The following is a 126,847-nucleotide window of genomic DNA, read 5'->3' as shown; positions in this document are numbered from 1 at the left end:
CACACACACACACACACACACACACACACACACACACACACACACACCCCTTTTCCAAAGTCCCATATAGGGGCTAAATAAAGACTCCCAAGGCCCCCATTTCTAGTCCTGTGCCCACTCTATGTCAGCTCCTAAGTGTGGATTCTGGCCCCTCCCCAGGTGACTGGAACATTTTTGTGATCTCTCTTACGTGATGGGGGTGGGAGTTAGTTAACAGCCCCTGAGTGTGTCCTGCTATTGACCTCCCCTGGGTTACTGGTGGGGTCAGCAAGTTAGCTAGCTGCTGCTGCAACTTGAGCCCCTGGCTACTCTGCCCCATGCAGACCACTAGAAGAGCCACATACAAACTTTTCTGCTGGACCTGGGAAATGTCCAGTGGCCACTGCAGTGACAGCCCATCGTCCTTGCCTGAGACAGGCGTGCAGAAGCCCCCTCCATAGGCCATTCTCTTCTAAAGCAATCACCTTGGGGGATGTGTTGGCATAGAAGGGCCTTGAAGCCCACTAATGTAAGCTTTCTTTCAGAATGAGCTGGCCAAGGTCCAGAAGGGCTCTGGATGTGCCCAGGGCGCCAGCTTGAGGCAGCGGCACAGGTCTAGTCGTTTGGTGTCATTATTGTGCTGCCACCTCTACTTTCACCACTACTTTCTTCCTACCACCTCCAGGGAGCAAGACCAGACTTAGGCTCAGGGCGCCCCCCCCCCTTCCCAGCAACTCCGAGTTTTAATGATGTCAAAGAAGGAGGTGCGTGGGCTAGACCATGGTCAGAGCCCAGCACTCTGAGGCCCTAATCCCCACTGGAAGCTACTGTAGTTTAGTCTGTCCTTGTGATTTTCAAGAATTTTGCTATATAGCCCAGGCTGGCCTGGAACTCACAATCCTTCCACTGCTGCCTTTGAAGTGCTAGAGTAATAGGTGTGCCTCACTTTGTCTAGCCCAGGAGCTCCCTTTGACAAGGCCTAGAAGTTTTTGTCTATGGAAGACTGGGAGTAGGAACAGGGTGAGGCTGTGATGAGGGAGCTCTGACCTCTCCCCATGAGGACCAGACTGGCCTGAGACAAAGCCAGGCTTCACTGTGCCCCTTAGGACATGGCTCTCTCCTCCTCTCCTCCTTTAGAAAACTCCACAGACACAGCTTCTATAGAATGCAGGCTGTTCTCCATTGCCTCCCCCTCCTCCCCAAACACAGGACTGGCTTCCTCAGACACACGTACACAGAGCTCAGGAACCTCCACCAGCCTTTGCAGGAGAGCCTGTGTGGAGCACAGAAGCTTCTACTCCTGGCTAGCTGTGTGAGCTGGGGGACCGTCATGTCCCTGTCAAGCTTTCAGCTCCTTCATGCCTGAAATAAAGGGGTTGACAACTGTTTTACACAGGTTATTTTAAGGGCATAAGGTCTCGTGGAGATACCGTGGAGCCTAGCCATGAGACATTAGGATGAGGCTTGAGACTTTTCCCCACAGACAGAAAGTCACATTATTTTTCATGCAATGGCCTCTACCCAATACGTTATTTGAATAAAAGATGCAGCTGCTGCAAGAACTTGGAAATGACTGCCTTGAGCGAGCATTCCAGTTCCTTTAGCTTAAAATGCCCTGATGCATGAAAGAGACCAGAAGGAGCCGTTAGATCATGCCTCACTGCTCACTGATGGCTCATTCATTCATTCATTCATTCATTCTTCATTCTTTCATTCACCAACAACTTTAAAGGGCATGGTGTGTGGACCTGGGGGAATGGCTCAGGGGGTTAAAGTACTTGTCATGAAGGCATGAAGCTCTGAATTCGAAGTCTCAGAATGCATGTAAAGCAGAACATGGCTGTGCACTGTAATCCCAGTGCTCCTATGGTGAGAAGGGAGTCAGAGACAGGAGAATCCCCTGAAGGACACAGGCCAGCTAGCCTGAAGTATGTATGCAACAGCAAAAGCAAGAGACTGTCTCAAGCAAGGGCCAACACTCAAAGTTGTCCTCAGACTCACACACAAGCACTGCACACAAGCACACATGCACACACGCACACACACCTAACACTCATACATCACATTAAGATTAAAAACGAAAACTAAACACTGAGTGTTCACTATTGCCAAGCAAATGGTATTTCCCACCTCTGGTTCCCTGCTAAGCCTGTCCTATCTGCAAATGCAGAGGTGGTGACAGTATGGCACTAGGACCTAGTGGGTGTTTTGGGGAGTCCCCTGTGGGGGAGCCTCCACCTGGGGCTTCCAGGGCCTCTTCTTGGAGGAAGAGCTGGTGTTCTGTGGTGTGTTCCCACCTGTCCAGCTGCCAGGCTACAGTCCACCCCCATTGTTGCCAGACCAGGAGGAAGCTGTGTTGTCAAAACAAAACACTTAAGCTAAGTGGCCATTGTTACATCAGCTAGCCTTCCCACCCAGCGCTGAGCCTGAAGCCCGACACGCACTCCCACATATTCGTACTAAGTCACAGGGGACAAGGCAGAATGAGGCTCAGTGGGGCGTGCCAGGTGCATGCTGATCAGCATGAAACAGATGTTCCAGGTGAAGGGTGTGGCCCTACAGGACAAAGGCGAGCTGTTGGAGGTGCCCCCAGTTTGTGGCTGGGGGATGACAAGGGGTCCTGAGTGTGCTGGTCTGCCATCTTGGGAGCCTGGGCAGCCTCCTGGTGAGGAAACATATATTGGTTTACCCTGTGCATCACGCATATTCACTCATAGCTAGCTGCAGGCAGGAACCCCCAGCATAAGGAAATCTATTCTCCCAAGGACCGTTGCTTGATCAATGAACTGACTTTGGTCCTCTTGTAAGACACTACAATTCCCCCCCCGCCCCAGCATTGAAAAGCGTGACCCACTTGGCAAAAGCACAAGATCTTCACATTTGGCAAAAACAGCACATATACCCAGCGAGACACAATCTGTATCATTCTAGTGACTGCTGTGGAAACAGAAAGGGATCTTTGGGGCCACTTGTCCAACCTTCTTCGTTGGCAGGTTGGGAGACGGTGTAGAGAGGAGAAGATGTCTGTCCCAATTCAAAGGAACCAGCACTAGACTCAAATAGAGAGGATGATGAGAAAGCCACAAATCAAGACTGTATGTGCATCTACGGCATATCAGATGACGTTCTAAAGGAGCCTTAACACACAAAAGACTTTGGAACTCCTTGGGCCAGGTGCTCCGTTCTATAGATGAAGGCACCAAGGGATAGGAAGCCAAAGTGCCCGGGCTCTGTCACTTCTCCCTACCATAGCAAGTAGCTCTTTCTTGTATTACTTTCCAATTGAGGTCTTGCCAGAACTAACCCTCCATCCTCCCGCCTTGGCTTCCAGCACAGCTGGAAGAGCAGGTAGGTACGCCTCATCCAGCTCTGCTTTCCTTTTGAATACGAAAAAGCTGGGTGCCTTCTCCACTCCTTTTTAAGATCCTTGTCCTGCAAGAGCAACAACAGCTCCAGCCCACTGGCCACCACTTCCCCTCTCTCTCTCTCTGTGGGAAGAACAAAACCCACAATGCATCTCCCACGGGGGAAGCTCAGCTTTTAACCTCCATCATCTGTTTTGTCTTGTCTTGTTTTACTTTCTTCTTTTTTGGGGGGACAGGGTCTCACTATATAACCCTGGCTGCCCTTGAACTCACTATGTAGACCAGGCTGGCCCCTAAATTACAAAAATCCACCTGTTTCTGCCTCCTTAGTGCTTCAGTGAAAGATGCACACCACCGCATCTGGCTTCTCCAGCCCACTCTTATTTAATATTAAGAAATCTGAGCCAGGCAGTAGTGGCGCACGCTTTTAATGCCAGCACTCGGGAGGCAGAAGCAGGCAGATCTCTGCGTTTGAGGCTAGCCTGGTCTACAGAGCAAATTTCAGGCCAGCCAGGGCTACATAGAGAGACCCTATGAAAGAAAGAAAGGAAGGAAGGAAGAAAGAAGGGAGGGAGGGAGGGAGGGAGGGAGGAAGGAAGGAAGGAAGGAAGGAAGGAAGGAAGGAAGGAAGGGAGGAAGGGAGGAAGGAAGGAAGGAAAAGCTGTTTGCTATAGACAAGATTAGGGACTACTATAGACCCCTTGCTCTGCCCTGACCCACTATCTATGGGTTTCATCTAGGACAAGAATCCCATTTAAGACCCTTAAATAGTGGGATGGTTCAGCTCTCTTATTCCAAGACATGCTTGGACCTTCCATAGTGATCACAGGACCTACCAGGCCTTTGACACTTAACTCATACATTTGTCCCTGTCATGTCCCCACAGCCACCTTCCACGTTGGTTCCTAACTCTGTGGGACATAAGTTCCCCCAGATGGATATCACCTCTGTAGCCCCATTCCAGGGAAACGCTCTGCCCATCTCCAACATGAACTCACCACCTTTGAGATAGCTCAGTTCCCTTCTTTGGATCTGGGGACTAGCAAATTCCCAAGGAAGACAACCATGGCTATGACCATGGTGCCCTGTGCTTCCTACAAAACACCATTCCTCCCTGTGCACCCTTTTCTGCCAAAAGGACCAGGCCAGAGAGCAGGGGAGAAGAGTATGGAGTAGTAGGGGAGATGATGGGGCCCTCAGCAGAAACGTGCCTGGGTTCAGAATGGATCACAAGCTAGCCACGGCCTAGAGCATAGGATGGGTTGAGTTTCTTCAAACTCGGGGCTTGCTAGATCTTCTAGCACCTCAACTATATCAACAGAGTGCAAAAAGTAAAAATGTGGAAAGGATCAGAAAACAGAACCCAAGGAGAAGTTAAGAAAAGAAGGGAGCATTGCACAAAGCTCTGTGTACACCTGATAGGTATACACGACCCTTTTCTACACAGGATGGGCCCCATTGTTCTCTATCACCCCACAGCAGCTAAAGAAAGAAGCCTGAGATGCAGCAGAGGATACTGTGGTTAGACATAAGGAAGCATTTCCTGTGTACCTTAATTCCCTGGTAAATGGCCTAGAGTAGATAAAAACCCCCTATGAAAATCTTATATGTACCTTTAAAAAGAAAATCACATTTTACTGGGAAGGTTTACAAGGAGGTAATCCTTGAAGATGAGTTAAAATATTCTTGGTTCTCAAACTGGCAAAGACTAATTTAGATTAAATCAGATTCTCAAACAGCAAAGCTGACCGTGTAACAGCAGAGATAGATGCCTTTGCCCAGATCACAGGCCACAGTCCTGTCCAGGCCTCAGCCACCCAGGCCAGGGGTGCATACTAACCAGACCCCATATTTTATTGGTTTCTTCTAGGAGCTCCTTCTAGGGACTAAGATAAAAAGAGGTTAAGATCTCTGGATCCCGGGTAGCTACCAGCTAGCAGAGGCATTCTGTTCTCTCTGAACCCAGGGCAGGCCTTGGCAGCGCCCTGCCTTGCCTCCAGCCTGTCCTGGCTCCTCAAGCCTGGGAGAGCCCCAGAACGGTGGCACACTCACCCGGTGGTGGCTGCCTCTGTCCATGGTGTGAGAAGATGCTGCCAGGCTCAGCTGATGTCAAGGGGAATATCCATGTTGGCCCCTGTGTCCCCCAGCATGTGGAGAAAAGGAGGCTGAGGAGAGGGCCGGCCCCCACCAGATGGGGCGGGGAAGCTGGTCGGATGTGTGAGGTAACTCCGTATAAACAACCTAGAACTTGCCAGACCTGTCCTTCAGCCCCATCCCAGGCCATCCCAGTTACTCAGCTAATACCTGGGCTCTCGAAACTGCCACCACAGGAGCTTATGTGGAGCCTCTGTGTGGGGGTCCCCTTCACCCCCCCCCCAGAGGGTCCTACATAGACTCTGGAATTATAGGAAGCCCGAGAATGTGCGCACCTTAGCCCTCCAGGGACGGCCCTGTCCCTACAGTGTGTCCGTTTCCAAGTGCCCTGTGTCCAAATCCCAAATCTGGGAACAGGAGATTTTTTTTTCTGAATTCTGTTTAATTTTGTGAAAACTCTTAACAAAAAAAAAAAAAGAAAGAAAAGAAATCAGATGGTTTTGAATTATGCACATAAAGCTACCTCCGTTGACAGCAATAAAATATTATGAACTAAATCAAAACCAATTAATATAAAACATGTACGTATTTGAATGGGAACCGGTCCAGGGAATATTAGGCTGACTCATGACCTCCTACCCTGCGCTATGTCCTGATCGTCAGAGGGAAAATGAAACAGAGGAAGAGACACGTGTCCTAAGCCTAGAGTAGCTACGCTAAGAATTGTGGAAGAATGTTCTAGATTCTGAGCATTTAGAAGGCTGGAGGACTTTCTGACAGTTCCTTCCATCTCGTTTTACAGATGAAAATGCTGAGGGTCAGGGTGCCCAGGGAATCGGCAGAATCCACAGGTAGCAAACAATAGCAGCAGCAGTAAGACGCCGCCGGCAACCGTGACAGGACTCACACATTCATCATTCTTTCACGGAGAAAGCACTTACACAGTGTCTGCGACATGCCTGGCCCTGCTCAAACAAGAAGTGGTCAAAACTAAGACGAAATCCTTTCTACGCTTTGGGGATTTTTGTGTCGGTAAATTGCCACAGAGACATTAGAGCGGGGACCGAATCTGAAAGAAGGAACCGATTTCTGAAATCTAGCAATATGTGGCAATCAGGGTCGAGAAACAGTGGACTGAGCAGTTTGCCTCAACGTGGCCCCTCTCTGATAAGGATGAGAGCTGTGACCACTCTGGTCTGCTCCCGTTTCCAACCACAGAGTTTGCCCCAGTCCTACTCATCTCCCCCAGGAGTGCTCCTTTTGTGATGAAGCCTCGGAGATGCTGGAACTCCACCGAGCACCGTGGGGTCTGTGTTTCCCTGAGCAATGATTCTGCACCTGAATAAAACTGTCTTTGCTTTCACTTTTGCCTCTTTTAGGACTTCTCAATTTATGTGCAGTTCTAGGAGCCCAACAGGCCTAGACCGCTGATGCTGTGGTGCCAGCACTGACTGGGGTTCGGGGCTGATCAAACTCAGAAAACCAGTGGAGAAGTCCTGGCATCAGGCAGTGGGAAAGCAAGGCAGGGAGGCTGAGGGTGCCCTGAGAGTTAGGGTGAGTGGCCAGAGATGGCCACTAGGGTGAAGTATGAGGCTGGCTTTCGCCCTCCTTTACATGAACAGATATGGAAACTGCTCTGGCTTAGAATGTTCAGAGGAATCTAAGACACAGAGGCTCACGGGAAAACTCTTGGAAGACCCAGGCACAGAGCCAGCGAGCCTTTGACTTGGATGTGGGACTTCACTGGCTGCTCTACAAAACAGCAGAACTCAGCCTTGGTCCACTCCCTCATACTGTCCACGCTCTCTCTCCGGTCATCCAGGTCTCGGCACAGGCTGGCATTGTGTCCTATATCCTTCTCCTACCCTCTCCTATGGAGGTCCCCTCTGGGAAGCAATGAGCTACAAGGCTGTGCTTGATCCTTGGCAACCAGAGGCCAGGCCTGGAGGTCTCCATCGGTCCCCCGGGCAGATTAGTTGCCTCTTTCAGTCAAGGTTCCTCGAGCCTCTGAAAAAATGCTCAGATGGGGTTCTGGGCAAGTCAGAGGGAACAACTGAAGGCAAAGGCGATCTGGACGTCTCCGAGCGTGCCGTCTGGAAATCAGTGATGACACATAGCTCTAGCAGAGTCAGCTCTGAAGCAGTGTCAGCTTTTCCTTGGTTTCCTGTCCTTGCTAACCAGGCTGTGTGCCCCATCACAGAGTTCCCATCAGAGTGGATTCAGTAAACACAGACAACTCACTCTCAGGCTCCTGGAGCTGGGTTGGACAGGTATGGGAGCAGAAGGCCACTGCAGGGGAGAGCATAGGGCTGCATTGGGGTTCAGAGCACACTAAGGCACGTAAGACTTCTGTGGTCGGTTTCCTCTTTTGGGAGGAAGGCTTTGGGCTGTGTGGACAAGACTCAGGCCCTTCCTCCAGCAGAGCAGGCCTTAAAGCTGCCCCTTCTTTGACTTCCCTACCTGACCCTGGCTGGGATCTGGTTTTCCCTAGCATCTTTCCTCCAGGCTCTATACCCTTCTACCTGGCTGCCCAAGCCTGTCTCCCTCTGACTGGCCCTCCCCTTTCCCTCTTCAAGATTCCTAGCTGCTTTCCGGAGGGACATCCGACATCCGGCAGGCCTGACTTCTCTCTACTGGGGCCTCTCAGCAGCGTCTTCACTTTCTGGATGGGGATCCTGGGGGATACCAGGCCCGTCTTAACTTGGACATTTCCTACCTCTAGATCAACTCCTTTTGGGTTGGAGGGGGCTTTTACATGAAAACCGTGTCGGCCAGGCAAAGAATTTGTGGTTTCTGGCATGAGGGATAGAGAAAATCTCAGTGCTGTTTGGAAAGTATGCTCCCAGCGCTAGGAGCTTCAAGGTTTCATCCGGTGCTACAGTCTATTTGCCACTTGATTCTTAACCTTGTCACCTTCTTGGGGTTCCATTTACAGTAAAGCTCTTCTTCTGGGGGAGCCTCACTCTGGAATCTCCTCCCCAGTTCCTTCCTTGGGACCCTTGAGTGGCCTCTCCTCTTCACACTCCATTTTCATTCTCCATCACTCAACATTATGGGCTTCCTTTCCTCCCAGGCTTGAGGCCAAGCAGGACAGAGAGGAGACATTAAGCCCACCCTAAGGGAGGGGACCACTGGGAGTTACCCCTGAGGGCCAGGACACCTCCCTCTCATTTTCTCCATGCACAGCCCTAATGGAAGGCAGGTGTCTCCTATCCTGCTCCTGCTGGCAGCTGTGAGGCCAGCCCTTTCTCCCTGGCCCCAGGTCTGTAGCAAGTGGATACAGCTGCTGCCTGAGTTTAGGAACTAAAGACTACTTCTTTCTTCCTGCTTTGCCCTCAGGGCTGGAAGAGCATGCACAGGGGAGGTAATCACCTAGGCTGTCCGGTGTAAAAGGATTTCCGATAACCAAGATTCATCATATTTTAAAATCCATCAACATTACCACCAGAAGTCTGAACAAAGTATCAAAAGTTTAAGTAAAAAACAGGATCAGATTTCAGTCTGTATTTCACCATCTATTTTTCTTCCTTCCAGGTTATCAGGGCCTCAGTTTCCTTGGCAACGGATCCCTCTATCTTTGTAAGCTGCCAGCCTGTAGGTTTTCAATGAAAGAGAAGCTTCTAAGGCAACCAAAAACACAGGGACCTGCATCCAAGGAAGGAAGATCCCTCTTGGCACAGAGCAGACACCCGCCCTTACAGAGCTGCCAGCTTTACCATCCCTGGCCATTGGATCTTCCTGGAAGTACTGTTTCACTGTAAACCTCCATGAGCCTGTCTGGTTCAGAATCAGTACCTGGTACCTGTCTGACCATTGTCCAGGTGCGGCTACTTCTCCTAACACATTCTAAGAAATGTTTTCTTTTTCTTTTCTTTTCTTTTTTTTTTAATACAAGGTCTCATGTAATCCAGACTGGCTTTGAACTAGATATGCAGCCAAGAACGACCTCGTCATTCCCCTGCCCCTGTCTCCTAGGTGCTAAAGTTACATGCCAGTTTTATGTGGTGGTGGGGATTGAATCCAGGGCTGCCTGCATGATAGGCAAGCACTGTATCAACTAAGCCCCAGCAACAAGGTTTGTTTTCTAATTAACAATGCATCAAGAAGCATGAGCCAGGAGCAGTGGCACATGAGCCTGTAAGAACAGGATGAGGAAAGTAGAGGCAGGAAGATTTGGAGTTGGAGAACAGCCAATTCAACATAGTGCGAACCTAGTGTGTCCCTGAGTAGCCTGGAATTCCGACCAAGAAAGACTGTCTCAATAAGAAAACAGCAACAACAGAACCAGAGGAAGTATATCATTGACTTCTGACAAAAAAAAAAAAAAAAAAACACATAGATACCACGCAACCACTACGACAACCAAGAGCTAGAATATTCCCATCAACTTCAAAAACTTCCTCCCCGCAGTTTCAGGCAAACACAACCTACCTCCTGTCTCTAGGTTAACTTTCCCTTTCCTAGAATCTCATAGAAATCCGCCCTAAGCTTCATGGTGGGCAGGAGCACAGCTGGGCAGGGCACAGTCTGGCCCTCAGGGGGCACTCACGCAGAGGCTTCTGTTCAAGGCCGTCAGGAGGTGGAGGCACTCCTCAAGCCAAGAGGCAAAGGTCCCCAAGGGTCAGCGTGGTCCGGTCCCCAGCTGCTCTCTTTGCTTTTCAAAGGAAAGCTAATAGGGGCTTTACAATGAACTGCTGCCACTGCGGTTTCCATTTTCAATAGAAACTGAGGCTGGAGCTGGAGAACAGGGCCGAGGAGGAAGTAAGGAGAGACACACCAAGAAGAAATTAGAAAACAAATATGACCAAAGGACCACCCAGTGACCCCTTTTCCCAGCACATCTGTGACCCAGAGAGCCTGGAGCCCTCGTGCCAAGTGCTTCTTTTGACCTTCCAGATCTTTGCCAAGATTAATGTGGGTAAAAACAAAATCTTTTCTCTCCCTGGCGTGTTCCCAAAGTGTTGTCAGATCTCCCGAGTCAGAAGGCATGAAATGTGGGGAAGCCTTTCAGGACCCTGGCACCAAGCACACACAGGCCCCCTTGGAAAGGAAGCAGCTAGTGGTGACAGGGACCCACACACCCCCCTTCAGGATGTCCAGGCCAGAACAGTGGAACCCTCTCTGGTGCCTTGGTGACACTAGCACAGAGGTTTCATGGACTGAGTCCAGTTGGCTCCGGGGAATGGAAAATACCATCATCACATCTGGGCAGAAGAAGTCTGACCATGTAGGTGCTACCTCTTTCCAAAGAAAAGCTTGACACAGCTGCCCATATGATTCACTAGAGTGTCCCTGGTTCCTAGGCACCTCTGTGGGGACAAACGCAGAAGTCAAATCCCGCTTCCCCACAGCAGCCCTTCTCAAGCTTGACCGCAGCAGTTTGGTGGCCACTGGAGTGGCTTACCTTTCCCAAATGAACACATCCAGTTTCTTCATCTGCTCCCAAAACATGGCGGTGTCAAGGCCCTTCAGCTCTGTGGGTTTCTCCCAGTCGTGGTCACCTGAAGTGGAGCCCCAGTGCCGAACTTACACAGGATCCCCTGACTGTAGATAAAACTCACCAGTTCTTCCCTCGGACGCCCCCAAGGGCTGCTACTCATTTCTCCACAGAAACAAAGCAGCTGTGGACACGGCAGAGGGGCTGACAGCCAGGTAGGGCTTTGGCCAGCTGTGGTCAACTGCCTGCAGTGGGGTGCGAGAGTCTACCAGTAATGAAGAGAGATGAGTAGTTTGTGCTGCCACTGCCAGAACCCCACATTCAGATGGGAGCACCTTTAACTTCTTACTGTTCCATCGGAGAGTTTTCTGGGGGAGGAAGTAAGAGTCCAGAAGCTGTGACAGACAGCAAAGTGGGCTGAAACCTCCCAGCTGCCAGAGGGGGCACGGTAATCCTGGGAGGAACATTCAGAACAGCAGACGAGGCCAGATGGCACCGAACCACAGAACCACAGCTGTGCCACACACTGCTGTTGAGTGTCCTGAGTGTCCCTCGGGAGAGCACCAGTGTTTTGGATTTGGGGTTTTGTATTTTGGAAGGTTTGCACACATGTAGTGAGCTTCCGGGAACAGACATACATGCTTTGTCCACGTAGCCTGAGGAGAATTTATACAAGGCTTTCAGTGTGCCTGTGTTTTGACTGTAACCCATTGGGTGGGGTCAGGTGCGGATTCCCGGTGAGGTGGTGTCTGCACTCAGAATATTCCAGAATTTGGAGTATTTTGGATTCAGGATGTTCCACTGTACCTCTGTGTTCTTGAACAAGGTATTACTTTAGTTTTTCAGAACCTCAGTTTCACCATGTATAACACGAGGATAATAATTCCTCACGAATAGGGTGTGGTTGTCCAGTCAACAAATTCACTTGCAATACACAATTCAGTGTAGGATCTGGCAGTCGGTGTTCAACAGTAAATAGAAACCATTATAATGTATATGCACACACACACACACACACCACTTCACCATATGCTGAGCACAAGCTGTGTTCTTTGAATCACAAGCCCAAACAACAATCTTTGCTGAAGATTTGATGGAGAAAGCCTTGGGCCAGGCTTTGGAAGTGGGATTTTGCTGTATCTCTAGTTACCTCTAAGCAATGTGGCTTATTCCCCAGTGGCCTCTGGATATCAGCTTTTGTCCAGCCCACCACCAGAGAAAACAGATGCCTCTAACCAGGGAGATTGTAAGCGAAGAGAATAAAAAAAGCAATCTGATGAGCAGCTGGGGAGATGTCTCAGGACTAAAGTGCTCACCACCTAGGCTTGAGGACCTGAGTGCAGACTCCCAGCACCCACGTGACGAGCAGGGCATGGCAGAATGCACCTTCCATCCGGAATGTGGAAATGGAGGCTCTCTGGGGCAAGCCTAGCTGTATCAGTAATCTCGGGGTTCAGTGAGAGACTGTACCTCAAGAAATAAGGGTGAGAGAAACTGAGAAAGACACTCAACAACGACCTCCAGCCCCCATGTGTGTATAAACACTTGCACGTGCACCCTCGGCGCGCGCACGCACACACACACACACACACACACACCAAAGTAATTGGGCTGTTCAGAGGTCCACACCAAAGAGCTGTGAGGCAGAGAATCTGAAAGGGAGAAATTGAGTCACAGTATGAAAAGGCAGCTAATGTACCCAAGGACTGGCCAGAAACAGGGACAGGACAGTTGTCAGGAATCAGAGAAAAATAAAATAGGAGCTTCTTTGTGCAATAGATAGAGAGTAGAGGAGAGATGATGAATGGCTATGCTCTTTCCACGGCTCACATTACCCAACCCATTTTGCAACAAGGAAGCGAGGATTCTAAGAAATAGTTTCCAGCGTCAACAGCTTGTAAAAGATGGGGCTGAATCCCCAACCTCTATCTGTGTCTCTTCACCTGTGCTCTCACCAAGACAGAGCAATACAATGAGCCATTATATTTTCAGATATTTTTCTTAATGTCCACTGCTTGGACAATACTCACTAAAAACTTTATCCCTGCTCTTCACAGTTTAGGGTGCTTGAGAGGAATACTTTATGTTGATGCTATTCTTTTCCTGGTTTTGTTTCTCAGCTGTTCCAGATGTGTTTCTCTCAGAGCAGGTGGTGAGTGTGAGGCCATCGAAGGTGACTTCTGGCAGGTCCCACCTCTAATCAGATCGTGATTTGTCCACTGTCACTCAAAACAGACATTTCCCTTGTTGGTTCAGTAAAAGGAAAATGATATGCATTTTCAATTTTGTTTATTTTGACTTTTGAGTATGAATTACTCAAAAATAAGACATAAAATTGACCAGAATTTCAACCCAGTTAACACAAGACACTTAGAAATCTCATAGACTATTCAGAGTTTAGAAAGACAGCCTGAGCCTTTTTGCTTTTCACTCCCAGAGGACTTCGAGACACACAGACACAGTTAATGAAGTTGGGAGATTGATTGCTAACCTGAGTTTACATTCTTACCCTGTCATTCTGCAGGAGCCTGTGGAATCAGCCTCTTCTGACTTGACTTAATGCAACTCCATCTGGGAAAAGGAATTGGAAGTATATTCTGAGTCAGGCCCACAGGCAGGCACAGGGATGTTATGATTCTGAATATCACATTTGCAAAATGTGGTCACCTTCTTAATCTCATCTGACCCTTAAGGGAACTGCCAGGTGGACAGGACAGGGGACATTCTCTTTCCTAACCAGACAATCTCAACACCTTGCCCCAATCCCAGGGCCACCGACTGGGCTTTACTCGGCTGTGGCCCATGCACCTATCAAGCTGTGCTCTTCATGCTAGTGGAACATTCCAATTGATCTCAGAAGACTATTAATAACTTTGATGTTTGCCTTGAACCCGTCTTTGTTTCCAGCCTACAGGACTTTGTAGGGACAGTACGCCATGACCTTGGTCCAGCCCCGGGGTGTCCACTTCCTAGAAGTGCAGTCTGGGCCAATCACTCAGCTTGAATCCTCTCAACGGTAATTCTACAGAGGAAAGTCTGCTCTCCTTAGAGGTCACACAGTGGCATGACCCGGCCCTGGGGGAACTCTGAAGCAGGTGTAGGACACAAGATGTTGTCACTGTCATTTCTTAACTCTGGCAAACCCTCTCCTTAGAAAGTCTTCGCCTAGTGCTTTTGAGTTCTAATGCTCCCTTTCGCAACACATCCAACCACGGGTCAGCTTTTTGAGGGTATGTAGATTCAGCCTTGGTCTACCCAAGACAAGTTGTGATATTTACAGTAGCTTCTGATAGCGTCCTGTTGTCATGGAGTGTCAGACAGGAAAGGCACTGCATAAGGCATCCCAACGTCCTTTCTCCAAACATCAAGAGTCCATTGGTCTTTGGGCTGTGGGGAAGCTAGCAGCAGTCACTAGTTGGCTGTACCCAAGCCGTTCATCCTAACTCTGACAGCCCTTGCTTGAGTCAAAGTAAGAGACTGGGAGCCATGACCCACGGGCAGAGCTTGGGTTGTATTCTTGAGATAGGCTTTTCGTTATTAAAATTTTTATTACATTTATTCATTTATGGGGGTATGGAGTGTGACCCAGCTTGCATGTCAGGAGACAACTTGTAAGAGCTGGTCCTCCTCTTCCATCATATGGGTTTCAGGGGTCAAACTCAGGTTACCAGGTTTGGAGGCAAACACCTTGACCTGCTGAGCCAGCTGATTGGTACCCTACAGTTTTTTACTAGCAAACCAGAGAGAACGAACTCAATTCCCGCATCTCACTTCATTTTTTATATAGTAGAGGCTTCTGTTAGCTGTGTGGCTTCCTCTTCCAGGAGCAGCTGGAGTACTCAAACAAGACAGGGGTAGCCTTCTCTGCCTGGCCTTACTCACTTTCTTGTGACTAAGAAGCCCCACCTTTCTTCTTGCCTTCATCATCTTGGAACTTCACTACCAAAAAAAAAAAAAAAAAAAAAAAAAAAAAATCAAATCAAAACAAAACAAACAAAAAAACAAAAAACAGTAGCTAATACTATTGGGCCCTCTGTGTTTTGTTTTTAGAGAAAGGGTTTTTCTGTGTAGCTTTAACTGTCCTGGAACTGGCTCTGTAGACCAGCTGGCCTCAAACTCAGAAATCCACCTGCCTCTGCCTCCCAAGTGCTGGGATTAAAGGCAGGCACCACCACTACCCAACCCTCTTAACTGAAAATAGAGGTAATGTTTTGTACCCATTTTACAGATGAAGAAGCGGCTGAGGTTCACAAAGAGTAAGGTATTAGAAGTCCAAGACAGTATAGTTGGTAGATACTAAAAAATGGAGTTTGAATAAAATCTGTTTGACTAGCACAGCTGCTGATCTTCATGAGCTGGGTTCTTGCTACGTAGTTCAGTTTGGCCTTGAATCCACACTGGTCTTAGTATCCCAGGTAGGCACCATTCTACCCAGCTACTTAGATTTCTGAAACGATTAATGCTGCTTTGTGCCTCTCTATATACATCAGCTTCAAACGTGGGAGTTACTGGTCAGTCTTTTTCCAGAGTTCAGGAAGTTTTGAATAGCCCCACACAGACAAATTAAAGAAAAACAACAACCAACACCAAACCAAAAAACAAACAAACAGAATACTCTATGTTAGAAATCGAGCTATATTATTTGCTATGTAAATCTCAGTCTCTCTACTTCCTTCCTCCCCTTCCTCCCTCCTTCCCTCCCCTTTCTTTTCTCTGTTCTTCCTTCTTTTCTTCCTTCTTTCCTTTCTTTCTTCCCTCCTCCCTCCCTCTTCCCTTCCCTCTTTTTTCTCTCTCCCATCCCCCTCCTTTTCCTTCCTCTTTTTTGCCTCCTTCCTTCCTCCCTTCCTCCTTCTTCTTTCCCCGTCTCCCCGCCCTCCCTCTCTCTTTTCTCCCCCTCCCTCTCTTCCTCCCAACCTCCCTCCCTCCTTTTTTCCTTCTCCTGTCTCCTTCCTTTCTATCTTGCTATATGAAGCATAGGATCTCCGTAAGTAGCCTAGGCAGGGCTTGAACTCGTGATCTTCCTGCCTCAGGCTTCCCACTGCTGAGATAATCAGTACATCATCATGCTGGGCATTAAATATTCTCCTTGCTCAGAATTTTTCTCAATAGTTTTGGACAAAAGCCTCTTTAAACATACTGAGAAAAATCTAAACAGATGTTGTACACTGCTACCAAGCTGGATTCATAGATATATTTCATTCAGAATACTATTACATGAACTCATTTAACATTTAAAATACATTAATAAGCCAAGGAAGCCTGGCTTTCCACCAACCATAATGTGCACTTAATCGATATCAGTTTATCATTTGATAGCAATTCTTTTATTTCCCCTTACAACATCTAGCAAAAATCTAAGCAACCAGTTAGTCAATCAACAAGTCTTCATTGAATCTCTACTATGCACCAAACAGAAGTTGCTTCATATCTAAATTGCTCCCAGCAGGCTCCCATCACAAAGAAAAATTGCTGGGTCCTCCCACAAAATAGCAGCCGGGATGAGTCATGGCTCTACCTTCTTCAGATGGTTCATGTATCACTTGGACATTCCCCAAGCCTGCCAGAGCTTGGTTCTTCAGGATCACAAAATTATGGCGTATGGCAGTGGTTGACTGAGACCTTGCTGTCTGAATCAGGCAGATCAGGATTTGAATACAGGCTCTTCTGCATGGAAGGTTTGTGACATGGAGCAAATAATTGGCTGACTCCTCTGAACTTCGGTATCCTTCGGAACTTGGCAAAGGAAGGTGGGCCCTGTTGGGTTCTGTTTGGAAGGAGAGGACTCAGGTCAAGTGGAACTGTCTCACAGAGTAAGTGCTCAGTAGTTGGTAACGAATACATGAACAGGAAATGGGAATGAGTCTCGGGTTATCTTTTCTGAACTGTCCATGGTTCCCTTGAGCTTCTGACCTTGATTCCCTATGTGGAGGGCTTGGAAAGCTGAGTTCCCCACTGCTTCCTGCTCTCGGTCTTTTTCCCCTTGTCTCAGCCCCTGCCCTGGGGCTGAGGGCTGCACAAGAATCCTGGGTCCAGGACCAAACCACAGGTCTTGGCATACAGTTCAAAGCCTCCAGGCTAGCAACAAGCTTAAACCAAACAGCTGTTCTTAGCCCTGCCCGGAACTACCTGTCCCTGCCAGGTGCAGCTTGGGAATAAGGGCCACCAAAGAAGAGCATAGAATTCTCCTGTGTTGCCAGTCCCCCTCACCCTTGGCTCTTGATGCTGTGTGTCCTGGCTTTCCCCTCACCCCAGGGCCTGGATGAGCCAGTTCTCCCAGTCTGCTCTAGGGCTGGCTCCATGCCACGTGGTCCTAGTCATCAGTCGCAAGTTCTGTTTAATTACCCCAAGTGCAGCTGACACACACACACACACACACAGAGGGGCTAGTGGTGTAATTAGGAGGAGTGGGGTGAGCCCAGCTGACAAGGGACTGCTTTGCTCTGGTGGAGTGTGGGGGCAAAGTTGCCAAGGGGCCCTCCTGCATGTGACCCTCCATGGGTCCCCTGAGATCCCTTGTTGTATTTACAAGCCAGATTCGGGAGAGGGAAGGTTGTGCACGCATGGCCTGCAGTCGCCGTGTGCCGTCAGCTGTACATTTCCAGGCCTATTGACCAGGCCCTGAAACTCATCCCACCCGACTCGTCCACCTGAGTTAGGAGGCAATCAAAAGAGACAGATTTAACCAGTGTAACCCAAGTGTGGTGGCTCCAAACAATAATCCCAGCACTAAGGAAACGGAAGCAGGAGGATCATCAGGAGTTCGAGACCAGCCTGGGTTACTGTGTGAAAACTTGTTACAAACAAGCAAACAAACAAGCAAACAGAGAACAACCTGCCAAAAATGGGGAGCAGAGAAAGAGATTAATTTATTCATTCCATAAAATGGTTTTAACAACTAACTTTGTTGAGACAGAACCCATGCACGATATGAGTCAGTCGAAGAGAGTGCACAATCAAATGGTTTTTATAGCCACATAGTTGTGCACCATTAAACCATTATCATAGTTAATTTCATTTTCATCACCCCCCCCAAAAGAGATGTTTCTCATTAGTGGTCAGTCCCCATTTCACCCCAATATACCTCCCATGACCGTAAGTAATGTCTAATCTACCTTCTGTATCTGTAGATATGCCTAACCTGCACATTTCTTGTAAATAAAACCATAGAATAGGTGGTCTCCCACGTCTGGATGTTTTGTTTGTCCTAATGTGTTCAGAGTCCACTCATGTGTAGGCGCTTTATTCTATGCATGTGTGTGTGTGTGGCGGTGCACACGGAGTGGAGGCCGAAGGCCAGTGTTAGGGATCTTTACTCAATTGCTCTCCACTTTGTTTATTTGGGGGGGGAGAGTGGTGGGGGTGGCGAGACAGTGCCTCTCACTGAACCTGAAACTCAATGATTTGGCTGAGACTGGCCACTGAGCTTCAGAGCTCTGCCTGCCTCCTCCCTGCCCAAGCTGAGATTACAGCCATGAACCACTTTGCCTGGCTTTTTATGTGGGTTCTGGGGGTCCCAGCTCAGGTTCTCATAAGATTCCTGGGCCCCAGGCATCATTGGAGTCATCTCTCCATTGTTACTGAGGAATAATATTCCACTTTGTGGATATGCTGCATTGAATCATTCATTGCTCATTTGGACTGCTTTCACTTTGGGGCAGTTATAAACAAAGGCGCCATGAACATTTGCGTATGAGTGCCTGTGGGTATATGCTTCCAAGTCTTTTAGGTATATATATCTAGGAGCAGACTTTCTGAGTTGTGTGGTAATTCTGTATACCTTTTTGACAAAATTCTTCCTCCTTCTCCTCCTCCTGTTCCTCCTCCTCTTCTTCTTGCTCTTCCTCCTCCACCTTCTCCTCTTCTTCTTAGGGTGTAGCCTTTATTAGATGCAACAGTAAATAAAAAAGAGGAAACACATCAACTTTGGCTCCAGGGGCAGCTTCCACAGGTTCTTTGAAAGCTAGTGATATTTTTTTTGTTTTTTATTTTGTTTTATTAATTACAGTTTATTCATTTTGTATCCCAGCTGTACCCCCCATCCCCTCCCAATCCCTCCTTCCCTCCCTCTTCTTATTTTTAAATATCTTAACCATATTCTTAAATACTCAGAGCTACACTTCCATGAGTGAGAGCAGGGGCTTCTCTTTTATCCCAGGGAAATTCTAGCTCAGGGATGAGGGAACCAGGATGGTCTGTTTTGTTTGTTTATTTCTTTATTTCTTCCTTAGTAGTCTCACACCTGTGTATAATGAGTTTTAACCCTTCATTTCCATTACTTTGTCTTATCCCCCTCTCCTCCCATCAAAATCTTCCTGGCAAGTCCCCTCCTACACTTTTTTTTTTCACAAATAATTTTGAAGTTCCATGTGCCAGACCTGAGCTAGGTGCTGGGATTCTGAGTAAATCTGGAACAAACAAACAAACAAACAAACAACCACAACAAAAAAACCCTTTTATGTTCTGAGAAACTTTGGCCATCCAAACACAAAGGCCCTTCCCCTCACAAATAAGGATGTAAAGGACTCTGATAGGAATCTATATTCTTAGGAGGAACTCACATCTTCACAAGGAAGAAAGCCAAGATGAGAGTTAAGAATGAAGCACCTTCACTTCACACAGATATAACTAAAAATACATATTATATACATACACACATACATGTATAATACATACATACATACACACTAACACACACACATACATCCATACACATGTATACATCCATACATTTGATGAACCAGAGCAGAGTAGGGAATCGCTTTTGTATGAGACATTCTAGAAAGGTCCTGGGAAGGGGGAAGGGGTCAGGCTGAAAATAACTGGAGGTGCTGGGTTCTTCAGTAGAAGGAAGAACTCAGGGAATTTGAGGAAGAAAAAGAAAATGAGATGAGCATCTCGAGAGGAGAGTGAGCAGACATAAAGAGACACGCCAGGCCCTCTGCACCACAGCACAGGCTTTGACTCTTATTCTAAGTGCAAGAAAAAGTGTGGAAGAGGCTATGGCATGACTCAGATTTGCTGATGTATAATTTACACACAAAAATTTACCTTTAAAAAGTAAATTTGTTGACATTCAACAAATACTTACAGTTGTATCCCATTACTGCACCCAAAGCGCACAGAATTTTCTTTTTCTTTTTTCTTTTCTGGGACAGGGTTTTTCTGTGTATCCCTGGCTGCTCTGGACTGGATCTGTAGACCAGGCTGGCCTGGAACTCACAGAGATCCACCTGCCTCTGCCTCCTGAGTGCTGGGATTACAGGCATGTTGCCACTGCGCCTGGCTGCACACAGCATTTTCATGACTCCAAAACTTTCCCAGTCAGTTTTGGTTCACCCTCTCAGCCCTCAACACGGAGTCTAAGTTCCAGTTGCTACATGTCATGGAAGACGCTTATTGCCACGAGCCTGTGCTCTCTTGCGTGTGGCTTCTTTTATTCATGACACTGTTGAGATGAATCCAGCTAGCATGGAGAGGTCCTTTGCTTCCTTTTTATGGGTACTGTGCCAACGTGTAAGTGTTACAATCAGTTTGTGCTTTACCAGGCAGTTGCTATTTGGTTGCTTTTGGGTCGTTTCCTATGTGGGGCTGCCCAGAATAAGGCTCTGGAAACTCAGACACTGTTGCATTGACAATGTCTTCATTTCTCTTACACCTAGAAGTAGAATTGTTCAGCCATACGGTACTTTACCGACTTTATAAGAAATGCTAAGCCATCACTTTTATTTGTATTAAATTTATTTATCTAGTATGTATGCAGGTGTGTGTATGTGGGTGCACACAGCCGAGGCACATGTGTGGGTGTCAGAGGACAACTTGGGGGGAACTGGTTCTCTTCTTCCACCCGTGAGGCTTCTGGGGACCCAACTCCAGTGGTCAGACTTGGTGGCTGGCGTCCTTACCCACTGAGTCATCTCACTGACCCGCTGAACTGTTTGTGTAAAGTGTCTGTGCTATTTACTTATCCACCAGCGATAGAGGAGGGACCTAGCGGCCGCTCATCCTCGCAAAAGCCCACTGCTGCCATTGGGCTTCTTGAGAATGCTGGCACTGGGCACACAGTGACAGCCGCCACAGGTATCATTCCAGGACCCACGTGCAAACAGGTCAACTGAAAAAGTCTCACTGAAGAGAATGAGGAAGAGCTCCCGAACACAACACAGAGCTCTGTCTTCAAAGACTTTCTTTAAAAAAGAAGGAGGGAAAAAGATTTATATCATATGTGTTCAGGTGCTCACAGAGGCAAAAAAAAAAAAAAAAAAAGTGTGTGCAATCCCCTGAAACTGGAGTTACAGGCATCTCACCATCTCACTGAGATGTTTTGTAAAGCGCTGGTGCTATTTGCCTATCTCCTAGCCCCCTGGCGTGGGTGCTGGGAATCAGCCCTCTGGAAGAGCAGCAGTACTCTTAACGCTGAGCCATCTCTCTAGCTTATCCTCCTTCCCAGACAACACCCCTGATGTTTCTCTTTCAGTTTCTCTTGTGATGTGGCAGGGGGGCTGTCAGGGAATGCCCTGGTCAGAGGTGGGCCAGAGGGAGAGACATCACTGACTGGACTGAGCTGGGAGAGTCAGAGTCCAGCATACTCACAAGCCTAAGTAGAAAGAACAAACAAGAAGCAAACAGAAAGGGGGACAAAGAAAGCTATGTTTGCATCACCCATCGGAACAATAACCCACACTAGGCCTGGAACCTAGCAGTAGGTGAACTAAGAGTCTGTCATGAAGGTGCCCCAAAGCACTGGATCACTTAGGGCAATGGTTTTTAGCCTGGGCTTCACAGAACATAACCTGGCACTATTTAATAACATGCCGTTGGGCAGGCATGGTGGTACCTGCCCACCACCTCAGCACTCAGGAGGCTGAGGCAGGAGCATCTCAAGTTTGGGACTAACCTACTACATAGTGAGTTTCAGACCAGCTTGAATTACAAAGACTTGTCTCAAAAAAAAAAAAAAAATCAAGAGCACTCACCCAAAGATAGGGCTTTCAATACTAAAACTGGGGAAGTCCTAGGAACTGTGGCAAGTTGCTCATCTTATTCGTAAACCATGCTCTGTGTCTTTTCCCTACTTAAGGTGATGGAGCAGGTGATCAGTGAGTCACGGACAGCCAGCTGGGTGTCTGGCTGGTAAATCCTCAGTGTGTACACCTTTTCTGTCTAACTGCTTCCTGGACTGGACATCTTTGAAGATCACCTACAAGGTGGTTGGTTAACTTGCTCCTTGGGATGGGGGCATATATCAGTGTGGTGGCAGGTGGGCTCTGTTGAGGCCTTGTATGGCTTGGCACAGACATCTGTGTCCACTCAGTTTCTGGTTTCTGTGGGATGAAAGGGGCCTCTTTCTGTCTACATCTTCTTACAACCTGCCTTCATTCTCTCCCACAGAGCACTTTACCAGAGCTGTAAATTTTGTACCTCACAGTATGTGATAATTTCTTTTCGAGACAGAGTCATATAGTTCAAGCCTGTCCCTAACTGTATAGCCAAGGGTGAACATGAACTTGTGATCTTCCCGCCTCCACCTCCTGAGTGCTGGGATTACAGCTCTGCACTACCATGTCTGGTATGTATGATCGCTGGTGGGAAGATTTCAAGCTCGGCAAGGACAGGGGCCAAGTCCACTTTAGCTCTTTCTTGATTGTAGCTCATTAGCAGCTAATAGTAAAGTAACGGACACATGGTAGATGCCTGACAAATGGATGGATGGATGGATATGTCCTCGCACGAAAGAGTGAGGGAATAGCACTACTGATTTTTATCCCTGTGCAGTCCCTGCATACCAAATTGCAGTCCAGTAGGAGGCGGGGATGAGTTCTTGTCCAGGAGAGCCCAAACTGCTCAGATAAAGCTTTCCGTATTTATGTAGAAGCACAGGCACAGGAATGAGGGTAGTAAAGGCCTTGCTGCGAGGCTTCCCTGCACCACTTCCTGTTTAAGACACTGCTGACTACCCCCATATCCAGCCCACGCACCTCCCTGCTTCGGTGATCTTTGTCATCATTATTAATATCTATGATGTGTAGGACTTGCTAAGCAGGTTAACCACCTCATTTTAGATGGCCTGTGACTTCATCGTCATCATCACCATCTTTACCAAGCATGCCAGCGGTCCAGGTACTCTGCTGAGTGCTGGGGAAGAACGCTGGTGAGATAAAAGTGATTAGTTAAGATATGGCCAGCCTGTTACATTCCACAGCTGGGGAGATAAGATACGCACTTTTTAAAAAGGCTCCTGAAACCGGAAGGCAGTGTGCAATAAACGCCAGGTACAGGGGGAAGTCGATAAGCAATGCCTGGTTTCAGAGGAGATAGAGAATGAGCTAGAAACATGGGCTGGGCAGGGCTGGGTCAGGGTGTTAGCACTGTGTCATCCATTTCCTTCCCGTTCCATCTACAGGCGTGAGTCTTCGGCGCTCCCGCTACACTGCGCAGATACAAAAGACCTGGACTGGACTTTGATGATGAGTGGGGAGCAGGTAATACAAAAATGAAACAAGAACACCACCTCATCTGCACCCAGCGCCCGCTGTAACTAGGTGATGCGGCGCTTCCTGGCTCGCAAGCGGAAAAACACCCACCTGCTGAAGTCATCCCTGCTGAGTCACTTCCGGGGATGTGACGTGTAGCCTCGGCTGCTCGTAGCCTTGCAGTACCTGTCTTAGGGCGCCACCTAGTGACAGCATTCAAAAAAAACCCTGCTCCTCCCACCTTCTGGCATTCCTCATTTGCCTCCTCATGCCAGTAACTCCAGCGTTCCAGCTCCCGCTGTAGTACAACCCTTTTTTCCAGTAACCTTTCTCTATTATATTCTCACGGTGACTTTTCCCCAAGGCATCTTCTTCAAGAAACATGGTCTCATCAGCTTCATGGACTTCTCCGAGTTCTCTAAGGCATCCTTTCTATACTTACCCTGTACTTTGCAGGTTAGGCTTTGGGAAATCCTGTGTCGCTCTCCAAGTCCCTGAGAATGCTGGGACAGGATGTTTGTTTCCTACTGTTGCCTCTAGATCTGCATCCTGTCCATGCTGCCGCCTTTTCTACGCCACTGCTTATGTCACACTATACCATATACTTGAGTCTTCACTCCCCAAAGGCCTTCATTTTCACTGCACTGATTACAAACAAAAATAATATGCACAGGGGAATTTTTACTTTTTCATTTGGTTTCTCTCTTGGTTTGGGTGGAGATAAAAGGAAGAACTGAGATTGCCACCCAGGGAGCAGAGCAGAGAGCAACTGCTTGAAAGCAGAAGTGCAGGAGTGAACTCACACAGACCTCCCCTGGAAATCCCTCCCAAGAAAACTCAGATGACACCAGCTCTGTGGCTGGGGCTAAGCTCATAGCATGGGAATTTCAAGGAGCCTGGAGTGCTACAGAAAATTGGGGTCAAAGTCTCTACTTGAAGAGGTCAAGTTCAGGCGCCTGCCCTCTAGAAGCCAATTTAAACAGCCAGATTAACAGTGAGGAGCAGACAGGGGAGATTTATTCATTGTGATCACATTGGGAAGAGGAAGAAGGTGATCCAGTGACCGCTTGATGTTTGTTTCAGAATCCTGAAGTGAAATTGAAATTTAAACAGAGGGCTAGGGATGTGCTGTCTAGGCAGTCCTGGTCAGAGCGTGGGAACACCCACCATTGTCTAGGCTTCATTCAGTCTCATCCTGCAGGGCGATATGACAAGCTGTGACTGTCTTTCTGGGAAGCAAGGACTCCCCCACCCCAAGCCAGTTTAACCGTCAGGCCAGGAGCTATCCATCACCCCAGGCCTGTTAGCAGACCATGGCTGGTTTCTTGGATTAGTCCTCAGTGCACTCACTGTGCCCTACAGGACTGGCTTTTGGGTATCTCGGGGTGTCCTGGATCTCAGGTACCTCTGTGATGCCCACCTGATAGTTGAGAGAGACCAAAAGGCACCTAGTAACTTGCTGAAGATCAGAGAGTTGTGAAGAGGGAGAAGTAGGTTTGACTCCACCCTGGCACCCTGTGTGAATGCTTGGATGAATTTTAAGATGGATGTTTCTCTAACCCCTGACTCTAGCATCTGGATGTGCATGGAAAGCACTTCCTTGTTTCTTCCAATTCCCATCATGGTAACTCTTTGAAAGTTGAAAGAGACTTGATACTATAAATGGATAGTTCTCCACCAAAGAGGCTTTGCTCAGTTTCTGGAGACATTTTTTTTCGTTGACATTGAAAGTTCTGAATGTGAGGCTCAAGGGGACACTAAGATAGACCGTTGGAGGTAAGAGCTTTATTACAAGAATTATTAACTCCATGGAGAGACAGAAAAGAGCATGATGGGAACTTTGAGAGGAGTTCAAGGCCCCAGGACCAGGGACAGACAACATGGCAGGGCTCTGAAAAGAGAAATCAGGGTCCACGTGACAGAAGTAGGATCTCTTCTGAGGGTGTAGTTTCAGAGCAGGACCTTGCAGCCAGATGCTTTGACTCCCAGGCAAGAGGCTGGAGAAGGAGTGGGGAGCAGGGTGTGGGCCACGAGTACCCACTTTAATGTACACTCACTTCCATAGGAGGGAAACCCTGGCACCTGAAAATATATTAGCCAAAGACCTTCTTCCTCCAGGGTCCCTTCAGTAGGGCACCTGTCAGATTCTGGGAGAGGGGAAGGGCTGTGACCTGAGCAGCAGTCTGTTCTGTGTTCTCACAGTCATATCTGTTGGTGGGAATGATGCTAGCAACAGGGAAGTCAGGCTAGGAGCAGCAGATCACCCGCATGCACGAGACAGCCACCCACAGCAGAGTCAGCCAGACCAAAATGTCACAAGTACTGAGGTTACAAAACCCTGACAGGGTAAAGCAAGGTGGGGACACCAAGAAAGCAGCAGCTGGCCACAGTGACATTATCTTGACAATTTAACCTCCCTCTGGGGCCTGGCTTTCAGCCTGTTAAAGTTTGAACCCTGGTTTTGTGACTTCTCAAGAGATAAACATTCTGAAGAAATGATTCACATCAAGTAAAAAGCCTGAGAAATGGGACTCCTAATGGTTTTAGAGCGGATACTTCCAGAAACAAGGCAAGGAACTCTCCTCTATGATACTCACAATGTCCTAGAAGTGCTAAAAGATTAAAAAAAAAAAAAAAAACAGCAAGCAAGCAAGAAAGAAAGAAAGAAAAAGAAAAGCAACAACAGAAACTTCTCTCAACATCTCTCCCCACCTCCAACCCTCTACCATCACCCCGCCACACCCCCACCAAGTCCATTCCAAGCTCCACGGTACCTGCCTTCAAATGGCAGGTGGAAAAGACTACCAAGCAAAGAGGCTGAAAGCTGGGACAGCCACCGGTAGCTTGTGACACTCTGGCACTATCTGTCCGGGAGTTCTTCAGTGACACCGGAGGAAAAGGTAGCAGAGGCAGCCCTTCTAGAAGGATTCAGACCTAATGATAATCCAAGACACAGAGACGACCAGTGCATTCTCTGATGACACATTCGTTCGTTTACCGTAGAAATCCTGAGGATAACACCATCTAGAATTTCCTTCCTAAATTTTGTATTTATTTCATGTGTTTGGATGTTTTGCTTGCATGTATGTCTGTGCACCAATCACATGTCTGGTGCCAGCAGAGGGCTTTGGACAGTGTTCTTAGTTCCTCTGGAAGAGCAGCCAGTGCTTTTAGGTACAAGAGCATCTCTCCGTCCCGCCATCTAGAATCTTCTTGTCAGCAGAAGTGTGCATTTTCGTTCAGCAGAGCAACACTGCAGGCCAACAGCTCACCCAATGCAGAATGAGTCTGCACAGTGGAGGCAGTGGTGTTCAGAAGCTCTCAGTCTTCCATGGCATCTCCCTCACTCCATGATTGACAAGGCCAGACCCTACTATCCAGACACTAGTATTGAGTGCCCGTGTCCTTCAAGCTCCTTCTGTTGTTCCCTCCCTACCTCCTCCTCCACCCTCTGGAATGTACTCGCCCTCCTGTCAGTATGTCCTGCAGACTGTGTTGGAGTCTGTCTGCAGCATCTTGACGAGGCCCGAAGAGTTGCCCATGTGTTTCCTTTGTTTACTAGCAGGAGCTCACCGGGCCTGAGGGCACCTCATCCTGGCCCTCACCCTTACCAATGTGGTAAGTCACATGTCACTTTTTATGTTGTATTACAGTGACCCGAGCAGAGTGTCCTCCCTACTCCATCTACGGTTGGCCAGGAAGGTTTCATGACACAAACTTCCAGCTCTGTCGGAATCCGGATTAAGTCCCAGCTACAGCACACACCACCCTTGCACCATCCCCTCCATTTCCCTAAGTCTCACTTCCCCAACCTGGGAATAAGAACCACTACTGCTGCTGTCTCGTGGGGTTAGTGCAAGGAGTCAGAACAGTGGCTAGCCAGAGTTCTTATCTCTGAAACAACGGGAGGAAAGTACCTTTAGGTTTACCATGATCCTCATCTCTGCAGATTCTCGGTCCAAGATCAGGCACAACCCCATGGTAGCACGAGCATGTGGCCTGACAAACAGGAAGCAGAGACCGTACTAGAGAGGGGACTGAAGCAAGAAATATCTCCCTCAAACACGCCTGCCCTCGCCAGCTAAACCTTCCTTCTTAAAGTTTCCAGAACTTCCCAGAATAGCGCCACCAGCTGAGGACCAGCCCTTCATCCACGAGCCTCGTGGAGGGAGCACTTCATATAAAAACAATAACACGTCATGCTGTCCCTTGCACCAAGCCCAGAAATGGCAGCCGGCCCCTTCTACCATCAGTGCCCAGTGCACGTCTTTGACTGGTTTGAGCTCCTGTTTACCACTGTGTCAGGCGCAGGCTATGCTTGTCTAGCCAATGCGGATTAGAGACTTGAGAAAGAGGTAGATGACACAGGATGGCCACGTGTGTCAGAGACCTGTGTGTCCACTCACTATGATCCACCTGACCCCAGCAGGTGACCTAACTACTCACTTGGAAAGTAAGGCCAGCACGGCCCAATAGGATGATAACTTGAGTTACAAATATGGGCCACCTATGTGATTATAAAAAAAAATGTAGAATTCACATTACAAGCTAAAGAAAAACTGTAAGTCAGTGAAATGAATCTCACTATCTTTTATTTAATCCAAAAATATACAGAATACTATTTTGATATGAAATTTACCTTGGAAAAAAAATGACAGACATTTTATATTTTCTGTCTCTGTGTCTGTCTGTCTGTCTCTGTGTGTGTGTGTATGTGCACACACACAGCATGTTTATGTAATAGGCCAGAGCTCTGCTTTGGATGCCTTTCTCAATTATCTTCACCTTGGTTTTTGAGGCAGATGTTCTCACAGAACCAGGAGCCCTTCTATTCAGCTAGCCTGGTGAACTAGCAGACCCCAGGGGTCCTCCTGTCTCCCCCACCCCCAGCACTGGGATGATGGGCCAGCACTGCCATGCTCAACGTTGGCACTCAGGTCCTCAGGCTTGCACCAGTGTGGGCACTCTACCGGCCGATCCACCTCCCCATCCCCTGTCTTCTTCCTTCTCCTTCTTCTTTTCCTTCTTCTCCTCCTTCTCCTTCTTCTCCTTTTTCTCCTTCTTCTTCTCCTTTTTCTCCTCCTTCTCCTTCTCCTCCTTCTCCTTCTTCTCCTCCTTCTCCTTCTCCTTCTTTTAAACACAAGCCTTTGAAATGTAGTATGTTTTGCATGAATTGTGTGTTTTGTTCCGACTAGCTGTCAAGTGCTCAACTGCCACATGCTGACAGCACCTATCATGTGGGAGAGCACAGCTCTAGCATGTAGAAATATAAGTGAGCTCACAGGTAAAGCAGGAGGTTCAAACACAGGCACGTGACAAATGCTAGCGTTATTACTTCACACCCTAAAACAGACAGCACAGACAACTCTCCAAATAGTTATGTGACGGCACTTTTTAAACGCCCACACTTCCACACAGAGAACATGGAATCTAACAGGATATAGGTGGTGAGCACAGCCTCTGCCTGGGTGGCTCCTACCTCTGGGCTTGTTAGCACATGGTCCATGTAAATGACACATCTCTGTGCCTCACTGACCAACCTGCAAAAGGAATGAGATAGAGCTCACATTACAGGGAGGTTTCAGGGCGAGATGAGCATGGAAATTGCTTAGGACCGTGCCCGAATACAGTAAACACACGACAGCTGCAGGAATTAGTGTGCGTGTGTGTTTCAACTGAAAACACAGAACATTTGAAGGAAATGTTGATTTATTAATTAATAGCTTTTTACACACACACACACACACACACACACACACACACACACCTCCAAACCCACATTTGACATCTTTCTTCAGTGGTTTCTTGATAACAGCTGGGGCCCCACCTATTTCCTCTTTCGATAAGCTATAAAGAATCTTTCATAGCTTCAGTTATAAAATTCCTTTAAAAGCCCCCCCCCTTTTCTGTCCTTACTATCTCTGATCCCAGAGCATGACCCAGAACATTTCTTGAATAAGAAAAATGAGCAAACCAAAGGACTTGACCTTTGGCCCAGCGGCATTTCTCCGGTTGCTGTCATCCAGTGGTTGTGTCATGGGCAATTAGCATATGACATCTTGTTTCTGACAAATGTCAACTGAGATGAGATTGTTGATCTAGTCATCTGGTAGAAGCTCTGCATGTCCAGGATGTGGCATCATTGTGTGTGAGAGGTCCAGTGGCCCTCCTCACTCACCCTGAACAGTCCCAGCATGCTTTGGTGACTCAAATATAAGCAAGGAATGCCTTTGTTTATGAGCTCTGAAGCTCTGAAGGGTCCTCTTTGTGAAGCAGCAGTTTGCGAACTTGGGATGTATTTAGAGACTCACTCGGAGAAATTGTTAAAATTCTTATTCTGAGTTCGGTTCCTAGAAAATGTTACTTAAAAGCCAGACATGGTGGCATATGCCTGCAACTGAAACACTTGGGAGGCTGAGGCAGGCAGATCAGGAGTCAACTCACTTGACTGCATAGTGAGTTTAAGGACAAGCTGGGCTACGTGAGACCCTGCCTAAAAACAAACACAGAACATAAAGAAAATGTTAAGTGATAGCTTTGCGGATGCTTGGTAATGTGCGTTTTTGTACAGGCTGCGGGGTGGGGGTGGGGGGGGCGGAGATCCTGACACAGATAGTCCAGCCCCTTCTCTCCAAAACCTTTTCATGCTGGGGCCATTATTCTCTTTGCACCTTCCTGACACCTGCAAGTGCAAAAACTGAGACAGAGATAGAGGCAGTAAATGTACCCACCTCCTGGGTGTTTGACACGTGGTCCTTGCCCATGAAATTCACTGTCTCCTTTCCAAACTAGTGAAGACACACCCATCACTGTTTTGGAGATGATGCGACTTACATACCACTATAATATTAAGTATCCCAGTGATGCCGGGGAGCAGGGAACGATGTGTCTGAAGTCTAATGTCACTTTTGTGTTTTAGGGTCACCTGAAACTTGCTTCAGGCAAGTTTCTTCCCTCCTTGGCTAGCAATGTATTTACCTTGAAAAATGGAGATAATGAAGCCTGAGTTTAGAGGGTTATTCAGTGACACTACAGATGTGAATAAAATACAATCAGTACCACGTACGGAGAAGACAGCAGGGATTCATTTATTCAACAACTGTACATTATTATAGATATTCTTTTTGGATTGTATGTTACACACACACAGATACACACACACACACACACACACACACACACACACACAAGCAGATGTGTACCAGGCTCCGTTCTAGTTTCAGGAGTATAACAGGAGAGAGGCTGCCTTTAGGTGCCCTCCACATGCTGGCAGGAGTGGGGAGGTGATGAGTCTCCACTACAAGGAGAAGGGCAACAAGCAGGCAGGGGTCCCCTAGGAGTATGAGTCTCCTTGTTTCCCCAGATGATACATTAACTCCCCAGACTGCTACCTATTCAAGAGTTGAGAAATGTTCCAATGCTGTCCCCTCCTTGGCTGTATCCAGTAACGGTAGCCTTCAGCAAAGCTCGAATTCACTGAGAGCTATGAAGTGAGGGCCCCGTCGGGCTACAAAACCCTTGCCTAATTAATGTCCATCCAAGTCTTTCAACACGCCTATGACCCTGTAATTCAGGTTCTGAATTTTTCCTCCAAGGAAATAATCTTATAAGGGGAAAACTTCACCTTCAAAATTAAATGTCAAAATCTATTTCAACACAATGCATGCCCCTGAGCCATTAAATCCCACTTGTGACAGGGCCACCCTTAGGGGGGGCCATTATAGAGCCACCCAAGGAGTGCGTGGTGCAAAGATGTCTATTTCAGCACTTGATGTGAGAATTTCTCGCCTAATGCTAGTGAAGAGAGGAGTTGACTACGTAGGTGTGGTACTTTCAGAAATAAAATTCAAACCACTGATCAACCAGTGCAAATAAGACTGTAGGGCACCCATTTTGTGCCAGGTGTTCACTTTATAGGTGATTGGGGGAAGGCTGAAGAGGGTGTTGGGGTGGGTGGGGGACAGATTGAGTGTTGCATCAACAGTCATAAGCTGTTCCTGAGCTGAAAAGTCAAATATTTGGAGGAGAATTATGCAGACATGAAAAAAAGTAAAGCAGAAACCAAAACTGAAAATGATTGTGGTATAAGTGTCTCTGTATTTGTCGAGATTCACCTAACCGAACCGAAGCTCTGTGGGGTTCTGTGTGTATCATGCTATCACAGCCTTCTAAAGCGTGGTGGTGTATAGAGTAGTGGTTACAGTTCTGTGCTCTGAATATAAATGGATCCGCCTAGTCCTCAACGCGGCAATGTTGGGAGAAAGGAGACCTTTAGGAGGAGAGCCGAGGAGGAGGCTTTTACTACTTTTCCCCAGGTCTCTGGCTTCCTGTTTGTGGTGCAATCCACCCCATACATGGTCTCTGACCATGATGCCCTTTGTCCCGAGGGGCTACAGCCCAGAGGCCTGCACTAGAGCTGGTGCCGTGCTGCTTGCGTTTCTTAAGGACAAAGGAAGAGTTCAGATAGATGACAGCATACTTCTCAGCAGGAACCATTCGAGAAAGAAGGCCGTGTGGTAACATCTTTAAAACACTGAAAGGAAAACGAAACACAGTCCAAGCAAAGCTACCTCCTAAAAATACAGTCTTCAGACACACCAAGGCTAAAGGAACTTCCCCCAGGGAAACTGTTTAAGCAGAAAGAAAATAAGACTGAGTGGAAATTTTGTGCTTTCATCATGAGACACGGAATGCTTTGGAGGGCAGTAACATTGTCAGCAAATGCACAGATTCTTAAACAATTAATTAAGGCTCTTTCAAATATGCAACACTTAAAATTTAAAAACCTATGATGTATTGATGTATTGTGGGGTTTAGAATATAAGCAAAATGCATAACAAACCAGGATAAAGGCTGGGAGGAGAGGAACACAGGCGAGTTGTGGGTTCCCGCCCGTACTGCATAAGAAAGGGTCACCTGACCTCTTGGAAGTAAAGACACGTATCCTAACCCCAAGAGCTGCCATGCACTCCCACACACCCCAACAACAGGGTCAGAATGAGGCTACAGCTCACCTGGGGGACTGCTGGCTAAGCGAGCATAAAGCCATGGGTTTGCGCCCCAGCGTCATTTAAACCGGGCACTCACAAGGTAGAGGCGGGAGGGTCAGAAGTTCAAAGACAGCCTGAAATGCACAAGACCTTGTAAAAAAAAAAAAAAAGCCAATAACATGAAAACTCTGCTCCGTGGAAAAAAAAAAAAAAAGTAAAATTGATAGCACTCAGCTAGACTGATCAGCATGAAGAGAGACAAGCCAGCAAATTGGCTTGATGGGTTAAGGTGCTTGTAGCCAAGTCTGAGGGTTGGAGTTCAATCCCTAGGGACCCAGGCGGTAAAAGAAGACTGAGTCCTACAAGTTGTCCTCTCACTGTGATCACACACACACACACACACACACACACACCCCAAATGTGAAAACAAAGTTTTTCTTTAAAAAAAAAAAAAGAAGAAAATACAAATTACTGGTGTCAAGATGGAGGTGACCTCTCGTATCAGGCTCTTCAGATAATTAAAAAGTGACAAAGCAACTTTATAAATAGTTTCATGTCAAGAAGCTGAAACTGTGAGTGAGATGGACTAATTCTTGAGATATAGAAAGTACCATGGCTTCCTTTAAGAAGATTCACTAACCTGAGCAGGCCTGTATCTACACAATGACTCACAGTTACCATAGGAAACCTTCCCACAAAGGGACCTTCAAAGGTGAAGTTTTCAAAATATTTATGGAAGAAATAATGCTCAGTTGATGCAAACTATTCCCCCACGCTGCAAAAAAAAAAAAAAAAGAGAGAGAGAGAGAGAGAAGGGACATTTCCCATTTTATGAGACCACTTGTCACCTGAGACCAAAATGATACAGAGACACTTACAGGAAAAGAAAACTAAACGCCAACGCCTCATATGAGCATGGACGCAAACCTTCCAGTGACAGTCTCGGCAAACAGAACCCAACAACATGGCAAAAGGAAAACAGGTTATGAGGAGGTAAACTTTATCCCAGGGCTTTGGTGCAAAAGCAACATTGAAAACTCCCTCCTTGTACCCCAGCAACGTGAACAAAGTAGAAAGGGAAAGCCACATGATTATCTCAGCAGATTCCGGAAACGCACTTGGCCAAATTTAGCACCCATTCCCGATAAAAATGTCTCAGAAAACGAGACATAGATGATAATTTATTCAGTTGATTTTAAAAATACACGCTCGAGTGCACAAACACACAGACAGACACACACACACACACACACACACACACACACAAAGCCCACCATCACTCTTGCTAGCAAAAGACTGAAAGTTTGAGGCCTGGGAGATGATGGCTCAGTGGGTGAGGCACTGCCACAGAGGTCTAATGGCCTGCATTTGGACCCCCAGAACCCACATAAAAGCTGAGCAGTGATGCTCTCATATGATGTCCTGTGGGTGAGGGTGTGGACCCCCAGCAGGGTGTCCCCTGATAGCCAAACATGTAAACACACACACATACATACGCACACATGCTCACTCACGTGCACAAGCACAGATACATATACACACATATACACACATGCACACACAGGTACACACAGACATGCAAACTTACACACACACACACAGTCTGTGTGTTTGTCCCTAAGACTAGTAACAGCTTGCAAGGTAACAGTTTGCAAGACTCACATACAAACAAGTTAATAATCTATGATACTGTTATACACTAGGGACAAATGGCCAGAAACCAGGATTTATGAAACAATGCCATTTACCATAACCACAGCTTCAAAAATGTCACCTTTCTTCAGTTATTGTTGTTTTGGTCTTTTAGGCAGAGTCTCACTATGTGGCCCTGGCTGGCCTGGAACTCAGTGTGTAACTCAAGTGGGCAGGTCATCACTTGTCTCTGCCTAGGATTGAAGGCATACACCACCACAGCACGTTACGGTCTCAGCCAGCTGCACGGTGGTCATCAAGCAGCAACGGCTTCCACGAATTTAAATCCTTCCGAGGCTGGGCTACAAATCCATGAAATGAGATCATCAGAAATGGCTCGCCGCCTAAGAAGTAAATAGCATTGCTTCCAAAGAGCCCAAAAAAACATAACGAATATCTAAAAGATTTCAACCGAGTGGGAGACATAACTTAACTTACGAGATATGAGTAACTGTGCTCAAAGGGGACTTCATAACCTTATATATACAAATTAGAATTGAGGAAAAGATGAATATCAGTGATCTAAGTGGTCATCTCAAGACGACATATGAATGAAGTCAAACCTAAGAAAGAGGGAAAGCTGTGATAAAGGCAAGAACAGAAATTTATGAATAGAAAACAGTACTAAGAATTCAAGACTGGGGCCTGGGAGATAGCCCGGTGAGTAAGGAGTACTTACTATTTAATCCTGAGCACCTGACTTGGGATCTCCAGCACATGGAAAGTCACATGTAGGCCTGTACCTCCAGAGCTGAGAGGCAGACTCGGCAGCATCTCAGAAACTTGGTGGTCATGAGCCCAAGGGGTGAGAGACAGGGACAACTGGTGAACTCAAGTCCAGAGAAGGACCCTGTCTCAAAGGGATAAAATAGAGAGGAAAAAAAAAAAAAGGACATTTCCTTCTCTTGCCTAAATGCATACGCCCGCATGTGTATACATGATATACAGAGAGAGAGAGAGAGCAACACAGAGAGTAATCCTGTTTTCTGCACTCAATTGTCCTGTTGCAAACATCTTACCTCACTGTGATATTGCTAAATGGATGGACCCATATTGCTAGATTTCAATTTCAATTCTATGTATGATTTATATTTTTTCATTTACTGTGTGATGCTCTTTTATGCTCCTAGGTAGAATATTGTGTAAGTTGGCGCATGTCTTTAGTCTCCTTGCCTCTGGCATTTCTTGACCTTTCCTTGCTTCTGACAGCCTTGGTAGTTTTGAGGTTTACTGGTCAGCTGTAAGATGCGCTTCTATTGAAATTAGGTTTATGTCTTCTTTATGGTTCCTTGGGGGTTGTATGCTGAGAAGGCAGTTCACAAGGTCAAGGGTCACTTTTAAATCATCACATTGTCTTAGGGGTGTGTCTTAATCAGTGTTCTATTGCTGTGAAGAAACACAATAACCAAAGCAACTCTTATAAAAGGAAAATTTTCATTGGGGGCTACAGTTTCGGAAGTTTGGTCCATTATCATCATGGCAGAGAGCCAAGCCAGCAGTCCCTGGAGCAGTGACTCACATCCTGATCCATAAGGAGAGAAAAAGAGAGCAAGACATACTTGGCCTAGCACATGCTTTTGAAACTTCAAAGCCTACCCCTAGGGACACACTTCTTCCAACAAGTTCACACCTCCTTATCCTTCTAATCCTTCTCAACTAGTACCCCTCCCTGATGCCTAAGCATTCAAATATATGAGCCTATGGAGGTGATTATATTCAAACCACCATAGGGTTTGACTGCTGACATCCGGCCTTCTCCATTATAAATTTATCCCCACCTGCATCTGTTGTTTTTGGAAGGACATCACTATGTACAACCTAGAGTTAAAGAGGGAAGTTCTACCCCTTCCCCTATACAATCATTGATTTCAGATTGTCTCCATAAATTATAAAGACTTTCAGACATGAGAGAATTATCTTACCTTCTAGTTGCAATGATCAATGCTTTTTAAGGATTTAGTTTCTTTTATTTAGATGTAAGCATGTGTGTGTGTGTGTGTGTGTGTGTGTGTGTGTGTGTGTGTGCCATATGTGTTTTTTTGGCCCATGGAGTCCAGGAAAACTCCTGGGGCTGGAGTTCCAGTACCTGACATGGGTGCTAGAAACCAAACTTAGGTCCTTTGGAAGAACAGCAAGCACTTTTAATAGTCAAGCCATCTCTCCAGGCTCTAGGGATGTTTTATTCTGAACTTGGTAGTGTCAGCAGACGAGGAGCTTGTGCGGGAATTGTCTGTACTGGAATCACAGAATATCTCCAGATTCTGAACTAATGTTTGTTGGGCACGTGGTGCCATGTGCCCTCCTGAACATCTTTCCTGTGTATGTTTTCCTCTTGACCTTGCAGCGATCAGTATTCTGCATAGAGAAACAGCCTCTCGGAGAATCCCTTTACTTGTAAGCCCTGGGTATTACCAAACATGCTCTGCAGATATACCCTAAAAGTGGGAGCAAATTTCCTGACCCTTTAAACACCCAGAAGGATAAGCCCTTCATGACTTCCTTTCTTCACACATTGCTCCCTTCATCCCTGTAGTTATCCATCCTCTCTTCCCTCTAGGCCTGGTTATACAGGAAATACATGTTCAGCTGCTGCAGAATCCATGGGGTTTCCCATGGCCACCTAAGAGTTCACACATGAGCACCTGGGGGCATGAAGGCCTGAGTCTGAATCCCCATCACCTACATAAAAAGCCAGGTATGGCTGTGCACTCCCTTGTAACCCCAGACAGCAAGAGCCTGGCAACCATAGCATCCCCACACCTCCACTGTCAAATAAAGTGCCCTTACCACCCAAGAACACAAACAAAATTCACACCTATGAGGACCTGAGAGATCTAGGAGCCTGATTCACACTCTGAGTAAAATCCCCCACCCAGATGTTAAAAGGTGAGAGGGCAAGGAACCAGTGGAAGATTTAAAAGCCGCTATGGTTGGAAAAGAAAACCCAATCTGACCACCTGTGGACGGTTAGCCCACCTGCCCCTTCAACAGCTGCAGGGAGAGTAAAGTTTGGTAGGGCTCAGCCAATGTTAGGACTAGATGCTCAAGGTTTGGCCCTCCTCGGGGACTATCCCTAGGCTTTGTGCTAGGTGCCATGGTGAAGAGAAAGGAGCTCTTGGGTACAGAATTTTACTGTATCCTCCCCCCGCAAAATCCTACAAGGGTGTGGGGAGGGTTTACATGCTCACTTCCCATTGAAACCCCCAGAAGCAGGCATTCTCCAGACACATCTGGTCAATGGTTGTACTGGTTGATTCCACCTTGGGGTTTTCGTGTGGATAGATTGATTTAAAGAAAGAGGAGGAGGAAGAGGAGTAGGAGGAGGAAAAGAAAGAGGAGGAGGCTGTAGTGGGGGGGGGGGCAACAGAGTCACTGTCATGAAAATAAAATCCAGAGACTAGGGAGATGGCACAGTAGGTAAAGAATGCCTACTGTGTGAACATGGGAGGGCTGAGTCTGATCTCCATTCACAAAAAATCAGGTATGGCTGTAACCCCAGCACTAGTGGGGGACAGAGACAGGAGGATCCCTGGGGCTTGCAGCAGATAATCTAGCTCCAGGTTTAGTGAGAAATCCTGCCTTAAAACAGGAAGGCAGAGTGGCCTGTGCATACCTCACACACACACACACACACACACACACACACACACACACACACATACACACACACACACACACACACACACACACATACACACACACACACACACACACGAAATAAAAGTCGAGGCATCCAATGTGAATTCCACTCCCCAGATTTGGAGCAACTGGAAGATCAGAATGCCTAGTGTTAACCAAGGAGGGTCCCAGAGATAACCCCGAATACTGTGAGGGCACACGTGTTCTGGAGAGCCATGCCTGACGTGGGGTCCTCACTGGGTAGCCACCTGGTGGCACGTGCCCAAGGAACCTGTCTAGGTCAAGCCTTGCAAGCTGTAGAGCTACAGTCTAGGGGAGTCCGCCTCATCATCCCCACTCACATGTGTCTGAAGGATGCTGCCGCGTGGCCTACAGTCTAGACAAAGAGGGGCTGTGTTAAATCTGTATGGCTGGAGCTAGGAGAGCCTGGAAAGGTATTAAGGGTTAGAGAGACGAAATCATTCTCTTGTGGTCACATAGACAGTGAGTCAGCAGATTGTATGGTCTAGAAACCTTTACTCCTACCCCCACTCTTTTCCCCATCCCCACCCCACCCTCACCCCAGGCACACAATCCCTGGACTCAAGAACTAAAATGATATCTTTATCTCATCTTCTTCCCTGTAACTCCCAACACCATGTCTGCTACATCCTAGTAGGATCTAAAGAAGATTAAGTTGACTGAACTTTAGTGGTCTGGCCTCAACACTGAATTTAGGGGGTTTCCTTGTTGAACCACCTGAGCCACATTGGGCAGGAAATAAAGATACAGCCCACGGTCAGGTGTAGGAAGGGAGAGGCCCTGGACGCAGAGCAGTGGTCAAGGGCAAAGACTGAGGTAAAGGTTGGGAGCAGGTACTTTTCATTGGTCCCATGGCCAGGACCTGTCAGGGCTGGTCCTGTTCCTTCTGTTGACAATGCTGTTCTGTCCTTCTTTATCGAGTAGCACCAGCTCAGTCTGTCCTCAGTTTTTAAACGCAGAGCACCTTCACCCATCACAGGCCACCACAGATTCAGACAACTTGGCATTCCAGTTGGGCTATCACTTGAGCAACATCCATAGCCTGCAGTCCATGTCCAACCCGTGGCCAGCAGGCCACACGCATGGCTCTTGAGCTTGAATTCTGTAGACATCAACACCGTGACATAATGTGAAAAGCCCCAGGAGAACCATGCATTACTCACAGCAGTTGTCCAGCAGCCCGAAATGGCTGGTATGGAGCAAATGTTCTGTAAGTGTGTTGCAAATTAAATGAATGTGAAGATGATGGCTGGAACTAGACTGGCCTTAGTGATAGGCTGACCCTGTACCCCCAAAGCCCTGTGATAGCCACATGAATCCTTGGAACTGTGAAATTTACCTTCTACACAAACAGGGTCTTTACAGGTGTGATTAAATTGAAAGTCATGAAAAGGAAAGATTGGCTCTATATTCAATCACATTTAAAGTCTTACATTTTTGTTATAAAAGGAATCAGAGGGAGATTTTTTCATATACACACACATGCCCTTGCACACACATGCACACGCTTGCACACGCATACACACTTGCACATGAATGCACACATGCACACACACAGAGATGTATGGGAAGCCAAGAAATCTGGCAACCAGCAGATTGAAGATACCTTCGTCAGCTAGCTACAGAAAAAGAGGTGGGGACAAGAAATGGCTTCATTCCCCCACAGAGCGCCATAAGGAGTGTGCCTGCCTTTACCTTTGCTAATGAACCTGCTCTCAGATTTCCAGCCTCCAGAATGGGAGAGGATAAGCCTCCACTGTGTTAAGACGGCCCTGTTAGAGCTTATTTGTCACAGCAGGCACAGGAAACTGAAACACACAGACCTTCCTCTTCACCCTAACTGACCCTCTTGCCAGCACTCTTCTCTGTGAACACTTCAGATTGAGAGAAGAGGGAAGAATCCAAAATAGAAACATGAAATGGGGAAGGGATGAAAGAGGAAGAGAGGAGAGGGTGAGGTTTAAAAAGTCTAGACATCAGGACATGGGGATAGAGTTACTCTGATGTGGGAGAATGGCCTACACTTCGGGAAGGAAAACCCAATGGCCATACACTTGCCCTGTCCCTCCTCCACAAATGGAAGTCCCACACTCCTGAATGGAAGTGAGAGAGATTGAGCTTCCCAAATCCCTTGTCTGATTTGCCAGCCACTAACCATTATCTAAGTGGAGAATCCAGTCTTTAGCCAGCTGAGCCTCTCTCACTGAGCTTCAGCTACACACTGGCTTTACAGGTCCCAAAGATGCTAGCTTTGCTCCCACCCCATGACCTTTGCGCTGGCTGTCTCCTCTGCCTGCAGCAGTCTCCATCCAGATATCCACATATGTAGGCACTAGTTTTCAAACTCTGCTTTATTTGGGGGTTCCTTAAGGCTTATACCTACCTTCCAAGTCCCCAGCCCCAGGTAGTGGGAAAAGAAGGTTGGAAGGGAAAGGCCACATAGCCTGCTTTACTTCTTCCTGCTGGGTAGAGTCCTAGGAGTCTTTTGGGGGTGATACCAATGTCCATTGTCAAAAAATTCAGAAGTCCAGGTAACCAGAAAACCAGCAAGCAGTCCTCCTCCACCTCTTTCAAGCTGCCATCCTTTCTTCCTCTGGGCTATTGTATTTATACCCCTCAAAGTCCTCAGAATTCAACTAATTTCAGCCGGCAAAGACCACGCCCCTGCACTAAAGCAATTATCAGCTGTGAACAAACAAAAATCTCGAATTTGGGATTATAACAAAATATGTTTACATATCATAAACTAAAACATCCACAACACGCATGACTCCTTCTTCACCTCTTTTGGGTCCTTGTTCAAAAGTCACACACTAGGGAGGTTTTCCCCACCCACCCCTCCCTCACTTTATTGTTCTCAGCAGCACATGCCACTGTCTGGCACATGACTCATTTATTCCTTCTCTAGTCAACACTCCATGGTGCAGCTGTTTGGCAGCCTCGATGAATGGCAGAGCATGATGGATACTCCAAAGCTGAGGAAGAGTCAATACTCTCAGAGGCCTCTTTTGGTGGGATAAGGGTTGCTGGGCAGAGTCTGACATGGGCATGGCCTGGATCAGGATGAAAGATAAAGTGTTTGCTTCAGAAGCTGCCTGCTCATCTTCCATGGCAACTCAGAGTCCAGCAAAAACTTTGCCAGGGCATTTCTGCAGCAGCTTTCTGGCTGCATTTGTGCCCATGGCCTCTCTCAGGGCTTGAGAAGACACTAAATTCCAGCACTCAGGCCCCATAGCTGGGAGACACCATGGGTACAAAAACAGGGGGAAGCTGCTACAAGTAGCCTATGATGGGAACTGTTCCATTGGTGACTTTTTGTCTGTGGCTAGTGTGACAGAGGCTGAGAGGGATGGAGCCATGTGGATCTAGGCTTAGAAAGCAGAGAAAGACTCAGTTTTCTCTGCTGTTAAATGGGCAGCTGATGTCCTTGTAGCAAGTTATCCAATGCAGTAATGTCAGGCTCTTTTCTCATCACTTTCAGCTAAGCAAGCATTGACTCTGTCCTATTTTTATACCCAGCTGTTTCGCACAGTACCTGACACATAGCCAGTACTCAAAGTTTGCATAGTTGAGCTGTTCCTCATGGCATAGGGAGAAATGCCATGAGGAAAGCATAGGCCCTGCCATCAAGCCAGGACCCCAGAAGAATTGTGTTGCTGGGCGTTGGCTTTAATATGCAGTGACCAGAGTTGGCCTGTGGAGGAAAACTAAGTGAAGAGGGCAGAGGAATAGACTCATGAGCTAGGACCACACTGTGATAGATATCAACCAGGAGGATTTTTGTCGTGTGTGTGTGTGGGAGGGGGGAGACAGAAATCATGCCCTAGGATAGCCAGTGGACAAGCACCCAGTAATGACATGGGTCATTTATAAAGTGGTAACTGCCTGTGAGAATTTAATGTACCTCAGAGCAGCAGCTGACTTCCAGCTTTCCAAAGTGCACCTTAGACTTCCCACAGGTCATAACATTAGGCAGGAGTCATCTCTCTGAAATGTCATACCTTGCATCAAAGTATTAGTAAATGTCTACCTATTTCTGAACACTTGGTGTGTGTGTGTGTGTGTGTGTGTGTGTGTGTATGTGTGTGTGTGCTTATGACTTATTGGTTGTAAGGATTTCTATGGGTTTTGAGCATTCATCAAAATTTTAAAATTTTAAGAAGTGCAGAAGTGGTCTCATCACATACAAGAACTCTAAAGACCTGCAAAAAAAAAAATGTCTTTTTTTTTTTTCTCATGGGACCTAATAATTTTCCACTTGTGTAATTTTTTTTTTCACTTGTGTTTCTTTGGCATCCTGAGAAGGTCTGGGGCAGGACAGTGCATACAAAAAGGCCATTGGCTACTGGTTACCAGCATGCCAGTGGGACACACCCACTCTTTCAAAGTAATGAAGATGTCTCCCTGTTTTAAACAGTTGGGGAAAGAAGGTGAGAAGATTATGGCTGACTGTTCTTCTGTCTCCAAAGGTCAGGATGCCACAGAATGAACCTGGGGGTGAGGTGTGAACCAGCCATTGTCTTAAGACAGCTCTTCCTCTCTAAGTTTCGTTTTCTGACAAATGATAAGTGCTTCAAGTCCACCCTGAGGCCTTAGCTTCCCTCTTCCATAGCCTTCTCCCACGCACTCAACTGCCAGCCATGTGCATGCTTCTCACCCGCCCTCCCTGGCCAGCCTCCAGTTACCATTTCTTGTATTTGTCATTGATTCTGTGAAAACATTAAAATGGTACTTTCAAAATGAACTAGGAAGAGTGATGAACCAGGATAGATGACGTGGCATACTACCAGGGACCCTGAGGATCGAGGCTCTGGAAAAGACATGTCCAAATATGAGAGTCTATGCTTAGTCCAGCACTGGACTGGAAGAAGACCCAGTATGTCTGGAAAACAGTCCCAGGAGCATCCGTACCCCAGCATAGCCCCTTCGTCTAAGCTTCTCCATCATGAATTGTATTAACATTATTTTCTGGAGGTATTAAGCCCCCAGAAGTACCAGTGTCTGACCCATTTTTGAATCCCACTGTGCCTAGGCAAGGGTATCTGACAAATATTTCACTCATTTGAATCCTGATAGTTTGGAAGAAATGGTATCATATATATTTTACAGCTAAGAATACTGATTTCTAAGAAATCCTGTGACCAAAGTCACAGATGACAACTGACAGGCCTGGAGTTGAACCCTGGTCTTGGGTCTTCCCATCCAGCAAACGAGAGCACAGGCCTTTAAATTCTTCAGGCCAAGAAGGTATAATTCAAGGGATTATGTGTACTCTCTGCATTATGTACTGGTATCCTTGTTTCTGTGTGGGAGTCTCTCTGTTTTCCTTGGTCATATCCAAATTAAAAGAGAAGACTGTTGTTTGAAAGAAGCCTTGGGCATCTGAGTGAACCCACACTGAAGTACTGCCTGTTTGCTTCAGCAATGACTATGCAGTGTCTCCTTGACCTGTGATTGGTACAAATATGAATGTCCGTGCTGTGACTGGGGAAACACCTTTGCCTAGAGAAGATTAGAAATGGTATCCTAAGGCTGAGTTTAGTCTATCCTATGTCTTGGGATCACTATGCTTATGTTATATATGAAACAAATGAACGGGATTCACCACTGTCTGGGACACTGGAGCATGAGCTAAACACTGCCAAGCATTGCTAGACAGTATTAAGCATTGTTAAATTCTGTTAGTACTATAAGTTCTGTGTTGAGCTTTTGTTAAGTCTTTAATTAAAACTCTTCTTTTAATGCTTTATGTGAATTATTAAGACCACCCAAAGTACTGCTGTTTGCCAAGCCCTTCCCTATACCTGCCTCCCTATCATCCAAGCATCCCTCTTCGGAAAGCTGACTGGCTGGTCCCATGGAAGCCTGGCTCCTTTGAACATTCCCCAGGTCCCTTGAGAAAGCAACATGACAACCAAAGCACACACACTCTCACTCACTCTCTCTCTCTCTCTCTCTTAACCAAAGTACCATTTGACTTCAGAAAGTACTTTCCCAGCTACGATTGGTTTCAGACAAATTGAATCCATCTTTTATGCTCTCACCAGTGTTGGTAAACTCTAGAGGCAAGTTTCATCCAAGTGGGAGGAGGACTATTTCTCCCTGTGGCCCAAAACTTTTCATTTATATGAACGGCTGTGCTGCTTTTTCAGTCCCCACTTCTAGCTCTAACTTTTTGAGTGGACTGGGAAATAACTCTCTCGGCTACCGCCTGATGCTACAACACTATGTCCAACAAATGACGTTTCTGGAATGACCTCTGCCAACTTTTGACTCTTGTCATAAAGCAGGCTGAGCTGGTAACATGAAGAAGAGACATCAGAGGGTCAGCGGAAGCAACCGGTGCCTTGGTGGGGGTGGCGCAGCAGCCATGGCAGAGGCGCCAGTGGTGCCATCGACGGCAGTAATAGAAACTGGGTATCTGAAGAGTTACTGAAGGGCTTCAAAGAACAGCCAGAAGCAGAGAGAGTAGGGGGGAGGGAGGAGGTTGGGGCAGAAGCAGTATAAGCAACAAAATACAGTGGAAGTATAGAGAAGGCTCTACGGACCTGAAGTCAAGGGACCATCGGTCATTGAATGAGTTCCACGGAGCTGCCAAGCCCTAAGGGTCAAAGGTCTTAACACCTGATATGGAAATATAGGGCCAAGGGTGTTAATACACAAGGCTGTGACATTAGCCATTGCTAGGAGTCACAGGTCCCGCAAACTCAAAGCTTCAGAGTTCTAACACAAGTTGGTGCTAACTACTGCTGCAGAAGACTGCTGAGAGCCAAGGCCTGCACTAGCTGCCAGGCACCAGGCAATCGATTCCCAGAGCAATAGGCCCACCTGAACACTTAGAGCCATGAGCCTCCAGTCACTAGATCCTAGAACTGTAGACTTCTAGCTCTGAAGGCTTGGAGCTATAAGCCTCTGCATGTCTAAGCTTAGCTCACATGATTCTGGTACTTACCAACCCAGGTCTGTCTATAATAAAATAGCTATTCCTTGCCTACTCCAGCCAGGTGATTGGAACCATGAGTACTGTTCAAAGCAGCCTAGAGATACCGGCCATGCAGGCTAGCCTAGTCTCTTCCTCTCCACAGAGGAAGAACTGAGGAAAAGGCTCAGTGGCACCATCTTGGCACGCAACTTCAGTCCCACTCAGTGATATTTTGAGTGAAGTTGGTGTGTGTTGTGTGAGGTCGGCTGGGGTGAGATCACACCATTGCACCGCAGCTGGCAATTCCTCTTGAAGGAGGTGGTCAGCCTGTGAAAGGGATAAATAAAAATGAGTGGGCTCAAGAGAAAAGGTCTCCTGTTTTGTGGAGAGGCCTGGAAAAGTCAAAGGTAGGGAGTGCCGGCCTGTCCCACTGCACAGGCGGCCCAGGACAGAGTGGGGCTGAACTGGTGATTCTCCCAATGGCCATGCCCTGAAGCAATTATAACTGACAATATCCTGAATACTTTTGATACCTGCAAAATATTTGCTCACAGCATTTTAAAATGCACGTTGCCTTTGTACGTGCCTGAAGCAGGCTGCTGCAGCTTGGAGGTCATTCTCATGTGACAGAGATGTGTGCAGTGAGCCCGCTAGGGAGGCTCTGGTCTGAAGACCCAGCAACAGATAAAACTTCCTGCATTTGGAAGACAGGGGTTGGAGACACTGTTATTTTAGAAGAAAGAGGAAATGGCACCCTCAAAAACAGGAGAAGTCAAGGCCATCTGGGCTGTAGCAGGAAGACATGACTCTTCGTCGAAATGACTGGAGCTATTTTTGTGTGTGGTCTGTGCTCCATCTCTTACATTTGAGTGGGTAAGGCAAGGACAGCGGCTAAGCCCATACCCCCCTCCCACTAAGAGAGTGTCTCTAAAAACCACTCAGATGAAGTGAGACAGAAGAGAGGTGGCCTGTCGTTCACAGCACGTGCTACAGCCAGAGAGAAGCCAAACAAATCCAGGCTGAGGGACAAGGAGCTGGCCCGATCTGTCCAGCAGGTGGCACATTCTGGATATTTCCACTAACCCACCTCTGCCACACTGGGGAAGGCTGCCTCTGCAGTCTCCATGTTGTTGTGTCCAGCCTTCCAATAGCACAACTGGGTTACCACGGTTTCAATCATGCAATGGCTGACAGAGGCCGAGGGCCTGGGCTGAGGGCACAGAGCTGGCAGTGGACAAGCTAGAATGAGGCTTCCCGTTTCCAAGGCCCTCGGGCTCCACTTTGATTATCGGTCAAGAGCAGGATTCCGGCGGGTGTTACATGATTCTGCAGGAGTGAAGAGGCTCTTAGCCTGAGTCTTCACTTCGAGGACAATCTTTCACCTTTAACTGAAGACCAGCATTTCTCCCCTTCTCTCCAAGCAGGCAGTCAGGACAAGCCACACAGCTGCTGGAGTTCCAGGGGCTGAGCTTCTGGGACGTGACAGGCAGGGAAGACCTTGAGTCTGAAAAGCGTGGTTTGAAATCTGCCCAGTGAGTGAGTCAACCACCACTCCCCTCCAGGCTCTGGGTTCCGATTCTATGTAAAATGCAAATCTGCTTCTGCCTATCTCCTGTCTGTTAGCAACCCAGTGGGGGTGCACAGGAAGCTGTACTCAAGCCTGAGCCAATCCTCAGAGGACATCTCTTCTGAGCCTTGTCACACTTAGCCAGGACAGTGCTGGGCAGAGACTGAAAGGTAGTGGACATGACTTAGGTTCTGCAGCTCCATTTAAAGGGTTCCTCCTGGGACTGGGACTGGACTGAGCACACCCAGAGCACTGACTAAGCCTTGGTAGGCCCAGTACCTTGCCATTGAAATCCTTCTCACCCCAAGAACTGCCAAGTTTCCCCAGGCAGCTTCCTCCTTTCTGTCTTCATCTTGGGGTCCATGCTCCTGGGTTTCTCTGTTATGGGCTCTCTGACAGAGTGACCACAAGGCTTGGAACTTCCCAAACACTAATCTGGAGACAAGCTGTGTGCTTGCAGAGCACAGATTCCTGCGGGGCTACCTGACCCCACCCCTGTGAAGTTTGTGTGGAAGCGTCACAGGGGCCCAGCTGGAGCAGAGTGAAAGTGAGACAGTGGTTCCGTCAAACTCCAGTTATGCCCTAAGAAAGAACTGCCTTGAGAGGAAGGTGTCTACCCAACTATGCCCATCTGTTTCCTGGGCTCACCACAGTGCCATCCTCTCCGCCCAGGGCTGCCCCTCCCCTGCTCCTACCCCATACTCTCATTCTCTCTCAACCTACTTGATCCCGTGCTTTGCAAGGATTCTTCCAAGATTCCAAGGTGCCGTTGCCCAAAGTCCTCAGCCGGGGCTGACAGGACAGCAGAAGCAGAGGCAGAGGCAGGGGTGAGGCAGGGTTAAGGCCTGGGTGAGCTACCCTTTACTGTCCAAGGGTTAAAACCCGGTCGTATTTTCCAGCCGCACACTGGAAAACAGTTGCCCCGTGGTTCCAGAAAAAGGAAAGGGATTTGTTTGTTCAGCCCCGGGCTGGTGACTGCTATGCCTGCTCTGCCTGCTCTGCCATGTAAAGTGTTTTGCGGAGCCCTTGGCACACCCTACAAGTTCAAGCCTGTGAAAATCCCGTCATTTGCTGTCTGTCAAGGCAGGTGTTCACTGCAGAACCTCAGAGTGGATTTGTCAGACCCGAAGAACAAGCGACTCAACCCAGAACAGCATGCATGCGGGTTCTTCTGGTTTTTGCTTTTCTAAGGTATGATAATTATACGCCTGGTCCAGCTTCTCCCCGGGGTGCTATGGAGGAAGCAGGGACATGGGGCTTGACTGCACTCAAAGCTGGCTCTGAGCAAGGAGTCAAACTATGTCAGCCACAGGTGTTTTTTTTCTTCAAGCAGGAATGCTCACCCACTTGACAGAGTTCTCCTCTCCTCTCGAATGTACAAATCCCTCCCTATCCATTCGTCACTCCCCTACTGCACTCACGTGTCCGCTAACAGGCCACCCTCTCCAGGAAGCCTTCCGTGCTCTCCACCCTGTGTCCCCTTGCTAGTCTGTACTTTCCTTACCAGAAACTTAAAATCTCTACTCACTTTCTGTCTCTAGAAAGGTGGTTTCTAGAGGAAGGGACCTGGATTGGCCAGCACTTTTTTTTTTCCCAGCATCGGCTTGTGACTGTGAATGTTGGTATATGAATGAGCAATCTCGGGCGCCCTTTGAAAGAGTCATGGAGCAGAGCCTTAAGACTCTTCTAACTCAACCGCAAATGAAAAGAAAGGCAACTGAGGAAGGAACATCACAGTCGCTCCCTTTTTAAAAAGGGTGGCCGGGGGCTAAGAAGTCAACGAACGCCTGGGTGCTGGAGTCATGCCCAGATTCTCCCAAGCAGTGTCTATTCTTTACCAGGGGAGAGACAGATAGTGCAAAGACAGTAATTAAAAAAAAAAAAAATTCTTCACACATTAAAAAGCCGGAGGCTTTCCAACTTAGCTGACATGAGGGTGCGGTAACAGGGCCATCCCCTGAGTGGTGCTCGCTGATGGTGTGTGTGTGTGTGTGTGTGTGTGTGTGTGTGTGTGTGTGTGTGTGTGATGGATGCTGTCGTTCACAGGTATTATTCCCAACCAGCCATGAAGCTAGGGCGGCCTGGCCCTCACTAACAAGCATTTTCCCAGTGAGCGCCCTCAGCACAGAACAGGATCCCAGTCCACTTGGCACACCCTCTGTCCAGGCCACTGTCGCACTATCCACCCCCAACTTGTTTAGACAAAGCTCGTATCTCCACAAGCCCCGGGGTGGTGTGTACCACTAGCTCCCAGATCGTGTGCCCAGTGCTCATGTCCCATACCCCCAGCTTGGATCCCCCTTCTCCAGGTACAGGGGTGTCCAAATTTTTAACATTGTGACAGGACCTTGTCATCTACAAACTTTACCCTGGGGAAGCAATCCAATTGCCAGGGAGAAGAAGGGGGATGAAGAAGAGAAGGAGGAGGAGATGGAAGAGGAAGACGAGGAGAAGGAAGAAACTTACTTTAAGTTTAAAGTAAGTTTCTAATTTTGTGTGGGGCAGGATTGAGAGTTAACGCGCTGAGCATCCTGCAACTTGCAGGCTGAAGGCTGCCCGCGTCTGCTCCAGGCTGCGATGTCTTCAGTGTGATCAGCAGGCACTGAGGGGAGCGGAACATTACGTCTTAAGAGCAAGACCATCCTAGTGACTCCAGCTCTTCCTTCTGTGTCCTGTCAACAAAACAGGGCTTCCAGGATAGTGTACGCTGTCGCCCGCACCGTAAACACACACACACATACACACACACGCAAAACCAGGTTGTCCAGGTGATGCTGAGAGCCGACCCGCGGAGCAGAAGACCTCAGCTGCACTTTCACCTTGGGACAAACGCCCTAGACTAGACCTAGCCAGCTGGGGTTCCCAGACTCGGCGGGCCGAGGGCGGGGCGTGTCGAGGCCCCGCCCCAGGCGGCGCCCGGCTAGCCCCGGGAACTCCTTGCCAGTCTTCACCTCTCCCCGCGGCGTAGAGGCCGGCTCCGGCGGACGATGCCGCGGTGCGCCCAGGATGCCGTCCCGTTTGCTCCCCCTCCTCCTCGTCACGTTCGCTATCCCGAGCCTGGGCTTCTGCGCACACGGTAGGCTCCCGCAGAGCTCGCTCTGTTGCTTTTAAAGTTCACATTTCGCGGAGAATCGCCTTGGATGGTCAGAGATCTTCGCCCCGGCTCCTTCGTACTGGATGGGTCTGGGCTTGCCGGTTGTATAGAGATGAGGCTAAGATTACCAGCGGCTGTTCGGGAGTGGCCAGCGAGGTAGGGGAGGGACCAGGTGTTTACTACTGAAATGAGACCAGAAGGTACTCTTGACACATAGTTTTGGTGCATACTTGCTTGAGTTGAGCAGTGTGCTGGGATCTCTTAGGTGAGCTGCTGGCGGCCCTGAGGACTTCCTAGTACTCTCAGGAAAAGAATTCACAGAAGTATTCACCCATCCATCTCCCAACAAACCGTAACTTTTTCTGTTGCTCTGGTTCTTCCATGGGTCTGGTTGTGCCGTTCTTAGGCTCCTCTCCCCGAACGCTGCCATCTCACACCCATCCCTCCCTTCTCCCCACCCTTCCTGACCACCCTGTCAGTCTTTAGCCCTCAATTCATTCCCATGCCAGCTGCCCCTCCCCCACTCTGCCCACCCCTCAGCTCAGACCAGGTTCCAGTACTCCATAAGAGAATGAAAAGATAGGGAGTTGGAGGGACCAAGTGGCACAGAGGCATGAAGACCAGAAACCCGAAAACACTTTTACAGGACTCCAAAATTCGAGGTAAAACCCACAGTCGGTCACGTGATATACAGCAACATTGTGGCCAAACACTTCAAACAGGGGCTGAGTTTTTCGCTCACACACTCAGAGTTTTGCAAATGAAACACAGCCTTGAGATTCAAAGACAGTACACGAAAGAAAGCAGGGGGGCGGGGGGGGGACCGGGGGCAGAGACAAGAGTATTTTCTGAGAACGACAAAGTCACTCAAAAAGAAACATGACTGGTGTGTGAGCTGACAGTTTTGAGAAGAAGGGAAGTGAATGCAGAGCTGCCTTCCAGAGGAGACATCTTAAAGGGTCAGGAAGGCTGGAGAGGAGCAAGGGCTCCATCAGTGGAAGTCAAATAGGAATGTTTATTGAATTGTTACAGAAAGGTCCGAGGGTCTCAGGGGGGTCACTAGTCTGTCCAGGGTCACACCGGCAAGCTACTAGTTCCAGGCTCTTTTGTTCTGTTCTTTTAGATAATTTTGTGTTGGGGCTGAGACAATGCTGGGGTGCAAATGGTTCGCTACTGAGTTTTCTACCTTAAAGAAGAGGAGGGCAGGAGCCTGGACAGGTGGCATGCAGTCTGTCTCCACGTCAAGCTCACCTAGGTATCTGATTATACAGATGCCAGCGTCTGAGCTCTTCTAGAAACTACTGAATGGAGAAAGCCCTAAGCCCCGGACCCCAAGATGTCTGTGTGGAAAAGCAGAGTGATGTTAATAACTGGGACCTTTTCAGCCAAGAGCTCCAGTGTTTCTGTCTGTCCTCGGGGCTTCCTGTGTCACCAGGCTTCCTGGCCAGGGAACTGGTTACCTCACCAGGGCTGTTTGAGATTTTAGAGGGAACTGACTAGACTAGACTATAATGTCTATAAGCAGGGTGTCTGTGCATCCGGAAAGGCCAGGGGCCATGGCTTTGGGGAAGGGCTGAGATGAGAAGTAAGTCTTGGGGATGGTGCTGGGGCAGAGCCAGGGACTGGCTCATCCACACAACACAGACATAGAAGGACAGGACACTAGCTTTGAGATCAGGCACTTTCTGGATAGAGATTCCCACTGCGTCCCTCACTGACCCCGCTGGCCTTGGGCAAGTCAACTGACTCTCTGGGCTTTTATTTCTTCTTTAGTAAGTTTGGCATGTGTCTACAGCCCGGAGCTGCTGTGGCCACTAAATGGAACATATGCAAAGCACCCAGCCCCTCTCTCACGAAGTACCCTGGCTGCTGTCACCACCCTCTTCCTAGTCCTGAGGATGACTGTGCTTTCTCCAGTGTTGGCGTTCTTTTCCCCTAGGGACAGAACTGCCCAGCCCTTCTTCTGTGTGGTTTGAAGCCAGATTTTTCCAGCACATCCTCCGCTGGACAGCTATCACAAATCAGTCTGAGGACACTTACTACGAAGTGGCGCTCAAGAAGTAAGCAAAGCAAGGGTGGGGGCCTGAGGGAGGTAGGGGAGGGACCCGGTGGCTACTTTACTGCCGAAGTGAGACCAGAAGGGACTCTGGCACATATCCTTGACACATACTTGCTTGAGTATCGTGAGCTGAGCAGTGTGCTGGGATTCCTAAGGTGAGCTGCCAGTGGTCCTGAGGACTTCCTAGTACTCTCTGGAAAAGTAGTCACAAATGTCACTACTAGATAGGAAGCGGGAGGCTCCAGAGTGGGCTAATACATTCTTGTGGAGGAATGAGCTACTTAAATCCCTGCCCGTGATGTCAATAGGGACCAAGCAAGAGGCACACCCTTGCCATGAGCTAGGGCATTGAGGACTGCTCCTATTCTGCCATTGTCTGGCCCTTTCATTCCTTCTTAAAGGAGAGAGGTTTGGGTGCAAGCTGCTTCCCCAGTGCCTGCTCTGCTATCTCCTCAGGTACGGAACCACGGTCTGGAAAGACATCCACAGCTGTAGAGAGGCCAGGGGATTGTCCTGCGATGTCACAGAATTCACCCTGGATCTATACCGCTACAGATACGGCTACCGGGCCAGAGTCCGGGCAGTGGAGAACAGCCTGTACTCCAACTGGACCATCACTGAGACCCGCTTCACAATGGATGAAGGTGCTTTGCCTCTCCTGGACCTAGAACATGGCCTTCTGTGACCCTTTCAGTCAGAGACTCCAGCCTATGGCTTTTCTGTCTGGTCTCATGGCTTCTAATGTCACCGGGCTTCCTGGCCAGGGGACTGGTTGCCTCAACAGATCTGAGACTTTAAAGGGAACTGATATTTTTGTCCTCCATAAGAGAAGTCTTGGGATGGGTGGAGTGTCTGAGTCACAGGAGTCATAGCTATGAACTTGTACAGTTTAGGGAAAGGCACTGAACCCTAAGTACTCAGGGAAGCAAGTAGAGGCACAATTCAGATGAGGCCTGGCCCTTGGTAGGGGAAATCTCTCAGATCTTAACTTTGAAGCTGGAAGATGTACTGAAGGGAAAAAAAAATCAAGACAGTTCCTGGGGAGTTTCAGGGTGGTCAGCCTGGCCACAGTGGCCTCTTTCTGTCCACACTGGGCTTGTACAGGGTCTGGGGACAAAGTGGCTTTGCTCTGTAGGATTCAGAGCTAGAGGTGACATCTGGGAGACCCACTGGTTCCCAAAGATCGGCCCATAAGCTAGGGCTCAGCTGCCTGCAGAAAGTGTACACTAGAGGCTAGCTTTAAAATGTGTATTGCAAGGACCCACGCTGGGAAATTCAGATTCCCTGGGTGCTAGAAAACCCAGTAAGACACATTCTCTAAACACATTCTCTAAGAAGTTCTCCTGTGGGGTAGAGTTGTAAACCCAAGGTCTAGGTTTTAGAGTGGGGAAGGTTTGACCCTAGAGTCAGGCTCTAGATGCCATCCTTCATCTCCAGCCTCATGCCTTCGACCCTCTCCCACCTAGTGATTCTGACAGTGGATGCCGTGACATTGGAGGTAACCAACGGCTGCATCTTTGGGACAATCCATCCCCCCAGGCCCCCGATAACGCCTGCAGGGGACGAGTATGAACAGATCTTCAGTAATCACCGCATTTATATACTTTCCATCCGAAAGGTCTCAGAACAAAAGGTACGACGTCCCCCAAGGTCACTGGGCCAGGCCTACCTAGATTGGACTCACTTTCATGTCCCTCTGGGGAGCTTAGCATACACATGAAAAAGAGATTATGGGGAGCCTGGAGGGAAGTGGCATATTTACAGCTCTCAAACTGTACTCCCAGAGGATAGTGATAAGAACAAGCCTATCAAGTATCAACAGTGCACAAGGCATGCGACAGCTACCCTTGAGTGTTTTCTCCTAGCTCGTAGGTCAGGAAGTGTACTGAAGGCCAACCCCTGCAACCTGGAATCCATCAAATGCTCTTGCCTCGGTTGTCTCTAGTTCTCTCCGTGAAGAGCTTACACTTCTATAAAAACAGACTCCTCCCTTTGCTCTATTAAAATAAAGGTACTGGGCTGGGGAGATGGCTGAGCAGGTAACAAGCTTGCTGTGTACAAAGCCTGAGGATCTAAGTACAAAGCCCACATAAAGCCAGAGGAAGCTTCGGGCCAGCTAGGCTGGAGTACACAGTGGCAAGCTACATAGAGACCTTGCCTCAAACGAAGTGGAAGATGGAAGGCTGACATGATCGTTCCCTGTTTACCGTGTTTACTGTTGTTCTTGTTTCTGTTTCAGAATACAACTGAGTTAGTGACACAGGAAAACTTCACCCTCCAAGTCCCCAGAGGGATGAGAGAGTTTTGTGTCAAGGTGAAGCCCCACGTGGAATCACGAGCTAACAAGGCAGAATGGTCAGAGGAGCAGTGTTTACGTCTCACGGAGCAGTGTGAGTGGCCCAAGCTTGAGGTCCAGGCAGAGGGTGTGCGAACTGTCCAGAAAAGTCCAGAAAGCTATGCTCAAGGTTGCTGGTGCTTGACTGGGCCCAGAGCTTCTGCATAGAGCCATCCACTTTCACACAAACTATGGGAGAAGTTGTCCCTCGTGCTTAGAACTATCCTAAATTTAAAAAAAAAAAAGTCACTACCCTAGGAAGCAATACGTAAAATAAGTAATAAGCAATAAGTAAAATATTTTTTCTTCCTTTATTTTTCTTCCTTTATTTCTTTTTTGTTTTGTTTTGCTTTCAAGACAGGGTTTCTCTGTGTAGTTCTGGCTGTCCTTGAATTCACTCTGCAGACTAGGCTGGCCTTGAACTCTGAGATCTGCCTGCCTCTGCCTCCCAGGTGCTGGGATTAAAGATGTGCACCACCATTGCCCAAATAGATAGTAAAATCTTAATACTTTATGGCTATGCCGATCACAGTGATGTCCCAGCATGCTTGTTTCTCTGTCTCATGTGTACATACACATTCAAAACAGAATTTCAGTGGCTCAACAGAGCTCAAGTTCGGACAACTTGAACATCCTTCCCTTTGGCTCTCTGACTATAGAAACCCAAATAGTTTAAGGCTTATCGTACAAATGGCATGAAGCCCCAAAATAGTTCAGCAGAACTGAAACAATTCAGAAGAACTCTAAAACACAGAGCCAGTCACTGCACGATGACCACCAACAATGATGCAAAAATCCAAAAGCTCCAAGGAAGTAGGAAGTTGGCTCAGTACATACAGTGCTTGAGGAACTGAGTTAGATCCCCAAAAGCCGGCATGGTGTGTGTTTCTATAACCCCAATCCTCCTTCCCAGTGAGGGGCCAGAAACAGGCTGACTGGCCAGCCTAGCCAAATCAGTAATCTCCTGGTTCAGTGAGAGACCCTGTCTTAAAAAGGAAGGTGGAGAACCAGGCATGCTGGTGTATGCCTTTAATCCTAGCACTCAGGGGGCAGAGTAGGCGGTGGATTTCTCTGTGTTCCAGGACAACCTGGTCTACAGAGTGAATTCCAGGCCAGCCAATGTTACACAAGGCCCTGCCCCTCCTCCCACAACTCACAAAAGAAAGACAATGGAGCACGTGCCTGTCTCCTTTGGCCTGCATATTGCAACCCATACATACACACACACATACACACACTCACATACAACACAAACAGGAACACCACAACACACCATGCTACACACAACACAACACAAACAGCTGAAAGGACCCTTTAATCAATATGAAATCAAAACCCAAAGTTCAACAACACAGGAGAAATTAACCAAAGGTCAATTCTTAAGAATCCAAACCAAGGTCCAAATTCCCATTCTCTTCATCACCAAATAGAGGTAAAAAGCAAGATGCTCATGACTGGAGTGGGATATTTTTTAAAAAAAAAAATCCCCAGAATAGCATAATTAGCAACTATAAGGGGTTACTCAGTCTTTTCTCTCTGTCCATGATAACTTGCTGGGAGTGGAAGGCATCCAAAACATGCCCTCTCTCTCAGCCATAACTGCTCAGAGCTGTTAGTCAGAGCCTGGCCCCTGATAGTACCTTAACAAGATCAGCTACCCATCCTCAATCAAAGACACAAGAGGGGGAAAAACAGAAATAGAAAATATGTTCAGTGTCACATTGGGAAGAGAAGCCTGAAAGCCCATTTTCCAGGGTATTAAGGGCATTGACATTACTGTGATGTTTGGGTTTAAATGGTGCTCCAGGCACACAGAACTAAGCCGGCCAGGTCAGGGTATTCGGGCCCACCCACCATCAGTATCTCAGCCTCGGTCTCTCCTGTTGCTCTGTCGTCAGAACTGTGTGAAATCTGCAGGAGACAAGTTCCACCCCGGCTGGCACCGGGCTTCAGCTTTCTACTACTCCCAGCATGAGCACAGCCTAGGTACAGCCCATTGTCCCTATAGTCAGATAGCCAAAGGGGAGGATGTTCAAGTGTCTGCTCAGAATGGCTTCATTCCTGCCAGGAGGTTACACAGGGGACCTTCCACCTGAGCACAGCTGGGCTTATCGGGGGACCTCTCCAGATCTCCCCTGGCAGATGCACTAGTTCCTATTTGGTCCTGTTCAGGCTGTTCCTCCTCAGGGCCAGTGTGGGAAGGGCTCTTCCCTGCCCTGAGTATCCCAGAAGAAGCAATGCTGAGCTGGGTTTTTTGACAGAGCTGCTGGAGTCAGCAAAGTCCTGTTCCAGATCCTCAGCCAGGGGCCCAGGAGCCCTTTGCCAGGATGGGGAATCAGGTGTAGCGACTTTCAATCTACTGACTGCCAGAGGGAGCCATAACTAGCAACATGTGGCAGCTAATACACACATTGTATCCAGTGTGTGCCCTGGGCGTGCCCTGTCCAACAAACATGAAAGGGGTCTTCCCAGATTTATAATAAACTTCAGTGCAGCTCATTGTCATAAAAGTCCCACAACAGAATAAATGTATGTCAGTCGCTCTAAGTGCTGCTTGCATTTTCATCATCCTTATACACACAAGGTTTGCTTGAATCTCAGCTTTACTGCTTACAGACACGTGACCTTGGGCAAGTGACTTCATCTCTCTAGGCCCCAGGATCTCCATGTGTAAAATGAGGTGATGCTGGCATTGACCTCCTAAGACTGTTGCTAGGGTCAGAGGATATAGGCGAGATGTCTGGGGACTGTTGTATACATGGACAGTGGGACTCAAGGGGATTCATTATTTTGTCCATAGTCCCACAGTTAGCAAGAGGTAAAGCTGGGACCTCAGTCTCCACTCTTACCTACTATATTCTCCTGTCTCAGTGTTTATCGGCCATTATGTGTGGTCGGCTAGAGGCTGAGCCAGTGTGTTACTGAGTGAACCAGTGAAGGCCAATGTTCCTGGGAACCTAGATCCCTCTAGGGCCGTGACTTGCCAGTTCCCTGTGGGAATGATCTGGGGCCATTCACTGAGACCATCCTGGGCATAGTCAAAGGATCTCTGGGGACTGTACCTTATGTGCCACAAACACATCTTTCTGGATCTGCAGATTTCACCGCGACCAACCTCAGCATTTTCTTCACTTTTGTCTTGCTACTGTGCGGAGCCCTGGTCTTCTTGGCTCTCCTGTGTTACATCCGGCGCCCGGGGAAGTTGCCTGCAGTCCTGGTGAGTGCTCTGTCCTTCCCTGGTCTCTGCATGGTCGAGGCACCCCTCATCCAGCATTGGGGGCAGCGTCACAAGCAAACACTAAACCTAGTCTGGAGAACAGTGCCTCCGAGTAGCCCAGAGACAGCGTGCACACCCCGCGCACACACACTGAGTCGCAGCTATGTCATCTTCACAGTGGCCTGTGGACCAGCTGCTAGGCATCATGAATTGGTCCTGGTCATTATCCTCATCTTACAAGCAAGGTCAGAAAGGTCGCTCCATTCACGGCCTCACACTGCATGGAAGGGCTGTAGGGGACGTTTTGCATCATCCCATTCTGGTGGTGCTGAGGGATGAGTCTCTGAAAGACAGGAAGGAGGGCTAGAGTGGTCACAGAGGGGAGGGAACGGAGCAGAGAGCTGACCTAGAGAGGAAAGGGCTTGAAGGGAGGCCAGGACCTCTGTCCCCTCTCAGATGGAGGCATGTGTGGCAAGCCCGCTTCCAAAAGCTATCCTACAAGAACACAGGTACTATTACTCAAACCTCTGCTTGCCCCTGACCTGGACTCAGGCTGTGTTAGAGGTAGATAGCCACAGGCCTAGACCCTGGGTAATATGCAATATTAATGTATGATATGTAGCTATAGGATATATATATATATATCATATATATATATGTATGATAGGTATCTATAGAATATATAGATATATAGATCTATATATATATATAGAATATATAGATATATAGATATGTGTTGGGGACTTTGCCTAGGTAAAAGTCTATTCTCAGGTCAGTGAACAACTGATAAGAATTATAAAGAAGACATGGGTCAGCCAACCCTTAAGGATCTCAAGAATTTAATAGTTCTTCCTTGTATCTAGCTGACGTTGGTCCTCATCTTTCTTTGCGCTACTGGGAGATTCACTTCCCCACACACACGCCCCTTGGTCTGTTTCATGGGCACTTTAGCTCACGCTCTGTGCAGGGTCTGGAGCTCAAGTGCTGGTGGCTTGGGGATGAATGAGCTACACTATTGAGCCTGGCCGTGTGGAGACTGGGATCCAGGAAGAGAAGGAGGGTAGCCCTGAGTCTCTCTGAGCGAATGAGTGAAGTGATATTTGAGCTAGCTATAGCACATTCTCCATGTTTGCAAGTGCTGCTGGGGAGGAAACTGACTAATGTGGCCTCGAGAGATCCTGGGGGCGTGATGCCAGCCAGTGCCAGCCAAGCATAAAAGGCTAACTTTAATGGAAAGACATGAAACACACAGAAATCAGAGATTACCAAATGCTGAGAAATGACAGGCAGCAGCTTGTTGATTCCTCTGAGCCGCTGAGTCACAGCATTGCTCTTCCTTTAGAGCTTTTCTCCTTGGATTTGAACAACCCAGTTCCATGTATCAATTGCTACTGTCTGTGGGGGTGGCTAGTGCGAGAGAACCCTGGCACGTTCCATGACAGACTCTCAGCCATCTGCTGATTTGAGCTGACCATCCAACAGATTATTGAAGTTTTATTAAGCAAGCTGGGGACCTCAAATCCAGATAGCTGTGTATAATTCCAGGTTTTTCCTTTATTGCTGGTGACTTGGAGCATGCCATTTAACCTCTCTGAACTTTGGGTTTCTCCTCTAGGGCATAGGAGTGATGATATTCCTGTAGAATTGTCAAGGAGTACAATTCAACTCAGCATGTATTTATTGAGTATCTTCTATGTAACCTGAATGATCCAAGCATGTACATGCCTCACCATGAGAAGGCACAAGCTGCTAAATGACACATCCTTCTTCCATAACCACTGTGGTAGGGTCACAACTCAGGAGGAATTACATCAGAGTCATTAAGTGTCAAGGAAATGAAGGCAGGGTGCAGGGTGCACCAGAGTCAGTCAGTCTGTCGGTCAGTCCGCCAGTCAACAAACCTGAATCCCTACTAGTTCCAGCTCGGCTTATGGTCTTACAGTGATGAATAAGACCAGACAATTACTGCCTTTAGAACTCAAATTATAGTGTCTTAGTTAGGTTTATGTTGCTGTGATGAAACCCCATGGCCAAAAAGCCAGTGGGGAAGGAAAGGGTGTATTTGCTTACACTTTATTTCATCATCAAAAGAAGTGAGGATAGGAACTCAAGCAGGGCAAGAACCTGAAAGCAGGAGCTGATGCAGAGGCCATGGAGGGGTGCTGCTTACTGACTTGCTCTCCAAAGCTTGCTCAGCCTGCTCTCTTGCAGAACCCAGGACCACCAGCCCAGGGATGGCCCCACCCACAATGGGCTGGATCCTCCCTCTTCTATTGCTAACTATGAAAATGCCACACAGGCTTGCCTACAGTCCACTTTCATGGAGGAATTTCCTCAGTTAAGGTTCCCTGCTTTCAGATAACTGTAGTTTGTGTATCAAGTTGACATAAGACCAGCCAGCACATACAAGAACTAAATTTGGAAAGAAGGAAGGAAGGAAACATGGAGAAAATGGCTGCAGCACTGGTTGCTTGCAATATCTCTCTAAGGAGGTGGTGTCTGAACTGAACAAGGAGAAGGGTACAGCCATCTGGAGTGCTAAGAGTGATCCAAGGAGAGGGGTCAGCATGTGCAAAAGTCCTGTGACAGGGATGCTGTTCTGTGTTCAGGACACCACTGTGGCTAAAGCAGAGGAATGAACTGAAAATGGTTAAGTGGCTTCTCCAAGACCCTTGGCAACTAAGGAGAGCAAGCCCTTGGCTGCAAGCTACAAAATGCAAAGGATGTCAGGATAGAAAGATGGGATGGGATAGGATGGGATGGGATGGGATGGAATGGGATGGGATGGGATGGGATGGGATGGGATGGGATGGGATGGGATGGGATGGGATGGGATGGGATGGGATGGGATGGGATGGGATGGGATGGGATGGGATGGGATAAAATGAGAGTGCACTGTGGTACAGAGACACTTATTCCTTTGTGACTCTATTCAATGACTCCCATGAACTACACACCTAGGTGCTCACTTAGTATCTATTTCTTACTCGAAGTCATTGTCAAAATAGTTTAAACACACTTCTGCATGGGCCTGGCTTTTCAGGGTCTCTTCCAGTTTGCAGAGCTTCGCAAGTGGAACATCTGAGAGCTTTCTCTACTCTCAGCAAGACCCTGTGAAACCTGGCCCTGGAGACACTATCTTCCTATGTATCTGCCTGGGCCAAACTATGATGTGCCCTTGGGAGGAAATTCTAAAATTCTAATGGCAGTGCAAATCAGAGGAGCTCAGTACAGGCCACCCAGGCTCTTCACCCACTCTGTACCTCCCCCACAGTTCCTTACCTGGCACCTGGGAGGGTCCTGACAGGTGGCCACACCTCTCTCGCTGGATCAGTTGTTTTTCTCATTACTGTGACAAAATTCCTAACAAAGGCAACTTGCAGAAGAGTTTATTTTGGCTAATGGCTTCAGGGGGCAGTCCACCATGGGAGGGGGAGGGGAGGGAAGGCTGCAGGTCGCATTTCACCCACAGTCAGGAAGCAAAGAGAGGTGAATGCTGGTGCCCAGCTCACATTCTCGTCTTTATTCATCCCAGGACTCCAGTCCGTGGGATGGTTTAAGTCTCGCCAGCTCAGTTTAACCTTCCTCAGAAGAGAGGGCACACTTTATGGAACCACATGCCGGTTCTCAACACAGTCAAACTGACCGTGACGACCGACCCTCACATTCTCCCTGCCTCTCCTCCCAGGTCTTTGAGGAGCCGCACAACTTCTTCCTGGCCGACCCTCTCTTCCCGGAAACTCTCGATGCCATTCACATCCTGGACCTGGAGGCCTTCCCGAAGGTGTCACTGGAGCTGAAAGACTCGGAGCTGCATGGCAGCACCGACAGTGGCTTTGGCAGTGGCAAGCCATCACTTCAGACTGAAGATTCCCAGTTCTTCCTCCCCGGCTCCCACCCCCAGGTGCAGGGAACTCTGGGAAAAGAAGAGCCTCCAGAGCTTCAGAACACCTGTGGGGACAACACAGATAGTGGGATCTGCTTGCAGGAACCCAGCTTACACTCCAGCATGGGGCCCACCTGGAAGCAGCAATTTGGATATACCCATCAGGGCCAGGATGACAGTGACATTAACCTAGTCCAGAACTCTCCAGGGCAGCCTACGTATGCACAGGATGGCTCTGCCTTGGACCATGTCTGTCTCCCAGAGCCTAGAGTCCTTGAGGAGAAAGACCAAGTCCTGGTAACATTCCAGGGCTATCAGAAACAGACCAGATGGATGGAAGAGACAGCCAACCCAGAAGAACACTTGAACAAAGAGAGTCCCTTGACAGATGCCTTTGACCCTAAACTTGCAGTGTGCCTGCAGGATGATTTAGCTCTGGTCAAGGGTTATGTGAAACAAGAGTCTCAGGGGATGACTGCTGCTCCATCAGTGACCACAAGTAGACAGTGGAACCAGCTAGCTGAAGAGTGGTCGCTCCTGGATACTGTTAGCTGTGAAGACCTAAGCATAGAGAGTTGGAGTTTTGGCCATAAACTTGCCTCTCTGGACTGTGGGGCAGCCACTGGTGGCCTCCTGGGTAGCCTTGACCCTACCCTGGCCACACTGCCATTGATCTCCAGCCTGCAGGTAGAAGAATGACAGGGGCTGAGGGTTCTTTGTATTCCAGCCATGCCTGCTCCCCTGCCTGTACCTGGAAGGCCCAGGAGTCTAAGAAATGCATGGGTCCTTTTCTGCAGACCCACTGTGGCTGGCTAGCCAGGCCCCTGGGAAAAGGCCAACTTGCTGGGCAGGTGTCCAGTACATGGGAGGTTGCAGCCAGTTCTGCTGAGTGGGGCTGTGTAGACACCAGCAGAGCAGAGCAGGGTAGACAGAGGCCTCCTCGCTCCTCAGGATTGGGTCCTGCATGGGAAGTGCCTGCATTTGGGCGGAACTCCGGGATGCTGGGCTGGATGTCTACAGAGGAATCAGAGTGGCTAGCCTGCTGCAGGCTACAGGGAGGGCTCAAGAGAGAAAGGATGGAGCAGGAGCCAGGTTTAATTTGGCATGTGGAGATGCTCCCCAGCTTGATGGAGTACTTGCCGCTGGGAGATCTTGGGGTACATACCACCCTGGATGATCAGCCAGCCAATTCAGAACCACGGGGCAAATGGGACTGAGACCTCTTATGGGGTATCTCTGCTACCTGTCTGCAGACATCTTTCCCTTTTTGACCCAGCGGTGTCCACCCAGGGTTACCTCAGTGGCCAAGCCATTGCTCCTTGCTGCTCACTATCGTGCTGTCCAACCAGACAAACTATGGATGTCTGTGTTAGCACACTACCTTTTAGGTGGCCTTTGGGCCAGGGCCTTGGCCCAGGCTTAGAACTTATGTCTGCATTTGCTGCTAATTTCTAACTACAGACCCAGAGAATAGGGTGCTAGGATGGCACCTCTGTGTTTATCTGTGTGACCCTAGACCAACAGCTTTGTCAGGGGACTAAAATAATGACCGGATCGTTAAGGAGTTCCTCATGCTGAATGTTAGCCAAGTTGGCCCTGGGGTGATATTTTAGGTTCTGTCAGCCTCTGGGCTGGAAGGAAGTAGATTACAGAAACCATCTGCCCACGGGCAGCTTCTGCCTCAGAGATCTTGTGGGAGCCTGGGGCCTTGTGCCAAAATAGCTGCTAGTCACTGGGGCCCAGGGCTGGTCCCTGTTTCCCTATACTGCAGTTGAGACATGTCTTCACACAAAGACGGTTTGCAGCCTCCAAGCAAGGACGCTGGGAGAAATGACAGGGCTGATGATCCCTGAGCCTAGAGTCTCTCTGAAGTTTTCCAAATATAGACTGTGTGACCTGGTGAAGCCATCCATGAGCTTTGCCGGCCTGCCGAGAAGGCCATGATGCCAGAGAGATCCTTCTGAAGTTGGGAGGGCTCCTTGGGATCCCTTGGACCCTTTATTTATTTATTTTGCTCACTTATTTATTGAAGAGGCAGTGTATCACAGGTGCAGAGCTCTGGGTCTCTCACGAGGCCTAGTTTTGACTGCACTGTGTCTAGCTGTGTGACCTTGGGCAAGTCATGTCTCCTCTTTGTGCCTCAGCTTCCCTGTCTGTCTGTAAAACTTAAAAGTTGAAACATGGGGCCTGACATGCCCCATCCCGGGGAGTGTTGAGTACCATCAAGAAAATGGACATGGATGGTCCTCAAACGGAGAATGAATGAGTGGTGTGTGTTTTCATCCCATTAAAAAGTCAGGTGTCTTGTGAAAGCAAATCAGATTTCTCATGATAACTGTGGGTAATTGATGATGAAGGAAACAGGCTGGGGGGCTCGGGCCCCAGTCAGACAAACTCAGCTTCAACATGAATTGTGACTTAGGGAAAGGCACATATTCGCTCACAGTTTCTGATTTCCCAAATCAGAAGACGTGGGAATGAGAGTTGTCATGGTGATGTCATGAGGTTGAAATGAGATCATGGATGACAAGAATTCAGTATGGTGCCCTGCATCTGGCACTGCATGTGTAAACAGCTGTCAAGGCTGTTAGAGCTAGGCACGGAAATAGGCTGTTTTTCTTAGAAACGGGTGAAAAATGAAAGAGAGGTTCCTGGGATGTTCTCTCAGAAGACTAGCATCCCAGGATTTGGGCTGTGAGTTCTGACAGTGTGGGACTCACAAGGCCCTCCCAGGAAATAAGTGAACCAGATGTGTGGACCCTGTGCCTGCTCACCTCACTTTGAAGACATATCTGGGCTCCTCCCACAGGCCGGAAGCCTCCCGAGTTCTGTTCTAGAGGCATTTCCCACAACAATCAGTGTGTGGGTTGGCACAACTCCCTGACCTTAGCCACATGAGTGCAGCAAGCCTAGGGCCTGCACCTGAGTCCCCGGTGTCTGTGTCTAAGGAGGTGGCCAAGACACCTGTCCTTCCACACACACATCTGCCCCATCTCCCACATGCCTTCCCATTCAGTCTGAGAAGGAAGGGTGTTCAGGAAAGGCACTGGTCCTCCCCTCTGCAGGGAAGTTGAATAGCACCACACACGGGCATTCAACACGGGCATGTACCCACTCTGGGCACCTCCTGGCTGGACTAGAGAAAAGAAGTGCAGTGACCATTCTTTCCCGGAAATGGAGCCTGGATGGCGTCTTCCCTGTGGAAAAGCCACTGAGACAGATGGGATGGAGCCTGAGCACTGGGTGGATAAAAGAGAAGAGAGATTATCATTGTAGAAAGAAGGGAGCTCAGTTTGTCTGGAAGAGAGAGAATGTGAGGAGCAGATGTGCAAGACAGAATGGAGGCGGAGATGGGCCGTGAGTGCCCGCTGGCCTAGAACTGTCAGTAGGACTGAAAGCCAGTTCGTTCTTCAGAGCAGCAGGGCTTTGGGGAAGCCTAGGGGACTCTTCCAGGCAGCAGCTGATAGAATGCTTCATGCAGGCTTCTCTGGAATTCAGATTAAAGTCCCCAACAGAAGGCCCCAGTTGGTCTTCAGCTGAACTACCTTCTTTGAGGGCTTTTCCAGACTGAGGAATGTGTGGTTCAGGGTTTCTGTGAGCCATCGGAACTTCCGCTTAGCACAGAGAGAGGGGAAATGGGCTCATACCGACAGAGGAGGAAATTCTGCCAAACGTGTTTTCCCAAATTTGTAAATAACTATAGTCAAGAGATTGCCTTGTCCTCCTCCCCCAAATACCTTTATCCCCACCCCACAGATACCATGACAAAACATGCAGCCCCCTAAAAGATCAGGTCACATACACAGAGCCGACTCTGTGCCCACAGAACACTCAACACCCCAGAGGCTGGGCACCACCCACAGAGCCCATACAACACCTGCACTCTGAGTGAAACTTCTCAGAGCCCCTCATGTGAAGGGCAGAGAAAGGGGAGCCTGGGCTGTTGCCTGCCTAGGACAAACAGAAACCCTGGGCAGCATACCCAGGCAGCCGGGTACCGATACTATCGCCCCAACCCACAGGACACCAGATACTGAGAACCCTGACTCACGTGTTTCCTGCAGTGCTCATGGGTTTGAGGGTTTCTTTTGAAACAAACCCACAATTTAAAATTAAGTGTATTGTTATCAATGAGGAGGCCTGTGGCACCTCCTCACTATCAGCGATCTGACCTTCACTGGATTTCCCATAAATCTCCAAACAGGGTTCTGGGGATCTGCAGACACTGATGAAGAAGGACTGGGTAGGATGAAATCAATGTTTCTAAAAGGTGATTCTAGCCAAAGCCTAAGTCATTCAACAAAAGAAACCGGGCAGGAAACAAGGAGACCTTTATTGAAGCCAGCATTTTGTTGTTGTTGTATTGTTTCAGTGTGTAGCGTGCGCACGTGTGTATGTATATGTGTGTGCATGTTATGTATGTGAAGGTCAGAGGACAACTTGATGGAGTTGGTTCTCTCCTTCCACTGTTTGGATTCCAGGGATAGAACACAAGTCATCAGGCTTGGCAGCAAGTGTCCGAACACATGTCCACTCACGGACCCATCTCACCAGCACAGCATTTCATTTCCTCAGTAGTCACCTACTGCATGCCAGATGTGATACCCAGCCTTGGCTTCCTGGAGCAGACCATCTGGTTATAAAGATAAATGCCAAGCAACTGAGTACTAACAAGTGCTGCCATCCGTGCTAAGTGTCATGAAGGAACCCAGCATCCTACACTAAAGATGAGACAGGAAGTAGATAAGCAGAATAGGAAGCTACCATAAATCTAGTTATAAGAGAGCACGCAGCCAGGGAGGGGTCAGGGCTTTAACCAGAAGCATTCCGGTGGCTGGGAAGGGAGGATCCAGGTTCTGGCTCACCCAGGTGCCACTGAGGGCCTGCTTCACTGTCTACAGGTACCTTGGAGCTGTGAGAACAGCTGTGGTCTCTCTCCTATGAAGACACTAATCCAAACATGCGACTCCATCCCCGTGACCTCATCTTATAACCTCCAACAGGCCCTACCATCACATTGGAGGTTAGGGCTTCACCACTGAGGGGTAGGGAACACCCACATTCGGTCCATACAGATGCTTACACATACAGATCGGGCAGGGGCAATGGGGATAGAGAAGAGGGAACAAACTCAAAGGACACTTCAAACAGAGCAAGGCGGGACCACGCTCTGGAGAGGCTGCCACTTGAAATTGATGGTGAGCAGTGCATGGCTTGGGCATGGAAGGGAGAACAGGGCGTGGAGGGGCTGGGGCATGGGAATCCTGGAGTTGCTGAACTTTTGTCTTGATGGTGGCATTTCCTCAGACAGAGGAAAGATATCTAGGTAGTTCTCAGGATGGCCCCAGCACTGAGTTAGGGCTCGGGGGGGCTGAGGAAATTGAGGTGAGTGCTCTGTGTTCTCTGTGAGCCTTGCGTCACTGGTGGATCTGTCATCATGGTGTAGGGATGAGAAGACAGGCCTGGAGAGGATTCCTAGCCATCTACACCCCATAAACTCAGGATATCACCGCCCCCCAGACTCACTAGCTCTAGGAAGAGCAGACAGCCATCATATTGGCCTACAGTGTCCAGAGCCATGCCTGAGATCAGCATGAGCTCTTCAGACCCCAGCCTGGAGCCTCAGGGTCTTCAGACAATCACAGCCCATAAGCAGGGTGGGGAGGTAACAGCCAAGCGGTCCCTGCAGTGAATTGTCCCACCTGCAGAGTTGGGACTGGAGTGAGCACGAGCAAAGAAAGGATAGATGTAGTGCCACCCTCTTCCTCCTTCATCATCAGCTCTTCAGAAGAGCAGCACCACCTGTGGCCTGCAGCTACTCTCTGCATAATCTGCATGTCTCGGGGCCATGCAGCCTTGCAGCCCTGCGGCCTCTCTGCCACAACTCAGCACTCCTCAGCACAACAGCTCCCATCCTTAGCCACTGTCCCAACTGCCCTGAAAATGCCCCCCTGGAGGGCTCCACCAGCTCCTGCCTCCACGACTGCCAAGGCGCATTTATTCCTCCAATGCCTTTACAGAGGCAACGTGGCTTGACCCTGCGTGTCGCCAAACTGGAGGCTTCATTTCTTCCTTCTTAATTTAGATTGTCTCTACAGGTTCCCAAGACGGTTAATGGTAACCCCACTCACACAGCCATGGGAATCATGCAGATCTGGCCTAATGAAAAAGGTGACCATTAGATGGCCCCTCAGCCCGGTGGCCTTATAGTTATCCATACTGCTTCTTTCGTGCCTCTCTGGGACTACTTGCCACAGCCCCCTGGTCAGGTGTTTTTTTTTTTTTTTTTTTTTCCTCCAGCATGCCTTATCACTAAATAAACTTCCCCACTGTTGACTAAGATGAGGAGTTGAAAATGCAAATTTGAGCTTTGAGTTCCACTGGACAACTTGTAAGGTAACACCCAAAGCTTCTACTTAAACCAGAAGGTTCTTCAAGACCTGCCTTCTGTTCCTTCTCATTTCTTCTCTTTCACATCCTCACTGCTCCTCCCCTCTGGCCCTCATATCCACCTGCCTTTCCCCAACAAACTATGCTGTGCAGGGCCCCGGCCCTTTGAGCATGCCAGTTCCTCATCCCCAAATGCTCTTCTTCCATGTTGCTGTTTCAATGCTACCCAAGTGGCCTCTGCAGAGCCCCTCTGAGCCACTTAGACCCTGAGTGCGCTTCCAACATGAAACTTGCTACTATGTCGGCATCCAGTGAAAACAGAATGGCTAGTGTGAAGTATCACTCTCGGTGCCCTGTGCACCTGCAATGGTGTGAAATACTTCACAGGTCCTAGGCACACACCTGCTGGACTCACTGGAAGAAGTGAAGTTTATGATATATTGACTATACTAAGTGGAGGTGGGAAGGCTCAGACATGGAGTCCATAACAGGCAACAGAAGATGTGGTCCCAGTATCCAAGCCAGCAAAGAGTCAGCAAAGGTAATAGAGCCGGTACTGTGCAGCCTGGCATGAATGGAGGGTGTGGAGGCAGAGCAAGCTCGTGGTATCTGTTCACTCGGGCTAACCAACTACCACAGCCGTGCTATTGGGCTGGCGAGGCATCCCCAGGGAATGGAGAGACTGCCTCTCTGGGTTCTAGGTATCATTTGTTCTTTGCAAATGAGTCTATCTGTACCTCGGTCTTTCTTCTCCGTCAAAGTCTTGAAGTTTGACTATTTCCATTCGTTCTCTGTGAAGTTTCATTAAAGGTCCTTTATCCAGAATTCACTGCAGCTCATTGAAAGCAGGAGCTCCTCTTGATTTATCTCTGTACCCTAACACCCAACCAATGCCAGTACATCGTAATAAGCACTCGATAAACTTTTGGTGAATAAATGAATGCATGAATGAGTAGAACTTTTCCATTCATGTCAAAGAAGAATTTGAATGCAGGTGAAAGCAGTTCAGGAAGCATTGAGACATTATTATAATGGTCATGGAAGAGTGGCCAAAGCAGGTGCTTCGGAGACATCAGCCCGAACCTAGAAGAGAGAGAGAGCCTCAGGTAACTCTGATTGGAAGCTTGATTTCAGGCTCATCACCCTCTTCACTTAGTCACATGGTTCTGTGATGATCCCCTTCCCTGCTTTCTTTACCCTACAGCTCCTATGTGTTGAAGGACTTAGGGCTGCAGACCAAATGGGAGACATGAGGCAGTAGAATACAACCAGGAGACAAGGTGAGGAAGCCTGAAAACACTCCACATGTATTTGCCCACCCTTTGGGCAAACTTTCATTGGGTACCCACCATGCTAAACCTCCTGAGACTATGACAGGTAAGTAGACATGATCCACCTCCCGACTGGCTCAATTCTGCATGCATGTACACACACACACCCACACATCCACTCAGCTCTCCACCACCCTCACCCCAACATGGTGGAGCTGATGTTAGCCACTGGGGAAATAACCTCACAGCTGGAAGCCTCAAAGTTCTCAAGGCCAATGTCAACCTTACACAAACAAGGTCCCTGGGACCCAGAGCACCTCAGCCCACTATCTATAAGACGGACCAGGCTTAGAATAGAAGATGATGGACTTCCTCCATTTTCCACACACCTTTTTTTGAGCAGCCCTCTGCTTATGAATGAGAAATCCTATTGAAGCGTTGGAGAAGGGAGCCAAGCCCATGGCACTGCGAGAGATGGAAGAATAGGGATGTGTGGGCATGGAAAAGGCAGGGTCCCTGTGGCCTTGGCCTCCAACACTGCCCTGCTTATATTTTTGTTGGTTTACTGCTCCTCTGGGCAGACCAAATATTTTCACTTCTGGTCCCCAAGTGTGAGAATTCACCAGGCCACTGGCTTCCTGTTTTGCATTGGCTTTTGCTCAAACATCACCACTTGTAGCTGAGTTTTGCTCAGTAAGCAGTTTTTAAAAATTAAATAATGCAACTTCCATCTGCTCCTGTTTTGGCCTTCTTAAACCCCTGGAGCATAGGAAGGGGCACCACAGACATGGTCTCCTAGGTTCTGTCACCTGGCCCCATCTACTGGCACAAGATTATTCAAACTCAAATGGGACAAGACCATTCAAACTCAGAGGAGATGCTATGGCTTTGAAAATGGGTTAAGCTGTTCATTGGTAGCAAAAGCTCTCCATCTGTGTGTGCCCTTCTCTAGAAAAGCATCTCATCACAAGCACAGGTCAGATGTAGCTGAGGATAGGGAAAGAGAAGAGATAGCAAGTGTTTGTTTTAAGAGCACCATGCATGGACCAGGCTTGGAGCAATATGCAAGATGCCCTCAAGAGATTGGGGACTCCTTTCACTTAGTTTCCTGAGAAGTTCCTGGTCAGAAACACACAAGGCACAAGAGGGGACTTAGAAGAGACATGAAGCCTACCTACAGGAAATGCATGTTAAACAAGAGAGATCAGGTTAGTCTCCAGAAAGACTGGATTCCGAATGGGGCCTAAAGGAGTACCTGGAGGAATAGGGAAAAAATTGACTGAATGAATAAATGAATGTTGATATGAGAGCCAGAGAGTGTTTTTAAGTAAAATCAGAAGAGAAGAAGGTGCATGAGTTTTGAAGAAGGCTCCTTGGAGATGTGAAAAATAGAGAGAGGAGGAAGAGTGGCAGAATGTGGTGACTTGGAAATAAAAGAGAGAATAAACAGCAAAAGAAAGGCAGGAAGTGGATGAGTAAAAAGCTCAGGGCTGAGATGGGGGGTGGGGGAGAGGCCTGAGCTCTGAAGGCCCCACCCATCACTGTCAGAGGTTAGAATCTCACTGAAGGGAGGAGCCAGTTTCTTGGAAGCTGGGGATCAGAGGGCAGCTGCCCTTTTGCCTGATGCTCCAAGGCAGCCACCAATGATTTATGGAAAATAAATTCATCTCATGCCTCTGCAGTGTCTATTTCCCCAGATTCTGTTTCCCTACCAGTGTGGCTGAAGTGAGACTGGGTACCTGGAGGGTGGCCACAAGGCTCAGCATGCAAAAGCATGCATGAAAATACACTGTGTGAGCAATCTGAGCCTCCTCTGGCTGCTGGGCATCCCAAAACTGCACTGTTTCCTCTCGACCCACATCCATTTAGTAAGCTTATTTGCTGTGCTTCATTTGAAGGGTTGCTAGAGACCTCTGGCCACAAAGGGCTCATCCAGATTGTGGACCAGGACATGTAGAGGAAACCTGCCACTTACACGGGGATCAAAATGGATGGTGTCTGGTCTTGAGTCCCAGGGTGAGTCTCAAGAAAGAGGAGAGTTGAAGTTCACAGAGTCTGGGTGGGGATAGAAGGGTTGGGGTGCAGGAGAGGAGAATATGCTAGGCTGAGCACATTGAAGAGGAAACTGCAGCTTGTAGCTGTCAACACAGCAGGCTGAGGAGCCCTAGGGAGGCCCTGGCACAGACAAGATCTGAGTGCCCAGTCAGTGCCCAGCCTGGTCTATAGTCTTTTCAGAGAAAGTTATGACCTGCCCCTTCACAGCCTTAGGGTGGAGCCAATGCCCAGGGTGAAGAAAACTGCTGTACCACGGGCCTGCGGAAGTAGGGAAAACAAGGGGTAAGCAAAGGGAACACAGAGCGCGTCAGCGGGCTCAGAAAGAGGAAGCAGTGCAGTCTCGCTTCTGCTTCTGGGGATGGGAAATACCCAACATTCTCCCAGTCCTCGGCAGATGTCCTTGTCCTTACCTGAAGCCATCCGACCTGGGCCCAGGACCCTGGAGCTCAAATCTCATTCTCCTTTTGGGTTTCCATAAGGCCTACTGAACCCTGAGCACTTCCAAGGGACCCAATGAGCCCTGACAACCAGGGCAGAGTTGAAAGTGTTATTGGGGCTGCATATCCTGTGAGTTCCAAAGCGGGGACCAGCCTGCAGAGCTAGCACCCAAGGAAGAAGGAAGCCAAAGGCAACAGTCTCCCTTCTCCATCTCTCCCAAGAGTTCTTTGAGAAAGGGAGAGAGATCCATGAAGAGTCTCTCTCCACACTCAACAACTCAGGAAAGAAAGCCCAGTGAAAGGCTTCCAAATCCTGAGGCTTGGTTTGTTGTGTCCAAGCCCAGCTGAGCTGGGAACAAAAGGGCTCCCACCCCTGGCAGGAAAGAGGAAGAAATTGCTAGGCCTGGCTCATTCCTTCCTCCACAGTCTGCTATAGACTACGGAGAGAGAGAGAAGAAAACAAGACAAAACAAAACAAAAAACACAGGAGCCTCAGGGGGAAAAAAATGAGGATAAGACAGCAAATCATGGCCAGCTCCCCACCCTCTTCTACCTCTGTTCTGGCCTTGGTATCCTTCAGCCATGGACTGGGGCTCGTAGATCCACTGGCAGGCTCGAACAGCACAGGGTGCTTATGCTGTCCTCCATCCACAGCTGTCCAGGGGTGCAGCCTCTCCAGATGGATGGAACCACTTTATCCCAAATGCCCACTGAGCTAAATCTCCTAGTACCAGCTCTGCCTCCAGTCCCAAAGGTCACAGGTGGAGAAGGAAGGGGTGACAGGGGAGGTAAGAGGCCCCCCCAGACCTTGTCCTTAGCTGCTCTGCTCAGACTTAGCCAGGTGCTTCTGCCTGCTTTACATCTCTGGTTGTTATCTGCTACATGGTGCAGGCTTTGTGCAGAACAGCAGAGATGGGGCATAGAACTCACCCTGTGCCCCATGCCCACCCCAGTTCAGGAACCTAAACAACAGGGATGTGATTTCTAGATTGTCCTGCTCACATGCGCTGGTCACAGAGGCCTGTTCACTATAGGCAGAGCTTAGTCAGAGGGAGATAGCAATAGTGAGAAAGGGTGGAAAATGCCCAAATGAAACACAGAAGTGGAAAGGACAGAGTAAGACCCAAGCTCAGCCTTCAGGAAAGTTGGCCACTGATGAAAAGGATAAAAACCGTTTTTGAAGTCACCCCATCTAACGACATAACTCCCGAATGAAAATGACTGGCTCTCCAGCCTGTAGTATCAGCTTTACAAAATGAAACGATAGGAGATTCCACATGAAAAATAAATAAATAAATAAATAAATAAATAAATAAATAAATAAATAAATAAATAAATAAATAAAAACAAAAGAAACTACCCTGTGGAGTCTGGGGCCCTTTCCTCCCTGGGCTACATTAGACAGGAGGATGGACAACCTGGCTGTGATTCTTCATAATGTCTGCAGGACATTCACAGCTCCTCAACAACTACAGGCTGGAGGAGTCCTGGAATCCAGCTTTTAACCCTGGAGAACAGTTGCTTTTCTGTGCCCCAAGAGAAAATTGCTAAGCCTAGTCAGACCCATTCACAGACCCTGGGAGAGGAGCCAGAGAAGGCTCTTCAGCCTCCATATTCAGAGCCAGGCCAGGCTTTCAGGGCCAAGGTGTGTGTTGGGGGGGGACAGGGGGGGCTGGAGGAACTCGTGATGACCCAGGAGTCTTTTCTGGTGGAAAGAGAAGAGACACTAAAAAGAGAGGAGGCTTGGAAAGGGCTTTGCCATGTCAGGTCCAGCTGGTCTGACTCTCCCAAGACAAAGTAGAGGGATGGGTTATTTATTTGTGTTGGCTCTTGGCTTGACAGCCTGAACCCTCTTAGGACCTTACTCAGACATCAGAGCCACTCAGGAGGCCTCCTGCTCTTCTACTCACCTGTCCTGATCTCCAGAAGCTAGGTGCATCTCCATCAGACTCTTTCATTGGAGAACTTCATGTAGCCGCCATCTGAACTGCTCATGTGGCCACTAATGGTGAAGGGTGGTCCTACCTCCAAGTCCTTTGGGTTCCTGGGACAGATTTCCAATGGAGATGTTGAAACTGGGAAGCCAGCATCTTTCTGGAGCCTGTCTCCCTAGACTAGAACCTACAAAGTGGTTCCTAGAAGTACAGGCAATCTCTAGGCCACTGACTTATCTTCCAGAGTAAGATTCATCTCATTTCCTAGGGCCACAGGAGAAGCAGGCCTGTCCTGTGGCGGGGAATAGAGAAATGACTTACCCTGAGAGATCTGAGTCCTGATCCTCAAATCCATCTTTCTTCTTTTCTGAATCCTATATTGTGCCTGAGATTGCTTTATTTGCCATCAGGCTTGTCTCTAGCAGAGACAGTGGGATTCTGAGGGTTAGAGAATAGGCCAACCCATCTTCGTATTCTTGGAAACAAATACCACAAAACTGACTATAATAAAACTACACAGAAAAAAATGATATACAGGTGGATGGTGAGTAACTGAGCGGATGGATGGATAGATGAATGTGTGGGTGAATAGATGGATAGATACATGCATGCACGGATGAAGGCATGGATGCATACGTGTCTCCATGAACGGATGGATTCATAGATGAATGCGGGAGGTAGAGGAGTAGAATAGGTTATTGACACATGGACAAATTGGTTAGTAGTGGGGTGTAGATGAATGAATAAGTAGGTGGGTGGGTGGGCTAATGGGTGGACAGATGAATGGGTGGGTGTATGGGTGGGTGGATGAATGAATGAGTAGGCAAGTTTGAAAAGGAGTGAGTGAGTGGGTAGACAGATGAGCGCATGGGTGGCGTGTTCTTTCCTGAGTGTGAGGGCTGAGCTGATCGCTATCATCAGGGCCTCATGTGGCACTCTGTATAGGCATGTTTTTACTCTGAGAACTTTTCTAAATGGGGTATTTCTTGTTGGCTTAGGAGGCTTGGAGAGAGCCAGGGAAGGTAGGCAGTAAGTTCCATTTCTGTCTCTAGTTCTTTGTTTATTACATTTTGCCCCCAGTGCCAGCCCACCCAGTGTGCCCTGGACCTACTCACCGAATTTGGTATAAGTTGAAGACAAAATTAGGCCCTGGAAAGACAACCCAAAAAGAGAGTTAGGATCTCCGGGGTGTGTGTGTGTGTGTGTGGCTATCTTGTCTCTGGGAACATCTGGCCCTTCCCTGACCTGCCCATGGTATAAACAGGCTGGCCTCTGGGTGCTCTGCAGGGTTCCCAAGATCCTTCCATGTCCTTCCAGTTAGAGCAGTTCTAGCCAAGAGCCCCCAAAGAATAAGTCTTAGGCTCACTACAGACTCCACCATGTTCCAACCCCGTGATCTCACTACATACCCCTGTCTGCTTTAATAATGCAAGCTGAGGGATAATAATAATGCAAAATGTTGCTCAGTTGGTAGAGTGCATATCTAGCATGTGCAAAGCCCTGGGTTCCATCCCCAACACAGCATAAACTAGGTGTGGGCGTGTGCAGCTGTGATCCCAGCACTTGGAGGTGGAAGCAAGAGTATCAGAAGCTCAAGATTATCCTTAGCTGCATAGGAAATTCAAGGCCAGCCTGGGCTAGTAACTATCTCAAAAAAAAAAAATGGAGGCTGTAGTTGGACATAACTTCTTTATTGCATAAAATTTTCAAAATGCATACCAATGAAAAGTACATTGGTACATGGTAGGTGAATAGATAATTGTGAATGCAAGCCTGGAAGGATTTTTCGGTCATGCATCCCAACGTGCTGTCCTTGCTTCACCCTTTGAATAGACCACATCAAATTCCAGAAGACACATCTGCAAGTTTGGGAGTCCAGTGGCAGGGTGGGAGGTGAGGAGAGACAGAGACTAACACACAAGGAACTAGCTGGCACCAGGACCTTCCAGAAGGGCAGTGTTTAAAAAAATAGTTCTTAGAATGGGAGGAGCCTCCGTTCCCTCGATAAAGACCCTAATCTCTCCATCCAAGCCTCAGTTCAGCTGCTCAGCCACCTACTCAAATCTTCAACCACTGCAACCGCCAGAGGAAATATTTTTGCATGCTGCTGTGAAGAAAGTGTTGCCTCCCTACCCAGCCTTTCCCAGATCTACAGATCAGGAAGGGCAGGCAGATCTGGGGCTGATTGGCATAGGACTCACTCACCGTCCCAGCAGTACCCGCGCTGGTACCACTTGGCCAAGCTGTAGCCAAAGATGGACACGAGCAGCAGTGAGAGTCCCACTCCAAGGATCATGCCCAATGTGCTGATGGAGTCTTCACCTGCACAGAAGCCAAACATCCTCACATCTCCTCCACCAAAGCCCTGCACCACCTTCCAATTTCCCTCCTCTCCCTCCCACTGCCCATCAAAGCAACCATCCTTGAGAAGCCTGCCAGGCTAAGCTGGTTGGCTCAGGCTGGCTCAGGCCACCCAGGCTGTGGTGGGAATATCTGAGACTTGAATTTTAGAACTGCATTTACGTGGTACCTTCAGCTTGCTAATTCAAAGAAACAACAGTCCTCTAGCAATGGACATTTCATAATTGGGAGGTTCATGAAACCATGGGTATTCTACTTAATAAAAAAATGCTCTGCCTTCTTGGTGAAGAACCTGGGAGGTCTAGCCTCAGCATAATTATAGTGACCAGGAAGGACAGCCTGGAGACCCTTAAGAGCACAAACGATAGCAAATATCCAAGGCCTCTTCCCCTTTTGCAAAGCCCATGTACCCAGTGGGTAGGGTTTGTACTTTGCTTGCTGCTTGCTTTTGCTCCTTCTACTCTTTTGCAGTCTGAGCCTTTTGCTAAATGTGCACATTATTTTTAAAGCTAAACCAAGAGCGGCAGACAAAGAACCAAAGAACGTTTGGAAGTACACAGGGAAATGAGAGGACACAACAGAAGCAGAGAGAGTGACCAGGCTCTGAGGCCCACGGTGGGTACACCATGGGGCATCTCACCTGTGCCAGGGTGGAGAAGGAAGGGGAAGCTGTTAAAGTATCATGGAGAAGTAGAAGGCATCCCTGTGCCCATAGCCTGAGGAGCAGAGGCTCTAGCGCTGCTGCCACAAGGCTGGGAGGTGTGCTGGTTAAGCGTAGACATTGGGAGCAGGCTAGTGTATGAAGTCCAGCCCCGTTTGTTTTGCTTATGGAGGGAGCTGTTAGTCTCTTTACCCTTCTAACTTTCAGCTGCTTCGATGGATTATTGAGACTAATTCAAAATGCACAGTTATTGGGATGATGGATGGGATGTCAGGAAAAGAGGGCACTGTGGATCGGACGCAGCATACAGAGTGCTCAACAGATGTTAATGATACCATTATTGCTGCCATCATTACCATCATGAAATTCATCAAGCAGTGCAAGCGTGTTGTTAAGAACCTCACTGTTTGTTCCACCCAAGTCACTCTTCCAAGCTCCCCGATCTTTCTTCCCAGTAAAATAACCAGGTTAAAAACAGCCATGAAGGGGCGTGGGAGGCAGAGACTCTGAGTTTAATGCAAGATTGGTCTCTATATAGCAAGTTCTAGACCAGCCAGGGCTACATAGTAAGACCCTGTCGAAACCAGAAAAAGATAAGCTATTATTCTCCACTCCTAAGAACAAAGTGACTGTCAAATGTAGTAAGGAGGGTTCTTTCTTTATAGTGATAAATTTCAAAAACCCAGGCCCATAGGAAAAAGGAAACCATTCATGGCATGAACCGGAAGTGAGAACAAGGTTGGCCCCCCTGCCTGTATTAGAAAAGAGTCCCCAGCCTATGGAAGAAAATAAATGAAGAAAATAAATGAAGCCATTTACAGTGATGTCTGTGAGTCATAGAGAAGGGATCCATGCCCTTTACCCCCCCAAAAAAAAAAAAAATTAGAGCCGCAAAGAGACAGAAGAATTCCCAGACAGAATTGTGGGAACCCAGAGCTAAGCAGAGTCCCAGGAAGAGAGTCAGAACCCCGAACAGTGCCAGTGTAAATGGAGTCTCAAAAAACCCCATAGGGACTGCTGCCACAGCTGGAACAACCAACGGCATATTCTCACCAAGAGAGGCAGAGGAGTCACAGAGCTCCTGCAGACCTAAAGAAGTCACACAGAGGGGTCCCAGGACACTTTGCAGCACCTCGCCTCTCTGATGCTCAAACCCATCACTGCGGACGGCACCATGGGTGTTGGGATGAGCTGGTGACGCCAGAGATGCTTCATTACCTCTCCAGACTCCCTAACTCCTCTAAAACAAGGGAAGACAGGAAGCTCCAACACTGCTGAAAAATCTGTCCTCTGGGTAAATTAAGACTAAACTAGATATTAGATTCTAGGAACAAAAAAGTCAATTTCTTGCACATAAGAGTTTTCAGCTGAGATTTATGTCTCCTACTAACAGCAGGATCGTACAGATTACAAATGTCTCAGAAGGGATTAGCAACCTTACAAAAGGCCTTGGTGGAATGCGTTTGCTATCTTCTGTGAGTGTGCAAGGGCTTACTTAGAATTCAGTGCCTACCTTCTTGACACAGAAAACAGCCCTTGTCAGACACAAAACCTTTTGGCCCCTTATCTTGACTATCCCAGCCTTCAAAACCATAAGCAACAAATTCCCACTCCTTCCAGAATTAGCCAGTGTCCAATACCAAAAGATTATAGCAGACAGAGAAACACTGAGAAGCAGTAAACTAGATATTGCCTCCATGGAGACAAGAACCAGTTAGGAGAACTGTGAATAACTTTGTGCCAGCACAAGAAGTTTCCAGCCATTCCACATGTATTTGTTGACATCTTTTCTGCAGAGGTACATGTGTTATAGAAATAAATAGAGGAGACAGAAATACTTGCCCTCACAGAGCATACATTCCAGTGGAAGGAGATGGCCAAGGAGCTAAAGAAGAAATAAATGTAAATAATATTTATGAACATTGGTGTATGCCAGGGAAGATACACAGAGCAGAAGAGCTTTGAAAAAGTCCTGTTGGAATAGAGAAGAGAGTTTAAGTAAAGTGCTCAGGGAGCCTCATGAAGGAGTTGATGAGTAGACACCCAAAGGAGATAAGAAAAAAAAAATGCCAGGTAGACATCAAGAGTAAAAATGTCCTCAACAGAAGAGGCAATGAGTTCCAAGAGGACTTTGGCACCCTATGTAGTAAAGAGTGCAGGGATGGATTAGATGGCAGGGGCCATAGTGCTTCAAAGTCAAAGTGAGCCTGGCCTTTCCTCTGAGCTAGATATATAGTCAGCACAGGACTCTGGGCAGAGAACATATGAAGACAAAAAGACCAAAAATAAAAGCAAAATTCTTACGTTTTAGCAACCAGGACAGGACTATTTGGAACCTGGTCCCAGTGACATGTGGTGTCTTAAACAAATATTCGGAGCCTGATCCTAGGGACCCACAGTGCCCTACAGAGAGCACCAGTCTTAGGAAAGATAGCTTTCACTCTAAGCTGTGCTGCTTAACAAGCTAGTGAGATACCCACCTAGCTAAGCCGCTACTGATGATTCCCAAATGGCCTATGAGATAAGGCCAGATAACCTCACCACACCCTAGCTGCTATACAGGAAATCCTTCTCCCTGTCCACAGTATGGCCCCTTCCCTGGGGACTCACACAGTGCCTTCTACCAGTATATTCCAGTACGTTCTCACTAACTCTTCATGTACCACTCACATCACTGGCCTTTCTAGACACTGTGTTGTCTGATAGAAGGACATGATTGATGGAAGGCTAACCCCAACTGTTAAGAAAGCTAAGAAGGGGTGATGCTGAAGATGAAAGAACAGTTTGGAAGCTTCTGCAAATGCTTGGGCAAGAAGTGAACTTCAGAGGAAACACAAACAGGGAAGCAAGGTCATTATCCCAGTTTCCTTTCTGTTGCTGTCATAAAATATTCTGACCAAAAGCAATTTAGGTGAACAAAAGTTGTTTGACTTATACTTCCAGGTCACAGTTTAACACTGAGGGAAGCAAGGGCAGGAACTCAAGCAGAAACAGTGGAGGAACGCTGTTTGTTGGCTCACTCACCAGATTCTTCTTAGTTTTTTTATACATCTGAGGCCTAGGAATGTTTCTGCCCACAGTGGGCTTGGCCCAACCACATCAATCACCAGTCAAGACAATCTCTCGTTGAGAGGGCCCACAAGCCAATCTGATCTGGGGAATCCCCAGGTGAGTCTCCCACTGATGACTCTGGGCTGTATCCGGTTCACAGCTGAAGTTGTCTAGCAGAGTCATCCATGAGAGAGAGGATAGAGATCCCAGAAGCTCTTCAGTAACTAAGGGGTGGTGACCAGGCGTGAAGGGACAGGGCTTGCTTTCACAGGTTTGGAGCACTAGTAGTGACTGTGGAAACTGGGAATTTGAAGGGATTTATCAAAGAAAAGTGGCCAGAAAATAAAGAACAACAGAAGGAACGCACTAACGGAGAAGTCACCAGCCTAAGATCCAAAGGGGAGGAAAGGAGACTCCATCTCTGTTTATTCAATCTTTGTCCCATTCCCACTGGTGCCAGCTGAGTTTGCTTGCAGAAACAGTAGTCACTCTAATTTACCCCTCAGTTTTTCCAGAATGTCCCTTTGCTAGGTATTCCCTGCTTGGTCCCCTTTTATACTCCTAAGTTCTTACCATAAAATATTCACTCCAAAGCCATGCAGAAGAGCAGGGTAAGCAGCAATGTGCTTGCTTCTAACCCCCGAAGATTCTAAAATTGTGCCACTCTTGCTTACGAAAGATCTCAAACAGAGACCATAACTAGGCAGTGTGCCAAGAACAAGTGACTGGGAGTGCTCACCCCCTCTTCCCCGGTCCCCATCATGGGACATCTTTATTAAGCCCCTCAGTCAGGGAACATTGGCTGAAGATGAAGTTGGAGGCATGTAAGAGCACAAGAACGGGGACAGGAGCTGTGAGGTGCTGTCTTCTGGATATGGTGTGGCTGTTGAGCTCATAAAGTCCCAGCAGCTGTGGTTACCTGCACAAGGTCAAGACAGCGGGGAGTGGGGGAGGGAGCTCGCCAGCTCCCACTCCTAACTGAGGAGCTATTGGCAGTTTCAGGAAGGAAATCTTGTTCTTCTTTGGGGGTGTGGACACTGGGAGGCGGCCCATGCTCCAGGCCATGGTCCACACATATGGGCAGCACTAAATGGACTTAGTGGGTTTTTAAAAGGAAAGGGGGAGCATGAAGTCGAGAGACAGGTGTGGTGGGTAGTACCAGGGAGAGCTGGAGAGAGCAACAAAGGATCAATACATCATTTTCATCCTATACATGCCTGACATTCTCAGGGATTTATTTTTAGATCTCACATTTAGAATAGTCATTCCTTCTTTTTCCCTCGAAGTAATCCTTCTCCCAAATTCCATATTTATCTTTTCTATGCATATTTTTTAAAGCTATCCCATCGTAGCTCTTACATAAATTATGTAAAAACAATATTAAGGCCATTTCCACTCTAGCCATTATGGAATGGTGAGGACCAGATTTCCTTTCCATCTAAAATGAATAGAACTCCAAATAAAATATGTAATGGGAGAGACGGTCTGTGTACTTCCTGGGAAGTAAGGAGAATCATTCCACGTCCAGCTTCGGACACAACATAACCGGCCCCACCCTGCTGGCACCATGTCTCCACAGACACGAGAGGCTCAAACTGTGAGCCCAGAGAAACCCTGCCTCCCTCGTCTGCTCTTGCTGGGTATTTTGACACAGCCATGAGATAGTGGCCAACCTAAGACTCTGAAGGAAAGCAATGCAGTGGCCACAGAAAGGGCTGGTGGTAGGGAGGCGGGGGAGGGCCCAGATACCTCTTTATCTTCCCACTCGCTCTACACTTCATTAGCAGATGCACACGAATTGCTTTAACGACAGAAAAATGAAGAGTTTTCCAGAAAGTAGAATTAAACACTATTTTTATTTTTCTGCATTAAAAAAAAAAAAAAAAAAAAAACTTACCAAGGATCAGCTCTCATCAAGTCAGATTTTGAACAAATTTAAAGGCAGGAGGCCCCTGCCTAGTGTTTCATTTCGTTTGGGCTTTCTTTAACATTCTATTACACCTCAGTGTGTGTGCTCACATGGGCCACAGCATACGTATAGAGATCAGAAGACAACTTTCGGGAGCTGGTTCTCTTCCTTCCACAGTGTGGGTCTGGGTCATCAGGCTTGGCAGCACGTAGGTGCCTTTACCTGCCAAGCCATTACAGCACCCTAATTTAGGGTTTTATGTTTACAAATTTATAGTCTTTGAGGCAGCTGTGTCAGGAACATGGACCTGAGAAAGTCCTTGGTTTATTAACTCAGATGTGTGCTTCTTTGTTTTCATCCAAAGCGCAGCCTGTGGCTTGTGGCCTATGGGAGATCTGTCTGTCTCTCTGTGTCTCAGTCTCTCAGTCTCTGTCTCTTTATTTCTCTCTGTCTCTGTCTCTGTCTCTGTCTCTGTCTCTCTCTCTCTCTCTCTCTCTCTGTGTGTGTGTGTGTGTGTGTGTGTGTGTGTGTGTGTAAAAGTCTAATCATGGAGACCAGAAACCAACCTTGGGTGTTGTTTCTGAGATGCCGTCCACCCCACACTGTTGTTCATTACTGTTTGACAACAGGTGCTCTCACTGGCCTGAAGCACATTAAGAAATTCAGCCTGGCTGTTCATCTGTCTTCACCTCCCTCCCCAGCATTGGGATTACAATGGCCACCGTGCCCAGCTCTTTTGACATAGGTCTTAGAGGTGCAGCTCAGGTCCTCATACTTGTAGGACAAACATTTTGCAAAATGAGCCATTTTGCCAGCCCCTGCAGTGAATTTTAATTGTCACCATCTCAATCTTTATTTCCTGTCTTACAATTTCCATGTAGGTTAAAACCAGGTCAAGGGTAACAATGTCAAGGAACTGTAAGTGGGAAACGGAGACTTTCTATAATTACCAGGTTACTTACCACAAGTGTGACAAATGGGAGGGAGTCAGCCACTTTCTGACAGCATAGCCCCAAGGAACAATGTTCCTTGTAATATGTGTCCATTGGGCTGTCAGCTAATTAAGCCAGGTTGTGACTATGAGTAGAAATGAGGTACTTTCCTCTGAAATTCAGTTGACATTGCTCTGGATCCGTCTGAGCTCTCAGCAAAGCCCGTGGATAACTTCACACCAAGCCTGACATTCTGCACCCACGGGGCATTGTCCACATGCTCAAAAAGTCTGTATGGAGTTCTTATGTGCCAAGCCCTGTGCCCAGTCTACACTGGTCAGGGCAGAGGAATCCTGACCTCTGAAGCATGCTCCATGGGAAGTCAGTCAGTTAATCACTCTAGGAATCATATTTGCTCACTGAAGAAGCACCGGGGATCAGAGTCAGAACAGGGGAACTGAAGGAGTCTAGGATGCTAGAAAAGGCCACCTTGAGTGTGATACATAGGCCAGGCCAAGAGGATAATGTGAATTTAAAAAAGAAAAGTGTAGAGTAGTACTTTAGATCCAGAAAACAACACGGACAAATTGCTTGCAATAGAGAATAGAAACAATGGGCTATTAAAAAATATTGAAAGGCTCGTGTTTGAGGCTAGAGCATACACCAATGTGGCCTTGGCTGGAGTTGGGCTGGGTGTGGAGTGGGGCGGGGTGTGGAATGGGGCACAGAAAGAAAGGAATGAGAACAAAATGAAAGGATCATTTCATCCACCCCTGCAGTCTGCATGAAGAAGTTTTACTTTGTGGCAAGCCCCTCAAGCAGGTAGTGGTGCAGTCGTGACCAACCGTGACCCTTCTAAAAGCTACTCTAGCTGCTGTGTGTAGAATAAATTCTAGCAGAACAGAGTGAGGGGTCCAAGCAGAAGGAAAGAGGAAACGGTAGATTGGCCTTGGGTGGCCACCTTTGCCGCAGGGTACCTGGCTCAAATGTCAAATGGCCAGACATCTGGCAAGTGGCTTTAGTGGGAAGGTGTGACTTTCAGCCTTGTAACTGGGTAGCTAGGAAGCAGGGTCATCCCAAAGAACCTTGCAGCTTAAGAAGGAGAGAGGAGCTCCACAAGGAGAGCAACAGAACCAAAAAATCTTGAGCACAGGGGTCTTTCCTGAGACTGATTCTCCAACCAAGTAGTATGCATAGAGATAACCTAGAACCCCTGCACAGATGTAGCCCATGACAGTTCAGTATCCAAGTGGGTTCCCTAGTAATGAGAACAGGGACTGTCTCTGACATAAACTAATTGGTCTGCTCTTTGATCACCTCCCTCTGAGGGGGCAGCAGCCTTACCAGACCACAGAGGAAGACAATGCAGCCACTCCTGATGAGACCTGACAGTCTAGGATCGGAAGAAAGGAAAAGAAGCCCTCCCCTACCAGTGGACTTGGGGAGGGGCATGCATGGAGAAGTGGAAGAAAGGGAGAGATTGGGAGGGGAGGAGGGAGGGAACCACAGGGGGAATACAAAGTGAATAAAGTGTAATTAATAAAAATTAAAAATAAATAAATAAATATTTTTTTAAAAAAGAAAGAAGGAGAAAAAGAGGAGGAAGAAAAGGGGAAAGTTTAAAAAAAAGCTAAACTAAACTAAAACAATTCAAAATTTAAGAAATAGAAGAAGGAGAAGAAAAAGAGGAAGAGGAGGAAGAGAAGAGGGTGAAGAGGAGGAAGAGAATGAGAAGGAGGAAGAGGAGGAGAAGGAGGAGAAGAAAGATGGGGAAAGGGGAAGGGAGGGAGGAGAGATAAGATTCTGGAACAAAAACATGAAGTTTTTTTGTTTGTTTGTTTGCTCAAAGTAAAACAGATAAGACTTAAATTTTTAACAACCATTTAAAACCTACAGGCAAGCAGCAGACCAAAAAACCATCTATTCTAGATGATTTGTGAGAATTTTTTTTATGATATTTGTATTGATTATTTGGAAAAAAATCACATCAGGAACCCTGAGCACACTCACTTCCCAACATTCCCTCACCCTTGGGGCCTCTTTCAAAAAGAAGAAGAGGAGGAGGAGGAGGAGGAGCAATAAAAACCAAGTCCAGTTTGTGATGCCTGTATCCTCCCTGGAGCATAGTCAAACTCCTGGTAGCCAGTTCCTTAAAGAAAACTGAGTCCTTTCCCACCCGTACCCTGCCAGAAGCCATCACTAGTGGAAAGCTACACTTCAGACTTCTTATCACACTTTTTAAGACTTCTCTTCCGTGGCTTTCCATCTAGGTTGTTACTTTTGGAGGGTGGGGTGAGCGTAGGGCTTGTCACAGAAGCTTTCTGTCCATTTCCTCTTTCTCAGCTGGGATTCTGCAATAATCAATATCATGGCAAAAGTAGCTTCCTTGCCTTTTATAGTCATCGGGAGCACTGACTGGATTTGTGAGAATCTGGTAAGAAAGGCACGGATCTCCCGCCCTCATCTCAGCTCAGCAAAGTGGAGACTTCACCCAGACTGCTCAGCCAAAAACACAGAAACTCACTTTGTACGATGACAGCTGAAAGCCATGGAAGGGAAGAAGCCGGGACCCGGATCCCCTGCAACACAGTGCCGACAACGTTCTGTCTGGGGCCCAGCCAGTGCACTCATAAGATGGGCAATCAGACTGAGAGAATTATCTAATGTTGGATTTCGTAGAAAAAAAGATTTTAAAAATAGTTCACCTAATTGTTTCCAGAAGTAAAAGTGAAACGTGATTAAAGAAGAAAAGGAAGCTGGGTGTGGTAGACACCTTGGCACTACAGGAGAACTGTGGAGGCGGAGGCAGGAGGATCCTTTGTGTTTGGGAGTTTGAGGTTAACCTCAGCAATGCAGACCCTGTCTAAAGAAATAATATTCTGCCTTGAAAAGTAAGCACAAGGAAATCATTCAGTGGAAGGACTCAACAGTAGATCCGAGTGAGTAGAATAAAGAATAAGGAAGCTTGAAGCAAGCAGAAGGGCAGGATGGAACACATGAGGAGAAGAGGCGGAGAAACCGAGGCTATCAAGTGTGACAGTGATGTCAGGATGGGAGGGAGGACCAATGGGTATATTAAAAAATGCATAAACCTTCTGGAGCTCATTAAAAAAACAAACAAACAAAAAAAAAAACAAACCTTACATACCGGGAAACTCCAAGGAAAAGATTTACAAATAGACAAATAGTTGCAAAACAATGCTAAAAATCAACCGTGAGGAACAAACGCAGACAATAACAGCAGACAACTGGGGACTCACAGCCAAGTGGGGACCACGTGACTAGCAGCTGCTTCTGAGTGGAAACAGCTGAGATCAGAGATACAGTGCTCAGAGGGAAACTGATCAGACAAGAACCCTGCATTTGCCGAAAGCTGGCTTTCAAAAATAAAGACAAAACTTTCCAAGGTTAAAAAAAAAAGTACTGCATTTGTTGCCAGCTAGCCTACCGTATACAAAGTAGTGAAAGAGCTTTCTTCAGGCTGAGAGCAAACGATCCTGCATGATCATTCGAACGCACAAAGCAGCTCCACAGTGCAGGAATTATTACCTCTGTTTTACGTGCAGAAGGCCCTGGGTTCAAACCTCAGTAGAACAAGGTGCTGGAACAAGAGTCTTGGAGAGCTCAGTGGTTGAGCACCTGTGTAATCCATGAACAAACACACATACGCTCTATAACACCAGTAAAGATAATTTTGTAACTTTTGTGTGGATGTACATTTTTCTGATCTTCACGGGTATAGAGAGCAGTTGCATATGATAAATTATATATAATACAATGTTGGGGCCGTAACAGATGGAAATACACTTGTCAATAAAGAGCACAAAGGAATCGGATGGTTGCAAAGTGGTGTAGTGTCAGCCAGGATCACATCTGATAAGCAATCACAGCAATGTCTTGCTAGACTTGTGACTTTACCAACACACAAACTTGGGGGTAAAATAAAGAGAGAGGAGCAGCATCACTATAATCAAGATGATTAAAATCTGAAACTAATTCTGATGATAAGGTGTGTGTGTGTGTGTGTGTGTGTGTGTGTGTGTGTGTATGCATTTCTAGTGTGAGCCCTGGGTGGGAGGGAAACATTTTCTGGAAAGGATCTGAGAGATGGCTCAGTGGGTAAAATACATGAGGACCGTGGGCTTGCTAGGCAGCTAGGCTGTCCAGTCAGTGACCTCCAGGTTCAGTGAGAGACCAGCTCAAAAAGAAAGAAAGAGAGGAAGAAAGGTCTTAAATTACCATTTCTAGACAGTCACACACAGAACAAGAACAGAATCTAGAACAGCGGTTCTCAACCTTCCTCATGCTTCAACCCTTTAATACAGTTCCTCATGCTGTGATGGCCCCCAGGCACAGAGTTATTTTGTTTCTACTTCATGGACACCAACAAGGTAGCACAGACCACGGAAGGAGTTTTCATCCAGAAAATGAACCACTCTTCATCTCGAACATCCTGAGGCAGCGGCTGCTGCTGCTGCCGCCGCTCAGAGCTGGTGATCGGTGATCGAGGGTGGCGTGTCTCGGGGTAGGACTCATGTGAGCTCCAGGCTGCTTCACACCACCCTGCCCTCAGGACAAGCCACCTTGCCGGCACCTGTGCCACAACCGTTAGTGGCCTCAAGTGCTTTGGCAACTACGCATGTCCCCAAGCTAAGCATGCTGCCCTAGTAAACGCCCCATGCAGCTAAAGCACGAGATCTGGTGACAACTGGAGTTGCCAACCGCAGCCCCTGATACCAGCCGCCCAGTGGGCAAGGCTTTGCAGAGTGCTCAAGCCTTGGCCTCAACACCTTGAGGCAATGTCACAGAACCCCCTAGCCAAAGGTGGCCCAAAGGTGGTCTTAAGAATGAGCCTGATAACACTGCTGGGAACTAGCATAAATGGAAGCTCTGATCGTCGCCATCTTGGTTTACATCTTGCTTGTGTGCTTTATAATGGTTTCCTGTATCAGTGTGTAAGGGCAAAAGTAACTTGTACATGCATAAATATTACAATATACACTCAGCGTTATTTGCTGATGAGAGACATGACCTAAAAGGCTTAGTGACAATAAGACTACAATCCGTGTTACCTGTACCTGCTTGCATGGCCGTCAGCCCTTCCCTGTGTCCACCAACCCTCCCACAGAGAATGCTGAGAAAGGATGTTGGGAGCTATTAGAGATCCAGTGACCCTAAGTCCAATCCACCCCATGTGGGGGGGAAGGGGGGTTTGGGAGTCCCCGGCTTCTTGGGAGCAGATAGAGAGATGCTCTGTGAGGAAGGAGCCTTGAGAGGACCTTTCTCTAGTGCCCCAGCTGCATCTCACACCAGTCACACAAGTCTGAGTGAGCCCCTCCGAACTTCACGTTTCTTTTCCCCGAGTGAGTGAGATGCACCTCACAGCACTGTGGCGAAGATCACGTGAGATAAAGGAAGCCGGGGTTCTGAGGGATTGTGAAACCTCTTCCTTCATGGGCAGGCAAGGAGGTAAGGGAAGCCCCGTAAACATCGTAAACATCGTCAGCATCTAAGCCTAAAGGAGGTGTGACAGTCTGGGAAGCCCAGGCTGAGAGGCTGAGTCAGGCTTCCACTTAGCTGGACCAAAGGTTGCGCACGTGAAAGTGACCAAGGTCCCTTCTCTATTCCCTGTGCCTGCAGCTGGAGTAGGCAGATACTTTCGACCTCTCAAATCTCATCTTGGCTCTGGCCGTAGACAATGATGAGCCTCATTCCGCCTGCTTCCTGCATTTCCACCCTGCACTGGCACCCAGCCACTCACAGCAGCCATCAGCCATCCCTACCATCCTCAGACTCCTGCATCTGCGGGGGCGCTTCAATGGCCAGGGTGCTCTCACACTTCAATTCCTCCTGTGAGTTCCCACCAGAGCTTAGGGAAGATGATATGCACATAGAGGTAGGCATCCAGTCAGGATCTTCTCACCTCGAAGGCAACTGCTGACTCCGCCCCTTGCTTCCTCATCTCGGACCCAGGCTGCTTCATGCTCCTTGCCAGAAATAGGACAGGCCAGGGCTGCTTCGCCTGGGAGTCAGGGGCCTTGGGGTTTCTGGATCTAGCCGTGAAACATCTGGAAATACTTGAATAGTTAGAACTTACACACTCTTACACTCCCTGCCACCCCAAGCACCTTGATGCATATTCAACCCCAGGCCACCGCTCCCAGCTGGTCTCTCTAGGCTGCCCTCTCCTGGCGTTTCCTTGTACTTCTAGAGAACCCTGACTCTAGAAGCACCTTGTTGGTTAATCTCAGAGGAACCAGTTGAGCTCTTGCCCCCTGCAAAGCAAAGGGGAATTTGCTCCAGGGATTTTTGAAGATGAGTGAGGGGAGGGGAGGCAAGCTTGCCTTTGTCTAAATCTAGGGACACCTGTGAGTCCAAGGTGCCTGTCCCCTGCGGCTACTGCCCAAGCTGCAGAGAAAGCCTAGCTGCTTCTACAGGGCTAGGCTGTGCTTCCTACTCTTCCTCACAGATTCACAGTGAACACTTCTTCCCAAGTTGACGGCTTCTCATGCTTGGCCACAGGATTATCTACCCCGCTCTGGGTCTCCGACAGCCCAGCCCGGTCCCTACCACACAGACCTTGGGGCAAGCCAGGCCCAACTCAGCAGTGTCGAACACACCTGGATACTCAGTGTGCCCCAGTGGACTAAGCGACACCCCGTTTCTGACTGTCCCCAGGACGACAGCTGCAAAAAGAGCGTCGAGGGCACCCTAGAAGTCAGTGCTGAGCTTCAGGGCCCACTTGAAATCAAGTGAGAGTTCACCCTGGATCCCAGGAAGGGCTAAATGAAATGAGAGGCAGACAGTACTGCAGGGGCCAGCTCCACCTCACAAGGCAAGGCCATCTGTGGTTTCACCCCTAGGGTGACACATTTTCCTATGTGGGCACCCAAGCCGGGCAATCTGGGCCTGAATACTGCTGGGCTGTGGATAGGAGGTGCAGGATATCAGGGGAGAAGCGACAGTGGTGGAGTACCTACCTGTCATAAGTAAGGCCTGGATTCAATCCCCGGCCCTAGGAAATATGAGGAGGCTGTGGCACCATTTAATGGTGGGGCACATGATCAGCTTGCACCCGCTGGGCTCTCATTCCAAAGCCAATCCTAAACCTCCGGAAAGAACATGACTAGTCTAGCTCATACTGGGATGTGAGGTGTGAGAAATGGTTGGCAGACAGGAAAATTCTCATCGCCTATGTTATGTTGCTGTAGAGGCTAACAGGGAGTTTGGGTCAGACTCGAGCTCCCTCTGCCTGGACTCCACATAAAAAGTCATTGCCACCCATCTCCCATCATCCCTCTGTCCCTCCTCATCTGGAGGGAAATCCCAGACACTGGTTTCATGAGTTCTGACTGCTACAGCTGCTCCAGGTTTCAGAAAACTCAGGAAGGGAGACAAATGGGAGCCACAAAGGAGTCAAACTTGTGACAGGCAAAGAAGATGCTTAAAGGCAGGCCAGAGCCCTTACAGGCAGTAGGGAAAGTGTGGGAGTTGTGGCTTCCACGGTGTTGAGCAGGGGTCAACATGAGCCAAGCTAGGTTGCAGGCCCCTCACTCACACAGACATTTTAAGCTCCTCTGCCTAATTATGTATTTATTCTTGCTCTAACAAAGCCCCTAAAGATTGGGTGAACATGGTGACGATCGTCTGTCATCCTAACATTCCAGAGGCAGAAAACAGGAAGATCTTGAGTTTGAGAACACTCTGGCCTACGTACTGAGTTCCCAGGCCAGCCTGGACTACAGAGCAAATCCCTCGCTCAAAAATGTGAAAGCCAGGGCCGGAGAGATGGTTCAGCAGTTAAGAGCACTTGTTGCTCTTGAAGAAAACCTAGGTTTGGCTCCCAGCACTCACATGGTGGCTTTACCTTACCCCTAATTCCAGGGGATCTGATACCTTCTTTGGCCTCCTTGGGTACCACACACATGTGGTGCACATACATGAAGGTAACACACACACATTCATAAAATAAAAACAATCTTTAAAAAATATTTTAAATTAAAAATCCTCCAAATCACAGACGCCCCATGCTTCTGGATCAGCCTCACCTCCCTAAGAGGCCTTTCCTCTCCTCTGAGCAAAAACAATCATCTCTCCCCGTGGCGGTTAACATCAATTGCCAATCTGACACGATCTAGTATCATCCATGGAGCAAACACCTGCACATTGGGTTAACTGATATAGGTAGACCCTGAATGTGGCCCACACATTCCATGGAATGGGCTCCTAGACTGAATAAAGAGGAGAGGACAGGGCTGGGAGATGGCTCAGTGGGTAAAACGTTTGCTGTGTAAGCCTGAGGGCTTGAGCTCATATTCCCAGCGCCCAGGGAAAACAAGAAAGAGAGCAATAGAGGGAGGTACCAGAGGTTGACCTATGACACCAGCCTTTGTGTGCTTGTACACACACACACATAATACACACACACATACACACACACACACACACACACACACACTTGCCTTAAGCTGAGTGCCAACATTCACCACCCTTCCCTTGACGGTAAATGTAATGTGATCAGCCCCCTCACTTCCCTGCCACCGTGACTTCTCCACTAGGATGGGATATATTCTCTACCGATGAGCCAGATTAAAGGCTTCTTCCTCCCTTAAGTTCTTTGCTCAGCCATCACAGCAGCCCGGAAACCAGTGTACCCCCTAACCCCATAACCAGCACCCTCCTCTGCCTTGCAGTCTCATCCCACAAATCCTGCCTGGCATTCTCCTGTCATACCCAAAGTGGATGGGCCAAACATGATCCTGCTTCAAGACCTTGGTTCAGGGTGTCCTGTATGTTCGTCTCTTAACCTTTCATCCAGCTTCCCACTTGCCTTTCAAAGCCACAGCATATCCTGCATTCATCAGGAAGCCAGCACTCAGGCTCCAGAAAGGGTCAACAGTGCCACGTTCAGCAGGCCCCTGTCACTGCACAGATGCTGTACCTGAAAGGGCAGGTGTGGGAGCCATCTTGCCTTCTCTGGAGATGGATTTACCCATGTCTGTGTGCCCAAAGCCTGTCTCCCCAGCTCAGGACAGAGCCCTCCCAGGTGCAGGCAAACGTTTCTTGAAGGCATAAATTCATGAGCAGGGCTAATTCCAGAGACAGTCACTGAAAGGGAGAGAGTGCAGTCCTGGGATCACACCTGAGTGGCTTGCACCCTGTAGTTAGGCTCCCTATAAAATCTGCAATTTCTAGTGGGACCCTAAGGAACCATTCCTGTGCTCTGTGCGACCCCTAGGGGCTTAAATAATTTCTTCCCCCAAGAAATTAAAGGCAACAAACCAACAAAGCCCCTTCTCTGGGATTCCTCCTAGTTAGCTTTAACTGTCAGCCTGACACCATCTGGAGTCAGGCTGAGGAGAGGGTCTGCAGAGTGAGTTCCAGAACAGCCAAGGCTACACAGAGAAACCCGGTCTCATAAAACCGAGAGAGGGAGAGAGAGACTCAATTGAAAGACTGCCCAGATCAGACTGGCTTTGGAGCACATCTGTAGGGCACTGTCTTGATGGTTGATAGTTGTAAGGTCCAGGCTACTGTGGGCAGCATGATTCCCTGGGCCGGTGGTCCTAGGCTATCTAACTAAGCATTAGCCAGAGGGTGAACCAGCAAGCAGCAATCTCCTGTGGTCTCTGCTCCAAGTACCTGATTCTTGAGCTCCTGCCCTGACTTCCCTCTGTGACAGACTGTAACCTTTAAGATGGAGTAAATCATTCCTTCTCCTAAGACGCTTTCGTTGTTTAATCACAGCAACAGAAACTGGGGAACTAGAACAGAGTCTGACACACTCAGAAGCCTGAATTGCATAGCTTCTAAAATCCCATGGTCTGGATGCAGCAATGAAAATGTATCCATCTTACCCGGGGCCCCTGATGACCCCCTATTCTGGGTCTTGTTCCCCAGGCAGAGAATGGTTTCCATACTTGCCCATTGGCTCTTGGAGAAGAAAGGGGAAAGCCATCCATGATTCCTAAGTTTGACATTCCTGCCTGTGGCTTCTAAGGTCAGTGTGGCAGCCTCCAGCCCCAGCGCCTCCAACGCCCTGGGCGTGTTCTAGGGCTAGGCTGAACTTAGGGATCCAGTCCTGTAGGGGGCCACCACAGCTGTTTCCCTGGGGGCTTGGTGCTTGCTCCCTGCTCCTGTGTTACCAAAAAGCCACCAGAGACTCTACCAGCAGCCTCACTCTGTGCCATACACTTCAACCATCGCTCCAGCCATGCTGTCTCTGGTCAGAACAAGACATTGGGCTAGATTTGATCCGGACGGCTCACTTTCCTACTTGAAGGCAATGTTTCCCATCCCCCCTCAGAGCTGACCTCCTATGGGTGCTTCCTGACTCCCATAACACACACCTAGTCATTTTCCTCTGTTCCCCCTGGCTCTTGAAGGAACCTGAGTCAGACCATCACTGTAAAAAAAAAAAAACAAAAAAAAACCAAAAAAAAAAAAAACAAAACGCCATCTACATCCTTTCCCACCATGTCACAAGAGAAAACATTTCTGTGATCTGTGCACCCTCTAGTGGCAGATCTGGTTCTTTTCCCAAGGAGAAGCGTTCTCAGACGCCTAAGGTGGTACACAGCTCCTGTAATTGCTCTTCGGGTGAGTCCTCCTCGGTTGTGTTTATTCAGCTGTTATACACTGTTGTTTTTCCAAATCGACCGCGAAAGGAAGGACCAAGAGTCACTACATATGGGTCTCTCCGGTGGAGGAAACAAAGGGAGGGTCTCTTCCAGAGAAGCTGACACACCACTCTAAGGCATAAGTTGAGGAGAGAATGCTACAAGGAACCCAGATTTGGGGATACCATGGAGAGGGCTCCCTGGGGGCATAGATAATGCCATTGCTCACGTACATGTGGTGACAGTTCGGCACCCAGATGCAGGGCTGCTGTGATGGGAGGCAATTGCTCCAGGGTCAGAGCTCTGTAGCTCAGCTGCGACAGACACTTTGCAAGGAAATGATGGGGTTTCTTCAGGGGCTTGAAGGCAAAGCCAGGATGAGATTGAAGTTAAGAGACCAGAGAAGTTAGGAGACTCAGTTCCTTCAGAGGAGGAAAAGTGGTTCTAAGGAGGGAGCGGGCAGAAAAGCAGAAGAACCAGATAGCGGACCACTGAGCGCTGAGTTTTGTGACGCCGTAAGGCTATTTTGTGAGATTAAATGCAAAACATCTTAAAAATCAAGAATTACGCCCACCTTCAGCTCACCTACACTCATAATTTGATAACTGACTCCAGGATCAGGCTAAGCACAGGCACCACAGCAAACTCTGTCGACGCTGTGACTGGCTGACAAAAGGCCAACTAATCAGGACATCGTGCTAGATGGCCACTACTCAGGCAGCTGCTCCACCTAAGTAGAACATGTTTTACAACTGTTTAAAGGAATTTCCACGCCTGTAATCGAAGCTACTTAGGAAGCTGAGGCAGGAGAATTATAATTGCAAAGTCTACCTTGGGTGTCTTAATAAGGCCCTGTCTAGAAATAAGATAATAAATGATAAATAAAAGGCTGAGGCTGTAGCTCAAGTGGTAGAGAGATTGTCTAAGGGACCCTGAGTTCACTATCCAAGCGGCGCATAAATAGGCTCAAGCACATGGGGGCAGTTACCCTGTTATGGGGCTTTTGGTTGAAGCAGGGAAGTTAGCCTTCTTGGCACATTTTTGGCTGCTGCCGAGCTCTGCGGACTTCTTGCAGCCCCTCGGTGATCCGCTGTCCCGTGCCTTCTTATGCTGGGTCTGCCCCACCTTCCATTGAGGTTTCTCCTCTATGGCAATATTGGGTTTGGTAGCACCCCAGGGCCAGGTGTATGGGAGAGTCCTGTGTTGGGATGGGCGCTGGGTGGAGTGAGGGTGTATAGATCTGGAGAGTCAGGCAGCCAGTTCCAGATAGGAGGGCCCAGCTAGGGGAGAGGCTGTGCCAGGGGCTGGACTTGGACTAGCTATCTAGTCAGAAGCACACTTTATGAACATTTGAGAAGGCAAGAGTATGAGAAAACACAGGGTGGGTGCCTCTCTCCTGGAGTAAGGGCAAGTGGATCAAGATCCAAGAGCCTGTGTGCTTGGCAGGGTACCTGTGTCCACCTGTAGCTCTGGGGAGGAGCGCTAAATACATCCTCCTGTCAGGGTAGCCTGTAGGGACCAGGAAGGAAATGGGAGAGAGTTCAGAGGGTATGCATGCTTGGCACTAAGCCTGAGAACCTGAGTGTGGTCCTGAGAACCAATATAGCAGAAGGAGAGAACCAACCGCTACCAGTTGTCTTTTGACCTCCACACACGCTATGGCATCTGAACCCACACACATATAATATATTGTGCGTGTGTGCGTATGTGCGTGCATGCGTGCCTGTGTGCATCCACTTGCAGAGGCCGGCACTCTCAGAGCCCCTCCCCCTTTCTGGCCCTCAACCGGAGCAAAGAGCTTAAGAGGGAAACAGAAGTGAGGGCCACAAAAGGGCAAGGAAGGCGAGTCACAAACAAGATGGGAAAGAGGGCAGGACTAGGGCAGAGCAGAATGAGACCCTCCCCCGGCCGAGTCTTGTCTGGGCTTGGCCTAAGCTGATGTGTGTCTCACACAGTCTCACAGAGTCCATTGGCACTGGTAGACACCTGCTTGGTCCAGGGTGAGGAGCCAGGGCAGGTAACTGAAAAGACCTTCAAAATCCCACCACCCTACTAAGACCATCTAGCCCAAGACAGGTGTGAGACTCCTTATGCCCAATAAATAGAATTCTGCACCAGGCTGTTGTGAAGTGAAGGCCACATAAGCAAAGAGCACTATCCCCTGTGACCCTCGATGCTTCTGAAGTAGGTATCACCTAGGAAGGGTAAAATGATGTCTGACTGTGCTGACAGAAAAGGAACAGCACACAGTGGGTGGCTCCAGGCTTCCAGGGCTAGCCCTGATGGCTTCCTGAAGGATGATTTCTCTCCTCTGGGACTATGGCACTCTTTCAAACCCACTTCGGAGTACCTAAAGCATTCAGTTAGAAATTACATGAAAGGATGTCTCCATAGTAACACACGACACAGCTAACGGGCCACTATCTTCTGTTAAAAACATACAGATTACAGGCACTGGGTGCAGCGGGCCCCTGGGACCCTTCTGTCTTAGTAAGACCTGTAGTGTGGCTCCTCTCAACTCCTTTGCTACCTCACCTAGAAAAGCAGACTGGATTCCCGGAGTCCTGCCTCACTTCCGGGGCAGATGGAATGCTGGGGTGCTGGTAGGAACCCAGACAACTCCCGGGTACCAACTTCCATGATGAGCTGGAACTGTGAAGAAAGCTGAGACCTTTCTCCACAGTGAGATTCCGGGTCTTGTGTCTTGTGTGATATCCTCTCTCACCTCCCTATCTCCCCATCAACTCCTGGTGCTAATTAAAACCATGTTCTAGTAAAAATGCCAAATAGGAGAGACCTGATAAGCTAGGGTCAGATAGAAGGGGAGGCCCTCCCCTATCAGTGGACTTAGAGAGGGGAGGAAGGAGATGAGGGAGGGAGGGTGGGATTGGGAAGGAATGAGGGAGGGAGCTACAGCTGGGATACAAAGTTAACAAAGTGTAACTAATATAAAATATAATAAAAAAGAGAAAAATTAAAAAAATAAAGTGCTCATTAGAAAAAGAAGAAGAAGAAGAAGAAGAAGAAGAAGAAGAAGAAGAAGAAGAAGAAGAAGAAGAAGAAGAAGAAGAAGAAGAAAATGTCAAATAGCTATGAATTTGGGCTTTGTTTCATCCTCTTTTGCTTCAGCCCATGTTGCAATTATTAGGTCATAGGCTTGCCCCTTGAAGAACTAGTCACCCCAAGCTGCCAGATCTCAGCCCATACTCACATCTCCCAGAGTCTCAGCCATGACGGTGGGTGGTTCACTCGAGCTGTGTAGCGTGTTAGATTTGCAAATGGGAAACAGTGTGATGGACAAAGGAAGGACAGGGTCTTCATCCATCCAAGCTACACCCCCTACCCTCCTACCCCACCCCCAGCCTCCACATCATCCCTATCCCTCAGCTTTTCTCTGAATGGCTGAGTTTTTACTTCCAAATTGATAACACCTAGTTTGTTTGTTTGTTTTGTCTTTCCACATTCTATCTTCTGTACACCTTCATTCCACTCTTCTTTTTGTTTATTTCAGTAGGCTCCTGCTCCTCAGTCTCACCATCTAGCCCTGGCTTGCCTAGAATCTGCCATGTAGACAAGACCGGCCTCAGACACCAAAGAGTTAGTGCTGGGCTTAAAGGTGTGGGCCTTCATGCTTGGCCTCCTACTACCTGTCTTTATTTCTAAATTTTTTACCCTCTTCATTTTTAACCTTTTTGCGTACCTATATTGCTCTTCATTTCCTTCCCAAATAAGAATTTTCAAGGAGGAATAAGATAAACCACCAGCTTTCACTGAATTCACAGACCTTCCACCCGACACACATCTGGCCAGAAGTTCAATAGAGGTCCTTGGAATCATGACTAACATATTTTTAAATTATTATTATTGTATTTGTTTATTTCGCATTTGTGTGGTGAGTATGTGCCATGGTGTGTGTACAGAGGTCAGAGGAGAACTTTCCAGCAGAGCTGGTTTGTTTCCTTGCACCATGGAACTGAGTACCAGAGACTGACCTCAGGTCATCGGGCTTGAAGGCACGTGCCTTTTGCCACTGGGCCATCCCACTGGTCCTTCAGCACTGATTCTAACTGTTGATCTTCTCCAAGCAAAGCTCCGAGTAAACTCTGAACCCAGAGCTCCACTCAGAAAACCAAAATGAAATTGCCAGACCCATATTTTTTTGCTCCAAAACAGGACCCAAGTGGAGTGCTCCCTAGTCAGCTGCCTTCCACTGCCCCTTTGGCAATGGGCAGACCACAGCCTTCCCACCCACCCCCTCCTCTGCCTTTCACTTTGCATATCTGAGTTGTGACAATGACAGCCAAGGACACTCCCAGACCAATTAGTGTTTCCCAATGGCACTGGCTTGGAGCCCCAAAGATAAGTAGCTTGGTTTGCTGATTCCAAAGAGAACAGCTTGAGGTACCTACACTTGGTGGGATATGGGGAGTGGCCAGGGACCAGTCCTGGCGGTCTGGAGGTCTAGACAGACAGCACCACTGTCCCCTAGTTCCTGTCATTTCTTCAAGAGCTTCTGTCACCAGGCCCCTACCCCAAGCCAGCTACAAGATACCCAGAAGCCTGGTGGAGTGAACGACTCCACCCAAGGTTCTCTAAGCCTGACTCAACCTGTTTACCTTCCTCCCAAACCCATCCTTCTCCTCTGTTCACCGTCTTAGGAAACGGTGCCCCAAGTTTTGCAGTGGCATAAAGAACAGAAACTCTTCGCTGGCAGCCTGTAGCCCCTGACACCCCACTTGTTTTCCAAATCGAGTTAGTCACCAAGGCAAGTCTGTTTTCTCCTTGCCACTTGTGGGTTCCGGGGATTAAATTCAGCTCATCAGGCTTGAAGGCATGTACCTTCAGCAACTGAGCCATCTTTCTCTCTGCTACCCTGGTTCTCCTAACCTGAGCTGGGGAGCTGCCAGTGGGTTTGGGGAACCTCTCTGGGATTCTGCCCTGGATGCCGCCACCCTCCTCCTCAAACACTCCACACAGAGTCAGGTGCTCTTTCCAAACAAAACAAAAACAACCAAGTCACTCTTGCGCTTACACAGTGCCTGCCAGCTGCTCATCGCCTACAGTTGTGGTCTCCAGACTTCTTTGATCTCTGCAATCACACACACACAGACACCCATGCACGCACGCACAACCACACGCGCACACACCCACACGGTGGCGCATACGTCACCAGTACGTGTGCGTTTATTTATGTCTAAGTTTTGTGTATACCTACCGTCATCGTTAGCCAACTTTCCCGAATGGTAAATCTCTATGTGAGTGTTCCCAATATCAGGATCTTTGACTCGATTTCCAACTAGCTTGATAACGTGAAGCATTTTGGGATAGCTTCTATCGGTTGTGGTTAGATTGTTACAAGTCTGGACTCCAGAGAGAAGTCGATGAAGAGCAGGTTGGGAGGGGGTGGCAGCAACCTTACCCCGGCACACTGTCTGCTCACACCCACGCTGCTGCTCTGCTTGTAACCCTGGGAATGTTCCAGAAACTTCTCCAAGTGTTTTTGTCCACTCCGGGAGGATTAAACAAACTAAAACCAGATGCAATGACAGAAAGTCAACTTCGAGGAGCACAGGGAGATGGGAAACATGCTGACGGTGAGCAAGCTTGGAAGAAGCTCTCTGTGCCTGGTGGTGGCTGCTTCGACACTCCGCTTCCTCAGGACAAGGGGGCAAAGAAATAAGCCCCTGACAAGAGGGCAGATGTAGGCGCCAGGGACACGTCCTACAATAAGCATTAGGAATGCGTAAATGCTTTATTTGGTTTCAGTGAATAACTGTATACAAACAGGCACAGGCAAGATGGCTCAGCAGGTAAAGACTGAAAAGAACTGACTCCTCAAGGTTCTTCACCTGTCTCTGTAGCATGTGTACCCATACACAAGCATCACACACTAATAATAATAATAATAAATATTTTATAAGGGATTCCATTTTTTTAAGAAAAGAGATGTACATAAACATTTCAGTGTTTATGTACATAAACACATCTCCCAATGCACAATCTCAATGATCAAGAATCCTAACTTGGAGGCTCCTAGCATATATAAAAAGTTTACATACATGTTCTAGAGTTCTACTCAAGGCCTTCAAACAAATCCGCCTGTTGTGAGTTTCCCATCACAGGGCCATGCATTCATTATTCATCTAGTTATGTGTGCATGCGTGCTCATGTGTGTGTGTGCGTGCGTGTGTGTGTGTGTGTGTGTGTGTGTGTGTGTGTGTGTTGTCTGTGTATATGTCTGTGCACCACTTGGCTTGTGTGCTTGGTGCCCTCAGAGGCCAGAAGAGGGTATCAGATTCCTCTGGAGCTGAAGTTACAGATGCTTGTGAATTACCTTGCAGGGGCTGGGATTCAAACCCAGGACCTCAGAAAGAGCAGCCAATACTCTTCACTGCTGAGCTGTCTCCCAGGCCTATTTAATCTTAGCACAGACTACCCCAGAGAGGTTTCTCAATTGCCACTTTTGGAATTTATTGCAAATTCTCCAAACACACACAGCCTCCTGTCTGGGCTGAGGGCGTAGCTCTCCAGTATCCAGTTTCTCACCGACAAAGTCCGATTTATCCTCCTAAGCTCTGTTCAAATGTTACCTCCTCGGGGCAGCTCCCTGGGCTCCTGTCTGTCTGTTCTCACCCTAGCGTTTGCCAGTGGATCGCCCTGTGATGTCTGTGTTAAGTCCCTCTTCTCCCTGCTGAGGAGCTTCAGAGGTGAGGAAAGAGCCTTCCTCACCTCAGCATTGGGTCTTGAGCAGCCAGAGCGCTTTTTGCTGAGTGAAAGTCTCTCCCAGAGCCAGGGAGAGGAGCCAAGGACATCTGGGCCTTGGGATGTCAGGCTCAAGGTCTTTCATCCTGGCCCAAGGTCTATTTTTCTGCACACAGCTAGGTAAGGCAGAAGGGTAAGGGGGGGGGGAGGTGATGTGAGCAAGGTATATCAGGATGGCTCTACTCATCACCCTCACAGAGTGGTATTCACTGATGGCCTTTCAGGCTGGAGATGAAGTCTACTCAGAGAACCTAGGCAGAGAAATGAGTCCCCTTTTGCCTGGCATCACTGTGTCTGTGTTTCTGGAAGCCCTATGGAGGCCAAGGGGTATCCAGAAGCCAGCAGCCACCACCCTCCCAACCCAACCCTCACTATGTGGCCAAAAGCACTCAGTCAAGCCAGAGGCACCAGCATTATCAATAAATGATCATCTGCAGGACGTGCCAAGGCCTGGACACAGACGGTCTAAAAGCTTCTCTTCTCCAATGGGGTCAACCACTGAACTCATCCGTTAATGGTCCACCCCAGACTCCATCACCCAGATGGAAGCCTGAGTCATCCCCGTGGCTGCCAAGTCCCCTCAGCCTGTGTCAGCAAACTCTCAACAGCCAGCAGTGCAGCAAACTGCTGCAAGCCAAAGATCTGGGTTATCCTGCCACTGGCTGGAGTCCCCATATCTATGAAGTGGGAACATATAGACATCATTTTGTCTTTAAGACAAAATTGAGCAGACAGAACACTTGAAATGGGGCTAGGCTGTGCAGTGAAGGTGAGTGCCATTGTTCTGCCTTCATCTTCATCTCTTCTCCATCTTTCACCTGGATCATTGCAACTGCCTCGTACCTGGTCTTATTGTCTCTCTCCTACATAACTAAATTGTGTTTCTCTATGGCAGGAGATGCACTTGAAGTTGAATTTATATAGTCACTAGTAAATCACCATCTAGGGAGGACCAGGTACTAGTCCTTCTTTTGAGAAGGCCAGCAGATGGTCCCAGAAATACCTGACAGGTTTAGCCACATACTGCTGTGGTTCTCAGGTGTCTCCCAAAAAGCACATGCTAGGAATATAGTCCTTAATCAACATTGAGAGGCTAGGCTTAATGACAAGCGACTAGCCTGTGGTGGCAGAGAAAATGGATTAATGTCATGATGATGGAATGGATTTTTTGAGGAGGGAATGGGTTCCCTAAACAAGGCTCTTCCCATACAAACAGCTTTTCTCCCTCTTCTTCCCTCCGCTCCCCATCTCTTCCACGTTGCTATAGTCTGAATAAGAAATGTGCCCTCCAGAAGCTCATAGGTTGAGTGCCTGGCCCCCAGCTGGTGGTGAAACCTTTAGGAGGTGTGTGCCCACCTGGGGATGTTGTATCACTGGGGGCATGCCTCTGAAGGTTATGCCTGGTCCCTCGTCCGTCCTGTCTCTGTGAGATGAAGAGCCTCATCCTCCTTAGACTCTGACCAACATGATCCCAGAAACCAGAGCCAAGCCACCATGGACCGGACTCTCATGAACAGAGGTTCTTGTAATGTAAATATTTGATCTGCGACCCCTGTGTGGGTCATGACCCACAGATTGAAAACCACTGCTCTAGAATGCTGAGAGAAAAAGAAATAAACCCTGCCTCCTTCCTTCAGATTGTTCTCTCAGGGGTTTTCGTGCCGATGTTGAGAAACGTAACTAATGCACACACCCTTTCCACCGTGGAATGGAGGCAAAAGGCTTTCACCAAACACCACCCGCTGGAGACTGGCATTCTAAGCCTTCAGATGTTCCTTCTAACATGATTCAGTCTTGGATGTTCAGTTGCAGTAACACACAGTGAACGAAGATGATCACTAAGCTGCTGCTCGACCTGAGTATGTGTCCTTTCCACCTCACAGTCTCTTCTCCACCGACCCTTTACCTGTGCTACATTGTGCACACCTCCGCCCACCCTCAGCACACGGACAAGGAACAAAGAATCCCGATACAGACTGCCGAGGACCAATGGCATACACTGTAAACAGGTGTGCTGGTCAGAGAGATGCTTAGATTGTTAATTAAAAACCCACTTTAGGTGAGCCTGTGAGATCTGTGGAAAGACTGGCACAGCAGCTGAGGGAGAAGAGACTCGGTCTGCACGTGGCTGACACTGCTTAATAGGTTGGGGCGTGGCTATAAAAAGTGTGGAATGGAGAAGGGAGCCAGACAGCATACGGAAGCCTCACTCTTCCCCAACACACGTGTCTGTAGAAACTGCCCTCGCCTGCGGACATCAGCCTACTGCAACCTTTTTTTAGTGCACACTTGCCTTGAGAAGCTCTCAGGAGAGCTTTCAGAGCTTGGGCTTGGGAGTGGTGCCTCATCGTGGGTCCTTCATTGAGGGTCCTCTAGTTCTGATGCTTCCAGAGCAACTACCAGCAGTTCTGAGCAACTGCCAGCTTCTGAGGCTCTCCAGCATGCATATAACTGTTGCTGGATGATTCAGCCTTTTATAATACACTTGACATACGGAAACCGTTGGCTCTACGGTAATGATAGAGTCTGCACTTAGAAGAGTGGTGAGTTGCTTATTTCCTCTTTCCTTCCCTATGGGTAGCAGGTGGGGCAAGATAAGATGGTGTGAGGGTGTCCTCACACAAAAGCAAAAAAAAAAAAAAAAATCACCTTTGCCCCATGACTTCAAGACTCCAATCTGCCTTTGAAGGCCAAGAGTGAGACCCAGAGCAACCCGCCACCCCCAGCCTGAGACCACCAACGCCCAGGAGATAGACTCAGGAGATTCTCCATGGAGCCTGAAAGCCAAAAGCCTGTGCCTAGGCTCAGTCCTGCACACACATGGACACAAAACAAGGCCCTCTCTTAAAGCATCCGAGGTAGGAGAAGCTACATTGAACAAAAGCCAGAATTAGCAGGATTAGAAGGTAAGTTTGAAATGATAAATACAGTTAGAGCAAAGATGAAAACCCTGATTTGCACAAAGCATGGGCCGTCCAGGATTCGGGTGGTCTGTGTATACAGTCCTGGCGGAAACAGAAGGACATGGTAACCCCAAAGGAGACAAGGAGTCCCACTAAGTAGTTCTGCTTTCACTTCCTAGAACTACAGGCTCAGAGCGCCACAGCTGGATGACATAAACCAACAAGAATGTGCTGTCTCACAATCCTGGAGGTCAGATGTGTGGCACCCCGCATCCAGGGCTACACTTTACACCCTGTCTAGGAGAGGCTCTATCTTCGTCCATTTTGTGCTGTGAAACCAACAAGCCAGCCCACTTCTCATCACTGTAACCAAACACCCGCCATGCCCAAACTATGAAACAGAAAGGTTTCAGGAGCTTCCGTGAGTGCTTGCTGGGCCTGTGACAAGGGAGCAGGATGGTTTGAGTGTCCCACACCATGGTCACTGCAGGGTGACCAGGAAGTAATGAAGGAGAAAAGAGAAGGGACTAGGAGCCCAATACCGCCTTCAAGGGTGTGCCCCATTAGATAAGAAGACTTTCAACTGAGTGCCACCTCTTACAGGAGCTACTTCCTCCTGGCAGTGCCACTGGTTGGGATAGCACTGGGCAGTCCTTCTGCAGACACTTGCTTCACATCTGTCTGTGCCAGGAAGCCCTCAAGCATATCTGGACAGTATCGGGGAAGGGCCTCCAGATGTACAGAATACAGTGGGAAGGCAAGCAAGCATACAGGAGAGACAGAGAGGTGGAGCCAAACTATTGACTCATTCCCACATTACCACATTATTTATTCATCAGCTCTCACGGGCTGATCGTCTCCTAAAAGCCCAGCCTCCACCACTGTTCTGACACGTGAACTCTACCTCAAGCAGAGGAGGATCTTGCCCTGACTCTGCTAGCTTCCGGTAGCACAGATGCTCCCTGGCAGGAGGCAGTCTCACTCTTACGTCTGCCCCTATCTTCACACGGTCATCTTCCCCGGGTGTCCTCATATACTCCCCCAACCTCATGTCCATCCCTGTGTCCCTTCTTTTCTGATAGGAAACCAGTCGTGCTGGTCACCAGGTTCATGCCACGTCAGCCTGCTTTATCTCAACTCATCGTATCTGCACTGACTATTTCAAAACAAGGTCACATTCTGAGAATCCGAATAGGTGTGAATCTTTAGGAGACACTACTCAGCCAACCTACGGGCATCTACAACTGCAGAGAAGGATGCCCCAAACTGCCAATAAAAAACAGAGTGAGTGTCATGTGAAAGGGGCATGTCCAGTGCCAGCTATGGAGGCCTGGACAAGTGATTGAATTTCTCTGAGCCTTTATTCTCTTGTAGACTATCTGGGGTTTCTTAGCAAGATAAAGTTGAGAAAGTGTTTTGTGACTGTAAAACAGTAACGTGTCTCTTCATCCACGTGTCACGTCTCCCCTCCACGCTGTCAGATAAAACACCAATACCCTTACCGTCTTTTCCCAAGCCCACAGCTTCAGCAGGGCCGTGCCCCGCAGCAGCATGTTGGCTTCCTGGATGATTTAGGGAGCTGAATCCTCAAAAAAACATTTCCGAAGTCCCTCTGCAGAAGGCAAGAGTATGGCCATCTTATGAATCAGGCTTTGCTGACATACTAAGGGGTTGTGCCAGAAAGAACATGCTGGCGTGCTGTCCAGTTAGTCCTTCCATGCCTGGCCCACCCTCTCACCCTCTACAAGCTCAGGCCCCTGCTTGTACCCCAGCTTCCCTTAGGCAGAATTGGAACAGAAAACCAATCCCCATTCACCGAAAAAGCCAGGGTGAAACCTCTCTGCAAAGTGAAAGGAGCACATGACTGGGCCAAACACACCTCAGAGTTGTTAAAGGGCATGGTTCATGGGAATTCACGTGATGTGCTGACTCTGTGGCAAGGCCACAGCAGCAGTGGGAAGCAACTCCACAGAGGCTATGAGTCTCACCAGGGTCTTCTCAGTTCTTCCTAGTCACAAATGAGAAAGAAGCCAGCTCCTTCCTGTCAGAAGGCAGAACCCCACACAGCACTCTCTCCTCCCATCTTCGTTCCTGTGGGATGTTACATCATTGTGTAATCCCACAGCAGGTTGAGCTGTGCAGCTGCTGAACCACCCAGGTAATTAAAGCCAAAAAAAGACGCACCCTGCCCCTACCTACATAACTGGCAGAAGGAGCGGGAACTTGGGCAAAATGCACAACTACTGAAGCAACAAAGAATCGGGGATACCTAAAGAAAAGATGGCAATAATATGTATAATAGAAAGTCCATTTTGATGGGAAAGAGCCATCCAACGCTCATTTTCATCCCGCTGCCTGTATTTAATATGTTCTAGGTACCTCTGTAAGCATTTTATCACAACAGTCCCCAAAGGCAGGTCCTATTACCGTCCTGTTACAGAAGTGGAAGGAGATGCACAGAGATCAAGTAGCCTGATGTAGTGATGGCACAGATTTAAGCTGTGCATAAAGATTGTTCCATGTATATGCTGTACGTACCTGGGTCGTGAGAAAACGAGCAGAATCGAATAAGATGAAATCATTTATTTCTCACACCAGATTTTTGTTAAAAGCCCAATCACAAAGTCCTCCCTGTCTGCAGTCTAAAATACACAACACAGTAAAAGAAAAAGTAGGCTCTGGGGCTGCAGAGATGGCTCAGTCAGGAAAGCGCACAAACAAGTGTGAAGACCTGAGTTCAATCCCCGACACCCACATAAAGCAAAGCATGGCAGAGCTCACCTGTAATCCCAGCAGCGGAGCAGCAGAGACAGGAAGGTCCCTACAGCTCTCTATCCAGCCAGTCTCGGTTCAGGGAGAGCCCCTCCCTTGTGTAATTGCCTATAATTACAGCACTCAGAAGGCTGAGGCAGGAGGATTACAAGTTTGGGGTTAGCCTGGGTAATATAGTGTCTTAGTCAGTTTACTCCACAGACAACAGTGTCTTTCTGCCCCTGTGCCTGAGACTGGTCCAGCAGCAGCATTGAGCTGTCAGAGGTAGGTAATTCTTCACCCAGAGAGCTTAAGAGGAGGATTCGGCTTGAGCTGGTGGAGGGATGAGGGAGCTGAACGTCCACATATCTATCAAACTCTCAGGGGCACATGCCATGAGCAGACAGCCTAGCAGGCTTGTCTTAACAGGATGTTTGAAGGCCTTGCCTTAACAGGAAGAAGTGCAGGGTGCAGGCTGACTAAGCGCTTTGAGAGAGATCTTTTCTATTTTTTCCAACCATCGTGTCTAACCACACCGATAATGCCATAGAAAACATCCCTTCGGTGGCTAGGCGGGCGGATGAGTATGAATGGATTGATAGTTGAGTATGGATGGATGGCAAGATGATTGCTGATATTAAGATCAAATGCACAGTCAGAAACAATTACCCAGTGAGATGTAGTGCTATAAACTGGGGGAAGGGGGAGAGAGAACAAAGGTGTGGGAAAAGACAGCTGTTGGTGAGGATAGAGCAAGGTGCAGAGAGGGATAGTGGAAGCTGAGAAAGAGCCTCTTAAGTCCCAAGGCATTCTTATTGTGTCTGGAATCTTTTTGCCATCAGAACAGCTTAGGACAGAGTGTGTCCTGTCTCCTCCAACAGACCAAGGCGGGTGCGCTCAGTGCCTGACTTTTCTCCCTTAACCCTGCACTTAGCAAAAGGGCTGTATCCACAGGACCAGCGAAAACAGCCCCGTTCACCAAGTCTCTTTCAGGTAGCAGTCACCTGAATCATCTCACTTAACTTCCATAAAAACCTAATGGGGCCGGCCCTTCATGACCCCTGTGTAGACGAGGAAGATGGAACTTGGGGAGATTAAACCAATTATCACAGTCACAAATAGTTTTTGAGATTGGGGTATACAGACTCCGGGCTACCAAAGCCATGCTATTGACCGAAAATGATGCAGGTTATGTGAAGCCTGAAGCATAGATCATACATGCATGCATGCATACATATATACATACATACATGCATACACACATACATACACATAATTTACTTTTTCTGTTATTTTGTTTTCTTTCTTTGGGATAGTCTCTCACTGTGTAGCTCAGGCTGTCCTGGAACTTGCTGTGTAGACCAGGCTGGCCTCAAAGTGAGAGAAATCGGCCTGCCTCTGCCTCCCAAGTGCTGGGATTGAAAATGTGAGCCACTGTATGTGGTTTATGTTCACCGTGGCAGGGGGCTGGATGCATGCAGAGCCATGGAGGCCAGAAGCACAGGTGATTGTGGGCTGCCCAAAATGGGTGCTAAGAACTGAACTCAGGTCCTCCGGGGGTTGTGGGGGTGGAATGGTATGTAATCTCAACCGAGTCATCTCATCCCCTTCATATTTTGAAGGTGTGTGTGTGTGTGTGTGTGTGTGTGTGTGTGTGTGTGTAAAGGAGGAGAAAGGAGAAGGAAGAGGAAACTGTTGAAAGAGAAAGAAAGAAAGAAAGAAAGAAAGAAAGAAAGAAAGAAAGAAAGAAAGGAAGGAAGGAAGGAAGGAAGGAAGGAAGGAAGGAAGGAAGGAAGGAAGGAAGGAAGGAAGAAAGACAGACAAAGATACATAAGAAGTCAGAGGTAAGAGAGGAAGAGGGAAAAGCAGAAAGAAAATCTAAAATGGGGAGCAGGGGTTGGGGTGTAGCTCCGTTAGGGAAATTACCTATCATTTTCAAAGCCCTAGGTTCAATCCCCAGCACTGCATAAGCCTAAAGTTATGATGCACTCCTTATTCTCAGTATTCAGGAGGTAGAGGCACAGAGAGCTGAAGTCTTATATCCTGGGCTAAAACAGTGAGTTAGAGGCCAGCCTGAGCTACAGGAGACCCTGTACCCTACCCATACTCATACCTACACCTCCCAAAAAAGGCTGAGACCTCCCACTGAAGATGGAGTTGTAGATTAGTTGTGCCTCCATCTCTAAGCTGTGCATTTTCCTCCCTTTCGTGCCACAGCAGCCTGCCCAGCCCTGCCCCAGCGTCTCCTTCCCAGGCCTCTGCATGGGTTTCCAGAATCATCTGGGAGCCGGGGCCAACGCCAGAGTGGGGTGTGCTGAGCAATCACCCTGCCATCAGCCCTGCCCTACAGCAGTCCTGCTCAGGCAGCTGCCTCCTTCCTGGTTCACCTGAGCACTGGTGAGGAAACAGAAACATATAAGTCAGATGTTTATCCTGGCACCAGCAGGAACCAAACAAGGAAGGCCTGGCTTGCGAGTGGCCGCCCCACCCCCACATTGCCCCACTGCTGAAATTCTCCTTTGAAAAGGAGGAGCCTCTCTACTCAAGTCATCCCCTTACCTCAAACTTCCTGCTCTAAAGGTCTCTGCTCTGGGTTGGGGAAGAGTGAGAGCCTTGTGGATTCGGAAAGCCCTGAAGACCCTGTGGGTTGGTCTTAGATGAGACCACTGGTACTCAGCAGTGAGAGCCATCCAGCCCAACCATGTATGCAGAGTGTCCCGGTACCTCTATGATATCAGAATAGCAGCCCATTTGCCTGTCTGGAAGTAGCAGAGGACCCAGGCTCTAACCATCACTGTTTTTCTATCAGAAACTTTTTAATCACCCTTGACAGACTATGAGAATTAAAGAGACGGAGCATAGAAACACACTGCTAAGTGGGGGAGCCAAGAAATACATCCTACTGTTCTCCCAGGAGAATCAGATGTGAAGCAGAATGCTATCTACATTTTTAAGTTGTATGTGATGGTAGATTTTGCCCCAGGAATTCCATGTGTCCAGGTCCCTTTCAGCTGTATGGGCTGATCCCAAGGTTCCATTTAATACAGCCTTGGCCTGGGATGGTTCCAGCCATCCTATGTGACAGAGCATGAATCAGAAATGAGCCTTGGAGGAGAGGACCTGGCCCTAGCTGTAGCACACTGATGAATTTCAAACAGCGAACTATTTGAAAGGGATAGCTCAGGTAGGCTGTTCTTTAGCCCCACACCGAACTCTCTGCAACCCCAATCAAAAGCGTCCCAACGGTGAGAAGTCAAACAACCAGAAGGGAGAGAAAGAGAAAGAGTGTTCTGTCATTACCTAGCCCAACCCAATGCCTGCCCTCCAGCCCTCCTGTTCTCCTGGTTGGATGAAAGGCCTTCAATCCAGTAGGCTTTTGCAACACTTTAGGTGTGTCACCAGTTCTGAGGCCTATGAATGACTCCAGGTGTTGTCCCAGCCCCTACAACTGGGTGTCAGGTTACAAGATTCATAATCATTCCAGTTTGGCAACTTCACTGGTTGGGTTGTAGTAACTGAACAGCCCCACAGTCCCCAAGTCACTCCTAGATACAGTGGCAGGAGGGAGCTGTCTTGGGAAGAAAGAGGAAAAGAATGCTGGCCGTCAAACAGCGAGACCAGCCTTGCCCTTGGGCCCCCTCTGGCCAGTGCTGACCAGGGCTCTCTGAGCTGCTGGCTCATGAGGCTTATTTGAGGACTCCCTCCTGCCACCTTGGGTCACACAGATCAAGCTCCAGGCTGTGAGAAAATTGGAAGGATTACCGAAACAGCATGGTAAGTAAGTATAGGGGCCCTCAGGCTCGGGAGGGCAACTGCCCATAAAGGGCCGGTCAAGTAACCTGTGGGGCCATTACCTGAGGATGTTATGACACCTTCTAGGTTAAAAATGAGGTCACAATCAAATCGCCTCTACTCCCAGCCTCTTGCTCCCGTCAGCTCTCCTCTCGCTCACCATTAGCCATCTTTGAAGGTGGGCACAGAAGTCAGGGCTGTCTTTGTCCACCAGTTGCTTCTAAATCATGTTTATTTCTTTGCATACTGTATTGGGTGTGTTTGCTGGAGGATGTCATGGTAAGGCAAGGCCTACTTTGGGTGCCACAGCAGCCCTTGGACAGTCCCTAAGAGAAATGATTCCTGTCCTTTTAAGAGAAAACAGTAAAGAGATGTCCCAAAACCATCAGGAGTGTTTGTGGGGCTCTTCCTTTTGGTCTTTTTAATACTTTCCTCCATGAGTATCTACAACATTTTTTGCTGCTGTCTTGTCCTTTCAAGGGGGATAACTGAGGACCAGGAAGGGGAAAAGATAATCACCAGGCCTAAGGTGGGAGACTGTTATTGTTGATTTGCTAATACTAAGCAATTGCTCAAGCACTAAAACAAAAAGGTTGGAGTAAGGAGCTTCCCCCCCCCCGAAAAAAGGGTATGTGCTACCCCCAACACTTCCAATGACCCTCCAGTAAAAAGACTGGCAAAATGCTAAGGCCCAGCTGAGGGCACAGTGCCAGGAGCTGCCTTGCCTATACTTGACCAGGGCTGGAAATGAAGTACCTGCTACCCCATCAAAGGAGGTCCTGTGCAGAGGTGCCCCCCAACTGGGGCCAGTGGTGGCCACTGGGGCCAGGCAAGGAGCAGTGCCAGCCTTCTGACTGTGAACAACTGCTGAGTGGTACTGAGAAGCCCTGGGTGGCTTCTTGAAGGAGCTGCTAAAAAAGGAGCTCTTTCTGAGGCAGCCAACAGGAACAAAGCCGGATGGACAACCCAAGACCAAGGGCCTAGCTCTCAGTGAGGTCTTGAGACTTTCATTTCACTGGGTCTCAACTCATTCCCTCCCCCTGTTGAAGGGAAACAGTGTGGTTCATGAAACCTCTGGCACACAGGGTGCGTGGAGAGGCTGAACGAACCAGCGTATGAGAATAGAATGTCTGCAAACCAGGAAGCCTGAGCAAATGAGAGACTGTGAGTAACAAGGAACCCACTCCAGGAAGTGATAGCCAGGACCACATCTCACCCTACCCCTTTGCTACCAAGGAATAAAAGCTGGGTATTGTTGAGGAAGGGCAAGGCAGGTGGGCAGCATGGGTGAAGGGTCAGGCCCAGGGTCACGAAGCAAAGGAGGCAACATGACAGCTAGACTGTAGAAGAGAATTGCCAGACTCTTGCCCTGAGCAAACCACTAAGCTACCTGTGTGTAACAGTCCTTTCTCACTGATGAGGCCGGGATGAGCCCAGCTCTCAGCCTGCAAGAGAGGCTGGGGTAACCCAAAGCCAGGCTCAGTCCTCCCTGCTCCTCCCCTCCATCCTCCAGCCTCTCCCTGTCGGAGATTGTCAAAGTCCCGCATAGGGCTGCCTCTTAACAATGGTTTCCCTTTAATTTATTCTGTTGGTTTGTATGCAGGGAGAGCTACAGCAGACCACCAGCCCTGGGCAGACTCAGAGTGCTTGGCCTGGATAGGAATGTGCCATAGGTACCCTTGACTAGCCAACCTGGCCAGGATTCAGTGCTACTCAAGAAATCCCTAAGCATACCATGATCCAAAGAAGAGGGCATTACTATCCAACCATGACAAGGGCGTTAATACCGGAGGTCAGTCTCAGCCCTTCGAGATGGTCCCTGCTGCCTCCTCTTCTCGCCTATACAGCCCCAAAGTATTTTGTGGGCTTGGCTGAAGAACTGTGGCAGCCCACTGGCAACAGGGGCCTGGTAGCATGTGGAGGTCCCCCTCAGACTGAAGTACAGAGTCCAGGAGCCCTCCACTCTGGTGATGTCATCCTTGGCTTTGGGGTGGCAAACTGGGAGTTGGGCAATAGACAGCCTGGTGAGAGAACCAAGAAAGCTCTTTCTTCATGCCTGCTTCCCTAGTTGCCTCTCTACCAGGGGAAGGGAACCCGATGTCACTGTGGCTCCAGGTAGCCAGCTGCTTTGAAATAATCCACCCTGGCCTATAAACAGCTGTTTGCCAAGGGGTGGGGGTGTTGAGACAATGTCTAGGTGCTGCCTCAGAGGCACACACACACACACACAAAGAGATTACAAGGTACCCCTGAGCCAACAAGGCAAATCCCCCCAGGGTGGCTGGAAGCTATCCCAGAAGAAAGAGTGCTTGCTTTAGACTTGTTAAAGGATGAGCCAGCTCTCTTCAGGCAGAGAAGCCAGGAAGGGCGTCTACATTGAGGAAATTGCATGGGACCAGCAAGACAGAATGGTGGTTCAGGGACAAAGAACAGCACACTATGGCTGGAGCAAAATGTGTGGGAGCAGAAAGGTCCCAGGGTGCAACTCAGCCTCTGGGAGCCCCCCTGGCTCATAGCTCAGAGAAGCAAGGCTAAAGAAGGGCCCCAGTGGCCACCAACTGAGTGGCCCCCTTCCAAAGGACCATGTTTCCCACCAGGCAAGACCACAGGTATCTGGCTCTGTCCGTTCCTTGTGCAATATCACAGCCTGCCTCATCAGCACTATCCCTGGAAATGCTCTAGGATGTGGGAACAAGCATATCTAGGGAGTCACCGGGCAACCACACGTGGGGCATAATTCACTCTGACCCTGTTGTGAGGCAGGGTAGGGAGCCAAGCGTACCAGGGCTCAGCCTTAAGGGGTCAGAGAGGGCTGGATAGGGACAGGAGCTTCAGAATTGGGAGGAGATGGTAAAAGGAGAGATGATAAAGAACAGACCCCACAAGAGGCTCAGGCACTCCAGACAAGCTTCCCAAAGCCTGAGGACAGCTGGAGGCATGCATCCTTGGGCTTGAGAGTCTTCGTAGGCCTCGTGTTTCCCAAGCACCTCTTCTGTTCAGCCTCCCATCTTGCTCAGAAGCAAATACCAACCTCAATAAAACACTTCAACTTCTCAGTGACTCCCTAAAACAGTGAATTCCCCAGGCCTGAGAAGTATTTAAACTGACCATCATCAGTGCACTTTCTGTCTCCCATCTTCTTAACTTTAGACAGCACAGGCCCAAGATGGAATAGACCCCAGGTAAATGTCCGTGAGTGAGTGAGTGAGTGAGTGAATGAGTGAGTGAGTGAGTGAGTGAGTGAGCGAGCGAGCGGGTCAGTTAGTCAGTCAGTCAGTCTGTGTAAGAGTGAATGAGGAGTGAACGGCAGATAAATGAGCCACGTGATGTAGAAAGCAAAACTTACCAAATCTAACTTTTAAAAGTGCCTAATCCTTCCAGAAATAAAAGTATATTGACCCTAAAAACAGAAGCTGAGGGTAAAGGAAGGACAGGCTGAGCCTACTAGGAAACCCCAGCAACAGGAGCCTGGAGAGTTGAACAGAGACAATATGGCAATGCCCTGCGGTGTACTTAACCGCACCGCCCAGCCTGCCTCTCCGATTGCAGCAGGGAAACAGAGCTCAAATCTCCAACACCCTCTCCTCCTGCCAGCGTCCAGGGTGCCTTCCACTTCCTAGGCTAATCCACCCACGTGCAAATGGAAATTCTTAGGTGGCAGGTGAACGAACGTTTTCTGGAGGAAGCAGGTGAAGCATGAGGTGGCCTGTTTAGGGTGCAGAGGGGTTTTTGGTAGTGGGGTATGCTGGACATCTGCCTGGGCTTTGCCCTCTGGTGGGGCAGAGATGCCCACGCCTGGTGCACTGGCTGGGGTCTCACTCTCTCCCACTGTTGTCTGCCTGTACTATTTTCTCCACTACTCATGTGGGGTTAGCATCTAGCATAGATGAGGTTCTAAAAAGACACCCAGGAGGTTGGAAGAAGTTTCAAGATCTAGACCCTCTGTTCCAAGGTTGCCCAGAAGGAGCAGGGGCAGGCTGAACTGCTCTCCTCACCCAGGCCCTCCTTCATGCACAGATGCCACCAAGAAGGGGACAAACACAGCACTTTCATCAAGGGAATGACTGGGTCACCTTTATCCCGCTGCCACCCTGACACCAGAGGCATTCCCACTGACCTGTCCCGAGGAGAGAGTCACAGCAGCAGGCTTCTCATACCTAACCTGATGTCAGAAGCTCAGCACTTGAGTTTAATGGTCACATGACAATATGTGGCTCAAGTGTCATCCTGGTGTGCATGCAGCGTCTGCCTCTGGGTAAGATACCGACTCCCTGAGACCAGGAAGTTAGGAGATGGAGACAGAGAGAAGTCAAATGACCTGAAAAGGGCCCCTCAGCCTCTATGAGGCAGAGCTGGGACTCCAGAGGCAACTTTGTCTCCCTGAGGTTGCAGACCCATGGAACCAGCACATGGCATTCCCCAGCCACTGTATGACTCTGGTACCCCATTTCACTACCTCTGTGCTGCCAGACTTTATAGCAAAGTGTGCGTGAAGACGCCAACACAAGAGGTTGAGGGAGAGGGCATGGGTTTTTGCAGACTCCAACCCTCCCCAAGATGCCAAAGAGCACAGAGGTGAATAGTGGGAGAGCAACACACACACACACACACACACACACACACACACACACACTCACACACACACATGCACCAGCCCTTTGGCATGATCAACTAAAACCTTCAGGAAGGCTGACACAAAGTTTCACACCCAGTCTGCTCAAGAAAAATTACCCACATTGCCATGTGACCATTAAGGAGGGAAAACTGATGTAAAGTCAGGCCAGGTATAATGGTTCACACCTATAATCTGAGCACCCTGGAAGTTGAGGAAAATGGACTGCCATGAATTTGAGACAAGCCTGGGCTACCAGCAATTTCAAGAGAGAGAGAGAGAGAGAGAGAGAGAGAGAACTGAGTGACTCAGGCCTCAGACCAGTCTTACCTAACAATAGAAGTTGCAAGCCAGCAGCCAACAGCCAGCAGTTCTGGGTCACAGACTCCTGGGGAAGGACCTATGAGAGCCTGTATGTTCTGGCCTCAGAGCCCCTACTGAAACCCAATGCAGAATTTCATAAGCAAGATGGAAAAACTAGAACAGCAGCGTTTAGAACTGTGGCCCCACGCACTCCTGCCTCGCCTGCCCACCTCAGCACTGCTGGGGCTCTGCCTAGTAACCAATGATGCTAGAAGTCCTCGAAGCCACATCGTGACCTGCCTCTGTCTTCTTGAGAAACTCATGCATGGCCCAGCTCCTACACACACACACTTCTAGGAAGTGCTTCTAGCTGCAACAATCTAGAGCTCCTGCGCTACCCCCATTGTCCTCAGAATCCTCTTTGGCCTCTTCCTTCAGATAAGTTGGATGGCCATGTTTGCTTGTCCTTCTGTCTTTGCTTCTCTGACCTGCATCTGCTACCTCGTCTTCAGAGAGATCCCCTCACTGCCCTGGTTACTCTCTGCAGACGCTCTTGGTCCACAGTCTGCCCTCCTGATGCCAGACTCCTTGGCTTATGGCTTATGTAGCCATCAGAATAGCTGTCCAGTTCCTGTCACATCCAAGCCAGCTGCCCTACAAAGCTTACCGGCTAATAATGAATAGTCTCCAAGTATCTCCTACGTCAGGTACTTGCCAGGTTCTATTTAAATATTGTTAGTAATTACTAAGAACAGCAACTGGCTGTCTGCTCACGGGCACAAGAACTCTGCCTCTTGTGTGTAGCTGGGCCTCCAGCCCCTGAACAGTGCCTTTCTTTTATTGAATAAAATGGTATCATTACAGTTAAGAGTTATTGCACTCTGCTCCAGGTCATGTGCTATAGGCCATGCATATTTGGGGCCCATTAGGAGGAAGACTTATTAGAAACCAATCTCTCTCTCTCTCTCATATACACATAAAATTGAATCTCTCGGTGCAGGTGGGGTTCAGACCCAGGTGGCAGGATGCCAGGGCCAGTGCCAGTGCCCCATCTACTGTCAAGATGCCTCTTCTAACAGTCACTTCACAGCAAGGAGAAACTTCCAGAGCACTTTCAGAGTTATGTGAGTGGGCAGGAAAGTCAGAGAAGAGTGCCAGGTTATGCAACCGCGAAGTAATAATGCAGTGAAGTCCCGGAAAGCGCCACCAGAACACTATTTATAGGCCCTTGAGTTCAGAGTTCCCGGGAAAGCCATCAAGGAGTCACTGAGTCTTCTGCAGGCAAATCAGCAGCAGTAGCCAAAGAATTCACCAGAGGCTGGTTATCCCTGAGACAGTCAGAACAAAGCAGGCTGCTCCCCTCTGCCCTTGCAGGGGGCCTTGAACTTGAACACCATGTGACATGACTGAGGTTAGGCCAGCACATCCTCTCAGGAAGAACAGTCACAGCAGAGCCCATCCCTACCAGAGCAGCTGAGACCGTTCAGACCTCAAGGATCAACCAAGGAGACAGTAAGCAACAGTGAGATCATGAGAGGACCACCTGAGGCCCTGGTGGGCTTAGAAAGGCACGCGTCACCCAGCAGATGGAGTGTTTCTCAACCATGTCAGAAAGTCAGATCTGTCCTCATGTTGCCAAGGAGGGAGCTGGGTCCAGGAGACACTGGGAATTGCCCAGGATTGCTTGGCAGCTCGGTGGAGGAGCCAGACCTGATATACCAAATTCTCTCTTCCCTTCCCACCACTTCCCACCCACCCCTTAATGTTTAAGGGACAATTCAGGATAAGCAAGGGAAGTGTTTTGTTTTGTTTTGTTTTGTTTTGTTTTGTTTTGTTTTAAAGATAGAATCAACTCTGTGGAATTCTTTTATAAACATCTGACTGTGGGTGGCAGCTACCTGACTCAGGTAAATACTGTTCAGAAGACTCGTCTAAGCTCTACTACCCATCAGCCCTTCCAACAGCAAATGCCCAAGAGCTGAGTCCATGTCCGGCTGGTTGTCTGACCTATGTGGACACATACACATGGGGGGGGGGAGGTATCAGGGAGCCACTTTCTCTTCACCTGACCCTTCTGGGAGAGAAACTGGGCACAGGTGGACCTGGACCAGACGAGAAGTTGAGCAAAATAGAACAGCCAAGAATTCAGAAATGAAGGGGCTGCTTTCCCTGGGTGTGGTAAACGTGCAAGGGTGAGCTCACAGCAGAGGCACCTGGAGCAAAGAGCCTCCGAAGGAAGCCAGGGCGTCCACAGTCAGCTCCTCCCAAGAGGCCTGTACTAAGGCCTCTCACTCTTGGCCTTTTTATTGTCCTGCCGAAATAGGAGGGTTGATTCTTAGATGACAGAACTGAATGGCAGGCTGCTTGCACGATAAAGGTGGGTCACCTGACACCTCCTGCCCGCCCCAGGCCTTTGCTCTGGGGCTGTTATACCATGGAAGGGGTAAGGTTCTCGACTCAAATTGCCAACAGGTCAGCACCTATGCGGTTTATTACAGGGCACAGTGGTTTCTCGTAGCAGCTGGACTGAGGTCAGGTTAAAAGAAAGCCTGCGTCTTTTAAAAGAGACTGCCTCTGCATGTGAGAGCTGGTGCCTAGCCTATTTTGCCAGGCAGACATCCTGAAAACAGAGTCGCCGGGCAGGGGCTACTCAAAAGCCAACGTGGCTATTGCCACTGAAACCTTGCATGCACCTTAAACTGCTGTATCACAGCAGCCCCTCCCTGGCCTGATGAAGAAGCATCCTTCAGTAACCCCTTCTCTTTACCTTACCTGGCATTGTGGAGGCACCCAAGAGACGGAGTCTTGTTTCCAGCCCTATAAAGGCACCAAACTGAGTGCCTCGCTGTAGGAGGGAGTAGGTGCCTGCTGGCAGTAGGACTGAGCGTTGGGTCAGGAATTAGAGTGATTTAAGGCCACCCTGCAAGCTCCCCGGAACCCCCCTCCCAAGACAGCTGTGGCAAGCCTCACTCTTCCTGCTAACTTCTAGTGGCCTTGCATCTCTTGGCTTGATCAGAGAGCAGTCCACACCCTTCCCTGGGGTGCCCCTGTCACCCTGTCACTGGTCTCAGCAACCCAACTATATAAGCTAAGAGCCTCAGAGGATCTGTTTATCCATCACCTGGCAACAGCAGTATCTTTAGCTCCAAGGTTTTCCCTCTGAGATCAAGGAAAGCCAGAGTCCTCCCCATGGGATCCTGAAGCTGCCACAGAGAAGAACAAAGCCATAGAAACAGGCTTTTGGTACTCTGGCTTGTCTCTCTCATCCTCACTCTACTCTTCCAGCTCTGTCCCTACTAGTCTCTTCCCTGAGCCAGGCAATGTCTGTGCTGCAGAGGAGGAACATGGCAAAGGAGCTGGCCGGCTCTGTTCCTTGGGTCCCTTCATTACTGGACCCCTGGCTTTTTCAGTGTGTAATAATCAAGTGCCTCACTACCTCTGAAAGACAGTTCCCAGGGGCTTGATGGGGACCCAGTATTCACAGAACCTGAGAGGAATATCCCAGATGTACAGCAAGTCACAAGCCGCAGCCCCTTAGCTGTTTCCCCATGGCTTCTCTGTAGAATTTTAAAAACAAAAGCTGCCTGGGGTCTGGGGTCATCGTCTCTGAACTAGAGGCAACAAGGAACCATTTGACATTTTGGAACTCAGCTGAGCCCAGGAACTACTCATGGAAGGAAGGGAGGAGCCGCAACTAAGAAAGGGCAAATGTGGTAGAAAATGGAAGAAGTGATGGTAACATTAACGTGCTCCCGGCACCAAGGCCCTGGTGCCTGTAGCACCTCCCATTACCATTCACGGATGCTTCGGCACTTCCAGGTCCCTGTGCCTGCCAACCATGGAAGGAAGGGCTGTGGAGCTCTTGAGGGTGATCTCTGCATGTCGACTGCAGGCTAAGCGCAAGCGACAACCACGTTGCAGAAGGGTAGAGACTCAAAAGAGTGCAGTACCCCATAAGGACACTTAACCACCCAGGTCCTTGAAACTGCCTGGAAATGGCAGTCCCAGGAGTCCAGAAGCCCAGCCTGGAGAGCTGGGTCTGCCCTTGACTTGCTTCAAAACCACAGAAGCCACATTGTGGATGTGAACTTTGGCTTTCAGTTCTGTGAAGTGGAATGCCTGGAGGCTTCCCAGAGATTAAACATAATAGCACCTTTGAAAGGGAGATGTTGCAAGTGATAAAACAATATTTAGCCTCCACAGGTGGATTCTGGGTTAATCTGTTCTCTTGCTAGTGACCAACTGGAAAACAAGGCAGAAAGATGCTCTGAGCTAACCGAGTAATGACAAGTGTTTTCAACCCTCAATCATCCACCCACTCTACCACCATCCTGTCTCACCTGGGCACCAAGCGTCTGGGGATTCTCATCCTTCAGTTGTATTCCAGACAGCAAACGCTGTGTTCCTGGTGAGCCCTAAGTTGGCTGAATCAGACCCAGGAGTCAGGGCTCTGCACAGTCTGAGTCAACAGAGCAGGTGGCCTGGCTCAGCCAGCAGCTCTGAAAGAAGCAGAAAGACCGGAGCCATCACTCGGGTTATACAGGGACTGGACCAGGGTAACTGTGATGAGTTCAAGAGGTTAAATTCAAAGCTATCCCCAGCGGTGAAGAAGAAACCATGATTGGTCTCTCGTTGCTATTCAATGTTCCCTCCCGCTTCTGCTGACTCTAGCGTAGTATCTCTCCTCTGTCTGGCTTCAAGGAGAGTGGCCCAGAATGGTCTCTAGAGACCTTTCAGCTCTGTATCCTTGACCACTACTAGACCTGCCAATGGTGGAGTATAGTGGGATCTCGGAGTTCCACATGGTACCCACATATCTCAGCCCCATATATTTCTTTCCCCCGTTCAGGACTTATTCTGGGCTGAGAAGGGTGGCCCTGTCCTTCAGGTCCTCCTTTTGTTCTTCTCAGAACCTCTCAGACACTGATGGTCCCCAGCGACTGCTCACAGCCCTCAAGCACTGACCACTGGCTCTGGTCCCCATCATCTGCAACATCTCCACTTCCTGGAAGTTTGACAGCCTCCCATTTCCAGTGTCTCCCTGTCACAGATGTTTTTCCAGATGCTTCAAGAAAGGGCAGAGAATGAACCACTAGATGAGAGATTTCAAGGCTACAGCAGAGCACCATGAGGACAAAAGTCAAACTCCCCAAACTCCCCAGCACAGGCAGGTGACAGCCTGTTGGTTTCTCTTTGAGTGCACAATGTTGGCTAGACCATGCCTTTGATTCATGATAACATTTCACTACTGATCCACATAGGAGTCATTAGAAACTCATTAGCTGGTTAAAGAACACAGTAAGCGTCCATAAGAAACTAAGGCTTAGAGTAACCTCTATAATCATGAGATTCCTCCTCACCTCTCGCATGCACACCCGTGCCCTTGATGAAATAGGCGGGTAAGTCTCTTTTGCTTATTAATTTAACAAAACTTGACTTTACCTACTTAATATCCGAGGAACCATGTTAAACGCGCTCTGCTGAGATAAGCACCATCCCCCCCTGGGTGACATGTCTGTCCTTCCTTTGTTTCTTCGTGAAAAAGATTCTGAGCTACATGGAACCTGTTAGGACTTTACCATTGTTATTTAATTGCCAATGTTCCATTTTATTTGATATAACCTGTAGTTCATTTATTTTTACTTCAGAGTAATTTCTTTATTGGGTGGCTGGGTTTACAGGCAGATCCTTAAAGGCTGACCCAAGGCCAAGTCTTAAAACTGAGATGGGCTCATTAATTTACTCGTTCAACACTGTTTAGTCGATACTCTCTCATGCATTGTAGGAGAGAGTTTAGATGTGGCGACTAACAGGACAGTCACAGTTCCGTGAAATTATAACTTGCAGTTTTGACTTGACTCGCTTTTCCTGCCTTTTGTTTGCAAATGAGTACAATGTTTTGTACATCCATGACGAAGCAGCCAGCAGCTGGAAACGTTGTCCTCCAGGAGCCAGTTTGGCTCAAAATGAGCAGCCAAAGCCCAGAAAGGGGCAGACTGCACATTATTATTTTGTGGTTTTCGTTGTTCCCCCTGTGTCTGGGTTTCTAGCATAATTCCTCATCCATCATTGGTACAGTCAATGCCTGTTGAATTAGTAAAAAAACAGAAGAAATCTGTCCTATCTGCCTCAACTACCGCAGGCGTATACACACAGGTAGAGTCAATAAGAACGAATGATCTGATGGGATCATTGAATGGATGCTCTTATATCCTACAACCTCTTCTATCCTCCCACATCTCAGCCGACACCCTAACCTGCTTACCCAAAGTTCAAGGGCATCAGCCCACTGGCAAAGCCCACCATCTTAATGTTCAAAACGCACACAAAATTGTCTCCTCTGATGTCTGCCCCCCCCCAAACTTGCCTGCTCCTATGCAGCTCCTCCATCACCCAGCACTTGCTCCTGATTTCTGGCTCCTTTCTGTCCCTTAAGTGACCTCCCCAAAGAGGCCCTCCCTAACTGTTCTGACCCTTTCCCTTAACCCCTTACTCTGTCTTCATCCAGACACCCTCTCTTCTTAACCCACTTTCCTCTACAGACTTTCCCCAACCCTGTGGGGTTTTTTCTTCTGGTTTATTTTCTATTTGAAGCCCATCCTCCCCAGGCCCTCCAGTGGATGGATGCAGCCCTCAGTTGTCTGGTTTGGGCATTTGTCCCAGTCTGCCGGGATGATGCTTATTGGTCTCTGACATCATCCTCTTATTGGATCGGGGCTTGGAACAGTATGGACATTCCTTGTGCATCTGTTTGCTTTAGCTGTTATTTAACGCTGACCACCGTGCTGACCACACACTTGGTTTCCGTCCTTTTCAATCTGGATCTAAGTTAAATGGAAGGACTTTGCCCATTGTGTGTGAATTGCTGCTGGCATTGTTAACTCCCGACTGGGTGTGCACAGGGACAGGTGCTCTGACCTGTTCTCACCCTCATCATGAAAGTTATCCCCTCCAACCAGCCTGGAGATGACCAAGAAGAGCCTGGGAGCAAGCAGAGGCCAAAGATCAGTTCAGTCTTTTGTAGGCACAAGCCAGATGCTTAACATTAAGGGTACAAAAGCAAGAAAATAGACCAATATAATTATTGTTTACTAATTTTAAATTAAATCTTAAATGAAAAGAAAGAAACAGAAAGAGACAGAGAAATTAAGACTACCAAATAGAGAAGGGCTACCCAAATAGAGAAGCAGAGAGGATGGGCAGGCAGGAAAAGGTGGCCAAGTATGAGCCTGGCACTGCCCACCGGAAGGCTCATTTCTTGCCCAAAGGTACATGATCAGTAGGAAGCAGATGCTGTTTTCAATACTGCCCTGTAGACTATTGCGCCAGCCAGCCAAGACCTAAGGACATCCAAGGGCAAAGCCAGGCACCCCTCCAGCAGATTGCAGACTTGAATGTGGAGGAAAGGAACAGCAGGAAGGAGCTCCCGGTCTCATCACTGGTACCCCCACATTTAACCATGAAAGCAGGCAGGGCCCAGCTATGTCATTGTAACCAACTTAGGATTCTCGCACTTAGAAGAATCCTTTTTCACTACTCAATAGGAAATGTATAGAATTCTGCAGCTCTCTCCCATCGCCACCGGTATCATCCGTGACCTCAGTGTAATACTGGCAAGCCAGTCCCTGGGTAGAGGCTTAAAGCTCAGACAGAGCTCATGGTCTCCCCATCCTCTACCAGGCCTGAAAGAGACGGAGCAAGAAGGTTCTGAGCTGCTCAAGAGATTAAAGGGGGTTCAGAGAATGGGAACCTCATACTCCCTTTGACCCTTGCCTACAGAAAAAGGAGGCATACTCACATACTTGGCATGTGAGCTTTTATATAAGCAGCCCCCATGTTTGATTCTCTGCGGCGTGTGCACACTGAGTGCACGTGGGAAGGGGGTGAGCAGATGCAGGAAATGCCTGTGCACGTGTTTGCGCATGCGTGCCACCGCAGAACCAGGACCACACTCTCGGACATGCCCAGGATCTCAGACTAGACTGTTGTTTGTGCTTGCCTGCTTTACCGGGTATAATCCACGGGCAGCAAACAGCTTCTATCTACAATACCCAGCATTCCCCAACAACCCATTGTGCTTCTTCCCGTAACCACCCCACTTCCCCAGCAGTAACACTCTTCTGACCGCTCGCACCCTCAACTTTACCTTCCGATTCCGCGTCGAGGTCATCGCACAATACACGCTTTTTTGTTTAGTCCTTTCATCATTACGTCATGAAGTTCATCCACGTCATTGCACTGAGCGCTGGCTTTGCATTGGTTACTATCATGATGTTCTTGTGAGGAAGTATTTGACAGAAGCAATTTAAGGGACTGATTTGACTCAGGGATTCCGAGGGCTCAGCTGGTAGTTTCTTGGCCACGTGTGCTTAGGCAAGAGGGGGTGGGTTTTGGAGACTGTCTCACTTATTATACTAGAATAGGAAAAAGAACACAGGGGAAGTTCAGGGTAAGATGCCCTTTCCAGGGACTTGCCTCCATGATCTGACTCCTTCAATGAGGCCCGAACTCCCTAACTTTCACTGTTTCCTGATAATGCCATTGTGCTATGAACCCATCAATTGACTAGTCCATTATGTGAAGTGCCAGTCATCTAATCAATTCTGGAGATATCAACACAGACATATCCAGAGGTGTGATTCACCATATCCTAGGCATTTCTGTGTGTGTGGACAGGTGTGTACATGCGTGCATTGTGTGAATGTGGAAGCCAGAGGTCGAGGGTAGATGTCTTCTTTGATTACTCTCTGTTGGTATACTTTTTTAAAACTTTTTAATTTACTTTTTTATATCTCTTTCTCTCTAATCCACCCCAATCTCTTCCATCCACCAACACCAGGTAGGAGAGAGAGGATTAGTGGGAGAGGAGGCACAGTTCTCTTAGCTGCTTCCTGCTGGTTAGGTTCGTCAGGTGCCTTGGAGCCAGTCCAATCCTCATTTCAGGAGATCTCTGACTTCTCATCTCACTGCATCAACAGCAACAAGAGCTGAAGGGGGGAAGCAGAAGCAGCCTTGTTCTTTCTCGGAGCTCTTCCACACTCTCTGGGCTCTGGCATTTATTTGTTCTCTCTCCAGAGTCCTCAGATTTAAACTATCTGCAGCTGGCAAAGAGCTCCTCTCAGAGCCCTCGTGAGGCAAATAGTTTGCTGCTGTGGACCATCTGAATCAGTCCCACATCCCACACCTGGAGTTAAAACCAAAAAACATGTTTATATCCACAACAACTCTCCACCTTATTTTTGAGACAGGAGCAGTCTTTCACTGAAACTAGAGCTCACTGATTTCCTAGACTAGGTGGCAGCAAGTCTCAGAGGATTCCTCTCTCCCCACCTCCTCAGAGCTGGGGTTAGAGGTGTGTACCGCTACACAGCCTCAGATGTGGATGCTGGGGAGCTAAACTCAGGTCTTCGTGCCTATTCAAGCAGTCTAAGCACTGAACCATCTCCCCAGCTCCTCATAGGCATTCCTGAGTCCAATCAAGCTGACAGCCTAGAGTAGCAAGAGGCAGGAAAGGTGGTTCCCTGGTTAAGGGCACTGGTGGTCTGGGGCCCTCTTCTGGCCTCCACGGGTGCCAGGCCTGTGTACACAGATGGCACACAGACACACATGGGGGCAAAACGCCCATAAAATATTTTAGATAAATAAAAATATTTTAGATAAGGTGATCATGAGATGTTTATTCCTATCTGTTGCTGGAACTCTACTATGTAGATAATCCACAATTTATTTAGCTAGTCCACCATTGGGGTTTTCCTGAGTTTAGCTATTACAAACAACGTTACTGTGAAACCTCTAAGTTTTTGTGAGGTATAAGCACTTCTTTTTTGTGACTGTATCCCACAGCAGAAATGTTGAGCCAATCATATTATAAATCAGCCCTATGTTTAGTATCAGTAGACTTTTGTTTGTTTGTTTTGTATCATTTTTGTATCATTTGTTTGTTTTTTAAGATGGGGTTTTTCTGCATAGCCTGGGCTCTCCTGGACTCAATTTGTAGGCCAGGCTAGCCTCAAACTCACAAGAGATCTGCCTGCCACTGCCTCCCTGGGTGCTGGGATTATATGTATCATTGCGCCCAACTTAGTATCAGCAGGCTTAGTCAAAGCACTGCTACAGTTTATATCCACCAGCAAGTACAGACGCCCCAGTTGCTCTGTGTCCTGCGTCCTCATCAACACCTAATATGGTCAGTGTTTTTAAATTTGGCCATTCTGATGTCTGTACAGAGAGTTCATCGAAGCTTGAATTTACATTCATCTATTGAGTAATGACAGTGAGCAACTTTTGATATTATTGGACATTTAGGTAACCCCTTTATTCAAGTTTTCACACGAATACAATATATGTAAAAATAAGCAAATGATTGACAAAAGTAGTCACTGATACAGTCAGCAACCAATCTTTTCTGAGGTTGCTGACCCTAACTAACCCCTTCAAGCAGCAAACCAGTTGAGCTAGGTCAAATAGGGGTGGGGATGAATTTTTCATTTCAACCTGTATACCTGTATCTTAGACGTAGCAGGAAGAATATACTTGGGAAGCGAGGATCTCTACTCCAGATCTCAGAAGTCCCCTCACTCAACTTGCCGTTTTGTTCTTTAATTGCAGGAGCCAGAGAGTGACCAACCCTTGAACAACCATGGTAAGCTCAGGTCCCCGGGGCCTTTGAATCTCGGCTACTAAGCCACTCTCGTGCTAATGCTATGTGTGACATCAACCCACCATCCATCCATCCATCCATCCATCCATCCATCCATCCTTCAACAGAAAGCATTAAGTATTCATAAGTCCCAGGATTTGATCTAGACAAAGCCTGGTCTCTGAGGAAATATGACCAGCAGGCCTGAATGGTCAGCAACTCCCTAGTTTAATATCAGCTGGGTAGCAGCAGTGGCACAGCCTAGGCCCTGGCCACGTGGAGTTCATGCCACCAAGAATTCAGGGCACTGGTGTTTTACTTGTAGGAAAGAAAACAGCTGTGGGTTCCCAACTAAAAGAAACAAATAAATGAATAAATAAAAAAACCTCCCAGTTGTAAGGGTTTTACCCCCTCCTATTATATTTTTTAAAGTCCTTGACACCTATGTCTGACAGCCTATACATCAGCAAGACAAAAACAAAAAAAACAAAAACAAAACAAAACAAAAAAAAAACAGGGAACAAAGTAATGGGAACAAATTCTTAAGACAATGGCCAATCTCATTCACGGTAAATGATTTATTCAATTCACAAGTTAATAATGATAAGACACAATAACTCAGCAAGTAGAAACAGTTAAATGTAACGGTAGACCACAGAGTCCCCAAAGAGGGCCAAGCTTCCCATGGCTCTTCCTGTGTGCCTCACCCAGTGAACAAACCCAAGAATTGCCAAACCAGAACACCTGGCGGGAAGGAAGACTGTGCTGCAAGGGGTGGGGGTGGCTGTATAAACCAGGCTGGCTAGATAAGCCAACCAGCCACAGCAGAGGGCAAGTGTGTGTGTGTGTGTGGGGGGGGGCACAGGGATCTGAGCTCCTGAGTCTCAAGAGGTCAGGAAAGCACTCAGGTCATTCAACATCAGAAAGCCAGCCTGCCCATATGACTGGAGGGAGGGTGGTGCTGCTGAACTAGCAGTGAAATATGTTTGGCTCAGAAAATAAGGCCATTTACACTGTTTAGAAGATTCAGAGTCCTGAAGTCCAGAAGTGAATGTGACAGGATCCACTGGTGTCACTCAAGAAGGAAGGGACAGCGTAAAGGCCACCTTCCTAGAAGATGTGTCTAGATGCAATGGGCAGGACAAACGGACAGAAGGAACAATCAATAGCAGGGAGGCTGTTTATGAACTTTAGCTAAGTTCCTTGCTGAGAAACATCCCTTCCAGAAGAAGGAAGCCGGTCTACCCTGAGAACAGCCAGGACACAGCTTTGGGCCTGGACACAGGGCACGTGACTCCTTCCAACAGATTGTGCGCTAACCACAAAAACAAGCCAAGCTCATGTCCTTAGAAGCAGGTGTACAATAAACAAATCACTCATGGATAACTGAACAAAATACTGATGTGTCAGTGACCACAGGAACAGAATAATTCTGAAGACTTGGTGTGGGAGCTTTAAAAACAGGACCAGCTAACATTCTTGATTGCCTACTTTGTGCCAGATCCTAACAATTTGCAAGCCATACTATATCATATTCGCATCCTCAGTGCTGGGCCAGTTAAATCTCTCCCCTGGAGAAGCAGAAACTTTGAGCTTTCTTATCGACAGTCACTGATACCATCATCTAGGGGGCACTGGCCTCTCAGACACACCAGTCTCAGCTTCCAGTGAGCAGAGGAAAGTGGGTAGAGCACTGTTTGAGGCAGCGTAAAGGGAGAGAGCTGAGGAAAGGGCAGACAGGATGTGCTCCAGAGAACAGAGCCGAGAATGGATCGTTTCACGTTTTACAGACACTTGTCAGGTGTCTGCTGTGGGACAGGCTCTTCTCTAGGCACTGGAGGCTCTGCACTGCACAGAGGACACCGTCTCCATGGTGGTTTCCTTTCCACTTAAGGGAGAGGCGGGAGGAGACAGAAAACATGAAAAGTGTCGGGAAAGTAGGTCAGAAATGATCAGTGCTTTGGGGGAAAAGCAAGCAAGGAGGGGAGGATGGGAAACGTAGGGTGGTCGAATCTTGAACAGGAAGCTGTAGATGTGCTCCCACGAAGCAGACTGAAAGAAAGGCTGAAAGAGGTTGCAGTTGTAAGCCATGTGGAGGTGAAAGGAAGCGAGCCCCCCTATTGCTTCCCGGGTTCCTGAAGCTGCCATGTTTCTTGCCCAGCTCTCCTTGAGAGAAAGGCCCCCCGAACACCTCCTAAGTTCATTGCCTAAAGGAAAGGGTCCTGAGAAGATCCGGATCCTGTCTCTGATGCCCACTGAGACCTTTTCCCAACCTTGTCATGCTTCACCGCCTCATGTGTTCTTTTGTGTCACTGTGACAAATACACCTGATACAAACAACTTCACAGAGACAGGGTCTGTTCTGAAACAGTTTCAGAATGTTCTGGTCCATCACAGCGGGAAAGAGAGTGGCAGAGCAATTCACGTGATGCTGCAGAAAATGAGATACAGAAAAGGAAACAAAAAAGTAGGCAGAGAAAGTAGACACCCAAAGATGTACCCTCAGGGCTCTACTTTCTCCAGCTAAGTCTTAACTTGCCAAGTTTCTAGAAGTTTCCAAATTAGTTCCACTATTTGGGGACAAAAACTTTCAAAACTATGAGACAATTGTGTCTTTTCAGACTCAGACTATGACACTGTATGAAGCAGACGTGTGTGTGTGTGTGTGTGTGTGTGTGTGTGTGTGTGTGTGTGTGTG

The 126,847-nt window shown here is 48.3% G+C and overlaps 4 protein-coding genes across 4 annotated transcripts in view; 2 read left to right on the top strand and 2 right to left on the bottom strand.

The window, feature by feature from the left end:
• Tmprss13 (transmembrane serine protease 13) overlaps positions 1–5,420 on the bottom strand; it is a 25,064-nt gene extending 19,644 nt beyond the window's left edge. The window contains exon 1 of the mRNA XM_055622290.1: positions 5,397–5,420. Within this exon, the coding sequence (XP_055478265.1) occupies positions 5,397–5,420 (24 nt within the window). The remainder of the gene's footprint in view (positions 1–5,396) is intronic.
• A 43,737-nt stretch (positions 5,421–49,157) lies between these two features.
• Il10ra (interleukin 10 receptor subunit alpha) lies at positions 49,158–63,078 on the top strand. Its single transcript, XM_055621719.1, has 7 exons — positions 49,158–49,252; positions 51,210–51,330; positions 51,786–51,973; positions 52,796–52,962; positions 53,569–53,719; positions 56,763–56,881; positions 60,570–63,078. The coding sequence occupies exons 1-7, from the start codon at positions 49,183–49,185 to the stop codon at positions 61,464–61,466; spliced, it is 1,713 nt and encodes a 570-aa protein (XP_055477694.1). The 5' UTR covers positions 49,158–49,182; the 3' UTR covers positions 61,467–63,078.
• Positions 63,079–72,864: 9,786 nt separating this feature from the next.
• Smim35 (small integral membrane protein 35) lies at positions 72,865–87,730 on the bottom strand. Its single transcript, XM_055622043.1, has 5 exons — positions 87,692–87,730; positions 87,552–87,618; positions 75,060–75,176; positions 73,970–74,003; positions 72,865–72,964 (listed from the first exon to the last, which is right to left on the bottom strand). Exons 1-5 carry the CDS (start codon positions 87,728–87,730, stop codon positions 72,865–72,867), a joined length of 357 nt encoding a protein of 118 aa, XP_055478018.1.
• Positions 87,731–108,353: 20,623 nt separating this feature from the next.
• Positions 108,354–126,847, top strand: part of Tmprss4 (transmembrane serine protease 4) — a 33,108-nt gene continuing 14,614 nt past the window's right edge. The window contains exons 1-2 of the mRNA XM_055622176.1: positions 108,354–108,577; positions 124,119–124,152. Coding sequence (XP_055478151.1) covers positions 108,575–108,577; positions 124,119–124,152 — 37 coding nt within the window. The 5' untranslated portion in view covers positions 108,354–108,574. The remainder of the gene's footprint in view (positions 108,578–124,118; positions 124,153–126,847) is intronic.

The sequence above is a fragment of the Psammomys obesus genome, unplaced genomic scaffold, assembly GCF_907164565.1.
Source record: "Psammomys obesus unplaced genomic scaffold, mPsaObe1.curated_primary_1811, whole genome shotgun sequence".
NCBI classification, from domain to species: Eukaryota; Metazoa; Chordata; class Mammalia; order Rodentia; family Muridae; genus Psammomys; species Psammomys obesus.
This window is presented reverse-complemented; position numbering and strand designations above follow the sequence as displayed.

Excerpts from the sequence above, each read along its gene's own strand:
- Il10ra (XM_055621719.1), top strand. The coding sequence starts at position 49,183 with ATGCCGTCCCGTTTGCTCCCCCTCCTCCTCGTCACGTTCGCTATCCCG. Across the intron at positions 49,253-51,209 it reads CCTGGGCTTCTGCGCACACG|GGACAGAACTGCCCAGCCCT; the intron begins GTAGGCTCCCGC and ends CTTTTCCCCTAG. Across the intron at positions 56,882-60,569 it reads GGAAGTTGCCTGCAGTCCTG|GTCTTTGAGGAGCCGCACAA; the intron begins GTGAGTGCTCTG and ends CTCTCCTCCCAG.
- Smim35 (XM_055622043.1), bottom strand. The coding sequence starts at position 87,730 with ATGAGGAAGCAAGGGGCGGAGTCAGCAGTTGCCTTCGAG. Across the intron at positions 75,177-87,551 it reads GATGCAGGAGTCTGAGGATG|GTGAAGACTCCATCAGCACA; the intron begins GTAGGGATGGCT and ends GCTTCTGTGCAG. Across the intron at positions 74,004-75,059 it reads GCGCGGGTACTGCTGGGACG|GGCCTAATTTTGTCTTCAAC; the intron begins GTGAGTGAGTCC and ends TTGTCTTTCCAG.